Source organism: Gossypium arboreum, chromosome 11 (genome assembly GCF_025698485.1).
Source record: "Gossypium arboreum isolate Shixiya-1 chromosome 11, ASM2569848v2, whole genome shotgun sequence".
NCBI classification, from domain to species: Eukaryota; Viridiplantae; Streptophyta; class Magnoliopsida; order Malvales; family Malvaceae; genus Gossypium; species Gossypium arboreum.
Genome location: NC_069080.1, coordinates 1,146,442 through 1,265,094, shown reverse-complemented (window position 1 = coordinate 1,265,094; position 118,653 = coordinate 1,146,442). Strand labels below are relative to the sequence as shown.

At 30.6% G+C, this 118,653-nt stretch overlaps 14 protein-coding genes, 2 long non-coding RNA genes, 3 other non-coding genes and 1 pseudogene across 35 annotated transcripts; 11 read left to right on the top strand and 9 right to left on the bottom strand.

Moving 5' to 3' along the window:
* Nucleotides 1–10,560: 10,560 nt before the first annotated feature.
* Nucleotides 10,561–13,633, top strand: LOC108454707 (protein REVEILLE 6-like). 7 transcript variants are annotated; one of them, XR_001866761.2, is made up of 9 exons: nucleotides 10,562–10,901; nucleotides 11,577–11,634; nucleotides 11,885–12,008; nucleotides 12,093–12,269; nucleotides 12,360–12,464; nucleotides 12,553–12,662; nucleotides 12,751–12,810; nucleotides 13,028–13,132; nucleotides 13,217–13,633. XR_001866761.2 is itself a non-coding variant. In XM_017753252.2 (9 exons), the coding sequence occupies exons 1-8, from the start codon at nucleotides 10,735–10,737 to the stop codon at nucleotides 13,122–13,124; spliced, it is 903 nt and encodes a 300-aa protein (XP_017608741.1). In that variant the 5' UTR covers nucleotides 10,564–10,734; the 3' UTR covers nucleotides 13,125–13,132; nucleotides 13,217–13,633. The 7 variants fall into 7 exon arrangements, 3 of the variants coding, with proteins under 3 accessions (XP_017608741.1, XP_017608740.1, XP_017608742.1); XR_001866760.2 differs by having other exon boundaries at nucleotides 10,563–10,901; nucleotides 13,028–13,128; XM_017753252.2 differs by having other exon boundaries at nucleotides 10,564–10,901; nucleotides 13,023–13,132.
* A 363-nt stretch (nucleotides 13,634–13,996) lies between these two features.
* LOC108456496 (uncharacterized) lies at nucleotides 13,997–17,241 on the bottom strand. Its single transcript, XM_053022276.1, has 5 exons — nucleotides 16,931–17,241; nucleotides 16,670–16,778; nucleotides 16,400–16,548; nucleotides 14,482–16,301; nucleotides 13,997–14,362 (listed from the first exon to the last, which is right to left on the bottom strand). Exons 4-5 carry the CDS (start codon nucleotides 15,660–15,662, stop codon nucleotides 14,275–14,277), a joined length of 1,269 nt encoding a protein of 422 aa, XP_052878236.1. The 5' UTR covers nucleotides 15,663–16,301; nucleotides 16,400–16,548; nucleotides 16,670–16,778; nucleotides 16,931–17,241; the 3' UTR covers nucleotides 13,997–14,274.
* Nucleotides 16,126–19,116, bottom strand: LOC128284319 (uncharacterized). Its single transcript, XM_053022305.1, has 8 exons — nucleotides 18,632–19,116; nucleotides 17,656–17,754; nucleotides 17,524–17,573; nucleotides 16,931–17,115; nucleotides 16,670–16,778; nucleotides 16,400–16,548; nucleotides 16,223–16,301; nucleotides 16,126–16,136 (listed from the first exon to the last, which is right to left on the bottom strand). Exons 1-8 carry the CDS (start codon nucleotides 18,733–18,735, stop codon nucleotides 16,126–16,128), a joined length of 786 nt encoding a protein of 261 aa, XP_052878265.1. The 5' UTR covers nucleotides 18,736–19,116.
* A 1,661-nt stretch (nucleotides 19,117–20,777) lies between these two features.
* Nucleotides 20,778–25,900, top strand: LOC108457253 (glutaminyl-peptide cyclotransferase-like). Of its 2 annotated transcripts, XM_053021575.1 has the most exons (12): nucleotides 20,778–21,437; nucleotides 21,564–21,620; nucleotides 21,776–21,811; nucleotides 22,195–22,259; nucleotides 22,916–22,979; nucleotides 23,409–23,526; nucleotides 23,718–23,815; nucleotides 24,322–24,392; nucleotides 24,509–24,536; nucleotides 24,681–24,735; nucleotides 24,975–25,100; nucleotides 25,425–25,900. In XM_053021575.1, the coding sequence occupies exons 1-11, from the start codon at nucleotides 21,174–21,176 to the stop codon at nucleotides 25,070–25,072; spliced, it is 954 nt and encodes a 317-aa protein (XP_052877535.1). In that variant the 5' UTR covers nucleotides 20,778–21,173; the 3' UTR covers nucleotides 25,073–25,100; nucleotides 25,425–25,900. The 2 variants fall into 2 exon arrangements, with proteins under 2 accessions (XP_052877535.1, XP_017611704.1); XM_017756215.2 differs by lacking the exon at nucleotides 25,425–25,900 and having other exon boundaries at nucleotides 20,779–21,437; nucleotides 24,975–25,317.
* On the bottom strand, nucleotides 25,044–28,907 carry LOC108457254 (probable polygalacturonase). Its single transcript, XM_017756216.2, has 6 exons — nucleotides 28,805–28,907; nucleotides 28,280–28,627; nucleotides 26,703–26,823; nucleotides 26,406–26,580; nucleotides 26,257–26,327; nucleotides 25,044–26,174 (listed from the first exon to the last, which is right to left on the bottom strand). Exons 1-6 carry the CDS (start codon nucleotides 28,826–28,828, stop codon nucleotides 25,480–25,482), a joined length of 1,434 nt encoding a protein of 477 aa, XP_017611705.2. The 5' UTR covers nucleotides 28,829–28,907; the 3' UTR covers nucleotides 25,044–25,479.
* Nucleotides 25,999–27,016, top strand: LOC128284061 (uncharacterized). The gene is made up of 3 exons (XR_008274372.1): nucleotides 25,999–26,038; nucleotides 26,115–26,189; nucleotides 26,684–27,016. It is a non-coding gene; the product is annotated as an uncharacterized LOC128284061 (long non-coding RNA).
* Nucleotides 28,908–31,761: 2,854 nt separating the features above from the next.
* Nucleotides 31,762–36,683, top strand: LOC108454576 (uncharacterized). Its single transcript, XM_017753080.2, has 14 exons — nucleotides 31,762–32,250; nucleotides 32,339–32,544; nucleotides 32,666–32,736; nucleotides 33,186–33,274; nucleotides 33,370–33,420; nucleotides 33,762–33,857; nucleotides 33,963–34,039; nucleotides 34,588–34,777; nucleotides 35,239–35,313; nucleotides 35,524–35,774; nucleotides 35,861–35,930; nucleotides 36,010–36,105; nucleotides 36,217–36,295; nucleotides 36,395–36,683. The coding sequence occupies exons 1-14, from the start codon at nucleotides 31,951–31,953 to the stop codon at nucleotides 36,457–36,459; spliced, it is 1,716 nt and encodes a 571-aa protein (XP_017608569.1). The 5' UTR covers nucleotides 31,762–31,950; the 3' UTR covers nucleotides 36,460–36,683.
* Nucleotides 36,684–37,838: 1,155 nt separating this feature from the next.
* LOC108454351 (6,7-dimethyl-8-ribityllumazine synthase, chloroplastic-like) lies at nucleotides 37,839–41,445 on the top strand. Of its 4 annotated transcripts, none has more exons than XM_017752783.2 (8): nucleotides 37,839–38,113; nucleotides 38,558–38,661; nucleotides 38,807–38,902; nucleotides 39,314–39,409; nucleotides 39,519–39,597; nucleotides 40,243–40,289; nucleotides 40,662–40,721; nucleotides 41,328–41,445. In XM_017752783.2, exons 1-8 carry the CDS (start codon nucleotides 37,957–37,959, stop codon nucleotides 41,409–41,411), a joined length of 723 nt encoding a protein of 240 aa, XP_017608272.1. In that variant the 5' UTR covers nucleotides 37,839–37,956; the 3' UTR covers nucleotides 41,412–41,445. The 4 variants fall into 4 exon arrangements, with proteins under 4 accessions (XP_017608272.1, XP_052878021.1, XP_052878020.1 ...); XM_053022061.1 differs by having other exon boundaries at nucleotides 40,662–40,737; XM_053022060.1 differs by having other exon boundaries at nucleotides 40,662–40,737; nucleotides 41,244–41,445.
* A 1,429-nt stretch (nucleotides 41,446–42,874) lies between these two features.
* Nucleotides 42,875–45,548, top strand: LOC108457325 (uncharacterized). 4 transcript variants are annotated; one of them, XM_017756324.2, is made up of 2 exons: nucleotides 42,875–43,015; nucleotides 44,265–45,548. In XM_017756324.2, the coding sequence occupies exon 2, from the start codon at nucleotides 44,645–44,647 to the stop codon at nucleotides 45,221–45,223; it is 579 nt and encodes a 192-aa protein (XP_017611813.2). In that variant the 5' UTR covers nucleotides 42,875–43,015; nucleotides 44,265–44,644; the 3' UTR covers nucleotides 45,224–45,548. The 4 variants fall into 4 exon arrangements, with proteins under 4 accessions (XP_017611813.2, XP_052878036.1, XP_052878035.1 ...); XM_053022076.1 differs by having other exon boundaries at nucleotides 42,924–43,015; nucleotides 44,268–45,548; XM_053022075.1 differs by having other exon boundaries at nucleotides 42,967–43,204.
* A 1,238-nt stretch (nucleotides 45,549–46,786) lies between these two features.
* LOC108454921 (uncharacterized) lies at nucleotides 46,787–49,568 on the top strand. Of its 4 annotated transcripts, none has more exons than XM_017753555.2 (5): nucleotides 46,787–46,953; nucleotides 48,039–48,122; nucleotides 48,673–48,746; nucleotides 48,825–48,951; nucleotides 49,030–49,568. In XM_017753555.2, the coding sequence occupies exons 2-5, from the start codon at nucleotides 48,120–48,122 to the stop codon at nucleotides 49,288–49,290; spliced, it is 465 nt and encodes a 154-aa protein (XP_017609044.1). In that variant the 5' UTR covers nucleotides 46,787–46,953; nucleotides 48,039–48,119; the 3' UTR covers nucleotides 49,291–49,568. The 4 variants fall into 4 exon arrangements, with proteins under 4 accessions (XP_017609044.1, XP_052878209.1, XP_052878210.1 ...); XM_053022249.1 differs by having other exon boundaries at nucleotides 46,787–46,965; nucleotides 48,048–48,122; XM_053022250.1 differs by having other exon boundaries at nucleotides 46,787–46,965.
* Nucleotides 49,569–49,817: 249 nt separating this feature from the next.
* Nucleotides 49,818–52,139, top strand: LOC108455821 (uncharacterized). Its single transcript, XM_017754374.2, has 6 exons — nucleotides 49,818–50,199; nucleotides 50,317–50,543; nucleotides 50,869–50,979; nucleotides 51,106–51,261; nucleotides 51,335–51,576; nucleotides 51,696–52,139. The coding sequence occupies exons 1-6, from the start codon at nucleotides 49,901–49,903 to the stop codon at nucleotides 52,017–52,019; spliced, it is 1,359 nt and encodes a 452-aa protein (XP_017609863.2). The 5' UTR covers nucleotides 49,818–49,900; the 3' UTR covers nucleotides 52,020–52,139.
* A 7,397-nt stretch (nucleotides 52,140–59,536) lies between these two features.
* LOC108457004 (scarecrow-like protein 8) lies at nucleotides 59,537–61,890 on the bottom strand. Its single transcript, XM_017755793.2, has one exon. It carries the CDS (start codon nucleotides 61,581–61,583, stop codon nucleotides 59,706–59,708), a length of 1,878 nt encoding a protein of 625 aa, XP_017611282.1. The 5' UTR covers nucleotides 61,584–61,890; the 3' UTR covers nucleotides 59,537–59,705.
* Nucleotides 61,891–76,442: 14,552 nt separating this feature from the next.
* LOC108454138 (rRNA 2'-O-methyltransferase fibrillarin 2) lies at nucleotides 76,443–79,080 on the bottom strand. The gene is made up of 7 exons (XM_017752477.2): nucleotides 78,900–79,080; nucleotides 78,529–78,812; nucleotides 78,296–78,391; nucleotides 78,121–78,198; nucleotides 77,855–78,031; nucleotides 76,923–76,991; nucleotides 76,443–76,837 (listed from the first exon to the last, which is right to left on the bottom strand). Exons 1-7 carry the CDS (start codon nucleotides 78,913–78,915, stop codon nucleotides 76,661–76,663), a joined length of 897 nt encoding a protein of 298 aa, XP_017607966.1. The 5' UTR covers nucleotides 78,916–79,080; the 3' UTR covers nucleotides 76,443–76,660.
* On the bottom strand, nucleotides 77,145–77,215 carry LOC128284589 (small nucleolar RNA snoR60). The gene has a single exon (XR_008275014.1). It is a non-coding gene; the product is annotated as a small nucleolar RNA snoR60 (small nucleolar RNA).
* Nucleotides 77,366–77,438, bottom strand: LOC128284588 (small nucleolar RNA snoR60). The gene has a single exon (XR_008275013.1). It is a non-coding gene; the product is annotated as a small nucleolar RNA snoR60 (small nucleolar RNA).
* LOC128284591 (small nucleolar RNA snoR60) lies at nucleotides 77,584–77,656 on the bottom strand. Its single transcript, XR_008275016.1, has one exon. It is a non-coding gene; the product is annotated as a small nucleolar RNA snoR60 (small nucleolar RNA).
* Nucleotides 79,081–86,530: 7,450 nt separating the features above from the next.
* Nucleotides 86,531–88,359, top strand: LOC108457188 (BAHD acyltransferase DCR-like). Its single transcript, XM_017756097.2, has one exon. It carries the CDS (start codon nucleotides 86,793–86,795, stop codon nucleotides 88,146–88,148), a length of 1,356 nt encoding a protein of 451 aa, XP_017611586.1. The 5' UTR covers nucleotides 86,531–86,792; the 3' UTR covers nucleotides 88,149–88,359.
* LOC108455107 (SNF1-related protein kinase catalytic subunit alpha KIN10-like) lies at nucleotides 88,286–92,040 on the top strand (annotated as a pseudogene).
* Nucleotides 92,041–93,349: 1,309 nt separating this feature from the next.
* On the top strand, nucleotides 93,350–95,652 carry LOC108454608 (cell division cycle 20.2, cofactor of APC complex-like). The gene is made up of 4 exons (XM_017753122.2): nucleotides 93,350–93,835; nucleotides 93,988–94,263; nucleotides 94,352–94,621; nucleotides 94,707–95,652. Exons 1-4 carry the CDS (start codon nucleotides 93,737–93,739, stop codon nucleotides 95,427–95,429), a joined length of 1,368 nt encoding a protein of 455 aa, XP_017608611.1. The 5' UTR covers nucleotides 93,350–93,736; the 3' UTR covers nucleotides 95,430–95,652.
* Nucleotides 95,653–97,277: 1,625 nt separating this feature from the next.
* On the bottom strand, nucleotides 97,278–98,386 carry LOC128283751 (uncharacterized). Its single transcript, XR_008274161.1, has 2 exons — nucleotides 98,181–98,386; nucleotides 97,278–97,491 (listed from the first exon to the last, which is right to left on the bottom strand). It is a non-coding gene; the product is annotated as an uncharacterized LOC128283751 (long non-coding RNA).
* Between the last annotated feature and the right edge of the window lie 20,267 nt (nucleotides 98,387–118,653).

The following is a 118,653-nucleotide window of genomic DNA, read 5'->3' as shown; positions in this document are numbered from 1 at the left end:
TCGATGTTATTTTAATCATAGCATTTTTTATTAAAATTATTAAATAATATGTCAAATTTTATATAGTTAAATTTAAAAAAATAGAACCCCATCTAATATTTTAAAAAATGTGTTTTTACAAAATTTATTTTTTCTTAATTAGTTTGTTTTAAATTATATCACATATTTAACAGTTAAATTAATAACTTTAGTAAAAATGACCTAATTAATATAACGTCAATAGTTTAGAGTATTGGTGCTCATGAACGAAGTTCGGCGTGCCTAAGCATGATATTAACATACTTCATGCTTACCCAAGTCTGGCCTGACCCAAATTATGGGCCTAAAGTTTTGCTTAAATTCACCCATATTTGTAAAAGACTAACCTAATTCTATTTTAGTCCCGCCCATATTATTTTTAAAATTTTTAAATATTTAATTTATATTATCTTAATATTAATAATTTAATACAAATTTAAATTATTAAAAGTTTTATATAGCCATCTTAACATTATTTTGATGTTTACGTTAGAGTAGTGTTATATATTTAGTGTAAGTTTAATTTTTTAATGTGTTCTAAATAACATAATATGAAGTATTATAAATTTAAAAACGGGTCGGGCTAGGTTGGGCTTGGGCCTTGAATATTCAAGCTCGAGCCCAACCTATATTTTAAATTGGTCTATTTTTTTTGCCCAAACCCATTTTTCAAGCCTAATTTTTTTACCCAAACCCTCTCAAATTTTAGGCGGGCCTTCGGTGCTGGGTGGGTAGCCTGACCCATGAATAGGTCTAGTTTGTAGATGTAATTAGAATGTTTTGAAGCTGAGGGGTCAATTTAAAATGAGGATTATAGTTTAAGGATGTTTAGTGAAATTAACTCTTTTTATAATTCAATAAGATTAAGATAAAATACACTTGTGCTCACCCAATTATTAGTGAATTTCTTTTTTTGGTCAACCAAATTATGAAAAGTTACAAAATAGTCACTTAATTATTAAACTTTTTTCTTTTTTTGTCACCAACTGTTAAATTAGTAACGGAAAGATAACAACTTTTAAAATTAGCATAATAGCAACTTTAACCATCGACATTTATATTTTATGTCAATTTAATCTTTATTCTAAAAAAACTAATCCTTGACATCTACACATTGTGTAATTTGATATTTTTTGTAATTTTGCTTTTCTTTATGGCATTGAATGTTAGTTTTAAAAGAATGAGAAAAATGAAATTTATTATATTGGGTTTGATTGTGTTTCCATTTTTATATTTTTTATCAAAATTAGCTGATAATATTTTTTAACTTTTTAGGTGATGAATCATAAAGAAAAGTAAAACTACAAAAAAAAAATTAAATGACATGATACGTAAATGTTAAGGGTTAATTTTTTAAAATCAATATTAAATTGATATAATATACAAATGTTGAATGTTAAAATTACTATTATGTTAATTTTAAAAGTCGCCATATTATTTTCCGGTTAACCATTCAATAGATGGCAAAAAAAACATTGAAAAATCATTTTATATATATATATATATATATATATATATTTAATTAAGTCATTATAAAAAAAACTCACCAAACTACATGTCGGACGGTAGAGAGCCACTCTCTAGTCGGCGGCGCGTGGGAAGTGAGAAATTTAGAAGGAGACGAGCACTATGGTAGAATCTAGAATCCACAGTCACGACCATATCGCTACCAATTGGAGTATTCCTTTTAGATGTGGGAAATGAGAATTCAATGCAAAAGCATTTGATTGGAACTTAAAAAGTAAAAAAAATCGTGTGAACTTAGATTCAAAACCTTATTTTTCGTACGATAGATTTATTTCATTTAGACGACAGCATGTGATTCTTTTCCAAAAAATTGCGGACATCGTTATATTCACATATCTGTATTTTATTTAATTATAATTTCAAAATTTTACAAAATACTTTTCCCTCTAGATAATTCAACGTGAGTGTGCAATACAAACCAATTGACGTGTATAATTACATGCTCTCATTATTGGTCCATAGGCTACACAAATTAGTAGAGGTGACCCCTATTCATAGCTAGGCCTCCCTCACAACATGTGGTTGTGTATACGCATGACGTTTTGGCATTTAACATGAATAAAATTATCATAGCGGTTTATATGTTAAGAGTTTGATTATATTTTATTCAATTTATTCAAAAAAGATAAAGTAGTCCATATATATTAAATCAAAAGTTAACTAGTTATTCATTAAATATTTAATCTATTTCTATTGTTAAAAAACTTGTCATTGCACATCAATATAAGGTACACGTAACAATTATTCTAGCAGTTATGTCAATTTTTAACAATAAAATTTGATAAAATTTTTAATAAAAAAAATTAATTTTTTATTTGATCTAACGTACAATAATTATTTTACCTTTTTTAATAAATAAAACAAAATGTCATCATGAAGTTTCTATAATACTTTTACTCCTAACATGCGTTTTATAAAGAAAGCAATCATGGTATTCGAAGCAGCTGTTACAAGTGCAACTCAAACCTAAACTCTAGTGCTTAAAAACATGATGATCTCGAATGCACATAGTTGATCGGCAGATCAATTTGAACCCACACTCGATCATAGTGTACATGCTGCAATATAGTGCATATATGACGCCTTACTTACCCCATCATGATAGTGGAATTAAAAATATGTTTATGAATAGAATTGCAATAAATTTGAAAAACCAATTTTTAATGTCAATTAGGTTGGGGTGCTATGTTGTCTAATATATAGAGTACTTATGATTAATTTGATAAATGCAAAAAGAAAATTTAGAAGTGGACTACCCCATATTTATCTAACTTATAATAGAACATATTTTTGGAATTTTATAGTAGGATTAGATGTTTTAAAAGTAAGTTAACGTGACTCAAAAAGGTTCCTTGCTTTGAATTTAACTAATATGGGCAAAGATGATAACCCTTTTTGACTAAATTCTCTTGATTTATTACTCTCAATTGTGTTTTGATTTAGATTGATTGAGAAAAACCTATAAACATATTTTATAGAAATTTAATCTCATCTAAATTTAGGTGAGAATCATATATATACATACACGAGAATACATAAATAACTTTTATTTTAAATTATAATTAATATTATTTTAATAATACTTTTATATTTTCATATTTTTATATCATCTTTAAATAAAATATTTAAAAATTACAAGTTCAGTTATTCAACACATGTTCAACAGCATTAAAATATAAATTTATTATCAATCACCGATATTAATTATTAAAAATTAAAAATTTTAACATATATTTAATATTTAATATTTTTTAATTTTTATTTAATAGCATAAAAACATTATCTTTAAATTATTTTTTAATTACAACGGTTCAAATGCAATTTATTTTAACAATTAATTAACTCATCTCTAATTAATTAATTAGCTAAATGAGCTAATTTAATTTTAACTAAATAACTAGTTAATCAAAATAAATTTAAATGAAATTTTACACATTTAAATAAAATAAAATTCAATTTAGAATCTTAAAATTTTAAAATATCAATTTTCTCATTAAAGTTAAATTTTATGGACAATAATATTTTATATGTCTATATCCGACATTCAAAGTTATATCCAAATAACATAGTTATACCCAAATAAAATAAATCGCAAAAGAAAATGGATAGAAATGTTGTTGACGTGGGTTTGGCAGATGATTATAGAAAAGAAGATTGTGACAGTGACAAGAAAATTAATTGGAAGGAAAAATGGACACTAAAGAGAGAAGAGGGTAGTTTTTGAGCTTTATGGGTTTGGCAGAAGACTTTTAAATTGTCACTAAAAAAAAAAGCCAGCTAAAAGATCATAATCTGTATGCAACTCATCCCCCCACTATCACCAGTTTTATATTTTATCCTTTTACTGCTCCCGTAATACTTTTTTACGCAAAGGGACTATATTTATATCATAAAAGTATTACATTAAGAGTTTTATTGTATTTTATTTATTTTTATTTAAAATAAATAAATTAATTTATATATATTAAATTAAAAAGTAAAATAGTTATTTTGTTGAAAATTTTATTTATTTTACTATTAAAATTTATCTTTATACGTTAGAACATTGTACACGTGATACTTAAAATTGAATAAATTAATCATTATATTTTAGGTCAAAAAGTAAATTAGTCAGCCTGTTAAAAATTTTATTCATTTTACTATTAAAAATTAGTCATTGTACTTCGAAATATAATACATGTGGCTCATAACGTGTAACTATTTGGTCATTCTATCGATTACTACAGTTTTTAACAGTAAAAATAGATAAAAATTTTAAAAGAAATGATTAATTTACTTTTTATCTAAAATTAATTTTTCTATTAATTTTTAAGTAAAGAGAATAAAATACAATCGAACTTCTAATATAAAATCTCCATAATATTTTTTCTAATATGATATTTATATAAAAAACGTATTTAATTTAATTTTAAAAAATATAAAAAGCTTAAAATGAAATGAAATTATATCAAAATAGATATAAAATATTATTATCTGAAACTTGATTTTGACATATAGAGAGGAAAGGAGAAGAGGGGGGCACCCAAAAAACAAGGAGAAGCCAACAATTTCACCATGTCCACGTTGTTATCTTTTCTTTTTCTTCTTGATTATGATTACATAACTTTGTGACAAGTTGCTCGATGTCCTTTAACAGGTTGAGCACTATGGTTTTTTTTTGTTTTTTTTTTTTTTTCTTCTTTAAAAGTTTTTTCAAGTGGAAGTTTGAAAAGATGTAGTCACAAATTATATCAAGTTTCGAATTTTAAATTTATATGAATTAATTAAAATAAATTAGAATTATGTCTTGTATTAATTATTAATATAATGTTTCAAAATTGTATTTTTTTAAATAGCAATTGTAATATATTATAATATAGAACACAATAATTAAAACTATCGATAACTCTTTCTCAACCTATAAATAAAAAAATACGTTTCAATGCACTCAAACTCACATTTTCCTGCATTGACAACAATGTTCGTCCAATCTAGTTAAGACTCAATTGACCCAAAAAATAGGTTTTTAAGTGAATTATTATGTTTAAAATTGTTAAATACCGATCAATCTAGATATTATTAAGAATGTAATGATTCTGATTAAAGATATTCATATGTTGAATTGAATTATAGATAGTATTTTTTTTAAGAATTTAGCTAAAATAAATTATTTTATTGTTTAAATTTTTATTTAATTGATGAATTTTAAAAATTGAATGAAACATTTTTGGCCCTTGTTTGTGCTTTGACCATCATTAAATATAATGGGGGCTTATTTTTTTTACTAGAAATGGAATGGCATTACCACTTTGTGGTCACTATGCCTCTCGCATCATATAACCAAAACTTATCTCTCATACTCAGTCAGTACATAATTTTAAAAAATAAAGACCTATCCATGAAGTAATGATCAAACTTGTTTTATATTAAATGCATAATAATATTTTAATTTTCTATTTAATTTTTCATTTTTAACATTTAAATTTATAATTTTTTGTCAAATCACCCTAAGATAGATGAAAAATTAATATTTGTTAATTTTACTGATGCGACATATATGTGGATTAATACATAATAATATGGAAGCATTTAATTAATTTTTATTTTAATTGTATTAAAAATATTTTTTTATAAATTTTAATGTTTTTAAGTTTTAAAATAAATTTTATAATTTTTAAAGGTTTTAAATTTAAAACTAATTAAATATTGATGTGTCATCTACGTAATATTCAAGTGTATGCTATGTTAGCAAAGTTAAAAATATAAATTTTTTATTTATTTTGAGGTGATTTAATTAAAACATAAATTTAAATGTTATAAAAAATAAAATTTAAATAAATAGTTAAAATATTTTTTATAAAATTAAAAGACTAAATAAATTATTATATTTAATTTAAATTATTGAAAATGTATATATACATATTCTACATTATACGAGTCAAAAAAGTGAAGCAAATAAGTGGTAAAGCAGAGATTTTAGGTCCCGGGTTTGTGGGCTTTTTATTTTTATTTATTTTCCTATTTTTGGATGCTTTGGTGAAATATGTATAAATTTGGTTGGGATATCATAATTTCATAGTCAGTTTATCAAACATTTCGACAAATGCTAGTGTTGTTTCACCTGAACTAAATTGTTTGATTAGATTAGTTAGATAATGAATTGGTCGAAATATTTATTTAGAATATAGTATTAAATCGATTGGATCAAAAAATAATACAAAATAATTAAATTTGATTTTTAAAATATTTATTTTAATAATTTTAATCGAATCTGATAATGTGGCCATTTAACTGTGGATACATTTCTAAAACATTGCTTTACCTTATAATTGCTTATTGGTTTACTTTGATGGGTTCATGAACCCATAATATGCTTCACTCTTTGTATAGTACAATAATGGTGTAGTTTTATGGAATTTCTAGTGAGGGTGATATTTGTATGTAAAAAATATATAGAGGCATTTATATTAGTGGTTGTATTTGTATTTTATTTTTGATTTAAGAAATGGATAAATTAGTTAATGTACATTAGATTAAAAAGTAAATTGGTTTTTTTGTTAAAGAAAATATTTATTTCTATTGTTAAAAATTAGTCACTATATGTCAATATGAAGTACCCTAGCACCCAATGAGTATTAATTGAGTTATTCCGTTAGTTACACCAATTTTTAGTAATAGAAATGGATGAAATATTTAATAGAAAGGATAAGATTACTCTTTGATCTAACATATATGGACTAATTTGCTAATTTCTTGAGTAAAGAAAACAAAATATAATGAACTCCATGATATTTTTACCGATATTTATATGATTTTTAATGATTTTTGCATTTAATTTACTTTGTATAAAGTTTTTTAATGAAGAAAAGCGCAATCATTACATAGCAATTTGAGAAAAAAATTGTTTTAGGGTGTAAAATGAATATATTTTTGGGAGAATTGCAATTTTGCTATTAGAACAATAAATCTTGAGGCAGAAAACATGAAAACATTGTCAAATATATATTTTTTAATAAAATTTTAAATTAATTATTATATTCCAATTTAGTTGATTTTACTCCTATATTTTTCGATTTTTAAAATTTAATCTTAACACAAGTGATAACAGTTAAATATGTTAGGTCAAATTCTGCTATTACTCTATAATATGCATGTAAGTTGCAAAGTTAGTCCATGTACTCTAATTTGGTCATTTTAGTGCATACTTTTTAAATACATAAATTCCAATTCTAACTCAAACGTAATTTGTTAAATTCATTAACTAATTGTTAGTGTTATGTGAAAAATATCAAAGCTAACGTGACATGACATTCCACATATGATAAAATATTTGTTGCATAAGATGTTTGAAATAACAGAACTTAACTTGAGAGTTTCAACGACAATAGTTTGGGTGAGGATTGGAATTTCAAAATTTGAAAAGTATATAAATTCACTATTTTTAAAATTAGACCAGCTGGTTGGACCGAGACCATGATACCGATCTAGAATAAGATATTGAACCCATATGAGTATAATGTTCAATTTTGTGTTACTTTTAAAAGATTTTTCTTTTTTTGTATAACAATAATACGATCCCAAATTATGCTCCTGAAATATGAACACTCGATCAATAAATTACAACTTAAAATTCTTTATTACAACTTAAAGATTTTTTAAGAGGCTAATATGAAAACCACACATCAAAAGTTAACAGTTGAGATTAAAAAGCACATGTACACATGTGAAATCCAATTTTCATTGTTTGCAATTAAATCCATTTTAAGTAAATGGGTTCAAACTTGTTTTGGGCTTCCTCATGAAATATACTAGGATCTGTTTTCCGTTTCAATATCAGATTCACATGTAGGTGCTTTTCTTGAATTTTATCACGCTTTCCTTCGATGTACCAATATTCCTATTTCGGCGGAGAATAATTCATTCTATTGAAATATGCTTAAAATACATTTAAATTTTTAATTTTTATTTTTAAGAATTTAAATTTTTTATATTTTAGATTTGAAAATTTCCAATCATATTGTTAATACCATTATAATTATTTTATTAAATTCACTAGTTTAAGCGTTTTGAAATAATAATAAGAATTCATTTCATAATCATATAATAAAAATGACATGTAATTAATTTAAAAATAACGAGATAATTGCATTAAATATCTGAAATTATGACCCTCATTCTATATTGCTATATAAACTTCAAATCATTATAACTACACCCTAAACTTTCAATGTTATATCAATCGTGTCTTTTGTTACTAAATTCGCTAATTTAACCGGTAAATGACATGTTAGATCTTTTGTGACATGATTTAAAATAATAAAAATTAAGAAACTAGGAATATTGAAAAATAGATGTTTTAAAATCTTAGTTTCGAGGTTTTCAAAACATTTATAAATGTTTTATCATTCACTCCTTTTTTTTTTTCTTTCTAGCTTTACTTTATTTTTAGTTTTTACCTTTAAAAGTTATATCATAACGTTCTATTTATTTAATTTTTTCATTTAAAATTTAGCTATATAGGATTTGATATATTGTTACCTATTGAGATTTAGTTCGATTTACATGAGTATTATTGTCAGTATAGGAGGACGTGGTTTAAGTACGCTTTAGCGTGTATTATCCTCCTATTTAAGGGTTAGAGAGAGATTATGAATAATTCTAGGCATTGTGTTAAAAAGAGCAAATATGATTAGAATTTATAATGAGATTGTTAAAAAAAAGGTTAACATATTATTTAACAGTTAAATTAATGGTTTTAATATTAAAAGACATAATTAATATAACATCAATAGTTTAAGAACGATTTTAAAATAAGGAACATAATTTGAGGGTGTTTGATGCAATTAACTCAAATTTGATAAAATTTAAAAATTAGATTTTTATTTTAAATATTAAAATAATAAAGAAAATAAAATTCTAAAATAAATTCTAAATATACCGTACTTAAAAGATATTTTAACCTAATTTATCATACATTGTCCAACATGCCCCCTAAAGTTTATATTGAAACTGATAGATGCTTAAAACAAGCCGTCCATTGCACAAAAGTGAAATTAAATATTTTCTTTTTCAGCCTAAACATTAAATGAGATATTTATTTCATGTAGAAGAAAAAAACAAAACGAAATTAAAAAAAAAAGAACACACGAGAGAAAACGAAAAACAATAATACAAAAAGTGAAGCAAAAAATATCTGACCACAAGAAAATGAAAAAGGAACGTAAAAAAAGTGGACAACTCAAGTAGGGTCCAGTGTTAAATATCTGCTTCATATCATATGGCTGTAGTTCTGACAACTCAGCACAAAACAGTTCATCTAAACCATACATGACCGGTACCTGTTATTCTTTTTCTAGCACGTGTCGTTTTGTGAAATACCTATCTGTCTCATTATTTGTCCCTTTAACCTTTTGACCGACCCTTTAGGTTCCCTCAACTAGGATTATAAATAGATTAATATTTAGAGGGTGATGTATAAATTTATTATAATATTGTTTAAGTAAAAAAAAAGTTAGTGTTTGTTTCTTTTAATATTATTTTATTTCACGATAATTTATATAATATATATAATGTTGATACAAATATGAATGGCTCCGGATAATTTGCTTGACAATTGATGTATATTTTATGTTGATATGATATTATTTTTATTAAAAAATAATATTTGAATTTGTTTTAAAATATAAATAATTAAATTTGGTTATTTTAAAAAATGAAGGTCAAATTTAATTAAAAATATAAGAACTAAATTGATAAAAATATAAATACTGTGAGCCAAATTTATTATTATACTTTATTTGTGGTATTATAAATTTACAATTACATGTTTTGGATATAAAACTGGAGATAGGAATGGAGCCATGAATTCGGTATTAAAAGTCAATTGAAACTAAGTTTAAATTGAATTGTTTGTAATAAATTTGTATGTCATCGTATCTAAACAAATATAAATATATAAAATTTAATGTGCTTTAATACGAAATTAGTTATACTGTAATAAAATTTTTAATTTTTAATTTAACTCGAATAATTTTATTTTATTCGACTCTACTTGAATTTTATTCAACTTGAATAAATTCAAAAAATTCAAATCAAATTAGTATGATAAATAAAACTAATCAACTAGATTAAATCAAAATCTTTTACTCAATTTAACTAAATGTTGACGACTACTAAATTTCTTTACTAATATAAACAAATTTAACAAATTAACAATTAACAACAATCAATTTAACTTCTAAGAAGAGTAACCTATTTGAATCTTAAAATAGTGTAAAATTTGCTTGTTTAACAAGGAATGTAAATGTAAAATTAATTGTATTCACTAACTATTTTCGTATTCAATTATTTTCATTTGATGTTGGAACGTTTTAGAAAAAAATGCCATTTAAATGTATTTTTCGTTGTAACTTCTATTACCTAATGTATTTTATTTAAGAACAAATAAAAATAGTTTTAAACTAAATTTGACTTGGACCAAACTTTTGTAGACGTGGCAGATTCTTATTCGCTAGTTCTAAATCTCAAATGAAAACCACGCAACATCCAATCCAAATTGTGAGCCCTTTATGTACAAACTCAGCCCCCTTCGAACGCTATTTTGGTTCTTTCAAAGCTTAACCCCGAAAAAAAAATCTCCCAAAAAATCTTACATTGTATAAAAAAAAGAGTCCGAACCCGGTTGCGTGATTTTACCTGGATCCGACTGTAATGGCGTTACCTGGCCTGGGGCCGTTTTCCACGGCGGAAACGGCGGCCTCCACGGTTTCATCTTCCGAGGATCCGAATAAGAAAATCCGAAAGCCCTACACTATAAGCAAGTCTAGAGAGAGCTGGACTGAACCTGAACACGACAAGTTCCTCGAAGCTCTTCAACTGTAACAAGCGTTTTTTTTTAATCTCTATATTCTACGAATTTGCTTTGCTTCCATTTCTAATTAGGGTTTTTGATGACTATTTTTAGGAATTATGTCTTTTATTTTTTTGGCAACTCAGTTTCAAGGTTTTTGAATTGAGTTTGATGTTTAAGATCGTAATTCATATTTCACTAGTAACTAACTGAAACTTCTAGATTGCTTATGTTAAGTTTGTGTATTTTCCTTCCTATACTCAGTTAGCTGTAGACTTCATATCTAAACACTGTTTGTATAATTGAATACACTGAGAGATTTTAAATAGCGGCTACGACTCGATGTTACGGTCTCTCTCTATATGTATGTATGTATGTATGGATGGATGGATGTATGTGCGTGTGTGCGAGAGAGAGAGAGAGAGAGAGAACTCTGAACACTGTTCATATATTTGAAGACATTGAAAGATTTTAAACAGCGGCAACGACTCGATATTACGGTCTCTATATGTATGTGTGTGTATGTATATGATAAGACCCTGAACACTGTTTGTATATTTGAAGACATTGAAAGATTTTAAATAGCCGCGACTCAATATTATGCTCTGTCTCCATATGTGCGTGCGTGTGTGATTATGTTTGCCAAAATGGTTTTCCTGGTCTCACTTTTTTTTGTTGTTTACATTTCTTTGGTTCTATTCAGATTTGACCGTGACTGGAAAAAGATTGAAGCTTATGTCGGGTCTAAGACTGTTATTCAGGTAAAACTAAAATGTACCTATATTTTTTCCTCAGCAAATTCTGGCTCTGTATTTTGAAAGGAAAGAGGCAGGAGGATTTAGGAGAGTAGGAGATTTTGTTGCTGTTGATCGTATTTTGGGTAATCTTTCCATTCGTATGTGTTGGTAAGAGTCTAGAAATCATGATGACGTAAAAGCCTCTGTTCTATCTATATTTGAGCTTGCTTTTAATGATTCGAAGTGAAGTGTGCCTTCTGTTTTTTTTTCGTAGATTCGTAGCCATGCCCAGAAATACTTTCTAAAGGTTCAAAAGAGTGGAACAAGTGAACATTTACCTCCGCCTCGACCTAAAAGAAAAGCCGCTCATCCATATCCTCAGAAAGCCTCCAAAAATGGTGAGAATATTTGATCTCAAGTATGATCGTAAAATCACGGAACAGACTTCAGTTAATAACCTTGTCACTCTGTTTCACATTTAGCAGTTCTTGGGCAACCACAAGTATCTGAGCCTTTGCAGTCACCTGCTGCTTTACTCGACACTGGATATGTTCTTAGATCCAATCCCTCGTTGATGCTCGCGGACCCTGTTACTAGAGCTGCTGCTTCTCCCCAAACAAACAACGCACAAACCATCAGTTTTGCACAAGATAAAAAAGGTTTCTAACATTGAAATCATTTATGATGTATAGCTTTGTTCCCTTTAAAGTTTTAAGATTTTGAAAATTTGTTGTATATTATTTTTGTAGGTCCTGGGATGGCCAATAACTCATGTAGTAGCACTGAAAGTACCCGAAAGACGACAGAAGTTGGGGATACAACTGATCGGGGAAATCATGGTCATGGATTGAGAGGTTTTATCTTAAATCTGCTCGAAATTTATAATCTTTTCTGCTAGCTAATATCCTCACACCCTTTAAACCAGTTTCTTGCTTGGTGCAGTTTTGCCCGATTTTGCTCAAGTATACAGTTTTATTGGCAGCGTCTTTGATCCAAACACTAAGGGTCATATGCAGAAACTTAAGAAGATGGATCCGATAGATGTTGAAACAGTACGCACATTTTACAATGACAATTTATAGGAACTTGTCTATCTTGCCTTGGACGTGATTACTTATATAATTTTTTTTTCCTATTTAGGTTTTGTTGCTGATGAGAAACCTCTCCATCAATCTGACAAGTCCTGATTTTGAGGATCATGTGAGTTTCTGTTAGCTCTTTCTAATGGTTACTTCTTCCTTCCCGGTATATGTGATGCAATTCAACTGCTATTGCTAAAAGTAGATTTTTGTTAGTGGATGAATGCTGAGAAAATTTATGTTCGTAGATTTTGTTCGAATTGCAACATAAATCGGATCTAATCATCCATGTATTTGTTTTGTATATTTATAATATATTGTTCTGTGATGCAGAGAAGGTTGCTTTCTTCCTACGAGATTGACACCGAGACAAATAATATTAACAGTGGTGCCTGTGAAGCTGTTGATAACAACCAATCTAAACGAATCACTTAATATTGTAGGTGATGAGATTCTTTTCTAATTTCAGCTTGCGCATAATCTCTTTTATTCTTGTATAATTTATGCGTACTCTATTTTCATTCCAGGAAAAAAGGGCTAACATCAAATGAGTTCGGAACCACGATATTGCGTCAGTATATATACACTGCTGGTCAGATCATTGACCGCAAGGTTTTGGGCAGAACAAAAGTAGAAAAGTTGAAAAGAGTGTACAGTGCTTCCCTTATCTTTGTTTTGAAGTTGGTATCTATCTTGTACAGTGCTGGGTTCTTGGCTTCTTGCCTTGTGTATTCAAGTTTTGGTTGCAAATTTTTATTGTGATATTATGCCTATTTTCTTATATAAACACAGTATTCTCTATGCTGCTACTATGGAGGTAAATATAAATTTCAGTGTTTGTTTTTTTCCTATGTTGCTGCCGACATTTTTTGTCGGAGAACTTTGTGTTTAGATGCATATACGTACGGAGGATAAGATATTTCAAATGGTTAAATATGCCATAAGTCCCTGTGCTTTTGTAAATTTAGAATTTAGTCCTTATATTTTTGTAGGAATTTAATTATTTTATTTTTAGATTTCAAAATTCAGTTCTAACTTTTAACACTATTAAATTTTTTAAAAAATTTAAATTCATTATAAAGTCATTTTAGTTACATGACTTACAAGTATTCTTTTAATTTTAAAATATCACAATAACAAATTTAACAATAAAAATTAATAATGTTAACCATTTAATCTGAATTCTGAAAATTTTTAAATTTAAAAAATAAATTTTAAATTTTAAATCTACAAAAAGCACAAAAAGTATAAAAACTTGTCACATTTTAACCAACACATCATAAGCTTAGCATGGAATAGTTACGACATTTGACACTCACACCTAAATTAGCCTAAATTCGATTAATTTACGAGTAAATGTACGGGTTTTTTCGTAAGTTTTTAGTAATATAACTTCCTTTTCATCCTTGTTTACAATGATCAAAAGCCAAATATCAAATGCTATATCCGTGTTCATCGATCTGTATTTAAACCTACCTAGCGGTTTTTTAGAAGATCGAACAAAAGATGAATCTGACTAAACAATTGCAAAGTTAAGCAAAAAGCTGAAAATTTGTAGCTGATTACCTCTGTCAAAGGCCTGTTTTCAATTTGTTTTCCAAACTGATTCCACACTTGGCCAGCCGAAGTACGAAGATCCATCCGCTTCGCTCTCGATTACAATCTCGGAAGGCCTGTAAAAGTTTACCCTGATTAGTATTTCCATTGATAAACTCATCAATTAGTCAAAGTGCGGTTAGAGGCTATGCAAAATCTGGAACTCATTAGAAAAGTTATGAAGCTGAACCCTTACCTGGAACTGGCATTTTGAAGAGAGTTATAAAATTGTCTATTAAAATTCAGGGACGAATTAAAAGTTGCGTTTTGGTCGTGTTCATAACAAGCCATTTGATCTGAAGTATGTTGAGGAAATGCAGCCCTAGGCAGCCCATACATTTGTTGGGGAGGGAGATGATAGCCCATACAATAATCAAATCCTGTTTCAGCAGCTCGAAAATATTGGGAGGGTGTGTGATGCACATTTGTAGGGAAGTGGTGAAGAGCTTGTAGAGTGTAGGCATAGCTTTTTAAATCTCTAGGCTTGATTATGGAACTCTTTCGACTTGTTTCGTACTCGGAACAACTTACTCGTTCCTTCGTTGATTTCAGCTGAGAATGGCGGAGTTGTGGGTTAGATTGTTGCATGTACGGATTGTTAAAATAAGTTTCCGAGCTTGTAAGATCATGAGAACGGTGAACGAAAGCAGAACTTTCGAAACGGGTTAGATCAAATCTGTTCTCACCGGCTGCCACAAACAAGGACTCTTGTGGAAGTATGTAGTCATCTACGGTTATCAAGCTATCTTCATCTGGCAAACAAATCTCAAGCTCATCATAACTACACAGAGAACTGTTCTTTGATTCCAGCGCATCTTGAACATCACTGCTTCTTTTACTTGCACTAGTTTGCACAAGAAAGCTCGAGAATTCGATGCTTTCGACATTTCCAATTGGCCTAGACTTCACTGAATCATCCCATTTGAACCTGCTTGTCAAGTCTTTTTTGGTGCTTGTTGATCTAGAGATAGGTCCATGAAGATTCTTCTTAAATTTGTTTAGCTGGTAGTTGTCAATTTCAGTTTCAGAAACATAGGATTTATCCAAGGACCATGTATTTTTTAGCTTTGAGGATTCTACAAGGTCTGTCAAGCCTGCTTCTTTCCGTAACAATGAAAGTATGTTCTGAGATTCTTCATCGTAATAGGAACAATTTGATCTCTGAGTTGAACAATGTCCATTGATCTCTGACAGTATTGGTTCTTCCAAGCTTTCACAAGAAATAACTCCTGGATTACAAGGTCCGTACAATTCCATAGAGGTTCGCTTTGTGACAGGAACGGGAACAGATTTCATTAGATTGTCACCAGATCCATTTGCTCCAAAAGAAGATTTTGTTGAGTCATGCTCAATGGCCTTTTGATCAACAGCAGTCATTTTCTCTAGAGAATCCCCCAAAAAAAAAAAAAAAGCCAATCGATTAAGGAAGCAAGGATATGAAACATAAGATATGGTTAAAGTACCTAGGAGGTCCCTGTATTATAGGGATTGGATCAAATTAGTCCATTATTATTAAATGAATCAATTTAGATATTATACTATTAAAAAAATCCAAATTGTAATACAACATTTACTATAAAAATTGTCTTGAAAATTAATTTTTTCAATTGCAGTTCAATTTCAAACAAAAAATTTCATTTACAGAGTCATAGAAGCTTTAAAAATATTATCTTTGTTAAATAGTAAATGCTAAATCTATTCAAGTTTGGCCTTATTTGGTTCTTTTCAATTTTGGCTTTATTTGATTCTTTTCATTAGTATAGTGACTAAATTGATCCATTTAATAGTAGAGAAACTAATTTGATCAAGTCTCTATAATATAGGGACCTCTAAGGGATATTCACCCATAATCTAAAATCCCACTTTTAAGGAAGTTTTGAAGAGCTGAAGGATCATGAATAATATTTTTGTTGTGTTTCTTTCTTTTTTTAGTATACCTCCTTCGGCAAGCAGATGAGTTAAGTCAGAGGAACAGACCAAAGGGTTCTCAGAGTGACCTTCTTTAACATCACGAGACTGGTCAAACAATAAAAAAAAAAGTTATCAGACGTTATACCTAATCAACAATCATTAACCACAGATAGTAATTTCTTACAAATAGAAATTTGAAATACCTCAGATCCCTTGGACTCAAAATCACCTTCAGAATCCTCCAAGACTATAGCAATATATGGTTTCAAATTCTCTGTATAATCATCACAGATGAACTTTTGCTTTTCTTGAGTAACCATTTCTTGTTCCTTCCTCATCAATTCAAATGAATCTAAGCATACAAGGTTGTTCAACAAATACAGGGAAAGTTACATATCTTTAAACTTTACCTGGTTGAAAACTTGAAATTCATAGGCAATAACAACATAAACCACCAGAAAACTGGATTCTACCTCTTCTTATTTTTTCCTCCTCTGCTCTGTCTTGACTCAGATTATCAGGGGAACCAAATGTTTCATCATTGTAATGGTCCTTACTTTCTCTTTCTGAATAATATTTTGCCTGAAATAAGCACAAAATGTGATATGAAACTAAATATAATGTTTGCTGATAGAATACAAATACCACAGACAGTGATTAAAGACACAAAGAGAATCAATTGAAAATCCTTGATACTACCACTAGATGAATCAGATAGTATTATCTGCATGTACCTTGCATAGATGTGGAGGCCGATAAGGTTCACTACTCCTGTTGAGTAGGTGGAAGCCACTGCCTTGAACTACTGGAATAATAGTCTCTGCTATATCTCTATGAACTCTAGCACCACTTCCCAAAATTCCTTGCTCAGGATTTCGCCTTGAACAATGAGATAGACTGCTTTGAAATCTGCTAGCATCTATACAATAACACATATGGTTCAACAAGCAAGAAATTGAAGAGCACCTTCAACCATATGAGTACCTCAAACTCTGGTTTTTTAAAGGAACTGAAGACAAATTTTCATCACTAATTCTAAAAAATTGTAATTAGATAGCTTTTTTACTCAATTAAACAAAATTAAATGATCGTTATGATGTCTCTGTATTAAATGATCGTTATGATGTCTCTGTCATGCTCAATTGAAATCACATACTGTAATGTATGTCGAAGTCTATATAAGAACAATGATACACAGGCACAGTAATAATGGGGTTGAAACAACATAAAATAGCTCATATCATAATGACTCAACCCACTACTGCCATCTCTAACTTGATTTTTAAATTGAAGTACGAGTGGGGGAAAACAAGGAGAAACTTCAAACCTGAATCATGATACGAGTGCAACACACTAGTTGATTGATCATCAAGTTCTCTGTTAAAAAACACAAAAACACAAAAATTATCTTAAGAACATTGATGCAACAAAATGCAAAAGATAAAATGTGATATATTACCTTAGTATTGAACTGTCAAATCCAGTAGGTAACTTTTTACATGTATCAAGTTTAGCAAAGGAAAAGAGAAATTCCCTAGAATATGAACGTTTTGATTTTCTGCGCCAAAAAGAAAAAGTGAAAAAGAAATAAATTATCAGTACTGAGTATCCGTGCTTTACTTGTTTGCTGAATAGTAATAAAATCGTTGATTTTTTTCACTACTACGGTCCGCTGTTTGCACCATTGGAATTTAAAAACGAAAATCCTCTTGAAACTTTTCCATCAAGTAAAATAGGGAGATAGTTGCATGGAGTTCATAAACATATCACTCATTCACTCCATTTTTTTTTTCCTTACGTTTTTCTCGGCAACCAAACAACGTTCTTCACAGTATTGCTACTAACATTTTCTAATCGTATATAACTGAAAAAAGTCAGGCAAATCATTACTGCATATAGACATTACGGTCCTCTGTTTGCACCATTGGAATTTAAAAACTAAATCCTCTAAAACCTTGCCATCAGGTAAAACAGGGAAGTAGTTGCATGGAGTTCATAAACATATCACTCATTCACTCCATTTTTTTTTTCTCCTTACGTTTTTCTCGGCAACCAAACAACGTTCTTCACCGTATTGCTACTAACATTTTCTAATCGTATATAACCAAAAACAAGTCAGACAAATCATTACTGCATATAGACATTACGGTCCTCTGTTTGCACCATTGGAATATAAAAACGAAATCCTCTAAAACTTTGCCATCAAGTAAAACAGGGAAGTAGTTGCATGGAGTTCATAAACATCACTCATTCACTTCATTTTTTTTTCTCCTTACGTTTTCCTCGGCAACCAAACAACGTTCTTAACCGTATTGCTTCTAACATTTTCAAATCGTATATAACTAAAAAAAGTGCAAAAAAAAAAAAAGAGTCAGACAAATCATTACTGTATATAGACATTAAACAAGAGCTGAGAGATCGAGATTAAAAATTACTTGTGAAAATCACGAGTTGTATCCTCGTGAAAATCACGAGTTGTATCCTCCGATTTTGATCGTAGCACTAAACATTGATCTTCATTTTCCGATATCATCTTCATCTCTAAAAGAAAAAAAGTGTACGAGTCAATAGTCCTATGTCAAAATTTTGAAATTATACCAAAAGAACGCAGTTATAGTGTTATCCACACTTACAAGTTTGTATAATTTCTAATCCTATACGATGAAAACAAAAACAGATACGAAAATTTGAGTCAAGAGAGGACAAACTGCATTTTTGCATAAGAAATTTTTTTTTCCAGGAGAAAGTTGGCGAGAAAATTATGTTCGTACGTGGAATGTGTGCTGTTTGGAAGCAAAGAAAACATGAAGAAATTGATAACAAATTTGGAAATAAAAAAAATTGGTGTTTTTTTGTTTTTAAATTTATATATAGCTAGTGCCTAGTAGAGAGTATGGAGTACAGGGCGAGTGAGAACTTGGCGTGCAAGGACCTTTTTGTTTTATGCGTCACATGATTATGGAGACTAACAGTATCAGTACGAGGCCGAAATTGGCAGGCAGGCAGCCCATTTCGACGGAGGTACGGTACTAAAAATTAGGGAAAATTATATCAATGTCCCTAAATTATTAGTAAATTTACATTTTGGTTATTCAACTTCAAAAAGTGACAAAATGGTCACTGATCTATTCGAAAGTTTTCATTTAAGTAAATGAGCTGTTAAAATTATTGATGTATGGCATTTTTTATTCACACCGCTTGTATCAATTGAAAGCTCTCATTCCCCGTCTCTTTTATAGTTAAGTTTTTTTTTTATGAAATAATTTTGAATGTCATGAATCTAACAATCAAAATCCACACAGCTTTCTTTTTTGATTTTCGACATTGATCGTCAAATTGACTTAGATCTAAGGTATATTCTTCTACTTGTTGATGGGTATTGATTTATGATATTGATCATCGAATCGTCGCTTAGATATCATTAGCCAGACTTAAAAAAATAACATTCAAATAGTTCAGTGACCATTTTGTAACTTCTTGAAGTTGAGTGATAAAAATATAAGTTTACCAATAGTTTAATGACCTTAGGTATAATTTACCCTAAAAATTATAAGGGTTAATGTAATATTTGAGTAAAAGTAGCACAAAAGCTACAGTACTATGAGTCAGATTACATTTTACTCTATCTACTAGAATAATGTGCAAATTAGTCATTGTATTTTAGATAAAAGAGCAATTTGGTTCTCTTGTTAAAATTTCATCCATTTTTATTGTTAAAAACTGCTCCATATACATCAACATGAGGTAACTATCTGCTTATTCCATCAATCATGTCTGGCTTTAATAGTAAAAATGGATGAAATCTTTAACACAAAGGGCAATTTAATTTTTGATGTAATGTGCAAATTTTCAGTAAAAGAAGTAAAATAAAAAATCTGACTCATATCGCAAGAGCCTCTGTGATACTTTTACCATAACATTTAGTATCTAAGTTTGCCTTCAAGGGTCAACTTGATACCTAGACCAAATTACATAATGTGGCTTAATGAATGTTTGACACGTACACTTTAGTAAAAAAAAAGGTTCTTAATTGGGATAAAAAAAATTAGGTACCAAATTGAGACAAAAAAACTCAAGTATCAAATTAAAATTTTAAATACTAAAGTGAACATCGAAGCTAAACTCATGTACCAAACTAGGACAAAAAAGAAACTCAAATACCAAATTAAATATTGAAGCCAAAACTAGATATCAAATAATATATTAACCCAAATTATAATGAAATCCGCTATATATAGCAGAGAAATTCGATATTTTGTGTCACATCCTCAATGGAGGTACTAGCGAAGTGGTAGTGTTTTCTAAAATTTTTACTCTATGATTTTGGGTTACATTTATTGTTGAGGAGATTGATTATTTGATTGATCTTGGATCTTCAACGAAAGTACTAATGAAGTGATAGTGTTTTTATTCACTAATATCATTGAAGAACATGGTTTGAACCCCATTAAGATAAAAAATGTTAAAAACGTTTCTTAGTAGATTAAGTATTTTTGCCAAATTCTGTACATCTATTTGAGTTTTTTTTTAAGTAGGGAGACAAAATTCAAGAATAAAATTGGGTATAAATACTCTAACAACAATATCTTCATTACAGTTATGAGATAGGCCCAAAAAGTTGATGCCCAATTTGCGAATGGTAGCAAGTGAAACGCTAAAATAAGGATTTAACCGAAGAAAAAATGAAAAGAGGAAAATTTGACAAGGAAACGGAATATGCTATGTAGTGAAGATTGGCAACACCTGGTTGGCGGCAGGACATAACTGTTCATCCACAAATGGATCTTAGTCAACGAACCTTTCTTGACCAAACAGCCAATTCTGCGGACCACAGTGCGCAACTTTAACCATGTTCCCCCCTAGCTAAGGTGTAGCCTCCGTCGTATGCCGCCTACAAGAAATTCCTCCGCCACCCTATTTATCAAATTCCAAAACCCGCGATATTCGGATTTCAAAGGCTCGCCCCAATGAGCTTTCATGGCGTCCAAATCGTCTAAGAAGAAGCCTAACAGCAAGCGATCAAACTCCAAGCCCGCCTCCTCCCCGATGGCATCTCCGAAGCATTTCCATCTCAAAAGATTCTTCATTTTAATTTCGATTATGTTGCCTGTTTGTGTAATTGTTGTTTTGGGAGTTTCGTCAAACTCGTCGTATAAGATATCGTCGGATCATCACTCCGTTAAGATTTACGGATTTGAATTAGTCAATGAATTCCCCCACGATCCCCGTGCTTTCACTCAGGTAAATCCCTAAAGCAATGGGTCGATGAAATTTTAAGGTTTTTTTTTTCCGGTGTCACTGTTTTCCTTTATTCGCTTTTGCCTATATTTTTGAATTGAAATTCTTTGGTTTGTTTGCTTCTTTCAGGGCCTTGTTTATGCTGGAAATGAATCCTTATATGAGTCAACTGGACTTTACAAGAAGGTTAGTTGTTTGCTATCTCATTGTAGGTCGAGTTGATCTATTTGCAGTTCCAAAATTAGGTTGCATTGTTTTGTGTCTTTATCAGTTCTGTTTAGGGTTGAATTTTAATGATATGTAACCATTTCTTAACCTCCTAGTTCATCTTTTGGTTTCAGTCAACGGTTCGCAGAGTAGCTATTCAGACGGGAAAGGTACACAGTTCCTGCCTTTTGATTTCCATTCGAGCTTGTTGGTTCTTGGTTTTCATCCATTTGTATGATAGAATCAACACATATTAGTATAATTTAGAAGTACAATTTTTTTCTACACGTAACACTAAGATTTATTGAGATTTCTTAATGAGTTAATGAAAACATAGTTAAATTTACTTGAAAGTTAGCTAGTAGGAATCCAGTATGCTACTAGGGGATCAGTATGTGTGCTATATTCTGTTAACTAAGGTGGGTTAAGAACTTAAAATGGCTTTTGATTTAATCCAAGTGACAAATCAGTTAATAGGTCCTTGGTTGTAAACTGAAGCAAACTATTTTTTGGAATTCTAAGTTTGTTTACTGATGGTTTTCTATACATACAGGTTGAGGTTCTTCACAAGATGCCTGATTCATTTTTTGGAGAGGGTTTAACCCTTCTCGGTGAAAGGTTAGTTAGAAGTAATTCAGCTGTTAGAATTTGGCTCCTGTGTTTCTCTAAAACAGTGATCTCCTTCCTTCTTTTTCTTCCTCTTCTTCCTGCCATGTTTTCTCCCCTTTCTACTTCCATCAAGGCCTTTGAAATGTGCTGCTTATTTGGATTTTTTGAAGTTTAAACAGGGGCAAAGCCAAAAGTAATTTTAGCGAGGGTTGGAATAAATTTTTGAGAGATCAAAATATAAGTTTACCATGTATTCATTAATGATCTCATCATTTTTGAAATGACCAACATGAATTTTTTTCATTTATAGGGGGGCAAAGTGCAATTTTACCATATATTAATTTATAATTTCTTTATTTATAAGGAGATTGAAATGAAATTTTTTCGTTTGGGTGGGGCCCTGCCTGCCACCCCTCAGATTTGCCTCTGAGTTTAAAGTACTTAGAGAGATCATTTTTCAGTCGGTGGAAATTCTATTCCTATTTGGTAAATTGCTTTGTATTTATATGCTTTCAGTTGATGTTTATGCTCTTCATCTACTTCGGTTTTCTGCTTAGTAATTTGGATGGCTTCTGTTAATAAGGTTCTGTATTTTTGAATTTTACATGGCATGACCTTTTGCGTGCTATTAAGACTAATGTAATAATTCTTATGTTCTTTTGTAGGCTGTTCCAAGTAACTTGGTTGACAAAAATTGGTTTCATCTATGACACAAAAAATTTGCAGAAAGTTTGTGCTTCCAGTCTCTACATTATTATACTATTTGGCTGTTTAATTTGCATTACCATTTTGTATATTCATTTATTGAGCATTCTGAGCATGTATGGTTGAGTTTAATATAAACTTTTGATAAATTTCCATTATTCTATTTCTGTACAATTTCATTGCTGGGAAGCTAGTCAGCTCAATGCTATACTGATATTGCAGAGTTCTTAACCTATTTGATTTATGCTGTCATGACCTTAATCTGGCTCACTGGCTTCCCCATCCACCCGCAAAAACATCATCATGTTTATATCTCACACAAAGTCTTACTGCTTTCTTAAACATCTAATTGTCAAATCACGTTTTACTTCTTTTCAATTGAAGTGTATTCAATGCTTGTTGTATGGATTTGTGTGTGTCCATGATGGTTTTACTTTGTCATATTCACTGCAGTTAGATCGATTTACACATCAGATGGAAGATGGCTGGGGCCTAGCAACTGATGGCAAAATCTTATATGGAAGTGATGGGACTTCGACACTGTATCAGATAGATCCTCAAACATTAAAAGGTTCCCCTTGCACAAACGTTCTGATGATTATATGTTCCCCCTTCATTTAGGGGTTTCAACTTTTTTATTGCTCCCAACTTTATTCATGGTGCATTTCACTGTGTAATTGAGTGTCGTTTACTAGTACTAAATATATACTCTGTTTTCACCATCCTTTTTCTAATTATACTCTCTTTTACAACATCTTACAGCCACAAGAAAGCAAATCATCCAATTTAATGGTCGTGAAGTACGCTATCTGAATGAATTGGAATATATAAATGGTGAAATATGGGCAAATGTTTGGCAGGTATGCCTTTGTACCTCTAGAATTTTATTTTTGTGGTTCTTGTGGCATGGTTATTGTGATTCATTGCTTAAAACTTACTCGAAACTGGCTTTATAACAACTTGTCCACTTTATGGAATGAATGCAATGTTCTGTTCTTTGATGACAGCATAGCATAAAAAAAAAATGAAAAAGAAGGCAACTATTTGACTGGCTTGCAGTTCTTTACATTCTAAACAAAGTCTTCTGACAAAGGTTATTATATTAATTTCTTGCACAGAAAGCTATTTCCTAATGATCCTTCCATCCAAATATATGTTATATATGTATGAACTTTAAATCCTTTTCCCTTGCACTTGCATGTGGTGCAACGTATCAACTTGGTGTTCTAGATGTGTCTTATCTCAAAGTTGTCTTCATGAGAACCAATTTGTTTTATCATATGTCCTATTTCCTCGGTATAAAATTTATTTAATTTTATGATGATTCATAAAATTACTTCCTGAAGTCTACTTTCTTTCTGTGTAGACTGACTGCATTGCTAGAATCTCACCTAAGGATGGTAGAATGCTTGGATGGATTCTTCTCCCGACTTTAAGGTTTATTTTTTTATGCTTATTTGGAAATCCTGATCAATGTCTCCATTTAAGGTATACTTGAAGTTTGTCGATGATTTAACAATTAAATCCATTGTGCTATTCGTTTTGTTTTACAGACAAGGACTCATAGCAGCTGGATATAACGTAAGAACTTAATTAGAAATTGCATGATCATAGATACTCTTTAGGTTGCTTTTACTTATCTTAATCTCATTGCTAAATAGTTGCACCAATTCATCAATGTTTACGCTGAGTGGCCAGCCTAACTCATGAATGCCAAAATTTTAGGGAATTGATGTTTTAAATGGCATTGCTTGGGATAGCAACAAAAATCGCATTTTTGGTAAGTTCTAAGATCAATTTGGCTGTCAGAATCATCATTTACTTCCCTATTTTTATAGTGTCAGACATGAGTACAGGGTATAATATTTCAAATATATGAAAAAGTAATTAAAAAAATTGAGTATACCCATTTCCTGTACATACCCGCATTTGAAATTTACACCGATTCCGAGTAACATTGGCGTGGTTAAAATGACCAACATATATTGAGTTGTATTTTTTTTTTTGGTTTCCTTCTAGTTACTGGAAAACTCTGGCCAAAGCTTTATGAGATCAAGCTACATCCAGTAAGGAGACAAATCGACAATAAAGACATTGAGCAGCTTTGCGTGCCATGAAAAGCTATATCCATATGTACCCACGAAGGTCTGTATGCTGCATATAAGGCTTTATTGATTTGTATACGAATTCAGGAATGAAAATTTTCCATTGGAGATTTTTAATTTTGATACCTGATTCCTAGTCTTTACTGAATCTTTTAAAATTTGTTTGTACTATCGGGTGTCATTACATTGAGATTCTGCATTCTCTACCATTATTAACATGAATACAAGAATGTGTAGTAAAGATGGTAGGATATAAAGGGCATGACATTATATATAAAAAACTTAAATAAAATGTAACATTAACCAGGTGCTGAACTTAGATGACATAAGTTGACAAAACATCTCTCTTTTTATTTTCTCTCAGATGCTAAAGTAGGTGTGGTACTGTGGTTCATTATAAGCAGTAGTATAATTTAACATCAGAAGTTGCCGCTGATCGAACAAATCTTCAACTTGACATTGTCGATAGGCAGCCTGTCCTCAGGGAAGGGGCAATCAATCTCCTTCTCAGGCAACAAATTGCATGGTTCCGGTGTCACTTGGTTAGTAACTCCCTGAATATTAGTGCAGTTCCATTGCAACTCCTTTGGTTTTGTAGTTAGTTTGATATTGACATTAGAAATGCAAATATCCGTAAAAGGATCGTTTTCGATCCCATCCAGTCTTGCTGAATACGTAACATTATCAGCCACAATGTCTCTGTAATTGATCCCTTTGATTACCGGTAATGCTTTTGGGTCAAAACCGGGGTCTGGATGCGAGCCATAAGAGCCTGTCATCCAGAACACATACTTCATTGTATTCAATGTCATCCTCCTAACATAAATGTCTTTCACGTAAGCTCCTCTTCCCACGGCTGTTTTAATCCTCACACCAGATTCAGTATTGATTGCCGTGATGTCTTCGGCTCTTACATCTTCGATCCCACCTGACATCTCGCTCCCGAGAGCAATGGTGGCACTGTCAGGAGATATGCAGGTGAATCTTCTAATCACTAAGTTCTTGGTTGGCATGTTGAACTTGATTCCATATTGATCCCAACCACTTTTGACAGCTATGCAGTCATCCCCTGAGACTACAAAACTGTCCTCAATTTTAGTGTTTGTGCATGAATCTGGAAAATAAAAAGGTAATAAATTAATAAACTAGTAATTAAATAAGTTAAAAAAAACTTCAAAGTATGAAAGCAAACAAACCTGGATCTATTCCATCTGTATTAGGAGAATCAACTGGTGCAAGAATGGTCAAGTGTTGGATAATTATATCACTGCAATTACGATTTCGAGTCAAAACCGAAACAAAAATGGTCAATTAAAATTTAAAATTGTCGATAGACCGGATTAACCTGCTGTATATGGGATGAACGTTCCATGATGGAGAGTTAACCAATGTGAGATTCGAAATTTGCACCTGATTAGAATACATTATCTCGATCAAGTAAGGCCTGGTTACATTTAATTTCTCCTCTTTGAACTTTTTCCACCAGTAAGCTCCTTGGCCATCGATGGTACCGTTGTTACCTTAAGTTACAAACCACATATGTTCAATAAATACGTTCGGTCTCGCTCATAAACACCATAAATTTACGCTGGCATTTAATTGTTATAAGATTGTATTTGATAGGTATTAGTGTTGAATTTACCTGTAATGACGACATCCGTGAGGTTGGTGCCAAAAATAAGACTGCTGAACCTTCCAGTAGGGGCGTCTCTTCCCCTCCCGTAAGATGGCAGAACAGGAAGATGAGGCCACTCTGATTCATCCTGTTTGTGTTTTTTCCAAAGATTTAGTTTAACGTTAACCTCCAACAATATTAATGGTACATTCTGGTTCTAATGTATTCGATAGTTGGTCAAAAAGTTAGTTCCCCCACTCCACACTTTTGTTTACAATGTTAGGTAACAATTGCTTATATTTTTTGGAATAAAAGCTCGGTCTAGGTTTTTGTTGGTCAAATCAATTTATTTTGCTTTTTTTACTTAAAAGTAAATCAGCTTTTTTTATGCTATATTAAAGAATAAATTACTTATTTTTATTAAAAATTTAGTTCATTTTTACTATTAAAAACTAGTGTAGCTGATGAAATAATTAAATAGTTACACGTGACGTGTCACGTGTACCTTATACTGGCATATATGAACATTTTTAACAGTAACAATAGATAGAATTTTTAACAAAAAAATTAATTTACTTTTAAATAGATAAAATGCAATCCTATTCATAATATAAGCTGCCATAATACTTTTATAAATATAAAACAAATTGAAAATTATTAATATTCCAAACAACACATAATAAAACATGATTTTGATATTATAAAATCAATTGATAATAAATAAACATGTGAATTTGATTTGAACATAAAAATACCACATGCACAAACCGAAATAAATCGGTGTTATATTCAAAAGGTAGATATTTTCGTACCTAAAACGTCCAAACTTTTCAAAGTGAGTTGAAAACTCAGTCAATAAAAAGGAAAGTTAGGGGGTGAAATATCAGCTATTGGTGATCTAAATTATACTGAAACAAATGTTTATATATATATATATATATATATATATATATATTATTTAAAGAATTGAATGAGTGTATGATTTAATTGTAAAATTCATTATTTTATTAAATATCAAGTATTTTTTGAGAAAATTTTATATAATAAAATTTAAATTTAAAATATTATAGTGTAATTTTATCATTTTAATTAAATTTTTATTGATTGAATTTTAATTTCATTAATATAAGCATTATTGTCAATATATGAAAATGTAAGTTTGAATGTGTTGCAGTGCATTACCCTCCTATAATTTTTTAAAAATATATTTATTCTATAATCGTTTTATAATTAATAAGATTTATATCTATTCATCAACTGAAAATCAACAGTCCTTATTTTTCTATCATCGGTTTAAACAAAAACTTATTTATTTCTTACGTTAATTTTTATAACTATATTTATTAAATAAAATATCCATAATTTTTTTATAAATAATAAGATTTATATCTATTCATCAACCAAAATCAATAGTCATGCAATTTTATTTTTCTATTACCAACCAAAAACTTGAATTTTTATGAATATATTTATTAAATAAAAATTATTCATAATTTTTAATAATTAATAAGATTTACATCTATTTATCAACCGAAAATCAACAGTAATGTGGTTTTATTTTTTTATCATCGATATGGAATTGAAGTGTAAAAATATAGTAGTACCTGAGTTCCAAGAATAACAGCATCTTTATGGATAAAAAGAGTAAAATGACTGGTGAGATTAAAACTCCCAGTTAACCATTTCCCCGGCGGGACAACAAGTTGTGCACCACCACCATCTGCCGCGAGCTGGCTGAGGTTTGCTATCGCAGCTTTAAACGCCTCCGTGTTGGATGTTTTACCGTCACCAACACCAACAAAATCCGTCAGAACCGCACTGTGTTTCCGACAGTTTAACGCCGGAAACTCGATCGTCGTACTCGTCGTCGCATGTCCGGCGGCTCGAAACTCCGCTACACTCGAACTCGATAATCCCAATAGAAATATTGCTGAGATCAACGTCTCGATCACCTAAAAAAAGAAACAAACAAGCTTAGTTTCTTGTCACATTTTTACTCCCATTTTCATCAATAAAAAGAAAAAGAAAAAAGGAAATATGACATGGGATTTCTCGAGAAAAACCAAGAATAGAAAAGAAAAGAAAAACTGAAATAGAAGGGATGTGCAAATGGCATGGAGATAGATTACAAGGGATTTTCTGGAGAACTCCATAAGTGAAAACTAGTGAGGTACACTTGTGTTTTCTTTGCCAATGAGAAACTTATATATAGAGAATGGTTTAATGTGCGACAATTTATATATAGTAACTATAATTATGAGCAAATCCTTGATCAGATGGCGTTACAGTAAAAATTAATTAAATAAAATAAATCAAGATTTAAAGCTTTCTAAATATAAATCCAATTGGATGTTTAAAATATAATTAAATTTTTTAGTGAATATAATTAAATTTTGATGAAAAAATAGCATACGCTTGAAGAGAATATATGGAAAAGTATCTTGCAAGTTTTAGTATTAGAAGTTGCATTGTATTTTTGTTTTTATTAAAATATGAATAAATTAATTATTATATGTTAGATCAAATAGTAAATTGGTCATTTTGTTAAAAATTTTATCTTTTATACTATTAAATATTAGTGTGATTGATAGAATAACAAGACACGACACGTGGCGTGTCATGTTTATTGCATGTTGACATACAAATATTAATTTTAACAATAGAATTAAATAAAATTTTTAACTAAAAATTAATTTACTTTTAAATCTAATATATATAAAAAAAATTTGTTTATTAAATTTGAATTTGAATTATATAAAACTTCTAAAAGAACAAACTCTTTTAAATTTTAATATTATTTTTTATTCGCAAAATTTAAACTAAAACCTAATTAAAGCATAAAGAGCTAATGGCATAAATTATTTTACGTAGAAGGAAACTACAATATGGCAAAATTTGCATTTTTCTGATCAACGGTGATATCATGCTCGTATGGCTAAAAGGTTCCACTTTTTCGTCCTTTTCACACCGTTAGATCTAAAAGCTCTCTGACGTGGCATGCATCAACTGGCTAGCTGATTAACCAATAATTTTCTTGGGACCCACCAAATCTATTCGATCCGAAATTATAAAAAGTAATGGAATTTTTTGGTCATAATTTGTAAAAAGTAAAAGGTTAAAATATCCTTAAAAAGTTAAAACATGACATAATTCATTTTTCTCAAAATACTTTTAAATTTTTAATTTTTTATTTTTCAGATTTTAAAATTAAATTAAATTTTAATATTGTTAAAGTTTTTCGTTAAATTTATTAGTTTGATATTTTAAAATAAAAGATAAACTCACTTAATAATAATGTATTTAAAAAAATATTATAATAAATTTAAATTTAATAAAATAATTTTAATATTCTTAATAATTAAATTTAAATTTTAAAATTTGAAAAATAAAGAGATTGGAATTCTTATAAATAAAAGATTAGGTGCTAAGTTTCATATTTTAAAAAATACAATGACTTATGTCATCTGTTTAACATTTATTTGCAATTTATTTAAAGCAATGTATGTCACTTGTATGCATGTAAATGTATCTGAAATAGACATCTGTCAAATAATTATTTTCTTAATATTTTAATAATTTGAATAATTTATTTCATATAAATAAAATAAACAAAGTCTTAAAGTTAAAATATGAATAATCTGATTAATATCTCAAATCAAATTCAAACTTAAATTGAATATCAATTTTCAATATTTTAATAAATTCAATTTTATTACATCTAAATTCAATCCTATTCGATTACACCCTCGTTGATGTATATAATTATGATGACTACCACGTAACTCAAACCTCTGTCCTGCCCACTGGAATTCAATTCCCATAACCAATTTCTTTTCCTAAATTTTCATGTTTCATCACTTCCATTCTTTCCTGCATTGTAGAGCCGTTTAAGTTAGGCAAAATATGTACTACAAGTTTCCACAAATGAAATCGAATAGACTATCGTCTATAATTATTCAATTTTAATTCAATTTACAATATAAATTTTAAATTTCTTTAATCTTTTTACATATATAAACTTTAATTTGTGATTCATAAATATATACATGAAACTTTTTTTTTTAAATATAAGAGGAGAGCAAAGCTCTAACAGCAACACGACTAGCGCAATTCAAACCTAAACCATACTTAGGGCGACAAACACACTGGCCATCAAGCCAACACAGGAGGTTTTGATTTTAATTCATTGTACACATTTAAAAAAATAAATACATATATTTATTTTCAGATTATTTGTGTAGGCAATATATCAACGTAAATAGTGCTAATTTTATAATGTTATTAGTAATTTGTGAAAATTGAATCAAATAAAGATTTCATTTATAAAATCATACGAATCATAGTTCATGAATAACACTCAATATTGAATTAAAGTTGATATACAATTTTGATATTTTTATTAATAAAATCATGAAAGCCTTTGTATTAGGAGGTAGATTGGATTTTGTCCATTTACTAAAATAACACGTAAATTAGTCATTATACATTAGATTAAAAATTAAATTTATCTTTTTTAAAATTTTCATTATTAGACGATGAAACATGATATACTATGTGTATCTCATATTGGTGTACAACGACTTTCTCATTACTAGAAAAAATGAATAAAACTTTTAATAAAATGATCAATTTATTCATTGATAAAACCAATATTTTTAAAACAAAATCGATAATAAATTGATAAAACTATTAATTTTCAATCTAACTGGTACAATCGGTTAAAAATCAGTTTAACAATATATATTAATTTTTCTCGACACCCGACCTGACCCTTGCTTTCCTTTTTATTTTTCATATTTTTTTCCATTTTTCAGCCTGAAATATTATGGATTAGGTTTAGAAAATATAGAACTTGGGCCATGATTTGGGTCAAAAGTGTTTCTTTCTTTTGGGTCAGGATATTTGGCCCCAATGTTATGAATACCGGTTGAACTGGTTTATTCGGTTTAAAATTCGCGTTCAACTATAGTTTAACCGATTTACGAGTTAATCGTTTTTTTCTTTTATTTCGGATCAGTGTAGTAGCTAATTTACGGTCTGATGAGTCAATCCGGCCCAATTTCAATAACATTGGATATAGCTAATTTACCTCCTCCTTTTTCTTTTTTAATCGTAGAGGCGAAACGCATCCAAGGCTTCAGTGACACTTTTAGCCATCAAGGACACCGAATTTAAACCATCAGGTCAAGAAGGACTAAATGATAAAACCTGTCCCTCGTTATCCGCCACTTTCGCTGCAAAAAAGAAGAAAGAAAATCACTGCAGTACTAAAAACATGAGCACATCTCCCGCGACGTCGGTGTCCGATTCGCGCTATTTTCAGCCGAATTTTCTCGAGAAAGTCAAAATAATAGTCCACTTAACTGGTTTACACCACAAAAACACAGTGTTGGAGAAATGCATCTTAGCTTCGAAAAAGAATCGTCGTATCTCACTTATAAAAACTCGTGCAACCAAAAGGGAACAACACTGCAACATAGAACATCTGAAGGATCGAAATCAACAAAACTGGGTTCATTTCGTAGGTGTTGGAGGTTGTGGGCTGTCGGCTTTAGCTTTGATTGCTGTTAAACAAGTAAGCTTTTGCAGAGTTCTTGAACTAACAGAGTGATGTTCACGAGAAAGAAAAAAATGATTGTTTTTTTGTTTGATGTGGTCTTTAGGGTTTTGAGGTTAGTGGTTCAGATATAAAATGGAGCAGTTTCATGGATGGGCTTCAACAAGCTGGTGTACGCTTGCACATCGGTCATTCTACGTTAAATATTCAAAGCGAAAATGGGTCCAGATTCCCCAATTGCATTGTTGTTTCTAGTGCTATTAGTGAAGATAATGCTGAGGTTTTACATGCCAAATCAATTGGAATACCTGTGTGAGTATTAAGCTTTAATTAGCTCACTTTAATTCCCTAAATTCTTCCAATTTACAATTACTGGTTCGTTTTGATTGATGGCGGAGAGTATTTGGTGCTTATTGTGTTCTTTATATCTCAGTTACAAACGAGATTATTGGTTGGCAAAGCTCACCGAGAATCACAAATTGATTGCTGTCTCTGGAACTCATGGTATAAAGGCTTGCATTATTATGCTATTGTAATGCTATGCTTCATCTTTATATTGGGTAAAAGTATGGTGTGTGCCCTTGCACTAGAAGTTAGATTGCATTTTGCCCCTTCTACTAAAAAATGTGTAAATTAATCCCCGTAAGTAGAAGTGGATAGAATTTTTAATAGAAAGGGCCAGCTTGCTCTTTTAATTTAACGTACATGGATTAATTTTCCCATTTTTTGAATAAAGGGGGCAAAATGCAATCTGACTCTTTGTACAGGAGCCTCCACGGTACTTTTACCCTTTATACTGCCTAACATTCAATTTTCATTGTAGCTTAGATTTTACATTTGAAATTTCATTAGATATATAATGGATATGTTTTGGAAGCATAGTGAAGATAGCTTTATTTCATTCATATTCATCATTTTTTCCATAAACACATAGTTTCTGTTACACTTTTCAGGGAAGAGTACAACTTCTGCTTTACTTGCTTATGTTTTGAAATCAATGGGAGATGATCTCATGGCTGTAGTAGGCGCTTACGTGTCTCAGGCAAACATTTCAAAACTGCAACTTGTACAAAAGCTAGCTTAGCTATGCATTTTGTCTCATCTATAACATTATTCCGAATGGATTCCTTTTTGCAGTTTCCTGGTGGAAATGTAATCTGGGGTGATGGTCCGCACTTTGTGCTTGAGGTATTCTTCGATTGGTTGTCGTTTCTATGACCGATTAAACCTGTGTTATGAACATGATGAACATTTGCAGTACATATTATGATGGTTTTGCTTCGAGTTAATAGTTGATTTCGTTATAAAAAACTTTGTAAAATTGAGGTAGTAATTCAGTACTTGAATATCTTTCTTGTGGAATAGTGGTTATTTATGATATTCTTTCAAATTGATCAAAATGATTGATGTTCGTTCATATAACTTTTTCCTCATCCTTTTCTATGGGCTATAAGGCATTAGGATGTCGGGTTTCCTCTGATATGTGATTAAACTTGTATGGTAACATTTACATTTAATGTATGAGGCAGGCTGATGAATATGATGGCTGCTTCTTAGGGTTGTCACCTTACATAGCTGTTCTAACAAATGTGGAGTGGGAGCATGTGGATTTTTTTCAAGACGAGGTTTGTCCTTCATTGTCAAATAATTATGGCTATCAATAGTTTTGCTGTAAAACCTTTGGCAACTCGGGTTAGTTTGAGCTGAAATTATCTTTTCTTGTCTTTTAGGAAGCAGTTAAAACATTTTTCAGGAGGTTCCTCAAAAGAATCAGAGTGGGTGGACATCTCATCATATGTGGGGATGAGTATGCTTTGCTGAACTATGTTGTCGCATATCCCATTTTGTGATATCTTTGAATCTTTACGAGAAGTTGAATTTTACTAAAAAATTGGTAAATGAGTCCTTATACATTATATCAAAAAGCAAACTGGTCATTTTGTTAAAAATTAGTCCATGTACGTTAGAATGAGGTAACTATTTGGTTATTCTGTCAATCACAATAATTTTTAATAATAAAAGTAGATGAAATTTTCAACAGGAAGATCTAGTTTGCTTTTTGATTTAAAGTAAAAGGACTAATTTGTCCCTTTTTTGAGTAAAAAGGATAAAATGCAATCTGACTCCTAATATAGGGGTTTCCATGGTACTTCTACCTCCAAAGTTCCTTTTAGCATATTGTCATTGACCGGTGATTACTTATCATTCTCTTTTATTAGTAAGGGTGGTTGAAACTCATGCTAAGTCTGCTGCTATGTCCTAAAAAAATTTCCGCATGCATTTGCATAGCACATCCAGAAGTCAATAAAATTTGTTATTCTAATAGAGGGAGTTCCTTTGGAGGGGAACCAACAGTGTTGGTGCACGTTCCTTGTTAGATTACACGAGTGAAGGAAGTAAACCAGAGCATACAAGTGGAACTATGTTGGTTACAAGTTCAGATGTAGATGGTTATAACATAATAACTTACGGAATTTCAAGTACTAACGAATGGCATGCTTCATCAATTTGTCCCAACTCAAAGGGTGGCAGTGACTATGTACTTGTAAGTGCCCTACATTTCTTTGTTCTCGCTGTTTTATTGCTTTGACAACCTAATTGGAGAAAGCTATCAAATTTTATTCGATTGCTTTTTGAGATGATGTAAGAAGTATGTAACAGGATTTTTAAAATATCTACAAGTCCTTTAAGAAACATTGATTGCATATTTTTTTGAGCTGTGGTTCTTCTAGAACTTGAACTGGATTGTTTTACCTAGTAAGATAGGCACTTCAGGAACCAAGTACAAAACTCGGTCATTTCATTCAGCAATTTGTAGTTTGCTACTTATCCGTATTGTTCGAGAATATAGTGATTATAGAGAGGTACTTATCATCTCTCATGGTTTTAAACTTATGTTTCCTGGCTTACAAATGCAAATTAGCTGTGACCCTCCATGTGTGTAATTATGTATTTTTACTTTTTAAATTGTTTTTCACTCTATGGAATTCTTTTTATAACTTTCAGTGTCATAAAGGACAGCCACTGGCAAATATTAGCTTACAGATTCCAGGAGCTCATAATGTCCTCAACTCTCTAGCTGTGAGTAAAAAGGCGCTGATTTTAAATTTCGTTTCTTCTAGTGATCATGTTCTCTGTGTTGTCAGAACTTCTGACTCAGAAGGATTATATAAGATTGTATGTTCATATCGGTGTATTTTTCAACCTGTATCTTGAGCTTTTCATCTCTAGCTGAAATTCGAGAGGTTTATTGCCTAGTTTTAGTATAATTTACCATTACATATTGTGCAGGTTATTGCCACAGTGACGGTACTCTTACAAGGCCAAAGACAAGTACATGAACTAATAAACTCTTTAAAGTTACATTTGCTCGATTTCATTGGTCTTTCTAGACGCTTTGAGAGGATTGGAAAAATACACAGATGTCATATATATGATGATTATGCACACCATCCAACCGAAGTATATTTTGTTCTTCAAGCAGCACGACAGAGATTCCCATCAATGAGACTAGTGGTGGTATTCCAGCCTCATACATACAGGCATTCACTTAAAACAATACATGAATTGTTGATATAATAATATTTGTACAATTTAGATGACTTAAAGTTTTGGGTCGGTTTTGCAGTCGTTTAGCATCTTTAAAGGATGATTTTGCTGTTGCATTAAGTCACGCAGATCATGTTGTGGTTACAGCGGTACACAAACACATCAGTCACCTTGGTTGAACTTTCTATCTCCGGGAACAGTACTCACATTACCGATTTGTGATGTCAGGTTTATTCGGTCCGAGAAGCAGGTCCACGGAATGTTTGTGGAAAGGATTTAGCTACTTCAATCATCAGTTCTCCATCCGAATACATCCCCTCTCTGGTAGTACCAAACTTTAAGCCTTTACGGATGTCCTTAAATTCGGTCCTTATTCGTATGTGTTCAATGTTTATTTTTATACGTTGTGATTCTCAAGTCCCTCACCGTTTCCAGGATGACGTGGTCGATAAACTAGCACTTGAGATATGCAAGGACCCTCTTCGTGAAATCGTTATATTGACCCTCGGTGCAGGTGAGGTGATCGATTGTTAAGATGATGGATATCATTATGATAGGTTTTAAACGGAAAATTAATCTGATCGAGCCGCTTTTCTGTTTTTGAAATGAACAGGTGATGTCAATACAGTGGGTCCTAAATTGCTGCATGAATTGCAAAAGAGATTATGCATTACATAATGTAAAGCACAAGCAGCCATTACTGGCATAAAGCAAAGAGAGATTCTCTAGTAGGACAAAAGCAAAGAAAAAATTGTACTCTGCTTCTTAAGAGGGCAGTATTCGAACGTAACATTTTAATTTCTTAATGTTTTTTTGTTATTTTTCATAATTAAATTTGAAAGATAAAAGATGATGGTTAAATTATAAATAAATATATGAAAAAGATATTGATAAACTATAAATTGTATTTTTAAAATGCATCAATGTCCATTAGAATTTGAGTCTCACCATGTAATTGAAATAGGGTAAACTATAAAAGTGGTCACTTTTGTTTGTCTCATATTACATTTTAATCACTTATGTTTGAAATGTTACGTTTTAGTCATTTACATTATTGTTTTGTTATAAAGTAGTCATTCTACCGTTAAACTCTATTATCTCTCTAACAGCAGCCTTATGTGGCAGTCTAAATAGGTTTTAAATGTCAACTTAAATGTACAGTTTCTAGGATGAAAATAAATTTTTATTAAATAAATTTAATTTAGATTGTCACGTAAAAAGTCCAAGTTGGCATCTAAAACATATTTGGGCTGTCACGTAGGATCTTCGTTAGGGAGATAACAGAGAGTGACTACTTCGTAACAAAACAATAATGTAAGTGACTAAAACATAACATTTCAAACATAAATGACTAAAATATAATTTGAGGCAAACAAAAGTGATTATTTTTGTAGTTTACCAAATTGAAATAATGTTTTTGAATAAAATTTTAAGTAAAAATAGATATTAATTAGATGTTAGTTTAAAGAGCGGTAGTTTTGAAAATAAAAACTTAAAGTCCAATCACTTAAAAAAAAAAATTTTTGTCTCATATATGTCTGGTTAGTTGTTGTTTTTTCTCTCCCACGTTTTTTAGTTTCTTTTTTTATTTTTCTGGAGAACCAAACACACGCCTTTAGTACCCAGTTACTTACTTTTGGCTTTTAACTTTTGTTAACACTAAAAGGAGTGGTGGAGACATTGTCACAGCTTGACTGTGAAATTTTAATGGAGATTGATGATTGAAAGATTAAGAAGAGAATAGAGATGGAGATAGAGATCGAGAAAAAGAGAAGTTCCGATTTTTCATTCATGAAGAAGAAACAAGCCGTTATATTCAAATATAAATATACATATATATAAATATTTGTTTATTACAAGTACTGGCTCATAGCAGGCTGTGCTGTAAATTCCTTGGTTAGATTCTCTGTTTTTACTTAGCTGATTCACCCTCTCCTCTTGGGCTCGTCCTCTTCATGTCTCTGTCTGGCCCATCAACCTTGTTGACTGTGCCTTCATCCTTGTAGAGCCCGTTCTCTATCACTCCTGTAAGCCCATCTTTCATTTTTGTTCCTTAGTTGATTCCCAATTATTATTGTATGCTAAAGGCTAGAAGGCTAAAGCAGTGAGAGGAGGCGCAGTAATCGATAGTCAAATAGAACATTGCAGAGAAGAACAGAGAGGAAAGAGAAGGAAATGGCTTTAAATGGAAATGGTTGCTGTTGGATTCAGGAGCGTATCTTAAGTGGAAATGGATGTGGTGTGTTCCTCACTCCCAGGAGTAGGTCCTCTGCTGCCATTTTGCCCCGCAAGCCAACGGCTCTCTCCTTTTCCTCTTCCTTTCAATTCCAAGGTTATCTTTCTTTATTATTTTCTTGAATCTCATGTCCTACCGGTGCTTCAATTAAAACTTGAATCTCAGCTTTTTTTAAGATTGTTTTAGAAATTTATAAGGTTGTCATCCTTCGATTCGATTCACGAGGCTGGGAATTTCTCTGGGGTTTGTTTTCGCTTTCATCCTGGGAATTCATAGAATTCGTTTTCAAACATCTGCAGTTTTAATTGAGATTAAAACTTCAATTAAAGCAAGACACTTATTTTCACGTTTTCAAACATCTTCAGTTTTGTTTTCGTGGACTTGCAATTGGTATTTGAATTTACAGGAAACGTTGTAAATAATTGGCTCCAAAATTTATTAATTATCTTCTCTGGAACTCGTTATATTACAGCGAAAAGTGAAGAGAATATTTGCTTTGGATTATTGGATATAATTACTAATATATATTGATAAAATCAGGATTTGTGGTGGATAGGAAGCAGAGCTCCTCCTCTATACAAACGGCTGCAGTCCGCCATTTGGTGGGATCTGTTACCAAAACTCAAGGCCTTCGCTTTGCCGTGGTCAGTTTTTTCTTTAATCGTCATTTGCAACTACAATGTCAAAGATCGACTTTGCCTTCTTTTTTTTGTGTGTTCGATTGTTTTCATACTATTATGTTATTACTATGGTAATTGTTTTCTTCAATTTTTTATTACATTGTCAAAGGTTGTCGCCCGTTTCAATGAGATTGTGACAAAGCCGCTCTTGGAGGGAGCTCTGGACACTTTCAGAAAGTATTCAGTTAATGAAGAAGACATCGATGTGTGTAACAACCACTAACCACCCTTCTACTTCATTTACTAAACTAAAAGTCTTCTTTAATATCATGCTATCTCATATCTCTGTCTCAGGTTAGATGTCTGCTTTTTCTTTGTATCTATCTACACGTCTGAGCTTTCTCTGCTACTATGGCTGCAAATGCTAAGATTATTTAGTCAATTGCAGCTCAAAAGACTAGGATATAGGAGTAGCGTATCTCTGCCTCTCTCATTTGATGGCAATGCTACCAGAGTCTTTTTCTTCTATGATTCATGATTTGCGCTGTATATCATCTTATTTATTACAAGCCCTTTTTCAGCATATGAATCTTTCGACCAAATCTTTCAATTAATATTTTGACAATTTTTAGCCAACTTTTTGGATGGCTTGATTGATTCTTCACTTTCTTATCAGGTTGTTTGGGTCCCGGGTAGTTTTGAAATAGGTATTGTTGCAGAAAGACTGGGCAAGTCTCGAAATTATCATGCAATTTTATGCATTGGAGCTGTGGTATGGTTTCTTTCGTATTTGTTGGAGATCTTCTCATATTACTTTTTATCTGCTCATGGTGGGTCTTTTCTGAGTACATTTTACTGAAATCTGTTAATTCTGCCAACAGATAAGAGGAGATACTACTCACTATGACGCCGTGGCTAATTCTGTAGCATCTGGGGTGCTTTCAGCTGGCCTAAACTCAGGTCAATCTTCATGCTTAATGTTATTTTGTATTAACCCATTTCGTGTAAAATGCTACCATGGCTTCAAGAGTAAATTGCTGTTGGCATCTCAACTATGAATTAAGACAATATTTAGATTTTCATTAATCAAAGGCATATGCAGTTAAATGTTTTTCATGCCGTTAATATTGTAAGCTTTGTTGAAGTTATAAAGAACTTTGTTTGATATGCTTACAGTTTGTTTTTAGACTGAAGTATACCATCTTCAGTATGTGCCCTTTTCAAGGGGACTCCTACTTTTCACCCTATATTCATAATGTTTGAAAATTTTAATCTTGCAAATTTTGTTTATTTTCTCCAAATTGTTTCAATTAGAAAGCGGAAGAGACCACATTGCAAGATTCTTTTCTTTTTAAAAGTTGAAAATTACCCTCCTTTCAAACTGGGAGGACAAATTTTCATGTGGCAGTTGTTAATTAAGATCTGTATCAATCTCATGCCCTAAAGATTAAAAAAAAAAAAAATTCTGTAGGAAATGGTTTTATGGAAGTTTTCATGTATTAAAATGGAGTTGCCCATTGATTACTTGGCTATTGGTCTCTTCCCTCTATTTTTCATTTTTTATTATTCCTTGTGATTTGAAGCTGCAATTTATCAACTTTGCAGGTGTTCCTTGCATATTTGGGGTTTTGACTTGCGAGAACATGGACCAGGTATGATACAGGAGCTGGATAAAAGATCATTTTACACTAAGAACTATAGGTTTTTTTTGTTAAGTGAGAAAGTTTGTTCATTGGAGCTACACAAACAGCTATAGTGGGGTACACTCTCTAGTTTCCTTCACATTGAATTTTGGAATGTTAGAGGGAGGGGAAATCTGGTCAACTTGTAGGTTGTATACATACCAACATGTGACTGTGAGGGCAGTCTGATGTTATCTGATGTGTCATTTCCTTTACAGTAGTTTTGAGATGATATATTTGAATGTAAGAGGGGTTGACGTCTTTTATTCTTGGATGCAATTGAAGAAAAAAAATGATTTCAAGAGTGGAATTTTATGTAATTATTTCACATGACAATTGTAGGCGTTAAATCGAGCTGGTGGTAAATCTGGGAACAAAGGTGCAGAGTGTGCTTTAACGGCGGTGAGTTGATTGTACGGTAATGGAGTATTCTTTAGCGGAAGCAGTTATTGCTTGAATGTTTATTATTTATTATTGGTATTATTGGTATTTGATTTTCAGTTTCTTTGTAATTCCAATTTAGCGGAAGAGTGTGCTTTATTTTTGGTATATGAAAGTCCATGATTTCTCCTTAATTCTCCATTCATTTTTCTTTTTCCGTAATTTGCTTGTTTTTGTTGACGTGTTCTATTTCTAATAAAGGATTTAAGAAAGTGAGAAAATATAATATCACTGCATCGCTTGCTTGCATTGCACATATTAAATTTGATCCATGTAATCATTCTTAAGTGGTGGTATTCAAGTTTAGGATTTTAATCCCAGCATCTGCTTGCTTCTGCTTCTCTGTTATTGAATAAATTGGCAGATAAATTGCTCCTTTTGTCTCATACAAGTTGCTAACGCACAGTAACGAGGAAAAAGTGCTTATTGTTGGTTCCTTTCTAGATTTCTAAACAGTTGAATTTCTTTTGGATTGTATTGCAGATTGAGATGGCTTCCTTGTTTGATCACCATCTTAAGTAGTGGTAGCATTATCCATTACATGATGAACTTCTGTTGTTGCTGTAGGATCATTCTATCTGGGGAGTTTACAGAAGCAAAATGGTAAACATAGATGGATCCTGGAACTGTAATTCAGAATTTTCTTGTTGATCTAATAAATGACCAATGCTTTTGCTTTCTTTTATTTATATGTTGTTTCTGGTTCGTGTGAGAGCTCGTTAAGGGCTTTGCTATTATTGGTAAGTGATGATCGCTATTATCAACTGTTCACCTCACTTTTAACCCCCAAAGCCGTGTGTTTGGCATTGCTTTTGGGGTTAAGCACTTTTCTAGCGCCAAACGCAATGCCAAACGGTTGCAATTTTGTCCTCTCATGTACTCTCAAGTCTCATGTATATATTAGCAAGGGTTTAAATTATGAGCGCGGTTATTGCAGTCTGTTGAGTTGAATATTGATGGTGATAGTATAGTTGGTATGGTATCGATAATTCGTTGGTAATTATCAATTTTAAAACAAAATGTAATAGTATTGATAATGTATGATTTTGGTTTTCATATCTATTTGTAGCAGTCATCATTCGCTTCTGTGTACTGGTTAATATCGATCATTATCAGTTTTTATTGGTCTAAGGAAAAGAGTCGGAGAGAGTATAATGTTTTTAGAGCTTCAAAGTCGGTTTAGATCCTACCTCAACAAAAACAGTGCTTTCATGGTACTTTCATCGCTAACCAATCGGTCAATAAATAAATTGTTTAATTAAAACGGTGTAAAAGTATCGTGAAAGCCCTTGTTCTAAAAGTCGAGTTGTATTTTACCTCTTTTATTAAAAAATAGACAAATTAATCTTTATACTTTAGATTAAAAGAATAAATTGGTCGTTCTATTAATAATTTTATCTTTTCTTGCAGTTAAAAATTGACCTTTGTATAACAAAGATCGGTATTAATAGTACATCATGTATCATTCTATTAGTCATTTTAGTTTTAATAATATAAGTAAATAATTTTTAACAAAAATTAATTTTTTTGATCTAATATGTAAAAATTAATTTATCTCGTCTTATAAATAAAGAGAGTAAAATATAATTTGACTCTTAATACTCATTACCTAATACAGTTATACAAACGATAAAAATACTACGGAGGCCCTTGTATTAGGAGTCCTATTGTATTTTGTTCCATCTACTTAAAAATTGGCAAACTAGTCTTTATATATTATATTAAAGAGTAAATTATTTTATTTTTAATTTTATTCATTTGTATTGTTAAAAATTAGTGTGGTTAATAAAATAACTAGATAATGGTAGGTGATGTGTCACATATACACTAATATCAATGACTAAATAATAATTAATTTATTATTTTTTTTAATAATGAAAATTAAATGTACAATTCACTTTACTTTTTCCCTATACAAGGGTCTCTAGTACCTTAGCGATTTTACCCTTTTTCTATCATAATTTGTTTCAGATCTATAATCACATCCGTTGAAACGGCAGTAATCAAATAGACGATTATTATTGTTATCCCATCTAATCGAGCCCACAACAATTAGGTACGACCCATCACGAATTGATGGTCAAGTTGCTGACAGCACGGACAGCATAACCCAAAAACTAACCGAAATATAAAAAAGTCAAACGTTCTAGATTTACCCTCAAAACAGTATTTATGCGACACTTGTTCTACTACCATTGGCAAAAGACAACCATTACCCTTCGCAGCTTCTCTACCTCTGAACTCATATATGTCCGGTTAGTTGTTGGGTTTTTACCTTCCCCTTTTTCAGTTTCTTTTCTTTTTTTTTTTTCTCGAGAAACAAACACGCACCTTTAGTAACCAGTTACTTTTGGCTTTGGCTTTTATTTTTTATTAATACTAAAAAGGAGTGCTGGAGGCTCTTCTTTTTTCTTTTTTTTTTTTCCATTGACATTCTTGATAAGGTTAGATTCATCTAAATCTTCTCTCTTGGTGATTTTTTTTTTCAGTTTTGATTCTCGATTTGTATGGTTTTGATCTTCGGATATTGGGATCCGATGCTGATTCATGTTTAAATCGATTTATTTTAATTAAATATGTCTTGTTCTGAATCTTATATGAATGGATCACTTTCTTTCTATAATTATACTGTGCAAATTCGATCTGAATTTGGGATTTCATTTCGGTAATAGGATAGAATATAGATCCAGCTTCTCTTTGGTTTTCTAGAATATTAGGGAAAAGAAAAGGAAAACTGATATTGAGATTTGATATATATCATGGTAAAAAAATAAGAAGTTAACTATAGCTATCTTATTTTAGCTAGTGCCATTTTCCTTTACATATTCTTTACTTGAAGAATTAAGTCAGATTTAGTCCATTTACAAAGATTTACTAAGTAAACGATAGGATTGGTTAGAATTTCCAGAATTGGCTTGATGTCACTTGGGTATATTATCTTTTCGATGATGTTGGCCTTACTTTTCCATTTTAATTTCGCCGTGTATCTTTTTTCTGCCCAAATTTACTCTGTTTACATATTTAGGTTCCTTTGTGAACTGTGTGGAGAAAGCTGTGTGCGCATACTCTTTATATGCTTTTGATCATTTGTGCCTCACCAATACTGTAAACGTTGATTTGTTGTTTATCCTACAGTTCCAGAGGTTTTTTACATGGAAGTCATCTTTATATGCTGAAATATTTTGTGTCTCACTCACAACGATACCATGAACATTGAATTGTTGCTTATCCTAGAGTTCCAGAACTTTTTAAATTTAAATTGCAATAAGTCCATGACCTGATATACTGGGTTATGAAAAGGCTGGATGGTTTTATATAAGTACAATCTGTTGAATCCTTCGGTGAATTTCTATGGTTGAACTTTTAACTATCGTAGACAGCAGCTTATAGCTATCTTTGTATTTTTATCCATATTATCTGCATCTTTTCCTGTGAATGTTTGTCAAGTTCTTTTGCAATTAATTTTTTGTTTCATGGTTTAATTACTCAAATGTTGTCTACCAGTAGGGAAGACCATGTGAATTGTTTGAACTGGACTACGATTATCGACTTTCTTGACGGGGTAAACGTATCGGTTATTCTCAGTATTGGTACAAAATGGTCAAATGCAAAGGTTGTGGGAAATTAGGAAGGATGCTACCGGGTGACGGGCCTGCAAAAGCTTACCATTATGCTCTTCTTTGTTCCCCTGTTGTTTCTGTTTGGGATTGCATTGTCCGTAAGATGAGATACTCCTACATACCTGAATGGGTGTAGTCTTTGGTGTTATATATCTATATAGGTAGCATCAGAAGCTTTTTTTTAGAATACAATTATAGAAGAAGGAAAAAAAGACAGCTATATAGGGAAAAATATACAATTTAGGGGAACCTTTTTAAAGTTTCATGGATAACAAGGCTTGTAATAAAGTGCGACCGGGTGTGAGAAAAGCGAAAAAGAAGCAAGTGAAGGATGAGTTGGATCGTATTAAACAGGCCGAGAAGAAAAAAAGGCGCTTAGAGAAAGCCCTTGCTACTTCTGCCGCCATACGTTCCGAACTAGAGAAAAAAAAACAGCAGAAAAAGGAAGAACAACAAAGGCTTGATGAAGAAGGTGCTGCAATTGCTGAGGCTGTTGCATTGCATGTCCTACTTGGTGAAGACACTGATGATGTTGGCAATTTCGATCTATTTATCAATGGAGGAAGTGGTCCTAGCCTTCCCCATCAAGTTCATTCAAAAGGTTTGGTCACTAATGCATCATATCGAGCTGGTTGTGAGTGGGCAATGTTCGGAAACAGTGACTGGTCTTTCTCATGTGGAGACTACGGAAGGGATCTGATTGAACCATGTTTTGAGGATAGTGTTTGGGGAACTGCAGGACTTTCAGCTGGTCTTATCGCTGCGCAAGCTGTTTCGGCACTTCGGATTACAGAGAATGCAGAGGTAAACACGGTCGTCCTCAACGGGATGTTGAGAGGCTAGACAAGCGTGTTTGTTGCTACATCAAACCTTTGCTCTCAAATCTGAATAATGGCTTTGTATGTATATATATATATCTTTGATGACTCTGTTAGTCGAGCTGCTTTTCTTCTGTAATCAACCTTTGTTGCACCATCATGCTGTTGTTGACCATTTCATCAAGTGTTTTTTTCTGCCCAACATGAATGGTTTTGAAGATACTTTGTGAGGCATGCATCAATGACTTGCTCTCACCATCTCAGTTCATTGATGCTTAATTGTATTAGACAAGTGATTGAGATGTTGAATTTATTCAAGGCTTGATATTTTGTTTTTACTTTTTATTAAAGGCTTGTTAAGCTGAATTCCGTTTGTGATAAAAATCGAATTATTCGAAATAGTTGGCTTAAGTTCAATTATCTAGTAAAAAATAAGCGTGCGATGTCTATTTTAATTATTTTATGCTCAAAAATGAGTTTGAATTGAAATTTTCGATATTAATTAGAAAAAATAAAAACTCAGTTGACGGGCTATTCAAATAAAGTATTAAAATATTGGAATTTGATTACTTTAAAGTTATGGTTTGATTCGATAATAATCCAGTTAAATTAGAGTTTTTTTTAAAACCGAACTTATTTTTCATAAAGTTATGGTACTATTAATGAGATTAGTTTTGATATAATACCTATTTCTAGTTATAACTCTTTTTAGTGCTTAAACAAGAGGGAAAATGTGTTTAAATGTACTTAAGGTGACGTCTTCTTAGTTGCTATAATAGCAACGGTACCAATTGATCAAATGTTAAATTGGCAATATCAATGAGAATGATATTATATAGATATAAAGTTTTTCTTATTACTAAATTATGACACACTTATGATACGAGTGAAAAAATGTAATAAATATATTGATTAAAAGTCTATTAAGATTTAAAATTCATTGTGTCCTTGGAAGCAATATTGTTGGCGGAAGCAATTATAAACCTTAAAATTAATCGTAAAATAAACATAAAAATTACCTAAAAATTCAATTGTCCTAAGTTCAAATTTAATTTATATAAAATACAAATAGACAAAAATAACTTGTAATAATATAACTTATTTTATATAAAAATTTATTTTAATAAATTTTTAATTAAGTTAATGAGTCGTAATAACACCAACTCAACTAGTAGTTTAAATAGAGTAAAAAGGTAAAAGTACACAGAGTCCCTTATATTGAGAGTTAAATTGTATTTGCTCCTTCTACTAAAAAGGAGTAATTTAGTACATATATATTATATCAAAGAGCAAATTGGTCATTTTGTTTAAAATTTAATCTATTTGTATTGTTAAAAACTGGCATGACTGATAGAATAACCAGATAATAACGTTTGACGTGCCACATGTACATCATGCTGGCGTACAATGAATAATTTATACTTTAATCTATTGTATAAAAATTAATTTACTTATTTTTTTAGAAAAATGGCTAAAATACAATCACAATTCTAAAATAGTGGCCATCAAGGTACTTTTACAATAGCAAAGATGTTATATTATGTAAAACGGCGCCGTCACGTGCGGATAGTAACATTTACAAAGGCGCCGCATTAACGCGGACGGCTTTATTTATTTATTGACCTGTTTTTCTCTGGTTGTTGGGATAATATACCGACGAATCTCTGTAATTGGTGTACCAAAGAAAAAGAACAAGCAATTGCACCTCTTTATACTCAGTATCATAGAGCTTCCTTCTCAATTCTCATCGGTCCTGTAAGTTATGGAGTAATAATCCACTATTTGCTTTTCTTTTTCTTTTCTTTTTTTTGTTACAATTTTTACCGATGTATTTCTCTGCTTTAACATCTTTCGTATTGAAATCAGTTAGGGCTTTCCATTCATTACTTCAATCGTTAATACATGATCTTCCCTGAAAACTTTCTGTTTTTGTTAGTGTAATTTCAGTTTTATCTTATCTAGATAATATAATTTATGTTCTTTTTCTTGTTGAAGTTGACGAAGAAAAAATTAGGTTTTTATTTTTTGAAAATTTTGTTAAGGCAAGTAGATTAGTCCGAATGAAAAAATAACAATAAAAACAAAAACAATTTGCCTGTATAATTGTTTAGTTAGGACTTAGAACCCTAGTTTCAGGGGCGAATTTAAGGGGGCAGGCGCAAAATGGAAAAATTGCTATGCAGCCCTTTATGTTATAAATTAATATACGGTCAAATTGCAAATTCTGTTAAGTTCCTTCAAAACCAAGATATAATCCTCCAAGGCTCCCCAAATACATGGAAGCTTGGAAAAGAAATTGAAATTACCCATGTTGGACACTCACATCCAAGTCCGACTAACATAGCTTCCAAAAATTTCACAAGTTCTGTGAAAAGCATTAAATCTTGAATGCAATGATCTTTCTTTCACCTTTGCATGTTTCTAAAGCCTAAGTGATTTGTTTGTTTTGTCTTCTTTTAATGAGTTCCTTTTGAAAAATTTTGATATTTAAAAATAATTATCTGCATTTTCTTCAACATTTAAATATAGAGTAATCGACTTGTTATTGTCTTTTCTTCATCCAGCGAGTTTCCCTGTTAGGCTGTTAGATGTTAACTTGCATACAGCTTTACTTATCTGTGAGGTCTAAGGGTGAGGGCTCAGGCCTTTTCAGTTTTTATAACTATTTCTAACTCGATGCGTGTATATTTGTTGCAATTTGTCATGTAGGTTTCTGTCTGTTTTTGTATATAACTTGAAATTAATGAATAGTATGGTATTTTATTCATGTTTACTTTTTATTCTACCGCAAAAGGAATTGTAAATTCTATTCTTGTTTATGTGACGTTTTGTCCTCTTAGAATTTGCAGGATTTTGATGCTTTGAATTTCTGGAAGTGTTTTATGCGTGTGCCTACCACGTTCTAATACCATTTGCATTCTATGGTAAATTCACTATCCTAAGCTTTGATATGTAAGGTTTTTTTGGTATAAGTTAAAGTTGAAATGCATCTCAGAATCCTACCTGCTAAATAGTTTGCCACTATTGTGCCGATTCTTGTCATAGTTTCCCATGTTCCTTGGCTTGGATTTTACTGTTCAAGAAACACGATACAAAAGGATCTTTGTTTCTTAATCTCAAGGGACCTTGTGCTACATTGGGTATCTCACATTCATCGATTGCCATATTTTGATTTTTCTCGAGCATCAAGATGAAAAACAGCTCTCCACACTTCCCGATAGATTGTCATCATATGAATTAATCTAGTTCTTTCTTATTTTCTTGTTTTCCGTTTCCCTCCTTTTTCTTTGTTGATGTTGGTTCTGTTTTTGTGCCCAAAATGTGTTTGTCTTGTCACGAATCAAGATGTTTTGAACTTGTTGGGGTGACCATTATTTTTTTAGTCTGTTCTGAATTGGATGATGTTCCAATAAGATTGGTTCGCTATTAGAACATTTTTATGATTATGAATTAGATGTAATGGCTGACTTGCAGGATCCTAGGAGTTTCGCTGATGAAAGGAGTGAGAGCAGACTATATGTCGGAAACCTTGATCTAAGAATAACTGAGTGAGCATAAATTATTTTAAGCTGGAGCTTTTACTGCAAAATACCTGTAGGAACTAAAATTATGCTGTTCTTTTCCAGAGCTGCTCTGATTAAGATGTTTTCTCCATATGGAAAGATTATATCTGAAGATTTCTTATGGCACACTCGTGGCCCCAAACGCGGAGAACCACGAGGGTTTGCCTTTATCCAATACAGCACAAAAGAGGTAAGTTGTCTGTTTATTCTTTCTCTTTGTTCTTTTTTTGGGCAAGTCTTGATTTCCACGTTTAAAGTGAGTATGCAGGAAGCTAAATTGGCCAAGGAGAAGATGCATGGGAGATTAGCTTGTGGTCGACCATTAATGGTTCATCTAGCTAGTGAGAAATACTTGGAGGAAGCAGCAGCACAGAATTCTTCCAAAGCCGGATGCAATACAATTAAAAGCGGCACCACTAGTACCATCTCGGGACAAGTGAGTCGCAGTGCCAAAATAGCTGCGATTAAGAACAAATTGAAAGCCTTGGATGAAGAGAGGGATGGCGCGAAGAAGCCTAAAGCCAGCTAACAAAGCAAGTTTTTAAGATCCAGAAGACATTACTGATGCCTTTTTAAGATTTTATTTGGATTTATGATCCTGTCTGAATCAAACCAAATGCGGATTTCACTACTAAAGACTGCGAGGGAAACAAAAATCCGAATTGTCCCGAACACGATATCTAGATGTTTATTGATATGATAAGAATTTAATGATCAGTGTTAACGGGACCGACTTGGATTGATCCAGTCCGACTGTGACCTTTAAGCTCTTTATTTCGGATTTAATCTTTACCAAAAAGGCAAAAACTGGTTTCTAACGGGACAAATTTTATATTTGTATGTAGTTAGACCTAGTATTTATATCTAGGTTACTACTAGATCACTAAATTTTTAGAAATACAAGAATTCTAAACTTATGAAGAATCATACTTTAATTTTTTATTAAATTAATTTTAGTTCTATAATTTATATCGTACTTAAAACTCATAAATCATAATTGCAGCTATAATCATATAGCTAAACCCTTGAAACAATATATATCCCTGCCGGCCAATAGCATGCAGACAAATTACAACGTCATCGTCCTGCAAGCGAACTGACATATAAACAAACACTAATACAACCTCAATGACTGAAAAATGGTCTCTGGAGTCTCAAATCATCAGCCATTAATGATGTCTTTCATCTTATCCTCATCCCTTATACCCTTCCCAACTTCCCTCCGCCTTTCACCTCTCTCTTCCCGCCATAACCTCATGCCCGCCTCAACAAGCAGCCCGTTTTATCACCAAAACACAACCTCGTTATGCAAACCATCTTTAATATCAAAGACCCGAAATTTAAAGGTCCATTCACAGCTTAGATGCCCAATCATTTCTCCTGAAGATCGTTGGGGCACTTGGGCTTCTCTCTTCGCCATCGGTGCTTTTGGTCTATGGTAATACTAATACCCCTTACCACTCTGGGTCTTCTTTTTTCATTAATGGAGGGTTCTTTTTTCCTAGCGTGTCACTGAAAATGAGTAACTGTATAATTTTATGGGATATTTATCAAGGTCCGAGAAAACAAAGATTGGAAGCATGGTGAGTGCGGCATTGGTGAGCACATTGGTGGGGCTGGCAGCAAGCAATCTGGGCATAATCCCCTTTGAAGCACCGGCTTATTCGGTTTACATGCGGTTTTTGCTTCCATTGGCTGTTCCTTTACTCTTGTTTAGAGCAGATTTGCGGCGTGTATTGCGCTCAACTGGCACATTGTTACTTGCTTTCTTGCTTGGATCAGGCCAGTAATTTATATACCTTAATTAGTGAGTATGCCATTGTTTAAGTACGGAAATTGATAAAGGGTTAAATTAAAATTTGGGGTTTGACAATTATTCTTATATTGGGGTTTGAAACAGCCAATTGTTTTGATATTGAGGTTTAAACTTTTTTATGCAAATTAATCCCGAACTTGAAAAAAAAATGTATTACGTAATATGAAAAATAATTATTAAGTTCAAATCTCAAAAAGTAATTTAACACATTAATAAACAAGTTTGAGCTTTAGCTTGCTAATATTGAGGCTCGGCTTAGTAGTAATCCTTGTTTATGCTTTTGGATGACAGTTTCAACTATAATTGGGACTCTAGTGGCATTTTTAATGGTGCCTATGCGATCTCTCGGTTCAGATAATTGGAAAATAGCTTCTGCACTCATGGGTAGTTATATTGGTGGATGTAAGTTTCTTCGGTCTTCAGTTATGATGTTCCGGTTTCTCATTTTGCTTGAAGTATTCGTTATCGACATATATTCGATTCAAAGTAGAGTTTAATAATCGAGCACTTTCTGTTTGATCACTGTAGCTGTTAACTACATTGCAATTTCAGAGGCACTCGGTGTTTCTCCGTCTGTTTTGGCTGCCGGAGTCGCTGCGGACAATGTCATTTGTGCTATATACTTCATGGTATTGTTTGCATTAGCTGCGAAAGTAGCTCCCGAGTCTTCAACCTCGACCGATGGTAAATAGCCCAACTCGTATCGATTCAATTTTTATATTGCTCATATTTAAGAACCTTCCGATGTTTTGGGCAGATGTCGAAACAAATTCAGATTCTAAAATGGAGAGCAAAATCCCCGTTCTCCAATCTGCTACAGCTCTTGCCGTATCGTTTTCGATATGTAAGGTGGCCTCACATGTTACGAATTTATACAACATTGAAGGAGGCATCCTTCCTGGAGTAACAGCTATTGTTGTAATACTAGCAACTTTATTCCCTAAACAATTTGGTGAGCTTGCAGCAGCTGGTGATGCACTTGCTCTGGTTCTCATGCAGGTTCGGGTTTACGTGTTTGACACGGCATGTGTCCAACACAAGTATATTCAATTCCTTTCCGAGATTTTCATATATACGGGGCGTCGGAATTAGTTCTACATCATGTTTGTTCATGGCAGGTATTTTTTGGCGTGGTGGGTGCTAGTGGGAGCGTACGGAATGTTATCGAAACAGCACCAGGTATTTTCTTGTTTGCCATGATTCAAGTGGCTGTACATCTTGCGGTGATGCTCGGGCTCGGAAAGCTACTCGGTTTTGACTTGAAGCTATTGCTTTTGGCATCGAATGCCAACATTGGCGGCCCAACGACTGCGTGTGGGATGGCCACAGCTAAAGGATGGGGATCTTTGGTTGTCCCAGGGATTCTAGCAGGCATTTTTGGAATAGCCATTGCAACTTTTTTAGGCATTGGCTTTGGAACAATGGTTCTTAGGAACTTATAATGTATTTTCAAGGGGGATCCAAACATAATGGTAGAATTGGTAAACCCTATATTTTTTACATGAACATGTCATTTTGTTGCAACATCGTCAAAGGAAATTTTAAGCTACAATTTGATTATAGATCAATGGGTCTTTTTTCATTATCTTTTTATAGGCCGTGGAAAACCTGAATATTGTAAATTGGCCTTGGGTAAAAGTACCATAAAAGTTCCTATAGTAAAAGTTAAATTGCATCTTGTCCCTTTTATTAAAAAAAAAAAAATTAGCCCTTGTAGATTAGATTAGAGAGCAAATTTGACTTTTTTATTAAAAATTTCATATATTTTTACTGTTAAAAACTAATATAGCTGACAGAATAACCAGACAGTTATATGTGATGTGCCACATGTACTTCATTCTGATGTATAGGGATAAATTTTTAACAATATATATGAATGGAATTTTTACTAGAAAGACCAATTTGCTCTCTGATCTAACATGGATTAATTTGACTGTTTTTTAAGTAAAAAAGACAAAATATAATCTGACTCCTGATACAAACACATCCTAATTTTACCAAAAAAATCGCTAATGTTAAAGACGGCCATGGAGGCTTTCAAATCGAAGAGGCAATTATACCGCATACAGAAGGGGTAGTGGGGATTGGGCAATGCCAAGGCTCACAAGCAGCACAGACCTTATTCTTGTTCCAAGTCATTCGATTGCACCCTCTTTTCGTACTTCACATAGACTAAAAAATTATTGGAAGTAAGTAACATTATTAAATTTTATTGTTACATCTTAAATATAAAAATAAGTATATAAAGAGTTATAAAAAAATTAATGAAAATTTATAATTGACTAATTTATATATATATATAATTAAAAAATATATTCAAGTTTATGAATTTATCGATAATCAAACTCGTTCTTCAATTTCATAAAATTATGAAGACAAGTTAAGAGTAAAAACCTTTTTTTAGTTTTAAAATGATAAAACTCAAATCCTCAATTGATTCTCCTTCTTGTCGAATTAAAAGTGGTATTTTTCGAGTAATATACAGAGCATTGAAAGATAAAATTGAGTTTAATCAAAGAAATATAATTCAATTAATAAAAATTTTAATTATCTATTGATTCCACTAATTGTGTATCAAATATTATTCTTTAAGTAATTCTACTTGTAAACTTAAAAAATATTATAGGATATTATAGGTGAATGAGTCAAATTTACCACTAAAAAAAACAAATGATTGGTTCATACTTGTGTGTGGGTCGGATTACCTGCTTTAACCCAAAGGTCTACCTAAAATATGAAAAAGTTTAGACAAAAAATAATACCTAAAAAATAGGTTTGGAAAAAATTTAGGATCCATTTTTCTATTTAGGCATGGTTTTGATCAAAAATTTTTAAATCTAAACCATTTACAAATATATTAAATATATAGTTTATATGTTAAAGTATAATAATAATTTTATTTAAACTTATTGGCCCAAACCCAAACATGCATATCCGAGTCCAACCCAAGCAATAAGTTAATCCAAAATGTTAATATATCGAAAGGAATTCGGATTCTAAAACAGAGAGCAAAATCCCCGCACTCTGGTCTGCTATGGCTCTTGCCATATCATTTTCGATATGGAAAGCGGACTTGTACGCTACGAATTTATAAAACATTGAAGGGGGCATCCTTCCTGGAGTAATAGCTATTGTTGCAATACTAGCAACCTTATTCCCTACACAATTTGGTGAACTTGCATCTGCTGGTAATGCACTTGCTCTGGTTCTCATGCACGTTCGGGTTTATGTGTTTGACACAAGTATATTCAATTCTTTTCGGATATTTTCATATATACAGGGTATCGGAATTAGTTGTATATCATGCGTTGTTGTTCGGCGTGGTGGGTGCCAATGGGAGCGTGCAGAATGTTATCAAAATGGCACCTAGTATTTTCTTGTTGGCCGTGATTCAGGTGTCTGTACAGCTTGCACTGATGCTCAGACTCGGAAAGCCACTCATTATGATTTGAAGTTGTTGCTTTTGGCTCGAATGCCAACATCGGCAGCCCGACGACTGGTGTGGGATTGCCACAGCCAAAGGATTAAATTCAGTAAATACTAATTTTTTTTAATTTTAAAATGATAAAATTCAATTGATTCTTCTTGGCAGTGTTGAAAAGTGGTATTTTCCAAGTAATATACAGAGCATTGCTTGAAAAATAAAATTCGATTTTTAATCAAATTATTTTAATAAATTTAATTTTGATTAGATAAAATAAGTTAATAAATAAATTTCAGTTTTAATAATATAAAATTTCCTAATTATCTATTAATTTAATTTGATTAAATGAAGAATTAATTAAATTATGTGAAAAATATATAACATTTTAAATCGTTTGGAAAAATAGCATCATCATAATGTCTTTTATACGAAATTGTGAGTCCCATTTAGAATGTTGCATCCTATTTTTTAATTGTTATTTATTAGATAAAAATATTGAAGCGTGAAACAATAGTTTCCTTTAAACGCAAAGAAAGAAAGATGCTTATGGCTTCAAAATTAAGGAAACCATTATTTTTGTAACACCGAGGCTTATGTGTTTACTTTATGCTTTGTATTATTTATTTTTTCCCCAAAAAAAAGTAAATAAATAAAGCATAATAGATTTTTTTTGGGGGTGGATTCATAATGGGCAATAAGTCAAATTTACCACTCAAAATAAATAAATGATTGGTTTTCTTTTATATATTTAATATAAGCATGTTTTTCTATTTAGACTTTTTATCTTTTATTTAAATTTAAAAATAAATATATATAATTTGAAGTCAAATAATCACTAATTCGATTAAAAATTTATTTTATAAAATAACAAAGATTAATATGATAATATATTTATCTTTTATATAAAAATATCACCATAATAATATTTGAACTATTTTCAGACCTTTTACTTAACCATTTCAATCGAGTCTCTTTAATTTGTATATATTTAAATTTTTTCTTTTATATTTTCACTCCGTAAGTATTTCATAATCTAATATATATACAATTAAAACCAAAATAAACTACCATATTATTTTTGGCGAAAAACTCCCACAATATTATTATTTTTTAATATTAAATAAATATTTGATGGAGTAACAAGATATATTATATTTTTAAAATAAAAATTTAAATTCAATTTTGGAGAAAGAGGAATAGCAAACTTTAAAAAAATTATTTTCATAAACAGTAAAATAAAATAAAAGATAGAATAGTGATAAATAAAATTATCATTTTCAAATTTTTGGCAACGTTGGTTAGGGCTGTAAGCTAAAGTTAAAGTTAAAAAAGGTGGTTATACCTAAGCACCTTCTAACTTAGCTTGTCTAATCATTTAATATTTTATTTTCAATTATAAGTGGCAAGAAACCTTTTTACGAAACTTTATTACGATTATTTTAGGAAAGTTGGATGTAATTTTTAATTATACGAAATCAATATATAAATTATATTTTAAAAATCAAACTTGTAGAACACCTAAATTCTTGTATAAATCTTAAATCAAAATGTAAAAATCAAATTTCACCTCGCGAATTTTGCTTCTATTTGTTATGAATTATGAATGATAATTTTAAAAAATATATATTAAATTATGGTGTATATATATATAATGCAGGTAGAAAAAATTATGTAATAAATATATTTATTAAAATTCATATATAATTAAATAAATTTTATTTTATTTATTTAAGTAATAAAATTAAAATTTTAAATTACATCGCGTCATAAAGTTCAAATATTATTATAATTAAATTTTAATTATTTAAATGAAAATATATTCATAATAATATAAATTTATTTTATATATAAAAGAGTATTTTAGTAATGAAAGTATCTTATCCCTTGAAGTATTGCATATATTAGTTTTATAATTTTAATAATTTAATATTATATTATATTTAGAATAATATTCTAGTAATATATCCATACTTCAATATTATATAAAATTACGATGATAAATAATTCACTAATTTTTTTTAATTCTACGTTAAATGGAAGCAGTTATGGGTGCAAACGATGTTCATAAAAGCAAATTATTTCTTTTATAATAATAATAACTGAAATAAATAAATGATTAATCAAGAGCAAAGTCAAAAAGAAACTGAAATTAAATTATAATTTTTATGATAGTTAAAATGTAATTTCATCATTTTAATAGTTTATGTATTTATAATTTTAGACGATTAAATCAATTTTTATTATTTTTAAAGGAGCAAAAATATAATTTTATCTTTACTAATTTAAAATTTTAAAATTTTAAAAGACCTAAATGAAAAAATTCATTTTAAGGGCCCTTGCAAGTCTCTAACTAAGCCCCTATAATTAATATTTGATTCATTACCCAGTATATAAGTTTCATGTATTATCAATTAATAATAAAATGACATAATATCATTACTGTAAAAAATAAAAATAAAAATTGAAAGACTTGAAAATAAATACTGCACAGAACATAACCCCACATTGCAGGGTCAAGTTTTAAATGTGTACCAAGGAAAAAATGAAATTTGAGGAGATTTGTAAACAATGTTTAAAACATATGATTAATTAAATTAAATGACTGATAATTACATTAGTAGCCCATGATAATAACCAATATCCTAAAATTCAAATGAAAAGAAAATTGCAAAATCTTTAATTTTAGAAATAATATAAATATGTAATATAATTAAGACTTCCATTTAATCTTTGGGATGTGAAAAATGGCCTTATAATCTCAAAATAAAAATTATTGTATTCGTTAAATAATATAACTAACCCTATATATATATATATATATATATATATATATATATTAAAAACATAGCTATTTGATATATTTATTCAGTTTAAATCAATTGACAAAGATAAAGTTAGTCAAAAGCTTTGGTTTTTTTGTTCTAAGTACATATATGATGAAATTAAGTTAAATAATTAGGTGGTTCTATGTTCTTTATAGTAGTTGTTTTATGCTTCATGATAATTTTAAAAATTAAAGCCAATGAAGCACTAACTTATAACAAAAAAAAAGTAAATTTAATTAATTTTGAATAAAAATGTTATGTTTTTTCAATTATACATAATTAATTAAAAATAAAAATAGATTTATGTTTTCAATTATACATAATTAATTAAAAAGTATTTTTTTTTGCTTCCGTTATATGACCAAGATGGCCTATACATAATTCAAAAAATATATATTTATCTATAAATTAAATAATAAATAAAATAACTAAAATATAATAAAATATTTAAAATTTATATATAAACTAATTAACTTTTTCTAAAATTTTTAAATAATTCTTATTAAGTCCCAATGTCTAAATTATGCCTATTGATTTTTATACTATATAAAATACCTCTATTAACTCCTATGACTCCTTAGGAGTTGATTTTAGATTTTATGTTTTTGTGTTTATTTATGTTTAAAAATATAAATTATATTTATTATTTTAAATAAAATTATTTATATTTTTTATATAAATAATATATTATGTTATTATTAATGATGATGTATGAGACATATACATTATCAATATATCAAATATTTTCTAATAAATAAATGTCAACCCACACTGAATAATACATTATTAATTATTATAATATAATTTGTCAGTGAAAATAAATACAATATGATGATGGGTTTAATTTATTTATTATTTAAAATTTTAATATGGTACAAGAGACATGTCATTATTTTAAACTTTTGCAATTTTTTGCTTTAAGAGTATACCAAATGATAATATATTTGTAATTAATTTGGGAGTATTATAAGTGCCCAATGGAGAGATGAACTAATCATGACCAATGTAGGTGAAGCAAACAATGACAAAAGCAAATCCAAAATCTTAAATAAAAAATAAAATAAAAATTTATTTTGCCAATGATAATCTTTAGGATACTTTGGTAATTCCAATGAAAGCAATATCATTTATCAATTTGTACATAAAAAGAAATAGTGAGAGTCACCTTTCAAATTTCATTGAACCCATTTATTTTCTTTTCTTATATATATATATATATTCTTATATTTTTAAGGAAACAAATATAATGGAAAAAATTGAATAAGCAAATAATTAAAATTTTTCAGTAAAAACCCATTCCACAAAAATGAAAATAAAAAAAATCTATCTTCATAAATAGTGAGACAAGAGACGTGGCAAATGGCTTTAAAATTTGTTGAAAACTATTTATTTAAAAACGGAAAGTTAATATTCTCTTTTACTATTGCTTGTTTCCATCATTCCTTTTTATTATGATAGTAGATAGGTGTATTTACTATGTGTATCAAACAAGGTTATAAAACATTATTATTATTTACTATAAATTTTGATTATATTAATTTTTTGACGTAATGCTTAGAATTATTCATAATCCTCTCAACCTATAAATAGAAAGATAATATAATTTAACGTACTCAAACTCACGCCCTCCTCAGTATTGATAGCAATACCATGTCAATTGAGTTAAAACTCAATCAACTAAAATATTATTATTTTTAAACATTATTTATACGTGAATGCAATATATAATCTTATAAAACACAATATATGATAATTATTTTGTACAATAGTGATAATTTCTTTTATTTCATAAGTGAGATTAAGTGATCACATATTTTTAAATAATAATTTAAAATTATATTTTTGAAAAAAAACGATTCTGTATTGTTTGAGCAACTTAAAACAAAAATTAATAACAGATGTTACAAAATTTTACTAAGAAAGTTTTGATTAATTTAATTTTATGCTTTAATTACTCCAACATATATATGTAAATATTTTAAAAATTAATATTTAATGTCTTGAAAAGTAAAAATAATAGAATGTTTCAAATTACAAAAAGGAAAAAAGTTAAATAAGAATCTTTATTGGTTAAAGTATCATAGAGGTTCATATACTAAATGTCAATTACATTTTCTCCTCTCTACCAAAAAATAGATAAATTAATCTATATACTTCAAAATAAATAGTAAATTAGTCATTTTGATTAAAAATTTATCCCTTTATACTATTCAAAATTTGTTGGTTGACATATTGATCAAACGTGACACATGACATATTGAAGTACAAGAATTAATTTTTAATAATAAAGATAGATCACAATTTTAACATTTAACACAATAATTAATTTAAATGAAATAGAAACCTCTACGGTACTTGTTGCTATAATACCAAATGATAGCCATAATTAAAAAACCAATTTGAAATTTTTAATAAAAAAAAGTTGGAAACCAGAATTACATTGTTAAGAAAGTATTATGTGGTTTACAAGGAAGCTCCAATTAGATTCCAACACGTAACATTCAAACAACTAGAATTAATTTAACTAAGCATAAAAAATGCGAAAAATAATAATTATAAAAATCCAGAAAATAAAATCCATGAATTGTTGGTAATTATATAATGAGAGAGCAAACTACAAATCATGCCATATCCACAAGTCAGCATTATACCGAACACTTTCATTTCACACACAAAAATGTAAAAAAAAAACATTAATGAGACGCAGAAATTTCTTCCAATCCAAACACTCCTTTTTATTATTTGGGTTTGGTGGGATATTTTTTTTCTCTCGCTTTTTCATATTCTTTTTCTTCTAAGGAAAACGTTAAAAATATAATAACAATTAATAATAATATAATAATTTTATTATTAGAGAGAGAAATGAGGGAAAGCCAAGTTTAACGCCAAGCAGATGCGACGGTGAGTGTTCGGCCCAGCCAACCGAAGCTAACACCTCCGTTTTCTTCTTTAACGGTGAAGCCTGGGTTGACTCGGTTGCCTGAGTTGAGTTTGGCGCGCATCGTTTCGGCAACGGTTTGGCTCAGTGGCTTTAACTCGAACCCCGCCATGCTCATCCGGGCCCGCCACTTCCCGAAAACCTCGCATCTTTCAACGCGGTCCCTACCTTCACAAGCAACTGAGTTGGCGATTTTGCGTAACAGCCCTTCCTCTAGCTTCGCTCGCTCCGGGTTATCCCTCAACACGGTCGACTCAACCGAGTCGAATAAAGCTCCGTAATATCCGCATGCTTCTCCCACCCTTAACGCGAACGGCGCCGTATTCGTGTTCATTTCTTGTTCCACTAATGTCACCACGCGCGGTGCTAATCCTTTCACGCGGCGCAAGAGCTCGTCTCTTGGATTCTCGACGGAGACGCTCTCGTCCGGCATCCTGTAAAGCTTGAACGCGAAATTAACGGCCAATGGTTCGTCTTGTTCGATACCCAGTGAGTCGCGACTCAGATCGCTGAGTTTGAGTCCGGATATCACATTAAATTTCAAACTCACTCCGTAACTTTCTGCAAATTGACTCAACCTATCGCCAACCGTCTTCAACCTTTCATCTCCACCGTTATCAGCAATGGCAGTGATCTTTACCGTTGCAGGCTTCCCATTCCCACGCTCAGAAAGCGCGTGGAGAAGATTCATGTACTGCCCCCCTGACCCGAAATCAAAATCAACAACATGAAACTTATTACAGCTTGGTTTGTCTAAAGTGGCATCGAGGATAGCCTGATTAGCAGCCAAGAACCCGAGTTTAAAACAAGGAGACAGATCATAAAGCAACTGAGTTGAAACAGCGTGTTCTTTGCTGAACAACTCAGCCACCGGTGGTGGGTTTTCAACCGAGTTAACCCTAGATTTAAGAGCTGATAGCATGCACTCCATCAACCTCTGTTCTGAGCTACCTTTTGAGTTAGCAGCTTGAGCTAATCGGGTCAGGATCTCGTTAACGACGTCGTTTTTTCCCTCGGAAATAGCAGCTGCGGCATCCAATATTGTCTGCTTTGAACAAGGTGAAGCTGGAGAAGCCGTCGATGACGTGGACGAGCACGATGAAGTGGTTGATGTAGGTGATGGGGCAATCGGGTTGTTAGGGCTGCCGGTTGAACCGATCAAGTTTTGTATCGTTTCAGACCACTCACTGTTGGTATTGGTAATAACAGAAACAGCGTCTCCTTCGTCGTTATCGTCGTCCAACAGCTGTTTCTCCAGATCTTGAAGTTGATTCATCATTTTCTTTTCCGGGTCGTGCGGCTGAACAACCCGCGTCGAAACCGGGTTCATGTACGGACCACCTGATAACCCAGTGTTCACGGCCTGGATTGTAGCCCCAGTGTTGATACCGAGAGGAACCTGTTGCGACCTCAGTTGCTGTAAAAGCGGCAAACCATAACGCTGCGACATGCAAGAAGAAGGAGACGAGAAATTACTCATAACATCAGGCGACAAGTTGGACGGTAAATCGATTGGAGATAACGGAGAAATCGGAGAAGTATGCTGGTAAGTTCTGGGCTTAACCGAACGGAGAAAAAGACGACCGGGATTATTGTTTAGTGCTTGTTGCGTTTGAAAATCCGCTAGTGTTCGCTTCCCGATGAAACCAGGCGTTGCTCGGTTCACGATCTGAGACGTTGTGTCCATGAACATTCCGGGAACCTGTGTCCGGTACGGTGCAGTCGTTTGGTTGTTGTTGATGGTACCAGTGTTACCCACCGATCTGCCGGCTAACCCACCGTAAAAATCTGGGCCACCCCCAGAGAATCCCGACGCCATTTCACCTCCCACTCTCTCTTCAGGTAAACAGTTTAAAAAGAAAAAAAAGAAGCAGAGGGTTCAAAGAATCAAACTTCCTAAGAAACGCATGACAGAAGCGAAAGAGAGAGTTTCGCTAATGGCGAATAAATGATTATCTGAATATAACGGAGAAAAGGTTAATGAAGAGAGAGAGAGAGAGTGTTTCCAAAATCCATCTGGTTTTTTGTTTAGTGGTTTTCGGTTTTCTATTTAAATTAATATGAACAGACTTGATCAAATACAAGCATTAGATCATGGCCGTCAATTTCTTCGTGATTTGGCAGCGTGCGGTGATTAAATATTATTTTTTCAAAATTAAAACCATAAGACCAACTCTTCTTTTACATTGGATATAGGTTCTTTTGCCAGCAGTTTGAAACAAGCACCACTTGTCTTACCCGAGCGTTGACCACACGTAAATGAGAACGCAATTAAAAAACAAAGGAAAGTGGTTTCCACGCGATGAGCAAAGTGATCGTCGGACTTGAATTTCAAATTGTGTGAAATTCAAATAGGGGGAAAGGGTGTTTGGTTGGGAATTTGATCACCTGACAGGACAGTTACCAACTGTTTAAAAAGGTGAGCGACAATAACCCAAGAAATGCAATCCAGAACAACAACGAAAGCGATATATGGGCTACGTGGAGCAATGAGGTTGAGCTTTGATGGTACTCATGGTAACCGCCCCGTGAATTTGCAAACTTCTCGTGGCTTGTTTAGCTGATTCGAAATTCCAGTACCTCGGTTTGTCCTAACCTTAACCGACGATTCCCGGTTGATTCTCTTACATTCTTACCGACACGTGTTTGTTTCGGGCAGAGAATTTCAAAATCCATTAAAAAGTTTTGCCTACGTTGGCCAAGCCCCGACTTTAAAATATTCTTTTTCCACACCTAAAAAATTATATAATTTTATAATTTAAATATTTTATGCATTAAAACCAAAAACAGAATTTATTAAAGCTTCAGCTAAGAAACAGCTATTCTACTCGTTTTCTATATGATAATTTTGAATACATAATATTTATTCATTCGTTAAAATAACACAAGTATGGTTTGAATACGAAAGTCATTATGGTTTTTATTATCATTATTTTTTTCTTTAAATTAAAGTAAAGTTGGTAAACGGCTGTAATTTAACCGAATTTGACAAGTTTTTTGGTGTGAAAATGACCGTTTTTGCACTAGAACAAGTAATTTGGATTTTACTTGGCCACCGGTCAGTGAACCAAAATTGGACCGATCAAAATAGTAGTCAAACACTAGAATTTCATATGTGAACAAAAATTCCCTTAAAATCGATTTAATTGATATCTTCAATTTTTCCTATTTTCCATTAATTGATTATTTTTATTAAGTCGAAAATTATTGAAATTTATAATTGAATTCATTATTTTAGTCTGACTTAATATTCTTTTGCTTCTATAATAATGTCATGGTTTACGCTCTTTCTAACCGAGTTGAATTTGAGGGATAGATAGGAGTTTTGATCCAGCAATATTTTTTAAAATTTAGAGTAGAACACCTATAAATTAATACATAATGAAATTATATTTTATCTCTTAAAATTAAAAATAATAATAATAAATTTATATTTTGATCTATAAAAATTTATAATTAAAGTTCAACCCTTATTCAAAAAATTCTAAATTGTAACTATTTTCAGTCAAACTTTTTTACCTTTGACCTTAATTTTTAAAATATTTTAATTAATTAAATTTTATAAAATATTTAAAACTACTTCATTGAAAGTTTGATGACATATTTTTTATCTATAATAATTTTTAACAAACAAAAATTAAAGTAGAATAAAATTAACCACTAAAAATCAAAACGTGACGAATTTAGTGGAATGAAAAGAATAAAATTTTAATTTATATTAAAATTTTAACTTATTATTATTAAGATTTGCATGATGACAATATTAAATCTTTACAATACGTACATTTCATATTTGAAATACTGTAATTTTAGATTCTATATAACATTTTAATACATGATTTTTAATGCCATATAAAATCAATAAGTTGGAGTGTTCATGTGTATTTTACTATATTTATAGAAGCATTTTATTTTGATTAATTTTTATATTCCATATTTTAATTTTGTTTTAAAGTATTACATGTAAGAATAGGAAGGTCAACCCCAAGATTCTTCAATATATTATTTCATATACTGGAGTTTTTAAAGTTTACACACATTACTACATGATCTTAATTAATATTTTAAAAATAATAAGATATATATCAAATAATAATTTATAATTAAATATCTTTAAAGTATATTATATTACATGACACTTGAGTTGCGGGAGGCAGTTGGCAACCCCAAATATAATAAAACGGATATGAAAAATATCAAAATAAATTAAAAGAATTATATCGAAGGATATTAAATATTTATATTTAACCCTCCATCTATTTTCTTAAAATTTACAATTTAACCATTCATTCCATTTGTAATTTCTTTTAAATTTCCTTTCAACATAAAAGTTTAATCTATTAAATTCTTAAAATATCTAAAATTATTGAAAAATATAAATATTTTTGTTTATAACCTTTTTCCCAAGTGAGTTAGTGTCTAGTACTTCACTTGACACGTGATACCAATTTAATTAATGACTTTAATCTTTTAATTCATGTAATATGATAATTTCTTGTAATAGAATTATCGAAATGTAAGATTGTTACTGAGTATATTCATATTATCTTATTTGATTCATTAGATTGAAAGTTAGTATTTTTATTTGGTTGAAAAATATAAAATTACTTAAAAATTAAATTTAATAAAATTATCTGTATTATCAATTTGATTTAGAGAAAATGTATAAAAATATAATTATAAAAGTTTTAGAAAAATTTATTTGTATAAATTATAATTATTTGCTAAATTTATCGTTTCCAGGTATAATGTGTGCAAGAGAAAAAACTATTATAAATATTGTTAATTGTTATGTTAGAGATAATTTAAACAAAATAATATTTATTCGAAAAATAAATAAAATTTATTATTCAGTTGGAATAAGTAAAACAAGGCTAAATTGCAGCTTTCCGCCATTGTAGGATTTTAGCCCTTTAATATAATATATATCTTATATATTTAATATTTGAGATGATATGTAGCATCAACGTGTCATTAAAAATATTTAATAGCAAATATAAAATCTATATTTTTTAAAATGGCTCTTTCTATTGCGTATAGAGAAATAATAATTTTAACATTTGGAACTCTTATAAGTTCTCAATTTTTTAGTTACAATTGATTGAATATTTATGATTTATATTATTATAAATAAATTATTTTAATTATTAAAATTTATTATTTGTAATTTATATTATATTTATAAAAATAACTTTATACTATTCCGTGCAATAAAGAAGGCAAAAGAAAGAAAATTTTGACAATTTGCAAAAGGTTGCGTGTTAGGCAAAATCTTAAGGAAAAAATTGGTTACGAAAAAGTAAAACTAAAACTACTTTCCGTTTATTTAACTATATGTTTTTTCTTTTAATCAAACTGAATCAAAACATCCCACGTCGACACGTGTCAAACGGTATCACATCTGCCACTTATCAGCTTCCTAACTCATATAACATCTACGCCATTCATTTGTTCGGTTTTTTTTTTTTCCGTTTATCCGCGTTTTAATTTTATTATAATTTTTAAAAATAAAATTTATTTATTTAAATATTACAACACTTTATCCCAAAAGTTTCTTAGAGGTAATGTGATTCACCATCATCAAGTATTTTGCTTAATAACATTATAATCATATATATGTATAAATTATAATATAGACGTTTTGTAATTTATATGAGTGAGATAAACAAAATATCAATTCGTTTTACATGTATGTTGTTTTTAATTTATTTTTAAATTATTATCTCAACCGAATAAGAAAAAATCTTTAAATTCAAGAGTATGGATTAAATTCAAATAATTTAAAAAAAGTAATTATCAACCTATTTAAATTAAAGTAAGTCTAAAGGTAAGATTAACAAAGAGTTTGGAATCACAATTCTATCATATTAAGGACATTTACCTCAACGTTTCATATGTAATGATAAATTATCATTTATGCACTCCTACACAATAAATAACATCAAGATAGGTATATTTATCTTCATAGGTATCTTTACTATTACTATCATTACTTTGCTAAATACATATATTCAAATTGTGTTTTTCTTTCCCTATTAATTTAAGCATCATAAAGCATCTCAAAACACAAAATTTAAGTCCTCTCCACTCTTTTTAACCTTTTTTTTTGAAAGTTTACCAAGTATAAAACAATCAAAGTATAAATACAAATACATGTTTGATTAACTACTTGGTGTTGAATCAAATTGTTACATTACAAGTAAATTAATAACAAGAACAAATAATCAAACTATTAGAACACAAACAAATAACTAAATCAATCTAACTAACTAACTAAATTAAAACCCACAAATAACAATATTTCATGATAAAAATTGAACACCCGCAAATTTTAATTTAACATAATAACTTTAATACTTAAAACTCAAGTCTCCATCTTTTTAAACATTTTGATTCTATCAATTTTTCAATATTCAATTGATGAAATATTTTAAAGAAAAAGTATTTATAATCAAATTTAATAAAAAATAATTCTTCCGGGCACTTCTTTCTTTGGTTAGTTAATTACTTAATTTAATTTGAAAAAAGGAAAACCTTACTATATAAGATTAAAAGGGGGGCAGCAACGTCATTTAATTAAATAACTATTGTTGTGGGGCCCCGTTTGGTTTTAAGCGGTATTCTTTTCACCGGGGATAGCCGGTTAACACAAGGAATCGAATTGCCGCCGACTATTCGGTTTTGGACACGCTAAACCCACACGCCATCCATGACACACGAAATCCACGCTCCCATAAACCCCGAAAATAATGTGGGAGATTACGTAATTTAAAGACGGGTTTTTAATTTAATGTTTTTTTTGGACGAAAATTTAATGTTTTAATACTTGAAAAAAATAAAATGTGTGTATAAAAAGCGGTCCACATTTAGTGAGAAACACAGGAATTCAATGAAAAAGATTGGTCCCACGCATGCCTAGGAATTATAGACGCGAAAATCCCAAAAAGCTGAGGAAATAAAAATTCGTAATATAATAATTTTAGTTATAAATTTTATTTCACATATTGTCTTATAAAAGTGTTCTTAGTTAATAAACACTGTTTTTAATAATAAAAAATACTGCTAATACTATTAAAATTTAAAATAGTAGCCTAAATTTCAGAGAAGCAAATAATAAAATATTATTCATTTTTATACTAAAGGTATTATATTCAATGAAAAAAGGTATTATATTCTGTAATCTTTGACGGATTCACGTAATTATGAGATATAAGTTTATGTTATTCTAATATTCTTTAAATTAGATGATTATTTAATACATTAATAATTCACATTTTTGAATTTCATAAGAAATTTCATGTATTTTTAATTGGTATTTAAAAATTTTAAACATATAAGACTTTTTAATCTTATTTGCAAAATTAAAAAAATCATTAATACCAAAAAGTAATTACTTTAAATTAATTACATTAATCAAGTTATGTGAATAAGGGTAAAATACTTAAAAATAATAATAAAAGTCGAAATATTTGATTTTTATAAAGGGAAATGGGGGGTCCAAAATTTAGCCCCCACTGAAAGCCAATTTGAGAGAAATGATTAAATCAAGTTGGCTTTAAAAGGGATTCATGTGATTCATCCAACCTTGTAATAAACAGTTAAAAATGCATTTGTTCTCCAGAGATTTTTCAAAGATCTTACATAATCTCATAAAGATACTATCTTCTTGTGTGTTATAACTTCATTAAAAAAAAAAAAAAACCTTTTGATGATTGGATTAGACGATTGAATAAAAAAATTATGATTTGATCGATTTGATTAGTGGAGTGTAATTATATATATAATAAATTATTGTAAATTAATAACAAATTGAAATGGTTTAACCTATTATAATTTTTTATTTAATGATTATTAAGTTAACAGTTTGACCGGTTAAATAAAACTCCGTTGATGTAATAAATTTAATCACCATTTTATTTTTATATATTGATGTTTAAATTCAGATTCTATTCTTTGTTTAAATTTGTTTTGACTTAAATCTCGTTGAGGTGTGGGTCATGGATACACCTGTCAATGAATTGAGTCAAGGCCGCAACCCAACTCTTCTAAACTCATTCAGTTCAAAAAGTTAATTTCCCCGTTCAAAGATTAATAAAGTGTAAAAAATATTTTGTATTTAATAATTAAATTAAATTTAAAATATTTTATTATTTAAATTTAATTCAAACTGATATGAGACATAAAAAATCTTATTGAAACCTAACCCAATGATCTAGATTATTTCCGATTTGTAATTTGTGATTCTATCGTATCACCTTCATAATTTGTAATAATTGATTTTTATCTATTAATTTTAATTGAATATATGATTAAATATTTTAAATTTATTTAAAACTGTATATATATTAAATAATTTTTTAAAATTTTCTTTGCTTAAAATCAAGCGACAATGAAGGATTCTCCCCTGGGCATGTGAAGAACGGCTCGTCGCTAAAAGTTTGGCACCATGTTTTTTTTTTTTTTTTTTAATGTAGAAAGTTTGGCACCATGTTATTAACATGATGTGTAATTGTTTTTAATGTTTTTTTTTTGTCAAATAAATTTGTGAGAATTTTGTCCTCTTTAGCAAAATTTTGTTTGCAACTAAGAGTTTGTGAAAAAAATACAGCGAAGAAAATTTTTATCATTAATAAATCAGTTTTATAAAAAAAAATTGAAATTGTTTTTCATACATTTGCATAAATTTTTAAAAATTATAAGTTTGAAAAATGATTTACATGAATTACATTTTTGCTAACAAGGCTTTCATTATGTTGACAAGATAAGCTTTTTATATTTGATGGTTTAAGTTTGAGTATCATCGTATTGAAATCGGTATGGATCTTTTCAGATTTATTTCAGTTTAAATTTTTTTACACGTGAGTTTTGTTGATATTTAATTTAGTCTAAGTTTGAAAATATAAACTATTCCAATTATCATTTCATTATGTTTTGTAATGCAATTATTATAAGGTTGTTTGTTAATAAAATAAAGTAGTTAATGATGATTGTCTTAATTATTTATAATGTAAGAAAAGTTTAGATTACTTGGCGATCGTAGTAACTATGACCAATTTATAAAAGAACATTGAAATTTATCTTTGCATCAATAATAAAACATTTGAATCATATGAAGAATTTATTTTGACTAGAAATTTCATCTCATTGATTTTTCCCAAAACTTTGATTATTACTCTCTTTATTTTTTTCTAAATTCCTAATTTTAATTTTAATTCTTAGTTTTCTTTAAACAATCCTCCTTTTTATTTTATTTGTTTTAGTCGAAAGAATAAAATTTATATAATTTTTTGTGAATTCAATCCTACTTTCTACTAATTATTTTCCTTCAAGTATGTTTTATTTTTGTCAGTTTAAACAACCATACCATCTTGATTCTAAAATTTAACTCTCAACATTTACACATTGTATAATTTAATCTTTTTAATATTTCATTGTATTTGAAAATTATTAAAATTAAAAGATAACTAAATTAAAAAATACAATTTATTTAGTTTTAATTACATGTTGCAATCAGTTTAGTTTATAAAATAAATAAAAATTACAAAGCAACCAAATAAACACCATAAAATCCAATTATTTGACTTGTTCCAATTGGTGTAAATATAATTAGTACGAAACTTGATGAAATTTTCCATTGAAAAAAAATCAAATCTATGTATTTTACAATCAATGTTAGAATATAGAATAAAATTTCTTGTCAATTAATTCCCTTTTGTTTTATTGTTTTGTTTGAGATTCCTTGCAATACAAAATGAAAGAACCCTTAAAAGCTTATCTAAATAATTATTCTATTTTTTTAATTTTTATTCTCTTGCTCTTTTGTATATTAATCAAATTTTTAAATAATCCTTAAGCTAGCAACATCAACTTTTTATGAACTTTATGCATGTTCTAATTCATTATATTCTGCTTTGCTTTCATGATTGCAAATTTATTAATTAATAGTTTTAACTTTTCAGATTTAATAATAATAATATTATTTTTCCTATATTTCATATCCAAACATTAATTATTTAATAATTATTAATTTAATTTTAGATTCTGTTTGATTTTTTTATTTTAGATTTTTAAAATTGACTGTTCTTAATTTATTTTTTTGTAAATTGCATCAATATCATTATAATAAAAACGTTTAAGTATTTTAATAAATCTTAATCTGTACCTATAAACAGTTATAACCCCAACATTATTTCAATATCATTGTAATAAAAAAATTATTTTGAGTTGATTTCAAGTTTTTTTTCATTTTTTTAGAACAAATTCATTATAAATTCGATCATATTTGTTTTTTTTTTAAGAATATTCATAACTATCAATAGTCCCTTCCCAACTCTTAAATAATAGGATAATGCGTTTCAACACACTCAAATCCATATTCTCCTGTACTGACAATAATGCCCATACCAATTGAACTGAGACTTAATCAACTTTCTTTTTCTTTTAAATTGAAGTATTTTTATAATTATAAAATTAATGATGCTCTAAAATGTTTGCTTTTTAAAATTCTATGTGTGAAGGAACATAATTAAAAATCTCAACAATTTTATAGAAATTGCTGCTCTTATGCTCTATTTTAAAAATAAAAAATGTCACCTTAATTATACAAAGTGCATTCATTGCATAAGGAACATAATTAAAAATCTCAACAATTTTATAGAAATTGCTGCTCTTATGCTCTATTTTAAAAATAAAAAATGTCACCTTAATTATACAAAGTGCATTCATTGCATGTTTTATATTTATATATTTTCATATAATTCTTAATTCTAAGATATAGGTATAACAACAATATCAATAGAATAAAAATTAATTGTCATGTAACTAAAATATATATCAAAATTAGTTAAAAAGTTTGAGTTTCTTGCACACCTAAATGATTTTTTTTTCATTTTAGTTAAAAAGTTTCGATCCAAACTTTATTAAGCCTTTTATTTATTTATAAATATTAAAATTATACATAAACTTTAATTTAATATGAAATTTTATATATGAACTTTATTTTAGTGCTAATTTATAAAATTTTGATTTGATTTAATTTTTACAAATCAGTAATAATATTATTGAATTGTTATCATTTTATATATTGATATATTGCATTTGCATACATAAATAATTATATTAATCAAATATGAAAATAAATATACGTATTCATTTCTTTTAATTTGTAAAATTGAATCAAAATTAACATTTTATGTATACATAACCACAATTTAAATTTCATATGTATGATTGTACTAAATTAAAGTTCATATATATATTTAATATTTATGTCTTTTTAATGAGAAAAACTTCATTAAGTGTTTTATATATTATGCAGTATTATTTCGTATTTCCATATTTGTATTTAGAATAATATTTGTCTAAAAATATTAAATTCGTTTTTTATTTCTATTTACATATATTCACAGTTAGGAATAGTAGTTCAGCCAACTTAATGGGGCGTTATGAATATTAAGAACAATATATTTATTTTTGGATAATTACACAAATAATCATTTAATTATAAAAAAAATTCATTTTAAGCATTCAAAAAAATATTTACAATTTAGGCATGCATATTACATATTTCATTAAAATCCCAAACGGAAATGAAATAATAATAATATTTTAAAATTACACATTTGATTTCTTTGTTTCATCATCATCCTGTTCACATCATCACCATCGTCAGAACCCTCTGCAATAATTTCAATAGCGAGATTGATAAGAGTGGCAATTAATCCAATTAGTAATTCAACAAAGAAAGCTAGTGACTATTTCAAGAATATATATATATATATATATATATATATAAAAGATGATTATTCACAATCCAAGCTTTCTATATGGGACACAGTGGCTCCAACCAAGGCTAATGGATTGGTAGAAAGGGTTTTGTTTCTCTTCAAAAAGGGTCCATTTAGAGAAGAATTACTTTCGAGGTCTTTTTCTTCTACATCAACTTCAGCTTCTGTGGTGTTGGAAATTTTTGGTTTTGACAAATGGTGTTGGGAGAGGTGGAGAGGGTTTTGACAATGCCGAAGGAACCAAAGGTTTAATTTTTAAAATAATATTATTATTTACGGAAAATTTCATTTTCGTTTAAGATTTTAGCGGGTGATCAAAATATTTAAATATAAATATTTAAATTAGAATAATTTTCTTTTAAAATATTTAAAATAGAAAATTTTATAGTTAAATTACTATCAGTATAATTTACCCGATACCTCTTGATCAAACTGAGGATCCAATAATTTGGTAAATTAAAAACTATATGTTTTGAGTTTTTTTTTTTAAAAACTTGACAGCCACAGAGGAAAATAAAAGAGTATGTTACCGTTTACCGGGTGTATCCGGTGAGAGATATTGGGCGGAAAAAGCTAAGAGTTGTCAAATCAAAACAGGTTGTAGCAGGTAACGTCAGTAGAGTGGAGACAGTAGCAAAATCTGAACCACTTTTTTGCTCTTCTTAATTTATTCTCAACAGTGAGCACCGTAGACGACGGCGCTATTTTTTCAATTGGTTGTGGAGTGTTCGCCGTTAGATTATGTGGGTTCACTTAACACTTAGATTGGTGAGGATTTTATTTCGAAAACGTACGAAACCGTCAGCGTGCAGGCCACGTGATCTTACAATTTCTCAGAGAATGGAATGGGCTGCTGCAGGCTTTGCATTTATTGGCTGCCCTTCGCTTTTTCTCCCTCCTTTTTAACCTTTTCTTTTTCGGCCTTTCTTCTTTAGATTGGCCGGAAGAAAGAGTTCGAGTCGCCGGATCTACCGCCCCCTTGATGGTTCAACGTATATGAAAAATATAACGTTTTCACAGAAACGGATTAAAGTCATGCAGATTTTGGTTTCTCTGAAATAAAATATCAAATTTTTATTCCTTTGTATTCAGGGTAAATGCACCATTAGTATTATTTAATTAAAAAAAGAGTTATAATTTAGTTATTAATGTTGTCTCTTTTTTTTTTTTCCGTTACTGTTAAACGGCTAATGGTGACACTTATTTTGTTAGTATGATAATAATTTTAGTATTTGATTTTTATCACCCATTTACCCTTTAATTTTTGAAAACAATAGTTGATATAGTGTCAATAGAATTTTTGACTCTAAAAATATGATTAGGGCGATAAAAGTGTCCAATAGGAATTTAATAAAATTAAAAAATATTATACAAGGAAAATATTTTATACACTATTATTAAAATTTTAAAATTCCACATGTAGAATAAAAGTGATCTCAAGTATTTTATATGGTATAATGAAATATTTAAAAATAAATAAGACTATGACAATTTTTTAAGTCCGTGCATGAAATTTATAATTTGGGGAGGGAAGGCCTTGCCCCTTGTATCCGCTCTAATGTCAAGTAAGTATGATTTTTGAAACCGAATTGATCATGTCACTATTTATTTATTAGTTTGATTTTAATTAAATAAATTATTAAAAATTATAAAATATTTTTTAAATTGATTACATCGATTTAATTTTTAGTTAAATAAATTTTTATTTCGATTTAACATATTCAATTATCGAAACCAATATAGCCACTGACCGGATCTGATTGTAAGCACAAAGCAAGCGAGAGTGTTTCATTTTATTTTTGACTTAAAGCAAGTTTCATATTTGGAAATGTCTTTGGAAGGAATATTTACTTTTATTTCCCTTATGGGTTGTTATAATCAATAAATATTTGATTTCAACATCCCAACAGACTCTATTTAATTTTGCTTCACAAGTTTGTAAGATTAGCATACAAAATTTATGAGCTTTGTGGCCAAAAATAAGTTGCATTGATTATGTTGTTTCAACAAATATTAACTGTATACACCCCATTTATGTAAACACAAATTGACATTTATTTACACTTGATTGTATTTTTACCCTTTAAACACTTATTTTTAAATTATGTTTCAATTTTGATTTTTTTTCTCAAAAAATGTATGTTATTTTCATCGTTTTAACTTTTTAATAAATATATCCAAAGGACACGTTTTGGATAAAAGAATTTTAAATTCGACACTCAATTTAACTCGAATTATTGTTTAAGAATAATTTTTTATTTTAAATTAATTATGATATGTAAAATATTTTTAAATAATATAAAAGATGGGAGAGTATGTTGACAAATAGTATAATATTTTATTTACTTATATATTATTTTAATCTAATTTTAAAATTCGCCAACATCCTTTTTGTGTAAAGTTTAAGTCAAAAATTGTTTTGGGGTCAAAAATAAATTGTATGATTTTATCAGAGTTGAAATACAATTTAAGCATTTAATAATTTATATTTTTATAATTTTAAAAGATTAAATTGAAATATTATTATAAATTAATTTATAAACTTATAAATTTTAAAGAGTGAAAGGAATTCCTCATTTTAGGGGTAGGGTCTACCGCCAGTCCTTTTGTCACTGCCCTTAGTTTAAGTGACCTGTGTTCAAAAAATAATATTAGGAGCGTTTATTTTCCGTTTAAATCCGATATGATTATGAAAAATAAAAATGTATAAAATTTGATAAGTTAAGTTTTTTACTAGATTGAGTTTTAAAAATTGGGTTGAGAGTTGATACCGTGTTCGACTGCTTGGTCGGTAGGTTTAGTTGATGGCCGAGCAAAAAATAATATTAATAATTTTGATAACTCATGTAATTATTTTGAATTTAAAAAAAAAAGGACAATGGGGGGCCATTATTTTGTACTTATTTTAGAGATAAGGAATAGAGATGGAATCATAATGTAGGAATATGAATAAACAAACTTCACCTTCTTTTGCTTCAATCTTTTTCCCAAATGCTTTTTTTTTTTTAATTTTATTGAAATTTGTGGATCACATCTATTTGAAGTGATAATTTTTATATATTTAAATACAATTGAAATATTATATTTTTATAATTAAATTATTTTAAATTAAATTAGGAATTTTTATATTTAAGAAAATTAGGATGAATCTCAAAATTACACAAATTTTGATTTAATGTGCAATTGTATAAGTGAACTTTAATTTGATCCAATTATACACATGAAATTCTAATTGTGGTTCAAATGTATACTTAAAACTTTAATTTTGATTTAATCATACACATTTAAAAAATAAATACATCAATTTATTTTATATTAGATAAATATAATTATTTATGTATGCAATAAAAATATAAAATAATGTTATATCAATAATTATGCTAATAATTACAGGAATTTGATCAAATTAAAATTTTATATATAAAATTAGGCAAAATTAAAGTTTATGTATACAATTATACATTCGAAAATATTACTATACAAGTATATCTATTAAATTCAAGTATTATTATTCAAAACTTTTTTGAAAGTCATGCCAAACAAACTTTCAAAAAATAAAATAAGGTACAAATATCAAAATTATACATAAACATTGGTCTGATGTGCAATGTCATACATAAAGCTTGGTTTTGTTCCATCTAGAATTACACTCTGGACCATGTATAAAATTAATATTTATCTCAAAGAAGTAAAAACACATAAGTATTTTAACGCATATATAACATTAACTATTGATGTACAAAATGATGTCAGTAAGATTTTGTGTTATTTAATAGTTAAATTAATAATTTCAATAATGAAAGGATATGATTGATTAATATAATATACATAGTTTGAGGATGTAACTAAAACGTTTTAAAGTTTGAAAACTAATTTAAAATAATAATCATAATTTAGGAATGTTGGGTGAAATTAACTCAAAATTAAATCATGTATTTAGCAAATGATAATGGCAGGATAAAATGATAAAAATACATGAGGTGTCGGATTTCAAAGTGCAATCGGCCCAATCCCATGTTTAAATATGGGGGTGGAGACTGATATCGACATATGAAATTCCATAATTATTTTTCATTTCAAGAAAAAGAATGGAATGTGTATAATTCATCAAAATTTTAAATTTAGAGAAAATAGTGGTTGTTTTTTTAAACATTTGAATTCGCCAAATATATTTAAAATTAACAAAATTCAGGTTATTTTGTTTGGGATTATTATGCAAAATTTTGTTGAAAAATATATTAAAAATTAATGGAATCCAAATTAAATTGAAATTAGCGAATTCAAATATTAAAATCTACAAAAGAACACCAGTTAAAATGCTTGGAACTTAAGCCTATATTTATTCAAAAGTGACCCTCACTTGGAAATTAAACCTATATTAAAATGCTTTAGAAAAAAAAACTCTTAACTACAAAGAAAACTTTTTATAAAAAATAAATAATCCCTATTATAGATAGAGATCGAAGCACTAATTAAAAAGAAAAAAAGTTCACTAATTATATTTCTATCATTTATGTGTACGACGTGTGGCATGAATGTAATCATTTTATCAATCTACACATTTTATACATACCTAAAGATCTTTTTATATAAATTATTTAAGGATGGACCACTCAAAACCTAAAAAGTTGTTTTCTTTTCAAATAAAATATGGTTAATTAAATAACTTGATTTATTAATATAAAATTGAAGTGAATTTTAAAATATTAAATTGTTTTAATTTAGACTTTAATCCAAATTAATTGAATTTAACAATCATTCATATTTCTTTAAAAATCAATGCAAAAATATTAATTAAATTCAATCAATTATCAAATTCAAAGACTAAATTCCTAATGAAAAAATATCGGGTACCAATCTGAACAACAGAAATTTCCATACCCCAATAGTACTTATTGTCAAACCCAAACTCAAATAATGATTGAACCCTCTCTAAAAATAAGAGACATGATACATGTGCTTTGTTTGTCTAATTAAGAGCCCTGTTTCATCAGTAGAAATAAGTTTGATTTTTAGTACAAAAAAGAAAGATATTAGATCCCAAAACATGTTCATCATTTTTAATCCAAAGCCACGAAACTTAGGGCTTAAAAACAAGACTACAAAAACATTATGTTGCAGCTTTCTGTTTCTTTGGCATCCGGTAACCACCAACAACGCAAGCATGGTCGCGCTCAAACGGTTCGAGCGTCACTTGTTCAAAAGGTTTGAATTGCTCCTGTTGAAGTTTCTTAACTTCACTCTGGAACACTGCCTCGGCTGGAACCGTTGAGTCAATGCAGTTAGCCTGCAAACAAAATGTTACCATCATGTTATGGCCAAAAAGCTTTTAATTAAGAAATGTAACCGAAACATGATTTCGGAACACTCACCTTGATTGAAATAACAAAATGACCACCAGCTTTTAGGAAAAACGATGCATTCAAAGCTAGAATCCTCGCCTGCAAATGTATTAAAGCACATTGAAACATGATAAAGAAATGCGGGAAGATTTCATCCTTTGTTTTTACAAAGATGCAAGTATTGAACACGGATATGTTAGCTTATGATAAATAAAAAAGGATTGCAAGAACTAGCACAAACATTATAAGTCAAGCATCAGAAACTCGGTATTGCATCACCCGTGATGTCTTGAAGAGGAATCCGAGTACTTCATCATTTGCATAATGATAATGTTACTAAAACAAGAAAAGAAAAAACACATCAGAAACTCGTATTCTTATTAGAGTATTGAAGAAAGAATGAAGAAACACATTTTTTTATACTTCCATACAAACCGAAGTTGTGAACTATGTAAAATTGATCACTTAATGCTTGCATCAGAAACTCGAGTTAGCATCACCCATGATGTCTTGAAGGGGAATCCGAGTAGAGTTCATCGTATGCATATAATAGGAGGGAAAAACAACCAAAACCAATGCAAATAGGAAGGCAAATCAACAAACTGAATTGAAGAAAGAATGAAGAAACACATTTTTCATACTTTAATACAAATCAAATTTGTGAACTATGTAAAATTGATCACTTAATGTTTGCATCAGAAACTCGAGTTAGCATCACCCATGAAGTCTTGAAGGGGAATCCGAGTAGAGTTCATCATATGAATACAATAGGAAGGAAAAACAACCAAAACCAATGCAAATAGGAAAGCAAATCAACCAAAAGCAATGCAGGCAAGCAACTAAAAGCACAAGAGAAGCTCGGATGTAAGTTCAAGCACACAATAAACTAATCCCCCTCATTACTAATCCATTCGCCATTCTATACGTCTCAAATAAAGTAACAAATACTCAAAAGCGCAAACCTGATCAGGTTGAGCAACATCAGAAAATATGACATCCACCATTCCAACTAGCATCCGGTATTTGGCCGGATGTCTAGCATCTTCGATGATGGGTATAACATTTGTTCGTTTTTTAGCCATGTTAACCAAGTCTCGACCACTCCGGTGAGAAAATTCCACTGCATAAACCACACCAGTCTGCCAAAAAGAAAACCTGATAAGCAAAATCCAACAGGTATAAACATATACAAGATACTCAAACATTGGGGGGTTAACAATAAACTTACGGGACCAACAACATCGGATACATGAGAAACAGTAGTGCCAGAAGCAGCTCCAAGGTAAAGAACTTTAGCACCAGGTTTCTAAATTGAACAATAATAACATGTGTTTACAAAGGGTCAGTTATATACACTATGTAACCTTCTATGAAGAACAACAAAATGAGAGCTGGTAGCTTACAATCCAAATATTATCAACACCGCCGAGAATGGCGGCCGCCAACTTAGATCGGAACGGATTCCATACCCTGTATTCAGTTTTAGTCCCATCTTCATTCTGTTTAAGGCAAAAATCATAAAATAGGATCAATTTCTCATGGAAAATGTAATCATATAATGTTGTGAACAAGACCAATGGAAGATCTAAAAAAGTAATTAGCTAAATACAAGAGCATAATCAATTAAGCAAATGACCTGAACGGCAATTCTTTTTTCATTGTAGACAGCTTCACCAGGGACCATGTTTTTAGTAACAAGGGCATCTTCTTTTCCCTTGGCGACAAAAACTCCTTCGTGTCTATGAGGCTCAACTATAACCTTGCTTCCACCTTTCATTCCTCCACGGCCTCTTCCACCGCCGCGGCCTCCACCACGGCCACCGCCGCGGGATTTCATGGCACTACCACCCCTATCACCACCTCCTCTTCCTCTCCCTCTTCCACCATCACCTCTGCCCCTAAACCCGCCACCACCACGGCCTGAAACATGATTAGACCATTAGAAATGCCATAACGAGAGTATGTAACTAAAAATGGTAGGAAACGTAAGAGACGTTGGTTACTTACCTCTTGGAGGTCTCATCGCTGCGAGAGTTTGAAGTAATGAAAGTGAAGAATCAGAAACTAAGTGAAAACAGAGAGTGTGAGGCGATAAAAATGTTTTAAGGCAAATGCTAGGGTTTATACTCCACTTATATAGAACAAGAAGACGACTAGGGTTTGTGGCATTTTTTTTTTAAATTTTATGGGATTAAGATTAAGCCCAAATTTTTAAATAAAAGAAAAAACCTTTCCTACATTTTTCAACCATTAATGGGTCCAACACATGAAAGCCCAACGTCTTATACATTAGATTTGTTTGTTATTATTATCAACTTCAAAATAGAGTTTCATCCCTTTTATCATTTTCTAAAATTATTTTAGTATTATAAATACAATTAAATATAGTTATAAACTATATTTTTACCCTGGATCGAATACATATATTCTTAATTATTATGGCATAAAATATAAATGAATTAAAAAATTGCATCGTATATTATATGCACAAACTGTAAAAGATAATTTTATAATGTTTTATATATTATGTAATTCTTATATATTATAAAATTTATAACACATAAAAATTAAATTTATAATAATATTATATATTAATATGATGTCAACATATTAAAAATGTTAATACAATTACATATAAAATTTTAATAAATAAAATTATAGGATATTAAATATTAAATTAAAAATAATATAAATATATATATTAAATATGGGTGGCCTTAAATTGGGTTTAGGTTAAGTCTTTCATTAATATGGGTATGGATAAAATTTTAGGCTCATATATTGAATTAAGTTAGACTTAAATAAAAATAAAATATATTAATATCATGCCAAAAACACAATCTAATTCGATCTATGAATACCTTAAGTCGATATTACTTCTTTCTTTTTCCTATAAAAATCTCATATATGAAAATAAAAGAAGTAAATTAGAAATACTTACTTTTGATTGAGGTTGATTGGTGTTGAGGTTGAGATTAAAGAGAAAAAAGATTGGTTTAAACGATAAGTAGAACCACAAAAATCCCTTGTAAAAAAGTTTTAAGTAGAGTTTTTGACTTACTAAAAAATATGTTTTTAATGAAGGAAGAGATTTACATAGACAAGGTTATATAGCTCTTTCCTTTCAATCTTGACATGTGTTCGTGTAGGTCTTTGCTCTAGACTTCTCTATAGGGGCCTGATAGCTTTTCAGCTTTGTGACGACAACATTTGATGTACCTAACGATCAAGTTGCTATTAGACTTCGTGCAGATTTGATGAAGCTTCTTGTACCATTCATGCATTAGGGTGACTCGACATCTATCTTAATGAGGTAGACTAAATGATAGCAAGGTTCACAATCAATAAGTTTTCCATAGTGGGCAAGAACATCTCAAGCACAACCGACGAGGTCTTCCTTGACGACAACCATTCGAATGCACCCTTCATTGTTTATTATAGGCCCGGGTTTTCTTTTGGCATAATTATATGTATTTCTATTCGTTTTAGGTTATGAAATTAATATTGTTGAATCAAGAGATGATATTTATATATAACTTCACAATAATATCATCTCTAAAATTACATAATTTTAATTAATTAATTGTAATTTAATTATTTTAAACTACATGCTCCATTAATTTAACCATTAAGCAATATAGCATTAATCAATTGCTTTTCTGTTATTTTTATTAGTATAATTATTTTCATACTTAGCATTGGATTAAATATTTATTTTTGTTAATTATAGATAAAAATTTAAAGGTTGTAATATGCTTTAAATTATTGTACTGTTCATATATTTAGAATTTAATATTCATGCTTTTACTTTTAGGAAATTTAGTCCTACTTTTTGAGTTTAGAATTAATATTTGTTAACACTATTAAAATTATTTGTGTGATAATTTAAAATTAAAAAAAAAGCTCACTTAGTATTCATATAACAAAATGATATTGTAATAAACTTAAATTTTAACAGTGTTAACAATTTTTAAAAGTTCACATAAACATTTTAATTAAAATAAAGCATTTACATTAACTAATGGCATTATAATAGTTGAGGTACCAAATTATTTCAAAATTGAAATATAAAATTAAATCTCAAATTTGAGCAAAATAAAGAGATGAAAACTAAAATTAACTATTTTTTATATAATTTTAAAAAAATAAAAAGGTCAGAATTAAATTTAACTATTATATTATTATGTAAAAAAAACAAACAAACAAAATGAAAATACACAAGTGTCAAGTTAGGAAGGACTTAGGGCCTTCTTTTTATATACAGATATCAATATCCATGATTAGAGTTTTTCTATTAAATTACGCAAATACCCTCATTTGAATCCAACATGATCCCATATAGCTTCTCCATTCAAGACGGTTAATATCGTAATTAAATCTCATAGGAACCTATAAATACCCTAAACTCGCCTTGTCTGTCGGAATCTAAAACGAACATTGCTCCTTCCTCATCAAATTTCCCCATTTTTACGTCACCAAGGAATCAACAATGGCCGCTGGCCAAGAAATACACGTAACCATAGTCTCCGGCAAAGATCTTAAAAACTGACGTCACAGTCCGGTCAAGCCATACGTGGTCGTATGGGTGGACCCAAACAACAAATTATCCACTAAAGTCAACGAAAAAGTTGATAGTCGTCCCACTAGGAATTCAACCCTAGTGATCATCCTTCTTCCCGATCCGATCAACGACGAGACCAACCTCTACGTCGGCGTCATCCACTCCGGCAACGAGGACCGGACCAAATCGTTCATCGGCTTGACTATCTCGTGGACGTCTTAAAGGAGAACAATGGCTATGGAGAATACAAGAGGACCGGGCTATCACGTGCCACCTGATCCGAGCCACGCGCCTCCTTACTAGGCTGCTCCATACGGTGCTCCTCCACCGAGTTCATATGCACCTCCTTCACCGGCACCGTATGGGGCTGCTCCAGCGGCAGCATATGGGGCTCCTCCACCAAGTTCAGGCAGGCAGCTCCCCCGCCTTATGGTTACCCATACCCTCACCATTAGTTACAAAATATAATCCCATAATTTACAAACAAGTTATAATGTAATCAAACATGCTGTAAATGTTCGTCATTATTATGAATTTTGAAATAGAGATTAATTTTTGCTTTCAATGTTTTTTATTCTTTTTTTCTTCACATAATCTTTAAATTTTTTAGAGATATTTCTTTATATTTTCTTTATTGCATTAGCCGGGGAAAAAATTAAGTCCCTAGTTTTCAACTATAGTCATAAACCAATTGGAGCTTGAATGTCTATTCATTTATTTTTTTCTTTGATTAATTGTGTTTTATATCAATTTATTTTAATTTGGATGTTTTGTATTCTTAAATAATACAATAAAATTGAAATACATATAAATACTAATATTGTAATTATATATTTGAACAAATATTTAATGTTTGTTTTACTATTAAAAACATAATATTTTTGGATTTGTAATTGTTCTTTCCAATAATATTGTTTTCAAAATCAAAATTTAATTTTTTAGAATACAAATAATTTTTTTAGAATACAAATAATTAACTTGTATTATTATTTTTATTATACAATTTTTACTAAAACCCTTAAATAAGAGAAATATATGCGTTAAAATGTGTATAAATCTACCTCATTCTAATTATTAATAATGTGTTAAAAATCAATCAATTTTACTGTTTATATTTTATTATCAAATTTCATTAAAGAAATAAATTATTTGAAGTTGACTATTTAAAAATGCAAGCTCTATCAATTAATAAATCATGGTGAATCATTGTGGAGCACAAAAGGACTTATACATTAACTTTTTAGTGATATCATATATTATAAAAAAATGCGACCTCTAAATTTTTAACAGATGTTACATAATTAATTAGAATACAATTATTGTACAGTATATGCTCCATTAATTTAGCCATTCTGGTTTCTTTAATTACCCTATATCAATATCCATGAGTTGGCATCTACACACCTATATTTACCTAACTATCCCCATTAAGTCCAACATTATCCTACAAAATTCATCTGGTCTAGATGGTCAATATTGTAATTATATTCATCTGGTCAAGTTTAGATTATAGAATTAATTATTTGTTAGTAAAGAACTAATTTTAAGTGATAAAATTTTGAGGTTTGATAGTGAATAATAGTCTTATGAGGTTATTGTATTATATTTATGAAGTCGTATTTAAATTTGATAAGGTAAATTGTGAGATATACGTATTGCGGACATTAGTAATTCGAATGATCAAATTAAAATAAATGCATTCGTGTTTAAATTGTTGTAATATATGTTTGAAAAGTTTGACTAATGAATTTTCGTAATTAAATTTATCGAACGTAGCTAACAACAAGGATAAAACATTGAGGGACAAATGTGAATTGAAATAGGGGCAACAATTTTGATTTGTGCTAGCATAATTGATTTCACTTAATTACTAAGTAATTAAGACATAGAATTAATTAGGTTGAAATTATTTTTGAAAGATTGTACAATGTTGAGTTTAAATGACTATATTAGTTCTTATTGAAACAAGGTGTTATATGATTCATTGTTTAAGTTGATTTGTGTTGAATACTAAGAATGGTTTATGTTTAAATTGGTTAATTGAAAGGTAAAGTTGTGCACTCATAACTTGACCTCAATTTATGCTTTAATAGGCAGTTAACATAATCAAATAATATTTTCATCAGACACAATTCGAGGTATGTATGTACTTAATTACTGATAAGCTCAAGATATGCTTGAAATATGTAAATTAAATAAGAGATTGCACTGTGATGTTATGTATATGGTGAAAATGGTTTGGTAAATGTTGGACTCTGTACTTATGGTAATGATGACATCAAAAGGTTATCTATGTTATATGGTTGAATGTGATATTGGGATGTTATTTTCCTATGTAACATGATTTGATTATACATGATAAAGGAAAATGTCCTATTAACAGTTTTGGAATATAAAGTTACAGGTATAATTGACATACTATAGAGTCTATTTTGATAGGCGAGAGATCTAGCGCTGGGCACATATTATATTATGACAGTTCTCTAAATCTTAGGAGGCGAGAATGTATCACCAGCTCAAATACCATGAGGGCACGAGTGTTCTGGTGTAGTTGGTGGGATCGATGCATTTAATCTTGACTAGTACTTTGGTGCGTATGCTGGTGTGTTGGTGGATTTATCTGTGTATCCATCTTCAAATTTGAGCCAATAGAGAATGTATCGATAATTAAATGCATGTGTAATGTATCGGTTAATGGTTAATGAGTAAACATGGATATTGAGATTTAATTGAATTATGCAAAACGAGGCGCTAATATCCTGATGGTCCATCGATATACTAGGCAATCAAATGTGTCAAATGAATATGTTTGGGTGATTTACAAGTCAGTTAACATGAAAACTAATATGATTTACAATTTTAATAGCTTAATAGTTATTATGTAATAAGATGATTTCTAAACATGCTATTAAACTTGATTTCATAGTTTTATTGAGGTCTTTTTCAAATTATGTTAACATCATTGAGTATGTGCATCACTCAGCATACGATTTGTTCATTTTTGTGCTTAGGTCTGATATAGGGTCAGTAACTTTGTTGGATTGTGGTGTTTCGAATGACATTTCATGATTAGGTTGTTATTGAGATGTATTGGGCGTTTGAAATAAGCAGGTACAAATTTGGTTTGTAATAAATGGTAAAATGCATGCTTGGAATGTTCATTTTAGGTACTTCAACATTAGTGTCTCGAGACAGCAAGAACGTGTCTCGGGACCACCAGTGAATGTGATGTCACGCATTTGAATCCAATGATTGGGTCGAGAGTGAGGTGTCACACTTTACTTAATCGATTAAGTATTAGTTTAATTAGCACAAGTGCTATTATAATGATTAGAATGATATAAATTCAAATGCGATCAAGTGCCATTTTTTATATACAATAGCTAAACTGTTTATAATTTTTAAACTCCTAAAATGAAAAATACTACGTGTATAAGCACATTTGAATTCATGCATTCCAAATTCTTGTGCAGGATGATTTTAGCTTTTATTATCAATTAAATTATAATTTTGTTTATTATTTATGTATTGGGAGATCAAAATGAAAATTCCATATATATACTCTTTTTATTTTTTCTAATATCAATATTTATTTTAATAATCAATAATACGATAACTCTATTTAAATTAAATAAAAGTTTAAATATATATTTAAAATTTTAATTACATTACTATAAAATTATACTTTAATTTAATTATACGATGTTATAGTTATATCAAATCACTCTTAATTTAGACTAATATTTTATGATAGTAAAAAAAAAACATTTAATTTAGTATAAGATACAAGGAGATGATTACACAATTTAGTTTCTCTTTGTCTACGGAACTTAGTTCAGTGAGAAACATGCATTCTCTTCAACATTTACAAAGTGAACCTACTCAATCACACACCCCGTGATCGTTTCCCTCACTCTTGCACTTCGAAGATACAATATTCTCACCACTATTATCACCCATTGTGATCACAAGAAGTAAAATCACCACAAATGATTTTACTATAAAAGTAACACTCTTACAAAATTATTTTTCTAATAACAGATTAAGTGCCTAAATCTCAATACATTTATCTAGGCAAGTCTCTCAAATATATAAATATTGATTTTGAGATTTGCTTACAATAGAAGATCTATGTAATCTCAATGATTTTTTGAAAATAATAATCATTGATAAAGTAATAAAATGTAAAAAGTTAAGTAATTTAATATTTTTTGAATTGATGCCTAATATAGTAATGTTATAAATTAAGTAAAAATATTAAATAATAGTATAAATAGTTGAATATTATTTTAATAAATCTTTTATCAAACAAAGCTCAAAACTAATTACGGGCCCTGAAATTTTATCAAAGAGATACGTCACATTTTATCTTTCACATATTTAATTTTTTACTTAATTTTATGTTTTAACCATTAAAAATATGTAATAAATTTAAATATTAAACTTAGCAAATATATTATTATCTAAATGTAAATATGAATAATAAACTATAAACTAAACATATTACAAAATTACAGATATCTCTATTATTCATGCTTATTTGTTTATTTTACCAAGTTCATTTTTAATATAGGATGATTCCTTGAATTTGGTAAGTAAGTCTCTTAGTATCTATTATTATTTTTATTTAACTTAGTATCTGAACTTTGAAAATAGATTAATTTTAGTTTTTAAATTTGAAAAATATAAAATTTTGATAACATAGTATTGAATTTGTATTACATCATCACTTAAAAATTAAAAAATTATATAAAATATTAAATAATGACAGTGATACAATCTTAAAATATAATATATAATATTTCAAAAATTGGACTAATAATTAAACTATTCAGACCACTAATTTTTAACTTAATCAATTTAATTAAACTAACAATAAAAGAATAATTGAACCTATTTAACTATTAATTTTATCTCAATTTTTAATTTATACTTGCTTCGAACAATTTTTATTTGACGTGAATAGATTCAAACCCTCTGTTTGACTAATATATCGGGCCACAAATTATATTATCCTTCCATATATTACAATCTTTTGAGTCCATATATTACAATCTTTTGCTGCTCAAAGAGCACAAATTTTTAGGCTTTTTATTTATTTATTCAATGTTGACATTTATTTTTGGCCATACCAGAGTGAGCTACCACATTTTCACCCCATACTGCTTCCCCGTATTAACCAGTGGGGGACTAATCAGTCCTATTAATGGATCACAGCTGCTCTCATGAATACCATTAATGGCAAACCCAACTACATCAAGCGTGTGTCTTTATGTTTCTTCTTCTATTTGTAGCCACAAATCTTTGTATCTCAGCACCAAACAACGATCATAAAGGAAATGGCAGGCGTCGAAGCAGGGAAGGAGGAGGAGGCGACCGCTGTGAGAATCACCGGAAAAAGCCACGTCAAGCCGGGTAAGTTGATAGGAAGAAAAGAGTGTCAGTTGGTCACATTTGATCTCCCCTACCTGGCTTTCTATTATAACCAGAAGCTGCTGTTTTACAAGAACGACGGTGGTGGTGAGTTCGAGGACAAGGTTGAAAAGCTCAAGGAAGGGCTGAGGGTGGTGTTAGAGGAGTTTTATCAGCTAGGAGGTAAGCTCGGGAAAGATGACGATGGGGTTCTTAGAGTTGATTATGACGATGATATGGATGGTGTTGAAGTGGTGGAAGCCGTGGCAGAGGGGATTACCGTCGATGAATTGACCGGTGATGATGGTACGAGCTCATTTAAGGAATTGATACCTTTTAATGGCGTCTTGAACTTGGAGGGTCTTCACAGGCCTCTTTTGTCCATACAGTTGACGAAGTTGAAAGATGGTGTTGCAATGGGGTGTGCTTTCAACCATGCCGTCCTCGACGGAACCTCCACTTGGCATTTTATGAGCTCTTGGGCTCAAATCTGTAACGGTACTTCGAGCTCCGTCGTTGTGCCGCCGTTTCTTGATCGGACCACAGCTCGAAACACCCGCGTGAAGCTCGACCTCAGTCCGGTTGTTTCCTGCAACGGCGACGACGCCACCAAACAAGGCCAGCCGGCGCCGCAGATGAGGGAGAAACTCTTCCGTTTTTCCGAAGCCGCCGTCGATAAGATCAAATCGAGAGTTAATTCAACCCCACCACCGTCCGATGGCTCTAAACCGTTCTCGACTTTCCAATCTCTAGCTGTCCACATTTGGCGACACGTATCCCAAGCACGTAACCTTAAACCCGAAGACTACACGGTTTTTACTGTCTTCGCCGATTGTCGTAAAAGGGTTGATCCACCGATGCCCGACAGTTACTTCGGAAACTTGATTCAAGCCATCTTCACCGCCACAGCGGCCGGGTTGTTATTGGAAAACCCACCGTCATTCGGAGCTTCAGTGATACAAAAAGCTATAGAATCCCACGACGCTAAAGCCATCGATGAACGTAACAAGGCATGGGAAGCAGCGCCGAAGATTTTCCAGTTCAAAGACGCCGGTGTCAACTGCGTAGCGGTCGGAAGCTCCCCGAGGTTTAAAGTTTACGAAGTGGATTTCGGGTGGGGAAAGCCGGTAGGGGTGAGGAGTGGATCCAACAACAGGTTCGATGGAATGGTGTATTTGTATCAAGGGAAGAGCGGTGGCCGGAGCATTGACGCTGAAATCACCATGGAAGCTCAAGCTATGGAGAAATTGGAGAAGGATAAAGAGTTTTTAATGGAAGTATAGTATTTTGCATGGAAGTAGGGTACTGTGAAAATTGAAAGTGTGCTAATTACCGTTTTAGGATTTATTTTGGTGTTTGCAATATTTTAATAATTCGTATTTTTAATGTTTTGTCTTTGGTTGTTGGGTCTGTGTTATTAATGGCAGTGCTGCATGGTTTTGTTTTGTTTAGGTGATGTTGCTCAAATTTAACGACACATTAGAATTAAGGTAATTATGTGGTGTTCTATGCAATAATTTGATAAAATTTAATTATTAAACATAATAATCTTGTATCGCATCAGGGCAAAATTTGCAGAAAAAAGATGCGAACAGCGCAAAAATTGACTTGGACTGAACTATGGCCCGGCTCAGTCTCGGCCCATGTCAACTAACGTTTGAAGTTTGAACTAAGGATGAGCGTAAAAATTCGAAAAATTGAAAATTGGCCCAAACTAGAGCATTTAGACCGTCGTGGAATATGAATTAAAAAATCGCGTTACTTAAATTGAGTGAAATTTATTTATATTTAATTTTAATTTTTTTGTGATGTATAAATAAAATTTTATATTTAAATAATGAAAATAACTTAAAAACCTTACAAAAGTTATTTTTAAACAATATCATGTAACAGTTATGGTTTTTTTAAATATTCCTTCTAAGAATAATATCCAAAAGTAATAAAATAAAATTTGTTTGATTAAAATAGTTCAAAAATAAAAAATAAATATAAAAATCAAAACTAAATTGACACAATGTATAAATATTTAAGATTATTGAAAAAAAATTATTGAGGGTTAAAGTTGCTATTATACTAATTTTAAAAGTTGTTACTATTACTCAACTGGTTAGTAAAAAGATAAAATTAAATAAATGAATGACCATTTTATAATTTTTCATAATTAAATGATTAAAAATAAAATTTATTAATAGTTGAGTGTTATTTTACCTATTATTTTTGTATTTACTTAACTCATCAATTTATATATACACATTGTATCTATTATCTAAGGTAATCCCTACCCCACTTTAATCAAGTCAAACTGAGTGGACCAGATTATGCGTCCATGCCACATCATCCAAATATTTTTCCCTCGCTTTAACATAGTAATTTAAAAAATAAAAGGAAAGAATATATTATTTCAACCTAAATATTATATATTTTTATCCTAATTATTTACATATATTATATTGAATCTTCTTTAAATAAAATAAACCATTGAGATCTTCATTCTTTTTTTTTTTTTCTTTCACTTAGTTTCTTATATATACAAAAATTTTCCTTCGAAAACACAACCCTCAAAGAAAGTGAAAGAAAAAAAAGTAGTAGCTAATATCTTTGCTTGTTTGTTATTTTCAATTCGATTTCTTCACTAATCAAGAAAGAAAGCCAAAGCGGAGGCAATTTCGATTCAATAATGTGATTTTTTTTTTACAATTTACTTTGCATGATTTTAAAACTGTTTTTGATTCAATTGATTTTGAATTTTTTTTTCTGATTTTTTTAGTTGTTTTTGAATTGAAGGAGATAAAAACGGATGGATCAAGAGGAATTGGAGCGGAAAGTGCATTATCACCAAATTACATACTCGGCAAAACGACCGGAATCGGTTCGTTTGGAAGTTAAAGTTGCTGAACATGTATTGACTGGTCATAAAGTTGCTATTAAGAATCTTGATCTCACAAAAATTAAGACTAAGGCGATGGAGGAAAAAGGTATATATAAATTTTTATTCAAATTGTTTGAATGAATGTTTGACTATTTTCGTCACTTTTGGTGTTGATAATTAGTTCATTAATTAGATTGCTCATGTGATTTATAAACTTCTAAATATATCTTTTAAAGTTTGCTTTAGTGTTATTTTCGAAGCTTGAATTTAAGTTTTTCGTCGTTATTGCATGTATTATTGACTGAGAGAGTGCTTAATTTATGTTTTGTTGTAGTAAGAAGAGAGATTAACATATCGAGATTATTTATGCATCCTCACATTATACGACTCTATGAGGTCATCGAGACAACAACAGACATTTTCATGGTCACAGAATATGCAGAATCTGGTGAATTATTTGATTATATTGTACTGAAAAGAAGGCTTCATGAGGATGAGGCTCGCAAGCTTTTTCAACAGGTCTTGTTGGATATTCTTATATATAAATGACTACTATTTGTCTACCTTTTTTTTTTATGAGAAATTACAGGCATGGAATCTTTGTTTGGAAACAGATAATTTCTGGGGTGGATACTGCCATAAGAATATGGTGGTTCATCGAGACCTTAAGCCCGAAAATTTGCTTCTGGATTCCAATTAAAATGTGAAGATTGCTGATTTTGGTCTGAGGAACGTAATGCAAAAGGGTCATTTACTGAAAACATGTTGTGGCAGCCCAAACTATGCTGCCCCAGAGGTAGGAGTTTTGTGAATTAAGATTAATGATTGATTTTTTACTTATTATGATCTATAAAAAGTGTTTGACACGTGTATGGTTAGAAAATCATGTGTTTAATACTATGTCAAGTAAGGGTACTTAAAGAAAAATGAAGAGTCGAAGCAACATGAAGTTCTTATGTTGTTATGATGCGATTTTCTAATGTATGCGGATCTCCATTGTTACAGATTCTTTCTGGCAAGCCATACACCGGACCTGAAGTGGATATATGGAGCTGTGGTGTTATATCGTATGCCCTTCTTTGTGGCACCCTTCCTTTCGAGGATGATAACTTTCCTAACCTATATAAGAAAATCAAGGCAAATGACATCAAATTTATATTTTTTCTTAGTTCATGATACATGTTTCGTAGATTTCTTTAACGAATAGGGTCCTGATTGGATATTTTTATGCTCATATATGATCTTTCTCTTTGTTGTTTCTCTATCCTGTCTATCATTTCCACATTGGATTTTACATTATTTTTTGTCCTTCAGGCCGGAGTTTACACTATTCCAAGTCATTTATCTTCCGGTGCTAGAGACTTGATCGCACGGATTCTTGTAGTTGATCCAACTAAGAGACTGACCATTCCTGAAATCCGCCAGCACCCATGGTTTCAACCATATCTGCCGAGATATTTAGCTGTTTTCCCACCAGATACAACACAACAAGCCCAAAAGGTTGGTTACTATTTCCCCTCATGAGCTCAACATAAGTTGTAAAAACAGGGCCGACGTACATACTATATAGTTACTGATTGATAAACATAAATTTCAGATTGATGATGATATCTTTCAGCACGTAGTTAGGATGGGATTTGAAAGGAACCATTTGGTTGAATCTCTTTGCAACAGAGTTCAAAACGAGGTTTCAACTTTTTCAATTTTCCTTCATGGGTTTTAGGAATTGTTTCTTATTTCATTATCTTCCAGGGAACTGTTGTTTACCACTTGCTATTGGACAACCGTTTTGGCCTCTCCAGTGACTATCTTGGTGGAGCTGAGTTTCAAGTATGTAGCGATGTACTATTACCAGTAATGGAACCAGCTTCTTTCATGCACCAAAGTTTGACATTGCACTGGTTTTTATTTTTATTTTTATTTTTTTACAGTATCGAGGCCATTCTATTCCAAATCATGATGGAAGTACTTCTCAAAGCTCTGCGAGCAATCCATGTCCATTGGGAGAATATAAGGAATTATAACATCAAGTGGGAAACAACAATGGTTACTTTGAAACATCGATCACCATCGTAAACGGCGACGCCGAATGTCATCATATTCGAAGTGCAGGTAATGTCTAACCGATTATCCTGATAGCGAATATAGAATTTATTTATAGGAGGAAGTATTTGTGTAAATAGTGCATTACTAAAGTAGTTTCATAGTGATATTGGTTTATTTATAGGAGGAATTATTATGTAAATACTGCATTATTAATGTAGTTTTATTAACTGGAACTAAAATCGAAGATTTGGTTAACAGGTCTCTTTAAAGATTATTTAGTATATTATTTATAATAATGATAGTATTTTTTAGACAATTTTGTAAGTGTAATAAATATAGTATAATTAAAATATAAATATATGTACATGTACGAATTGAGTTGAGGCCTCGTTGGCATAATGACAGTATTAAAAGTAATATTGATAACTTTATTTTCTATGCATTAGTAGATAATTTTACCATGCATAACAATCTTAATTTATTTCTTTACATTAACAAACTCCCAAAACGGGAGAAGTGCAAGCAGACAAGCCCCTAAGCAATGTCAGAACAGCAAAATTCATTAAATAATCTATAGCTGCTATAATATTATATCCTATAGGAACCCGCTGCCTAAATTGCTGACTCATACTCGTGATAAATAAAAAAACATAATTATATTTATAAAATATATAAATAATAAATGAGGAGTTCATGGGCATGTTTTGAAAAGTCACGTCTTGCATCAATGTCCGCGATCTGCATATCTCAAGATCAATTAGGGCCTGCGTCCTACAAAACATTACTTCTCGGCTGAACTTCATATTGGACCATTCTAGCATTTGAATGTCTACTAGAGGTGTAAGCATCTTGGGCTGATAAGATTGGTTTGATTTTTAAATAGCACCTGTACTAGTTACGTTATTTGAATTTTTAGCTCGGATTTTCCTATGAATAATCATTTTCATTTTTACTTTCGGTCTTGATATCAATCCTCATTTTTAACTTTGACATCTAAAGATATAGAGACTAATATCTCTAAATATTCGTACAAGTATGAAATTTGGTAAAAATATTATGGAGATCCCTATATTAATAGTTCGATTATATTTTGTTTCATTTACTCAAAAAATAAAAATTAATTATTGTAGGTTAAATTAAAGAACAAATTAATTTTCTATTAAAATTTTCATCTATTTTATTGTTAAAAACTTGCATGGATGACAAAATATCAAGAAAGTTACATGTGAGTCGCACGTCTATCTTATTTTGATTCTGACATATATAGACCAATTTTTAAAAGTAAAAATGAATGAAATTTTTAATAGAGAGATAGCTCATTTTTTAATCTAATACATAAGAAATAATTTACATATTTTTTAGTAGAGAGGACAAAATGAATATATCTCATCATCATGTCCTAAAAATATCATATCTAAGTTCAAGAAAAAAAACACATAATATTTTACGAAATAACAAAATTAAAAGGAAAAACAATATTTGAGGAAAAATTACCTATTAAAAAGAAGAAAAATAGCCGTTGCCGCTCTCCAAAATAAACCCTAGATATTTCAAGAAGTAGCCGTTGCGCATTCCAGAAGAAAATCTAGAATAAAAAATTACTCGAAATACAAGACGTTCGCTTATTATCATTTAGGCACTCACTATAAAAACTCCATTGATTCCTCCATTAATCTTCAATCAATTCTCGCTCCAACATCTCCATCTTCGTCTACTCTAGCATCGCATATCATCTCTCAGATCTTTTTTTTTTCTCTGGCTATAACGTTTTCCATTTGATTTTGTTTTTGTTGATTGTTTTCTTTTTCTTTTAATTTTGGAGATTGAATTTTGCAGGTTCTGGTTATTATATATATATATATATTGGATTTTGCTTAATTATTCTTTTTGCAGGATCTTAAATAGTTTATCACTTTTTGTTTCTCTTTTATTATATATATTTGGATACTTGATATTATGGATGCAGGATGTTTAAGTTCATTTTCAAACTTGAAGGGTCAATCTAGATGCCCGCTTCAAGAACAACTTCTCCAGAGAAAGAATTCCAAGGAAAATGTATATATTTGAACTTATTTTATTTAATTTCAACGATTGCAAATCTGCGGTTTTTTTATTTATTTATTGCAAAAGAACAACTTTGAATTAATCGATAAATTAGAGTTTGTAATGACATTGAAATTGAATACGCTTTTATTGTTATTGTTTAGATGGATAGATTCATACCAAACCGTTCAGCAATGGACTTTGATTATGCGCATTACATGCTGACCGACGGAAGGAAGATCAAAGAGAACCAAACAGCATGCTCACCTGCCAGGGAGGCCTACAGGAAGCAGCTGGCTGAGACCTTGAACATGAACCGCACCCGAATCTTGGCTTTCAAGAACAAGCCACCAGCACCCGTCGAACTCTTCCCTTCCGAGCACTCAACGGCTTCAGCTCATCCGACCAAATCCTTAAAGCCTAGAAGACATATTCCCCAGGTAAGTACAGCATGATGTGGATACTTTGGATAGTTCAGAAAATTTTGTTTCAATAGACTCTAATATGATGCGATTTTCAATTCTTCAGAGCTCTGAGAGAACATTGGATGCTCCTGATCTCGTCGACGATTTTTACTTGAATTTATTGGATTGGGGCAGCAGTAATGTACTAGCAATAGCACTCGGAAACACCGTGTATCTGTGGGATGCTTCAGATAGTTCTACTTCAGAACTTGTCACTGTTGATGACGAAAACGGACCAGTAACAAGTGTGAATTGGGCTCCTGATGGTCGGCATATTGCCATTGGCTTGAACAATTCCGAAGTACAACTATGGGATTCGACTGCCAACCGGCAGGTTCAATATTAAAGTCTTTGCTGAACAGTTTGCAGCTTCTTCTTATTGTTCCTCCATTGTTTAATTTTTCCCTTTGTTGCTGCAGCTGCGTACTCTGAGAGGTTGTCACAGATCAAGAGTGGGTTCAATGGCATGGAACAATCACATTCTCACAACAGGAGGAATGGATGGTCAGATTGTTAACAACGATGTGAGAATTAGATCCCATGTTGTCGAAACTTACAGAGGCCACCAGCAAGAGGTTTGCGGGCTGAAATGGTCGGCTTCCGGGCAACAGCTAGCCAGCGGAGGCAATGATAATGTTGTTCACATATGGGATAGGTCCATGGCATCTTCAAGTTCACCAACTCAATGGCTACACAGGTTGGAGGAGCATACCTCAGCTGTCAAAGCCCTTGCCTGGTGCCCTTTCCAGAGCAATTTGCTGGCCACAGGTGGAGGTGGCGGCGATCGAACCATAAAATTTTGGAACACACATACTGGTGCATGCTTGAATTCAGTTGATACCGGCTCCCAGGTTTGCTCATTGCTATGGAGCAAGAATGAGAGGGAGCTATTGAGTTCCCATGGGTTTACTCAGAATCAATTAACTCTTTGGAAATATCCATCGATGGTGAAGATGGCAGAACTAATGGGTCATACATCTAGAGTACTTTACATGGCTCAAAGCCCTGATGGGTGCACAGTGGCATCAGCAGCAGGGGATGAGACTCTAAGATTCTGGAATGTTTTTGGGGTCCCAGAAGTGGCTAAAACTGCTCCGAAAGTGAACCGTGAGCCATTCTCTCAGTTGAACCGTATCCGGTGATGAAGAAAAAGACTAGGAGTGGTGGCGGTGCCGTTGGATTCTTTGTTTTGTAAAGTTTTTCCTCTGATGGCATGTGTAGAGTAATGTTAGGGATAGTGGGATAAATTGTTCATCCCCGTGTACATTATATTTTCAACTCCTTATTGAAATTGTTTCTCACACTTGAATTTTTTTTTCTGCTGACATATTGAATTGGAGAATTGAAAGAAAGTCTTTGGTTAAATTATGGATTTTATTCTCTATATATTTAGTTAATTTTAGTTTTATATTTTTCGAATTGATTAATTTTGATAAAAATATTATAGAGGCTTATGTGTTAGATGTTATATTGTATTTTAGCCCCTATACTAAAAATAGATAAATTAATCCATCTACATTATATCAAAGAGCAAATTACCTTTTCTATTAAAAATTATATGTTACTTTTACTCTTAAAACTAACATGGTTAACAAAAATAACCAAATGGTAGTAAGTAGTGACATGTGATATGTCATGTATACCTAATTTGAAAATGACTAATTTGGAAATAACTTTTGTAAGAACTAAAATTTTAGAATTTGAAAAATATAATGACTAAAATTGACCGAATTTTATTGAGACTAAATCTAGATTTTTGCAAAATATAGGCACTTAATAATAAAATTTAACCAAAATATTATTAGTTGAGATTTATATATATTAAAAATAATGTAACATCCACATTTTAACTCGGGGTTAGGTACAAGTGATGAATCAAGTTAAGAATTAGTATAAATTTTTGAAATATAATAAATAGGAATTTTGAGTATTAAATTAGGAAGTATATAGACCTACTAAGAAATTAGAAAAAAAAATAAAAAAAGTACTCTTTAGATAGGAAATTTTAAAATAGATACATTGATTTAGTTGAAAGAATAAAGAAATTGTTGTGGCCAAAGTAGGAAAAATATTAAGTTAAGAGATATATTATAGTTTTAACACCCCTAACTCGTATCCGCTGCCAGAACAGGGTTTCAGAGCATTACTACCATTTACAGATCACTAAAAAAAAATTAAATACTTACCGATTCAATGCATCATATAAATAAATATATTACCATTCAATCAACAGTTTGACACTTGTATAAACATCAAACAGCAACATTGTTAGTATACTTGCACATATCTCATATAAATTCAACATTGATATATCTATTTTCTCAACATATTGCACTTGAGTTTAATAATAGTCTCAACTTACATAATTTCCTTGTCTCAACTGTAACGCCCCTTACCCGAGACCGTTGCCGGAGTCGAGCACAAGGCACTACTAAACTTATTTGAGCACTTAACCAAATTTAGATAATTTATATAATACTTTTCAGACAAGCTGTCCAACTGTGTCATAGTTGCTAAATAATTCATATCTCGAGTTATAAAACTCGAAATCCAAATCCGTAAATTTTCTCTGAATTTATACTCATATATCTACTTACCAATTTTTTCTAGAATTTTGGTCAAGCCAATTAGTACAGTTTATTATTTAAAATCTCCCTGTTTCAGGGTTTGACTACTCTGACCTTTGTGTATTACGAATCAGATATCTCTCTGTACAGAGCTTCAATGACTATGCCGTTTGTCTCTAATAAAACTAGACTCAATAAGGAATCTGTACATATAAAGTATGACTTCTAATTATCTTTGTAAAATTTATGGTGAATTTCCAAAGTCATAACAGGGGATCCAAAAATCGCTCTGGCCCTATTTCACAAAAATTTAAACATCTCATAAAATATAGCTCATATACCTGTTTTGCTTCTTTCATATGAAAATAGACTCATCAAGATTCGATTCCATAATTTATTCATTATTTAATTCCATTTCTACTATTTTTAGTGATTTTTCAAAGTCAAACTACTGCTACTTACCGAAAACTATTTTAGTACAAATATTGTTAACTAGTTTATAACATCTTTACTTCAATTCATTCAAACTCTATACATGCCATATAAATCTTTAAACATAAAACAAAAACTACCGAATTGATCTGAATAGTGTGCCCTGTTGTGTTGATCCGATCTACCCACTTCACTTCAAGTCAATCTACATAAAATATTAAACACACACAAGTAAGCTTATTGAAGCTTAGTAAGCTCATAGGCATATAAACACAAATCATATCAAATATCGTACACAATCATATATCTATTAGTTTAACTATTTCATCCTCCAAATCACAATTTCATTAATAACTCATTGGAATAATTTCCATATGGCAACTCACAATTTAACTCCCTTAGGCCCATTTCTCATTCACTTCATTGTCAAATTAGGGAACAATAAGGAATTGAGTGCTTCATTATCACATTGCCATAGTAAACCATGGACTTTCACATTGATACGCATCACACACGAAGCCATAACCTTGCCATGGTCTTACGGTTCACATATCATACCGAAGCCATATCCTGGACATGGTCTTATACTAATCACATTATCACATTATACCGATGCCATAGCCCACTATGGTCTTATCTGAGTCACATTATCACATTGCACCGATGCCATAGCCCAGCTATGGTCTTAAACGGGCACACTTGTCACATATGTTTCGTCAACTCATCAGGGTCACAGAATAGAAGCACTCAAATCCATTGTTCCTACTAATTTGTACTTTTAGTTACACATTATTCATTAGTTAATGCAAATTGATAGTATTCATCAACAATAAAATACTTTAACAATCATAATATTTTCATATCAAAACATTGAACTTTGCCATATGAACTTACCTGGACTAATTTGTAAAAGTCGTAGAAATTCAGGGACTATTCTTGAATTTTCTCCTTTCTACGATTCAGTTCGTTTTCTTGATCTATAATTATAAAATCATTCCTTCATTAGCATCCATTTCAATTCTATTTCACTTCACAATTTATGCTGTTCAAATTTCGAAATTGTACTTTTACCCCAAAATTTACAATTTTCACAATTTAGTCCCTTCTCAATTCACCCATCAATTGAACTAATTTTTCTCAATTAACACTTTATTTTATCATTATAAACTATTTAAAAACCTTTTATATTCTTAATTTCAACAGAAACCTTCAATTCACAACTTTTTCACAATTAGGTCCTAAATATCATTTCCTATCAAAATCACTTAATAAAACCACCTTAATATAAAATTAGAACTTAAATTTCATAATAATTTATCATAAAATTCCCTTATCCATCCAGGGTAACTTCCAATTTCACCCATAAAATCAAAACTAATAAATTCTACAAGTGGACCTAATTGTAAAAGTCATAAAACATAAAATTATCAAGAAAAGTAAGAATTAAACTACATGATGTAAAATATGAAAACCAGCTTTCTCCAGACCTTCTATGGCGTTTTAGCTGAGAAAATATGAAGAAGTGTCTAGATTTTTCAATTACATCATTATTTAACTATTAACTTTTATGCTATTTCCAATTTTGCCCCTTGTTCACATTGTTTTCTTGCTTATTTCATACCCAAACCGTCCAGCCATTAACCTTTGGGTCTAATTGCTCTTTAAATCCATCTTTTAAATACTTAAGCTATTTACTCACAATTTAACAAATTTTGCGCTATTTTCAATTTAGTCCTTTTAATTAATTAGCCATCCAAGCGTTAAAATTTTCTAACGAAACTTTAATACTAACTCAATGACACTCCATAAATATTTATAAAAATATTTATAGCTCGATTTTCAACTTTGAGGTCTCGATACCTCATTTTGACCCTTTTAACCTAATAAATTCTTTTAATTCACTAATTTCACCATTTCACAAATTCTTCTAAATTCTTACTTGACTCATAAATATTAAATTACTATCTTGTTCAATCTTATTTGTCGAATTTAGTGATCTCAAATCACCATTTCCGACACCACTTGAAAATTAAGTAGTTACAACTCTCCCCTTTAAAAATTTCGTCCTCAAATTTGTTACTGAAAATAGATTTGGATATTGTGATCTCATTGACTCCTCTGTTTCCCAGGTTGCCTCCTCCAATCCATGTCGATGCCATAACACTTTTACTAACGGTACTCGTTTATTAGTAGTTCTTTAACTTCCGAGCTAATACTTTCACCGGTTCCTCCGAATAAGTCATATCGATTGTAGCTCTATCTCGAGATGAGGAATCACATGTGAAGGGTCCGATCTATATCGTCTCAACATAGATACATGAAATACATTATGGATCTTCTCAAGTTCTGGAGGCAAGGCCAATCTATAAGCTACCGGACCGATCCTCTCAATGATTTCGTATGGTCCGATAAATCGTGGACTAAGCTTTCCTTTTCTACCAAACCGTAAAACTTTCTTCCACGGAGAAACTTTCAAGAACACACGATCACCCACATTGAACTTTCTCTTTAGTTTCCCGAATTAAATCCACTCCGATTAATTTCGATTCACTTAATTCTGACCAATACAACGGGGTTCTGCACTTCCTTCCATACAGAGCTTCAAACGGTGCCATTTTGATACTAGCTTGATAACTGTTATTATAAGCAAATTCAGCTAAAGGTAAGTACCTTTCCCAGCTGCCACTGAACTCGAGTATACAACACCTTAACATATCTTCCAAAATCTGAATCACTCGCTCTGATTGTCCATCTGTCTGAGGGTGAAAAGCTGTACTAAATTTTAACTTAGTACCTAAAGCTTCCTGTAGTTTATTCCAAAATCTCGAAGTAAACCTCGGATCTCGATCAGAAATAATTGATGTCGGCACCCATGTAATCTCACAATTTCGACACATATAATTCCGCTAACTTATCAAGTGAAAAATGCATTACGTAGGAATAAAATGCGCCGATTTAGTTAATCATCTACTATCACCCAAATCGAATCTTTTTCTTGAGTCACGGCAATCCAGATACAAAATCCATCGTCACATGTTCCCACTTCCATTCGGAATCATTACGGGTTGTAACAAACACATAGGCACTTGATGTTCAACTTTTACTGTTGATGATTAAACATTTTGCCACAAATTCACAAATTTCCGTTTCATACCGAGCCACCAATACATTTTTTCAAATCACAATACATCTTCAGTACTACCGGATGAATCGAGTACATACTACTATGAGCCTCGATAAGATATCCTTCTTCAATTCTAGATTATTCGGGACACAAATTCTATTACGATGGTATAACATACCACTATTATCAATAGAGTAATCTAAGTTCAAATTATCCCGAACCATTTGTCGTTTCAACACCAACTTCGGATCTTCATCTTGCAATTCTGAATTCGTTGAAAGAATCTGGTTTTGTCTTTAATTCAACTAATATAGAACCATTTTCATTAACGGACAAATGAGCATTTAACGCAGAAGAGCAAATAATGATGATTTCGACTAAGTGCATCCGCCACTACATTTGCCTTACCGGATGATAATCAATGATAAGATCGTAATCTTTCAACACTCTAACCATCGCCTCTGTCTCAAATTCAGCTCTTTCTGCGACATTAAATATTTCAAACTTTTATGGTGCAGTATACACATAACATTTCTCTCCATATAGGTAGTGTCTCCAAATTTTTAAAGCAAATACTATGGCATTAACTCAAGATCATGTGTAGGGTAGTTCCTCTCATGTGGTTTCAAGCTGTCGAGAAGCATATGCTACAACTTTTCTGATTGCATCAATACACAACCTAAACCATTCGAGACGCATCACTATATACTACATATGGCACACCTGATTCAGGCTGAGTTAACACCGGAGCCTCTGTCAACATTTTCTTTAATTGATCAAAACTTTGTTGGCACTCATCAGACCATACAAACTCAACATTCTTCTGTAATAATTTAGTTATCGGTGAAGCAATCAGTGAAAAATCTTTCACAAATCGACGATAGTAACCAGCTAATCCAAGGAAACTTCGCACTTCCGTAACATTCTTTGGAGTTTTCCAATTAATCACCGCTGACACCTTACTCGGATCTACCCGTATACCATCAACTGACACAATGTGACCCAAGAATCCCACTTCATGAAGCCAAAATTCACATTTACTAAATTTTGCATATAACTGTTTTTCCCTTAATATCTGTAGTACAATTCTCAAGTGCTGAGCATGCTCGGATTACGTCTTTGAATAGATCGATATCGTCAATAAACACAACCACAAATCTATCTAGGTAAGACTGGAAAATTCGATTCATTAAATCCATAAAAGCAGCAGGAGCATTTGTCAAACCGAATGGCATAACTAAGAACTCATAATGACCATACCGAGTTCTAAAAGCTGTTTTCGGTACATCACATTCCTTTACCTTTAACTGATAATACCCAGATCTGAAATCTATTTTTGAAAACACTGTAGCATCCTTAAGTGATCGAATAAATCATCAATACGAGGCAAAGGATATTTATTTTAATTGTTACCTTATTCAAATGCTCGTAATCTATGCACGGCCTCAATGAACCATCCTTCTTTTTCACAAATAAGACAGTGCACCCATGGCGACATACTCGATCGATAAACCCTTTGTCTAATGACTCTTGCAAGCTGCGTTTTTAACTCTCTTAATTCTGCTGGAGCCATTCTATACGGTGTCACCGATATGGGAGCTATTCGAAGCACATCTATCACGAACTCAACTTCTCTATCGGTGGTAACCACGGTAATTCTTCAGAAATACATCCATGAATTCATTTACAATAGATAGTTGCTCTAACTTTGATTCGAACTTGAGTATCAAGAATATAGGCTAAATAAGCCTCATTTCCTTTACGCAACAATTTACGAAGCGGACATAAAGGAAATCATTCTAACCATGTCATCCAAATTTCCAGACTCAACCAAAATAATGTCTCCTGTTTGACATTTCAAACTAATTCGTTTTCTCGACAATTCACTATTGCGTCATGTTTCATTAACGATCTATGCCCAAGATAACATCAAATTCCGAAAGGGTAGCGACATCAAATCGGGGAAATCACATTATTAACTTTCAAAGGGACGGTTATGACATATTAAATTAACTACCACACTTTGACCTAACGGTTTGTAACTTGTACATCATAATCGATAGGCTCAACAAATAAGTTCTTTTCAGATGCTAACATAGTGCAAATATATGAATGAGTAGACCGGGGTCTATTAAAGCATACAGGAACATCATAAAGATAGAAAGTACCAGCAATTACATCCGAGTGTTGCTTCTTCTCTCGCTCGAATGGCATAAGTACGGCAGGAGCCCTAACTTCGATCGCTAGCGTATCTTTCATACCCGAACGAGTAGCCCACATGTACTTGCTTTCGACGGGCGTCTTCCTTTGAGGAAGAATTTTCGGTTTCTCCTCTGTTCCACTTCTTCTACTTGTAATTGGGGACAATCACGAATAAAGTGATCAAGTGGCCCCATATTTATAACAAGCCCTAATTTACTTCTACATTCACCGGGTGACTTCTTCCACAATGTTGACACTTGGGCCTTTGGGTATTTTGTACATTACCCACACTAACAGCAGGTCTGTCAGATGCTTTGTAATCAGATTGTCTTGGCCTACTTTTTCCTGATCTTTCCGGTACTGAAGTGGCTCGACTGAATTCCTCTTTAGATTTCTTCACTGGTAAAGCGAAAATGACTTAGATGCACTTCTTTTGAAAGATTCTTTACTTCTTCTATCTCGTTGCATCTTTTTATTATATACTTCTTCAAGCTTCGAGCACGATCGATAGAACAACAAATTCTCGTATCTCAATGCCCCCTATCATCATTTTAATCTCATCATGAAGCCCTTCTTCAAATCGATACACATTTCTTCTTCATGGGTACTATATCTCGAGCATATTTGCTCGGATAAACAAATTCTCTTTCATATTCAGCCACCGACTTGTTTCCCGTCATAAGTCGAGAAATTCTCTTTTCTTCTTATCCGGATATCTTCTACCGACATATTTCTTCTTAAATTCATTTTGAAAAATTCCCAAGTGATCTTCTCAATTTAGAAATTTGCTTCTATTGTTTCCCACCGGTTATAAGCTTCTTCTTTCAATAATGACACGGCACATATTAAGTAATCATCTGGTGAGCACGCCATTTGCTTAAAACCCTCATTATACTTTGTAACCAACATTCACTTTAACGGGGTCATCGTCATTTCTTTCCCGAAATTCTTCAAATTTCATGTTTTCTGAGCTTTTCAAATGGAGAACATTTGCGATTCAGGTTGTCGGAGGAGGTGGAGGAGCAACCGGGGTACTACAGATGTTGAGATAGGGGAGGAGGTTGAGTCGATTTCTTTCTCGCACATTCTCATTATACCACCGATTCATGAATCCATAAATTATATTTTTGAGTTCTTGTTCTCGCATCAATGAAATCGAGCTTCACTACTTGTTCCTTGTTCGAGATTTGTACTCGCTATTAACTTCTTCTTGCTCAGTTTGTTCTGGTCTATCGACATCTTTTCAAATCGAAGATAATCTATAATAAAAACAAGGATTAGATCGGATCATACACAAGACACTATCATGATTTATATGGCATGTAATTCTAGACACTTTTCACATCATACATATTCGAGAATCGGCTAAACCAAGCTCGATACCAATAAATGTAACGCCCTTACCCGAGACCGTTGCGAGTCGAGCACAAGGCACTACTAAACTTATTTGAGCACTTAACCAAATTTAGATAATTTATATAATACTTTTCAGACAAGCTGTCCAACTGTGTCATAGTTGCTAAATAATTCATATCTCGAGTTATAAAACTCGAAATCCAAATCCATAAATTTTCTCTGAATTTATACTCATATATCTACTTACCAATTTTTTTCTAAAATTTTGGTCAAGCCAATTAGTACAGTTTATTATTTAAAATCTCCCCTGTTTCAGGGTTTGACTACTCTGACCTTTGTGTATTACGAATCAGATATCTCTCTGTACAGAGCTTCAATGACTATGCCGTTTGTCTCTAATAAAACTAGACTCAATAAGGAATCTGTACATATAAAGTATGACTTCTAATTATCTTTGTAAAATTTATGGTGAATTTCCAAAGTCATAATAGGGGATCCAAAAATCGCACTGGCCCTGTTTCACAAAAATTTAAACATCTCATAAAATATAGCTCATATACCTGTTTTGCTTCTTCCATATGAAAATAGACTCATCAAGATTCGATTCCATAATTTATTCATTATTTAATTCCATTTCTACTATTTTTAGTGATTTTTCAAAGTCAAACTACTGCTACTTACCGAAAACTGTTTTAGTACAAATATTGTTAACTAGTTTATAACATCTTTACTTCAATTCATTCAAACTCTATACATGCCATATAAATCTTTAAACATAAAACAAAAACTACGGAATTGATCTGAATAGTGTGCCTGTTGAGTTGATCCGATCTACCTACTTCACTTCAAGTCAATCTACATAAAAATATTAAACACACACAAGTAAGCTTATTGAAGCTTAGTAAGCTCATAGGCATATAAACACAAATCATATCAAATATCGTACACAATCATATATCTATTAGTTTAACTATTTCATCCTCCAAATCACAATTTCATTAATAACTTATTGGAATAATTTCCATATGGCAACTCACAATTTAACTCCCTTAGGCCCATTTCTCATTTACTTCATTGTCAAATTAGGGAACAATAAGGAATTGAGTGCTTCATTATCACATTGCCATAGTAAACCATGGACTTTCACATTGATCGCATCACACACGAAGCCATAGCCTTGCCATGGTCTTACACGGTTCACATATCATACCAAAGCCATATCCTGGACATGGTCTTATACTGGAATCACATTATCACATTATCTCGATGCCATAGCCCGACTATGGTCTTATCTGAGTCACATTATCACATTGCACCGATGCCATAGCCCAGCTATGGTCTTAAAAGGCACACTTGTCACATATGTTTCAATCAACTCATCGAGGTCACGAATAGAAGCACTCAAATCCATTGTTCCTACTAATTTGTACTTTTAGTTACACATTATTCATTAGTTAATGCAAATTGATAGTATTCATCAACAATAAAATACTTTAACAATCATAATATCTTCATATCAAAACATTGAACTTTGCCATATGAACTTACGGACTAATTTGTAAAAGTCGTAGAAATTAGGGGACTATTCTTGAATTTTCTCCTTTCCACGATTCATTCGTTTTCTTGATCTATAATTATAAAATCATTCCTTCATTAGCATCCATTTCAATTCTATTTCACTTCACAATTTATGCTGTTCAAATTTCGAAATTGCACTTTTACCCCAAAATTTACAATTTTCTCAATTTAGTCCCTTCTCAATTCACCCATCAATTGAACTAATTTTTCTCAATTAACACTTTATTTTATCATTATAAACTATTTCAAAACCTTTTATATTCTTAATTTCAACAGAAACCTTCAATTCACAACTTTTTCACAATTAGGTCCTAAATATCATTTCCTATCAAAATCACTTAATAAAACCACCTTAATATAAAATTAGAACTTAAATTTCATAATAATTCATCATAAAATTCCTTATCCATCCAGGGTAACTTCCAATTTCACCCATAAAATAAAAACTAATGAATTGTACAAGTGGACCTAATTGTAAAAGTCATAAAAACATAAAATTATCAAGAAAAGTAAGAATTAAACTCACTTGATGTAAAATATGAAAACCAGCTTTCTCCAGACCTTCTATGGCGTTTTAGCTGAGAAAATATGAAGAAATGTCTAGATTTTTCAATTACATCATTATTTAACTATTAACTTTTATGCTATTTCCAATTTTGCCCTTGTTCACATTGTTTTCTAGCTTATTTCATACCCAAACCGTCCAGCCATTAACCTTTGGGTCTAATTGCTCTTTAAATCCATCTTTTAAATACTTAAGCTATTTACTCACAATTTAACAAATTTTGCGCTATTTTCAATTTAGTCCTTTTAATTAATTAGCCATCCAAGCGTTAAAATTTTCTAACTGAAACTTTAATACTAACTCAATGAGACTCCATAAATATTTATAAAAATATTTATAGCTCGATTTTCAACTTTGAGGTCTCGATACCTCATTTTTGACCCGTTTGACCTAATAAATTCTTTTAATTCACTAATTTCACCATTTCACAAATTCTTCTAAATTCTTACTTGACTCATAAATATTAAATTACTATCTTGTTCAATCTTATTTGTCGAATTTAGTGATCTCAAATCACCATTTCCGACACCACTGAAAATTAGGCCGTTACATCAACATATCAAAGATAATCATATATGTACATGTCATGAAACATATCATGCTCTTACCGTTTCTTCATAAGCATATATCATTCATTTCATTATATCAATATTTCATGCTCCATCATTTCTATATATTTTATGTATATTTATTCCGGTAATAGCTTATATCAAACTTAACATAAATTATATTCCATGTGCTTATACTTATTTCATTTATCTATCTTCATAATTATTTCATATAACCATTCGTCATCTGATACATATTACCTGAATACCAATTGTTCAACAGATGTTAGAGCGTCTCCCATCCACGGTCTTATTTATCTTTGACATGATGCCATAGTGTCTTTCAACTATGGTCTTACTCATTTTCTGTCATGTTGCCATGGTATCTTTCAACCATGGTTTTGTTCTTTTCATATCACGTTTCCATGGTATCTTTCAACCATGGTCTTACACATTTCATATCAGGCTGCCATGGTATCTTTCAACCATGGTCTTTCACATTTCATATCAGAGAGCACACTCCTTGAACCTCATCCTTACAATGGGATTACGGTCAAGCTAAATCACATAATATAAACTCATAGAGTATTGTCGGGATTACCAGTCCAGGCTAAATCTCCTGCAACAACAATTACTCTAATGAGCTTGGATCTGAATTACCAGTCCAGGCTAAATTCAGACCCTAATTCAGATTACCCGTCCAGGCTAAATCCATTTTACACGTATTCTTCGGGAGGGCTATATCAGAATAGGATCACCCGTCCGGGCTAGATCCTTTTTACCGTCAATTCCTTTTCGAGATCCATCAATTTTCCTTTCATTTAAGCTGGATTTATTTTCAATTTATATCGAGTATTATCAATATTTCATCAAATATGATGAATTAAACATTCAAATCATATTTTCATCACATAACCACATATTTCAAGTATTTAAAATACAATTCAAGTTACACAAACTTACCTCATTGCTTGTTTGTGTTTATAATTTCATTAATCCGATATCTTTTCTTTTCCACGATCAAATCTCATATTTGAGTCGTCGGATCCTATAAATAAATTTGATCATCATTTTCATTCATTTCATCTTCTAATGCATTTAATTAATGCTCTAGGCAAAATTACCATTTTGCCCCTAAACTTTAATTAATGACGATTTCATCCTTAGGGTCGGAAAATAAAATTCTTGCAATTTAATCCTTATTTCCAGCTATTATTCTCATATATATTGATAATAGTCCATGAATTCTATAAAATATCGAATTTTCCATAATTTCAACACTTTTTAATTTAATCCTAAAACATGCTTTCCCCCGATCTTGAACTAAATCAATAATTTCATTCAATTTTGTAATTTAAATAATAAAATAATCCATTTCATGCAATTTAGTCATTTCTGACATTTTTACAAAATTACCCATAAAGTTTTACTTTTATTCAATTTAGTCCCTAAGCCTAAAATATGCAAATTAGCCATGCTTAATGAATATTCATATATGTTTTCCTCCTCCTCCTCTCCATTCCACATCCTTGATGTATGTAGCACACTTGTAAGTAACATTATCTATAATCTTTATTATTTACTTTTATGAATATTCAAGCTGTCCATCTGTGTCATAGTCACTAAATTATTTATATATGGAGCTATAGGACTCCAAATTAAGATTCGCTAATTTTCCTTGAAACTAGACTCATATATATTCTTACCATAAAATTTTAATAATTTTTGGTTTATTCAATAAGTACAGTTTATTCTTTAAAGTTACCCTATTCTGCTGTCTGACAGTTGTGACCCTTCTTCACTAAAAATTAATTATCTCCTTGTACAGAATTCGAATGGTGTTCATATTTGTTTATATTGAAAATAGACTCATTCAGGATTCTAAACATATAAATTTAAGCCCATAATTTTTTTTATCCAATTTTTTTATGATTTTACAAATTTAGAACAGGAGAACACGAAATCATTCTGACCTTGTCTCACAAAATTCCTCATATCTCATGATTTAAAATTCCATTTCTTACATAATTTCTTCTATAAGAAACTAGACTTAATAAGATTTAATTTAATATTTTATTCATCCTATAATTATATTTCTACAATTTTTGATGATTTTTCAAAGTTAAACTACTGTTGCTGTCCAAAACTGTTTTAGTACAAGATATTAATTGCCATGTTATAACATCCTTATTTTCTTTTTCTACACCATTTCTCATCACTTTCTCTTATTTTTTCTTCACTAACATATCAAGAACATAGGACCTTATGTAAGAAAACTCTACTATAACATTATTTCCATGCTTTATCAATAATAACAAACTTAAAAATATATTGAAATCTTGATGTACTTACCTTTTCTTATTGACTTCAATCTTTAACTTGATTTTTCTCTCTCCTCCAGCTTCGATTTCTTGAATCCAACTTGATATTCTTGCTCCCCATCATCTCCTTGCTATCTTTCTGTCTTGATGGCTATGGAAATTCTTTTAATTTTTAGGTGAAAATAATGAATTTTTGGTGGAAAGACTAAATTGTAAAGAAAGCAAACTTCTTTTCTTCTTCTTATCTTACGTTAGTTTGCATGGGAAAGGAAATGTGTTGATAATTCTTCATCTTTCCTTCCTTTTATAATAAATAAATAATAATATAATAATAATAAACATCTCATAAAATATTAATAAAATAATATTTATCTAATTAATTAATTTAAAATATCATCAACATAATCATTACATTCTAGAATTCTCTCTCTTACTAATTGACCATTTTTCCCTTCATGATCTTTTAGAATTCCATCCTTGAGTCATCACTTAATTTGGTAAAATTGCGATTTAGTCCCTCATAATTTTTTTACCTATTCAATTTGGTCCTAATTCATCAATTTTCTTGGTTTCTAGATCATTCCACCCTTAAAATATTTTCACCATTAGTCCTTCAACTTTTTATATTTACACTTCAACCCTTAAATTTTGAGTATTTACTCTTGTGCAACAAGACTTTTCTCATCTTTGCAATTTAGTCCTTTCTTGAATTAATATATCATAATATACTTCTCAATATTGACATCACTCAAAAATTCCCTTTTTGTCACTTTATTTCCTTATTTTACTATATCACGGATAATATTTTACTGTAAAAATTTTCGGGGTATTACAATAGTAGAGGAAAGGAAGGAAGGATTAAAAAGAAATTTAGCCAAAGTTTTGTATAAGTCATACTAAGAAATATGAAAGATGAGGAGGACAAAGTGGTAATTAGCAAAGTAGATATTTATTAGGCATAATGATGATGGGTTAAAAGTAAAAAGATGGATGGCTTAAGGACTTGGTAGCAATTTGACCATTTTAATTAAAAATGTGAGATATTTTAGTGCAATGGTGTAGAAAGTGGGAGAAAAGATGAAAATATATATCATCTTTTCACAAGCCAAACCGTTACTTCTTTCCCCAAGTTTCATCCAACTTTTTTTTTAATTCCCTTCATGTCCTTCCATCATAGTTGAACCATCCAAGTTTCAAAACTTCATTTTTCTTTGAAATTTCCTTAGTAAAAATCAAAGAGCTGAGGTAAGAAATGATGGAATTATCATACCATACATGTTTATGTTTATTAAATAATATAGGAAAGTCACTTGATTGTAGTTTTTTTTTAACATATAAATGTTATATGTTTTATATGAATTTGAAGAGAAAGAAAAGAAAGGAGAGGACCTAATTGAAGAAAAGGGAAAGAGAAAGCTAACGAGTGAAGGAAGAAGAAAATTACTACAAGATTTTTAAATTATTTTATTTAAATGCTTATATTGTAGTATGGAATTACTTAGAATAGAAATGTAAAGTATATATTAAAATTTGTAAATAGATATAAAAAGAGAGATTAGATTATGAAATTATGAAATTTGTAAAGAAAATTATAGGTGGAGAATATGAAATGGCATATTATTTAAACACTAAGTAATGATGTTGTGGTAAAAGTATATGTGTGAAAAATGTGTGATATTTGTGATTTTTGAAATGGTGACTAAATTGCAGATGATGGAGAAATAAGAAATATTTTCCAAAATATTTATCTAAAGTATTTAAATGCATGAAATTCAACTTTAATGCCCAATTAGACGGAATTTAGAACTACTAGGATATTAGTGGCATGCCATTAAGGGACCTTAGCGCGCTATCTGATTATTAGCACATTAGTGCTTTCCGTTTAGCTCATTCATGCTATCTATATAGCATTTTAGTGCTCTCTGTTCAATAGTGCATAATAGTGCACCTCTGTATTTGTTTCGTATATCCAGTATGTTTTACAAAGTTTACTTTGGGTTAAGAATATGAGTTGTGAACAAAAGTGAATCACCAATATGTTGAGGTAAGTTTGATAACTTACAAAAGGTAAGTTAAATTGTATTAAAATAAGGTATAGTTGAAGAAACTTGTATGTGTGTAAATATGTATTAATTGAATAAGTTTAAAATATTTTGTTATGATTCATTTACCTATTTATTCTTGTAGTGCTTACTAAGCCTTGACCGGCTTAACGCGTTTATTTTTAACGCATATGAATAGTTAGACTCGAAGAGGCAGAGTTGGGTTAGGAGATTTCTCATCTCATCACATCCTCAAGAGCTTCAAGAGTAGGTATCATATTTTGAATTAAAATGACATGTACATAGGTAGACCAAATGTGTTCCCATGTGTTAAGGACTAAAATACAAACTCTTGAAACTCTATCTATTTTGGTTTTACTTGAAGTATTTTAATTCCACATGAAATGAATTATTGAAATTATAAGTATCTTTGCAAATGTGGTTTGCTAATATGATGATTATGATTTATTTCGAGTAGTTTTAAGTAATTTTAATATATTTTGAATTGGTCTTAAGTGATGAGAAATATATATATTGTAGGGGGCTTTAATGAGCTTTGAAATTGATTTTTGCCAAATTTTACCCAAGGGTATAAGTATCGATACATAGGCTATGAAATGCAAAATTTCCAAAACAGAATGTGATTTTGGTATCGTTTTTGTCATTGGTATCACTATTTTGGGTAGAAACAGTGTTAAAATCATTTCCAAACACAATCTAACATCCAATAATGACCCTACACGTTTATATTAATAATTTTTGAGTTAAATAAGTTAAAATCCTATGTATAAACGCTTAAATTAAATAGTGTCTAGCCAAAACCATTTTGGCACCAAATGTAATAGTCTTATATAGAGTTCGTACGATCGGACCGGATATAGAGGTGTTACATTTATTGGTATCAGAGCCTAGGTTTTCTGAATTCTTAGGTTGGGAATGAGTATCTGTACATGCCATTTTGTATATTGATGTGCTGAGATGAAGTTTAGCTATTTAATTGTGTAATTTATGAATATTGTAAAAACTTAAAGATGTCAAATAGACCTCGTGAAGAGTCGGAAGATGGAGTAGAGAGTAGGGTGCCAAACCTTGATGGGGAAAGAGATCAATATAGAGCCTACGCTCGAAGCGAATCAGTAAATTTAGTGGATGATAGGAAGTCTGAATTGGAAGAAAGAACTCAACCTGAAATTGAGCTAATACCGCCTAGAGAAGAAATTCCAATTGCAGCATTGTTACAGATAATAAATTAGTTATTGCAGCAAGTTGTAAGAACCAATAATGCTCCATATGTTCCACCACCACCTTCTCCTCCTATTGCTCCATAACCACTGTAATGAACCGAAAGTTACGGTATCGGAAATTGAGTCTTGGGTACTGTTTCCGTGAAATTTATTCATGAATATTTTGTAATACCCCTACCCGTATTCATTGCCGGAATAGGGTACGAGGCATTACCGGAGTTTACGAATTAATTTTTTTTTATATTCAATATAGCCCTTTTATAAATATCTAACCTTCCCTATAATATTAAATCGAGACCAATCCACATCAACCAAATCAATTCAACATATTTTCATGATAGATTCATGCATTTATATAAGATAACGTCATCACATATCTATAACTGTGTTCGTTAACCATACTAATGGCTAACTTTACATTCATTTCACGTTAACATTTACTTTGTTAGCTTATACATGCCATTGATTTCCAAAATAAAGTTTCTTTATATACCGAAATCCACGAGGTTGACGGTGTGTGTCTCCACCAAATCCGACCTCCGAGCTCTTAACACTACAAAACAGGAAAAAGGAAGCGGGTAAGCACTTCGTGCTTAGTAAGCTCATGCAACAAGAATTATACTTACCTAATATTTTCAATACAATACAATAAACATCCATATATCCATTCAATGCATTATTACCCTAATATGCACAAACTCAACATTCAAGTTAGTACAATAATTTCCATGTACCAATAATATATACCATGGTTGATGAGCTCATCAATATCATAATTTTCATTTCCTTGTTATTTTTTTATACTTATCCCGTTGAATTTATCGAAAATTCGATGGATTTTCAGATGTACACTTTTAGTGTACAATTCCGGGTCCATCAATTCATATTCATGTGCGCACATTTCCATTTCAAAGAGCACACTCTCGCGAACCTCAACCTTGCAGCGGGATTACCAGTCCAGGCTAAATCCCCTGCAATATAAACTCATAGAGTATTGTCGAGATTACCGATTCAAAGCTAAATCCGCAACAACAATTACTCTAATGAGCTTGGATCTGAATTACCAGTCCAGCTAAATTCGAGACCCTAATTCGGGTTACCCGTCCGGCTAAATCCATTTCACACATATTCTTCGGAATGCTATATCAGATAGGATCACCCGTCCGGCTAGATCCTTTTACCGTCAATTCCTTTTCGAGATCCATCGAATTTTCCTTTCATTCAAACGGATTTCTTCCCATTTTATCAAATATATCAATGTTTCATAAATTTCCATATAATGAACATTCAAATCATATTCATATCAAAAACATGCATTTCAAGCATTTAAGAATATAATTGAGTTAGACGAACTTACCTTGATACTTGTTTGTAAACAATAAAAATCTACTAATCTCGAACTTTTTCCTTTCCTCGATCTAGCTTCGTATTTGAATCTTCCGGATCTAAAGAAATAAATTTAATTATCAATTTAATACATTTCATGTTCATATGCAACATTCTTTATAATTCAACTATTATTTAAAGTTCATTCAAAGCTGTCTACTTGAGTCATAGTCACTAAATTATTTATAACTTGAGCTACGGAACTCCAAATTAAGATCCGTTAATTTTACCTGAAACTAGACTCATATATATTTTTACCATAAAATTTTCAGAATTTTTGGTTTATCCAATAAGTACAGTTTATTCTTTAAAGTCACCCATGTTCTGCTATTGACAGTTCTGGCCCTTCTTCACTAAAAATTAATTATCTCTTCATAAAGAATTCAAATAATGTTATCATTTGTTTCTCTTAAAAATAGACTCATTAAGGATTCTAGACATATAAATTTAAGCCCATAATTGTTTTTATTCAATTTTTTATGATTTTTCAAAGTCAGAACAGGGGAACCCGAATTCATTCTGACCTTGTCTCACAAAATTCATTATATCTCAAAATTTACAAATCCATTGCTTATTTCTTCTATGAGAAACTAGACTCAATAAGCTTTAATGCCATATTTTTTTCATCTTCTAATTCGATTTCTACAATTTATGGTGATTTTTCAAAGTTAGTCTACTGCTGCTGTCCAAACTATTTTTGTGCAAGCTGTTTATTACTCCCCTAAGCTTTTAATAAATGATAATTTAGTCCCTACTCAATTAGTCTCTCAATTGAGCTGATTTTTCTCAATTAACATTTTATTCTATCACCTTAAACTAGTTTACAACCTTTAGGAATCATAATTTCAGCAATAGACTTTAATTCCAAACATTTTCACAATTAGGTCCCAAAAATCAATTTCCATTGAAATTGCCTAATAAAATCATCTCATAAACAAATTAAAGCTTTAATTTCATTCTATTTAATCATAAAATTACAGCACTCAACCATGGTGACTTTAAATTTCATCCATGAAATCAAAAACTAATAAATTTAATAGTAGGACCTAGTTGTAAAAGTCATAGAAACACAAAAATTACAAGAAAAAGGCAAGAATTAACTCACTTGGTGCAAAAATTATGAAATAACAGCTTAGAGAACCGTCCTATGGCATTTTTAGCTGCTGGAATTGAAGAGAAATGAAGAGAAATCTAGATATTTCCTATTTAGTCCTAGTTTTATTTAGTTAATTTTGCAATATTCCAATTTTACCCTTAATTTATCAATTTTTCTGCTGATTTCATACCCTTGCCATCCAGCCCAAATAAATTTTGGGTCTAATTGCCTTTTATATCCTTTCTCATTAGACTAATAAGCTATTTAATCACTCTAGCAACTTTTACACCTATTACAATTCAGTCCTTTTCATTTAATTGACTACCCAAACATTAAAATTTCCTAACGAAATTTTAATACCACATTAATAACATTTCATAAATATTTATAAAATTATTTTTGACTCGGTTTTACGAGATAGAGGTCCCGATACCTTATTTTACCCAATTTCTTCAATAATTTCTTTTCCTAACTAATCACTAAATTGATAAAATTTTCCTATCAATATTTTCATACGATTTTCCTATCATATAAATTTTCAAGCAAAAATATTGAAATAAATTTCTCTTTAAATCGGATTTGTGGTTACTGAAACCACCGTTCGATAACATTGAATTTACGCCATTACATATTTATTAGAAATATTTATGAATTATATTTGAATGGTTATTTAGTGTTTAATTAAGTGAAGTAGCTTGAATTTAGTTTAAAGGATTAAATTGCATAAGGAATAAAAGTTTAATTATAGATTAAACAAGTAAAAGGGACTAATGTAGCAATTAGACCCTAAGTGCCATGTGTGTGAATGTATGATATAACATGTGTAATAGTTGGTATATATGTGTAATAACTATAAGATATTTTATGTTATAGCTATTACACATGTTAATTTAATATTTATTATAGGTTAATAATAATATAATATAGTATAATGAATAAAGAATAATAAGTAAAGAATAGAAAAGTTACAGAGAGCAAACGTGAGAAAGAAAGAAAGATAGAAAGACTAACAGAGAGCAAACGTGAGAAAGAAAGAAGGAAAGAAAGAAAGAAATAAAAAAGGGAAATTTGAGGATTAAGGCCCTAAAGTTTGATTGGTAAGTTGTTTTAGCTCATTTTCCTATGATTTTTATGTTTATGGATGCCTAATTCAAAGTTCTACATGTATGAGGTTAAAATGAAGAAAAATAGAGAATTTTTAGATATTGATTTAGTTGAATGAATTGAGGTTTTATGGGTTAAATTGATAGAAATTGAAGTTAGAAGTGATTAGTTAAAGGAATTTCTAAGTTAGGTTTAAATAGGGACTAAGTTGAATAGAGCTCAAAATTTATGTTTTATAATGAATTTTATGAGTTAGAAATTGTTAATAAGTTGATTAAAAGAGAATATGAAGCTTAAGTTAAAGAAAAAAGATTAGTAATGGAAAAAGGACGAAATTGGAATTTTTGTAAAGTTTGGTAGAAAGTGAAAATGTGTTTTATGAATTAATATATTGATGATTTTAATTGTATGATTGTTAGTAGCAAACGTAGCACCGGATACATCATCAAAGAAGGAAAAGAGAAAGTGAGCGAAGATATCGATTAAATTCGATAAATAGTGGTTTGTATTTCTATAAACCGAGCTTAATCGTTATTGCTATATTTGATATTTATATTGTATGAAAATGTGAATGAGGTAAGTATTTTTACTATATTGAAATGAATGTGATTTTGAATACCCTATTAACAGTGTCGGGCTAGTCGGATATAGTTGACATGCCATAGGAATTGGAAGTATTGGGATATTCCGACATTGAGTCGATGAGACACTATGTGTCAACTACTGTTAAAGTTCCGGATTTGTTCCGATGAAGTACTTTGTGTACTATAATGTTAAAGTTCCAGATTTGTTCCGATGAAGTACTTTGTGTACTATAATGTTAAAGTTCCGGATTTGTTCCGATGAAGCACTATGTGCTTATCCCGAGTGTGGGTTGGATCCGTGTATCCGTCGATGTCCGAGTTATGTTAATAAGGGTAAATAAAGTAAAGGTTATTAAAGTCTTGATTGATATTGAATAATAGCAATAATGTGTTTGAATTACCGTGTTTTAAAGTTGATTAAGCTATTGTTTATAGAAATACCAAGAGAGTATTCTCGGTGTACGGTTTGTTTACGTGCGCAGCTAGGTACGAAAGTATAAGGACTCAAAGATACAAGCCGTTCCCCAAACTCAAATTGTTGAAGTTTCTATCTTTTTGGAAAATGGCATTGTACCTAGGATGTCTTTTGGTCATTTTGAAAGTATCTAAGTTGTTAAGTGATATTTTGGTATGTTTTGTAAATGTTACTAAAACCTTAAGTATAGTATGTTTTGATATGTTAGTGAAGAGTAATAAGAGGAAGTGTTGGTAAATATTGTAGAGAGAAGAAATGAAGATGTTATAAACTTAGTTATCAACATTTTATACTAAAACAATTTGGACAAGAGCGGTAGTCCAACTTTAAAAATATACCAGAAATAGTATAAAGTGAATTAGATAATGAATAAAATTTGTAATTTAAGCTTAATGAATCTATTTTTATATGGAAGAAATGAAATAGGTAAAAGAGTTGTATTTTATGAGATATTTACGTTTTGGTGAAACAGGTTAGAACAATTTCGGATTCCTGCTCGACTTTAGAAATTCACCATAAATTGTGTATTAAGAATTAGGACTCAAACTTTGTATGGATTCCTTATTGAGTCTATTTTTAATTGAAATAAATGGATTAGTCATTGGATTTCTATACAGGAAGAAATTTGATTCAGTAGTGCACAAGGGTCGAGTAGCCGAACCACAAACAGGGACACTTTTTCTAATAAACTGTACTAATTGGCCTGACCAAAAATTCTAGAAAAAAATTAGTAAGTAAATATATGAATCTAGTTTCAGGAAAAATTTACGGAATTAGATTTCGAGTTTTGTAACTCGAGATATTATTTTTTTAGCGACCGTGACGCAGATGGATAGTTTACTACGAAAACTGTTTAAGTGCTAAGATAAGTTTTGTAATGTCTCCTGTTCGACTCTGGCTACGGTCTCAGGTAGGGGGACGTTACAACCACAACCGTCTGCAACTAGTCATCAATCTCCCTTGAAGAAAATAAGAAAATATGGAGCTGAATAGTTTAAAGGAAAGTATGATAATGACCCAGCTGAAGCTGAAGAATGGTTAGAGAACAACCAAAGCATACTTGAAGAATTGTAGTGTACAAGAGATGAAAAGTTGAAATATGCAGTATCTTTATTAAAGGGTGAGGTTTACCAATGGTGGACCATTGTCATAAATATTCATCTTGTAGAGAAAATTAATTGGAATTTCTTCGTGTCTGAATTTAGAAAGAAATATGTGAGTCAACTTTATCTTGAGAAGAAGAAAAGAGAATTTATAGATTTGACGTAGAACAACATGTCTGTTGCTGAATACGAACGTGAATTTATCAGATTGAGTAAATATGCCAAGGAATTATAGCAAATGAAACAAATATATGCTGGAGATTTAAGCAGGGGTTAAATGAAGAAATTTATGTTCCTCTTATATCATTACATCTACAAGAATTTCCTATTTTGGTTGATAAAGCACAATGACTGGAAGAAGGGTTAGCTCATTCGAAAGAGAAGAGTTTTGGGAAGAGATTAGCAACTAGTTTTGCACTACCACCGTCCTAAAAAAGAGTGAGGGATTTGAGAGATTCTAGATACACTTCTCCTACTGTTGGGCAAAGATCCAGAAGTTAGACAAGACAAACTTAGTAGACGACCTCTATGGTTAGTACTGGGGGTTCCAAAAGAAAGCCACATTGCCATCATGTGAGCATTGTGAAAGATCATTGGAGAGAATGTCGACTGAATTTCTGAGCCTGTTTTCGATGTGGA

What these genes read in the sequence shown, in the direction of transcription:
- LOC108454707 (XM_017753252.2), top strand. Translation starts at nt 10,735, where the DNA reads ATGGCGTTACCTGGCCTGGGGCCGTTTTCCACGGCGGAAACGGCGGCC. An exon ending in TTCCTCGAAGCTCTTCAACT is followed by an intron (nt 10,902 to 11,576) that starts GTAACAAGCGTT and finishes GGTTCTATTCAG; the next exon opens with ATTTGACCGTGACTGGAAAA. An exon ending in TTTTGCACAAGATAAAAAAG is followed by an intron (nt 12,270 to 12,359) that starts GTTTCTAACATT and finishes TTATTTTTGTAG; the next exon opens with GTCCTGGGATGGCCAATAAC.
- LOC108456496 (XM_053022276.1), bottom strand. Translation starts at nt 15,662, where the DNA reads ATGACTGCTGTTGATCAAAAGGCCATTGAGCATGACTCAACAAAATCT. An exon ending in CTTCAAAATGCCAGTTCCAG is followed by an intron (nt 14,363 to 14,481) that starts GTAAGGGTTCAG and finishes AAACTTTTACAG; the next exon opens with GCCTTCCGAGATTGTAATCG.
- LOC128284319 (XM_053022305.1), bottom strand. Translation starts at nt 18,735, where the DNA reads ATGAAGATGATATCGGAAAATGAAGATCAATGTTTAGTGCTACGATCA. An exon ending in TTTGACAGTTCAATACTAAG is followed by an intron (nt 17,574 to 17,655) that starts GTAATATATCAC and finishes GTTTTTTAACAG; the next exon opens with AGAACTTGATGATCAATCAA. An exon ending in GCACTCGTATCATGATTCAG is followed by an intron (nt 17,116 to 17,523) that starts GTTTGAAGTTTC and finishes GTTATTGTATAG; the next exon opens with ATGCTAGCAGATTTCAAAGC.
- LOC108457253 (XM_053021575.1), top strand. Translation starts at nt 21,174, where the DNA reads ATGGCGTCCAAATCGTCTAAGAAGAAGCCTAACAGCAAGCGATCAAAC. An exon ending in AGATCCTCAAACATTAAAAG is followed by an intron (nt 23,527 to 23,717) that starts GTTCCCCTTGCA and finishes AACATCTTACAG; the next exon opens with CCACAAGAAAGCAAATCATC. An exon ending in TATGGGCAAATGTTTGGCAG is followed by an intron (nt 23,816 to 24,321) that starts GTATGCCTTTGT and finishes CTTTCTGTGTAG; the next exon opens with ACTGACTGCATTGCTAGAAT.
- LOC108457254 (XM_017756216.2), bottom strand. Translation starts at nt 28,828, where the DNA reads ATGGAGTTCTCCAGAAAATCCCTT. An exon ending in CTGTTATTCTTGGAACTCAG is followed by an intron (nt 26,824 to 28,279) that starts GTACTACTATAT and finishes AAACACAAACAG; the next exon opens with GATGAATCAGAGTGGCCTCA. An exon ending in GTTCATCCCATATACAGCAG is followed by an intron (nt 26,328 to 26,405) that starts GTTAATCCGGTC and finishes TCGTAATTGCAG; the next exon opens with TGATATAATTATCCAACACT.
- LOC108454576 (XM_017753080.2), top strand. Translation starts at nt 31,951, where the DNA reads ATGAGCACATCTCCCGCGACGTCGGTGTCCGATTCGCGCTATTTTCAG. An exon ending in GTGGCAGTGACTATGTACTT is followed by an intron (nt 34,778 to 35,238) that starts GTAAGTGCCCTA and finishes TATAACTTTCAG; the next exon opens with TGTCATAAAGGACAGCCACT. An exon ending in TATATTGACCCTCGGTGCAG is followed by an intron (nt 36,296 to 36,394) that starts GTGAGGTGATCG and finishes TGAAATGAACAG; the next exon opens with GTGATGTCAATACAGTGGGT.
- LOC108454351 (XM_017752783.2), top strand. Translation starts at nt 37,957, where the DNA reads ATGGCTTTAAATGGAAATGGTTGCTGTTGGATTCAGGAGCGTATCTTA. An exon ending in AAGGCCTTCGCTTTGCCGTG is followed by an intron (nt 38,662 to 38,806) that starts GTCAGTTTTTTC and finishes ACATTGTCAAAG; the next exon opens with GTTGTCGCCCGTTTCAATGA. An exon ending in CTTGCGAGAACATGGACCAG is followed by an intron (nt 40,290 to 40,661) that starts GTATGATACAGG and finishes TGACAATTGTAG; the next exon opens with GCGTTAAATCGAGCTGGTGG.
- LOC108457325 (XM_017756324.2), top strand. Translation starts at nt 44,645, where the DNA reads ATGGATAACAAGGCTTGTAATAAAGTGCGACCGGGTGTGAGAAAAGCG.
- LOC108454921 (XM_017753555.2), top strand. An exon ending in CTTGATCTAAGAATAACTGA is followed by an intron (nt 48,747 to 48,824) that starts GTGAGCATAAAT and finishes GTTCTTTTCCAG; the next exon opens with AGCTGCTCTGATTAAGATGT. An exon ending in TCCAATACAGCACAAAAGAG is followed by an intron (nt 48,952 to 49,029) that starts GTAAGTTGTCTG and finishes GTGAGTATGCAG; the next exon opens with GAAGCTAAATTGGCCAAGGA.
- LOC108455821 (XM_017754374.2), top strand. Translation starts at nt 49,901, where the DNA reads ATGGTCTCTGGAGTCTCAAATCATCAGCCATTAATGATGTCTTTCATC. An exon ending in ATCGGTGCTTTTGGTCTATG is followed by an intron (nt 50,200 to 50,316) that starts GTAATACTAATA and finishes ATATTTATCAAG; the next exon opens with GTCCGAGAAAACAAAGATTG. An exon ending in TGCTTTCTTGCTTGGATCAG is followed by an intron (nt 50,544 to 50,868) that starts GCCAGTAATTTA and finishes TTTGGATGACAG; the next exon opens with TTTCAACTATAATTGGGACT.
- LOC108457004 (XM_017755793.2), bottom strand. Translation starts at nt 61,583, where the DNA reads ATGGCGTCGGGATTCTCTGGGGGTGGCCCAGATTTTTACGGTGGGTTA.
- LOC108454138 (XM_017752477.2), bottom strand. An exon ending in AAAAAAGAATTGCCGTTCAG is followed by an intron (nt 78,392 to 78,528) that starts GTCATTTGCTTA and finishes TGCCTTAAACAG; the next exon opens with AATGAAGATGGGACTAAAAC. An exon ending in GTGTTGATAATATTTGGATT is followed by an intron (nt 78,199 to 78,295) that starts GTAAGCTACCAG and finishes TGTTCAATTTAG; the next exon opens with AAACCTGGTGCTAAAGTTCT.
- LOC108457188 (XM_017756097.2), top strand. Translation starts at nt 86,793, where the DNA reads ATGGCAGGCGTCGAAGCAGGGAAGGAGGAGGAGGCGACCGCTGTGAGA.
- LOC108454608 (XM_017753122.2), top strand. Translation starts at nt 93,737, where the DNA reads ATGGATGCAGGATGTTTAAGTTCATTTTCAAACTTGAAGGGTCAATCT. An exon ending in CTAGAAGACATATTCCCCAG is followed by an intron (nt 94,264 to 94,351) that starts GTAAGTACAGCA and finishes TCAATTCTTCAG; the next exon opens with AGCTCTGAGAGAACATTGGA. An exon ending in ATTCGACTGCCAACCGGCAG is followed by an intron (nt 94,622 to 94,706) that starts GTTCAATATTAA and finishes TTGTTGCTGCAG; the next exon opens with CTGCGTACTCTGAGAGGTTG.